The sequence below is a fragment of the Cryptomeria japonica genome, chromosome 2 (assembly GCF_030272615.1).
Source record: "Cryptomeria japonica chromosome 2, Sugi_1.0, whole genome shotgun sequence".
NCBI lineage: Eukaryota > Viridiplantae > Streptophyta > Pinopsida > Cupressales > Cupressaceae > Cryptomeria > Cryptomeria japonica.
This window is the reverse complement of record NC_081406.1, coordinates 576305987-576450165: the sequence shown is the minus strand read 5'-3', so window position 1 is coordinate 576450165 and position 144179 is coordinate 576305987. Positions and strand designations below refer to the sequence as shown.

Below are 144179 nucleotides of genomic sequence, written 5' to 3'. Positions count from 1 at the left end.
TTAATCAACTTGCCGGTAATGACCCTAAACCATGGTGGAAAACTATTTTGCCAATAAAGGGGTCATGGCTAGAGAAAGGATGACGTGGAACCCCAATGACAAGTTGGATGAAGATGTTGTGGCATTGCTTAAGTATGATGAGATTCATGGCAGAGGAAATAACTCCAACTTTTTCCAATAATTGAATGCCACTTCTCTCGCATTGTGTCATGATTTTCTTTATGTGTTATGGCATAATTCCCAATGTATTTGTTTGTGTGGTCAAATTTATTGTTGGATTAGTCCTTTTTACCCACACGCTTTCTAGGTATTTTGGTGGCCTGCATGGTTATCTATTCTTCAACAATGGTCTAAGCATATCTCCATTGTTACTATCAGAATGGGGGGTGATAGGCGTCATGAAGAGCTAGTTGATTATGATGGATTGAGGAATAATCTGACCATGTGGTGGCTTTTGGTGAGGGGTGGGCTCACTACTTACATTGAGAAGCTTCATGGGTGGGATCCAAATGTCATCGAACTGTTTGCTAAGGGTTGGAAAAATGGAAATATTTCCTTGTTTGGTAGAAATGTAGTGGTTGATGAGAAGCTCATCTCGATGGTAATGGGTTTGCCTATGGAGGGTATGGAATTCTATAGAAATAGAAAATACTTTGAACTGATTGTGAATAATTTCGCAAATCAAAGAAGGAAAGAGAGAAACTAGTGAGGTCTCCATAGGGAAGCTATGATATGTCGCAGATTAAGCCGGTTTGGAGGGACCTTCTGAAAGTTCTGATGGAATATATCACTTTAGATGGGCATTTTACCAAAGCCTTCAGCCATCACTTCATGCTTCTCAATCATTTCAAGCATTAGGTAAGGGTTTCTATTACATTCTTCTTATTGTCTTCCCTAAGCTCCAACATTAAGGATCATAGGAAGAACCCTATTAAAATTTCGATTCTTCATGAAGGTCTTCTTGTCCTAATTCATGACCATGTTAAATATTTTCTCGCTCCTTCCAATGTTATCTCTACTTCAGAGGAGGATGAGTTGAACTCTAATGGTTCTGAGGAGGAGGATTGGGATACTGAGATTGAGGAAGAAGATTATGTGCCCTCCAAGAAGACTATAAATTCTCCCAAAGCTAGCAAAAAATCTCGGACTGGGAGAAAAGGTAAGGGGGAGAGGAAGAATATTTATGCTCCCCTCAAGGTGGGGTGTGGAAAAATGAAGAAAACTAGGATTTCTTCTGACCCTTCCCCTAATGATGATAGAAGTAAAGTCGTTAGGAGAAAGGAAAGTTCTAGGATGGGTAAGGGGAAAGACGCATAGATGGGTGACCCCCCCTGCGGGATGGAAAATAATAATTTTGGTTTATCCCCTGATTCGAGTGACTCTCTTTCTCCTCACCCTGCCTCTCATGGGCAAGAAAGATCCTTGTCCCCTTTGGAGTTGAATGTTGATTCTCAACACTTGAAACCTGACTGTGAGCAGTTATATGATGTTATGGGCATGATGAAAAACAATGCTATTGATTTCTTCAATCTTTTCAAATGGGTCTTCCATGAGATCAAGGAATTACAGTTTAAACTGAGGGCTACTAGAAGTAAATTAGAGGCAATGGATGCATCTGTCATTGGTATTTGTAGGGATTCTAGTGTTAAATAAATTTTGACTAAAGAAGAGAAAAATTTGATGGCTGATTGTCTGAAAAAGACTGTTGGGGCCATTGAAAATTTGAAGAAGGATTGTGAAAGGAAAGTTTCTAATTTTGAGGAAAAGTTGAACAACAGTAAGGGTTCCCTCCACACAATTATGACTCTGAGCCACAAAGTTGTAAAAGCAACTATTGAAAGCATGAGTACTATGGTACTCAACTTGGAGAATGCAAATCAAGGTAATCAGGTCATGGAGCTGGATGTGGAAAAATATAAAGGTCAAGAAGAATCGTCTAGGTTGAGTAAGAGAACGAGAGCAAATCTAAAGAGAAAGACTGCAAAGCCTCCACAAGACCTAGAGGATCTTAAGAAGGTGGCGCTGAATATGATTTGGCTTGAGGCAGAGGTTGCAAATAGCCTGAAGAATCTGGTTTAGTCTCTTCTGTTGTTTTTTGGGTTTTTTGTTGTCTTCTGGTTTTTTGCTGTATTTTGGTTGTCTATTTTATAGCTATATTTTGGGCAGCTTTTTTGATATGTGTTTGTACTATTCATTGTTAATCATTTTTTAAGACCTACTGTTAAAGGGTTTCAAGTCCCTTCAAAACCTATTTTTACCATAATCAAAAACTTTAGTTTTTCAATAATGTATAGTATCTCTTTTTCCATATTTTAGATTCTACAAAGTTTGATGTGATTTGCCTCCTTGGATTCAATTATCTTCACAATATTGAGAGATAACACACATATGTTTAATGGCATGCAATCCCTTCAATCATAAGTATAAATAAGAGTTTATCTTCCCCAAGATTTATGTATATGTATTCAACTTACAATTATAAAAAGAACACCAAAAGATGAGGAGAAAATACAAGAGGATTCAAACTTAAACTCATAGAAGCAACACAAACAAATATCCTTCTTGTTGTTTATGTCGTATTAAGATTTTGGGTTCCTTTCAAAACTTGTTTTTGGTTCATATCTCCAATAAAAACTGTTTACCTTAATAAAAATAAGGATCCAATTATCTCAACAAAGATAATGTCAAGACATGACCAAGACAAAATGGACAAATAAAAAATGAAATCGAAAGATTCAAAATAAAGGATCTTGTCAGTGGGCCCTTGGTTTGCTGGTGAAGTTGAAATGTTCTTAATGAGCCCACTAAAAATCAAGTCTTGTTGAGTGCAAGGCTCTGACATCAAAAAGGGATGAGGTCAGGATTGTGCCTTGAGCGAATTCGGCAAAATGGATACCCCTTAGTCCTTGGCTCTTAACCAAAGAGGTTCTCATGCTCCAGTACTAAGTAGCAAAAATGAATTTGTGGACAAGCCTCCATCAAAATAATAATAATAAAGGATCCCAATTATGTAAGATATTAGGCGCATGTTGTGAGGGCCATAATAGAATGAACACCAATTGACTTGATCTTCATTTATATTTCAATTCGAATAACTAAATTATTAGTTTCTATATTGCAATTGGAACTTATAATTCATTTTTGTAACTATTTCAATCCATTTGTATGTGGACGAGATTAGAATAATGTGATTATTTTTGTGTGTATGTTGTAAGGATTGGAAAATGACCATGTTGTATAGCTAAATTCTCTTGAAATGTGAAAGTAGGTATAATTTTGTTCAAGATGAAAATCGAGATATTTGATCTATTTATGTCATAGATATGAGATATTTGAATGTTTTAAATTTAGTGGCATAGGTCATCTTTAACCAACACTTTTTAATTGAAAGATGATTAAAAAAATGTAGCAAGTTACCATGATATTTTATGAGACAACATTTCATTGAGTCATTCAATCAAATAATTTATCTCATTGTTCTATGTATGCATTTATATATGTAATTCATCTTGTTAAAACAACTCACTTGTCTTGTCAATGCTTCCATGTTTTACATAGTAAAATTAATCTGTTTGAAGAATTTTTTCAAACCATTTATATGTCTATATGCATGCTCATACTTCTCTAAGGCATTTTCTTAAGCAATTTTATATTAGAAATTTGAATCATTTCATGCATGCTTAATATTATTGGGGATATTTTGTCAAATAGTTCATGTGCATTGCTTGTGCATCCATATTTTGGACTAAAGCATTTTATCAAACAATTGACATCCATGTTTGTGCCACCACAATTTTTTCAAGATATTTTTTCAAATAGCTCACTTACCTTGTTTTGCTTCCAAAAGTTACACACTTGCCTAAGTAGTTACAACTAAAAATTTAACAAAATTCCTCCATTCTTCCATGGTTGCCAATAGAGGCATGCTAGGAAGATACTAGTAGAGTGCATGAGATTTGGCTTGCACTTGCCATTCCCTTTGCTAAATGGTTTTAATGCCCTTTTGCCTAGACAGAAAAGCATATTTGTAAAAAAAGATTTAAGCTGGAATAAATAACAAGGAACATAGAACTTGACAATGTTTAGCCACTCCCTTGCTAAATGATTCCAACATAATATATGTCCATGCATATGCATATATGTATGTATATATAGGTGTGTGTATGTATGTATACACATGTATGCATACACATACACATATGCACACATATATATTCATGTGTACGTATATATGATATGTGTGTGTGTATCATACATATATACATATACATATACATATGCATGTATGCATATATGTTTGTACATGCATACATACATGCATACATATATGCACATATATGTAGACACACATACATACATTTATACACATGTATATGTATATGTATGTACATATATATATGTGTATATGTGTGTGTGTGTGTACACATGTATACATACATATATAATTGTTTATCTTTTTTAAATTTGTGAAATAATGAATTATCATTAATTGTAAATTTAAAGATGAATTCAAGTAGAATTATTTAATGAGTGTATTGCACTGGTAAAAATATAACACAACAACAATCATCTTGTTGCTCCGTTTAATTTTAATTGCAAGTAAATTTTGAATTGAAAGCTAAAAGAGCTAATGTTGTATATCAATAACTTATTCATAATTCACTCTTTTATCCATATGTGGATAGTTAGAAATTATAATTGTTGCAAATTTTCTTTTACCAAGATTGTCATGTTGAACAAGGGATTTTTTATATTTAAAGTAAATTAGCATCTAATAATTATGCATGTACCTTTTAAGTAATGTATGTTCAATGTTGTCATGGTAATTAATGGGGTGGGGTGTATCTATATTGTCAAACATTAAATGGATGATTTTATTACTTATTGGTTGAAGGAACATTTATAATTGTTGACTTGGATTTGAAGTCGTATCAACAACACAAAAGTTGGGAAATAAAAAATGATAAAGTGAGCTTTTGGTGGTGTTGTTGTGATTATGTATCACAAGACTTCATGTTTAGTGAGTGATCAAGTTTAGTAAAAATAATGACCAATGTGGAATAATGTTCTTATGACAAGATATTTGGGTGTGATATATGCAATATGTATATAATTAAGAATGAGATCAGTGTTCTTATTCTTTTTGTGCAGTGCACGATCCAATTCTTTCTTATAGGAGGTTTCCATCATGTTTATTATTTTGATTTGTTCTAAGTAGTCCTATACTATGTACTTTTAGCATATTAGACCTATTCCTTTCCATTCTCACTTTCATTTGCATCAATATTATAAATCAAGTAATCCTCACGAAGGTCATGTAAGTCTTCCTCACGTGCAATGGTGCTAATTCACACCATTGTCATGTGCTTGAGGGTGTTATTATTTGTGTTCACCAAAATTATTAGCTCATATAGATATCAAGAAACACAAAAAGTTAAGGAACTTTAAGTGAAGTAAATAAGAACAAATCACAAATTACACAAGTAGGGTTTGTATTATTAGTTCATATAGATATCAAGAAACACAAAAAGTCAAGGAACCTTAAGTGAAGTAAATAAGAACAATTTACAAATTATACAAGTAAGGTTTGTAGGCATATAACAAGATCACAATCATGCAATGAAGATATAGTCTCGGTTTTTTGACAAGATGCTATGTATCATATTTTGCTTCTTGGTTTAGGTTGCCAAGTTCATCTACAATTGCTACTTTTAGCAGTATAGTTATGATGTAATGAATTTCTAGTTTTAGATCTTATTATAGTCTTATTGGTAGCCTTTTGGCTACCCTTTATCTTTGTATCTTTTTTTTTTATGCTTATTCGATATTTTTTTTTTTTAAATGGATGTTTCCTTCATAGTTGGACTCACCTTATACAATCATAATTGTATATTCTAATTTAAGGTACTTACCATTATGTTAACTTATTCTCTAAATTCTTAGGCTCATCAAATTCAAATCCATATCAATTTGAGAATCATCTTCAACCATTAAATTAAATACTTTTTTTTTTTTTTATATATCCCACATTTAATTATTATCAATTCTCATTGTCAAACTATCATTTATTTGGTTGAATTAAATGTGTACTTATTATGTTAGAGGTGTTCTACAATAGCATGAAAAAAACTAATGTCACTGTTATATTTATTACTAAAAATATTAATATCTTGACATGTATATGACTCTAAATTTAAGATGAAAGATAACCGTTTTTGTTAACAGGTTCACTTACTAAACTCCACCCCTTGTTGCCATTATAGAATGCCTCTTTACATTAATGACATTAATAAATTACTACAAATTAAATTTTAAACTAGCATACCTATCTTTGAAGGAATATAGGTAAAGTATGCGAAAGATGTCATATTTGTTCACTATTCTACTTTAAAAAAATATTATATTGTTATATTGCAATTAATATTAAGCTATTATTATATTACGATATTGTAAATAATATTAATTTTTTTTTTTTTATTGGTAAATAAGATTTTGTATTAATTATAAAGGAAAATACATATGTAGTTCAACAGTACATCAATTATGAAAACTAGATCTCAAAAAACTCCAGTCCACTAAGAGCAACCTATTGCTAAATTCTAACCATATTCTACCATCCCTTTGCTTTACATTTTGTACCACCAATAAAATTCAAAACAAGAGCACAATACCACCGACCCTCCTAGCTTGCCTCCAGAATTGCCTTCTCTTTGCCCTCCAACATCTTGACTCACGCATCATTCTAACTATCAATCCTCGTGTCAAACCTACTCCTAGAATATTCACCTCGACGCAACACACAAACTCACCTAGTCTTCCTTGAACCCTTTGGCCAACCTTGCTTGCATTTGGGAGGGGCAATCATCGCCTTGATCAACAGAAGCTCCCTGTGTGGACCCCATTTCGCCAATTCTTTCCTAATCTCCCACGCTCGATTTGATGAAATCCTTTACCCCTTGCATCTCAATTTGAGTCAAAGCCCTTCTTACTTCCTCGTTATTTTTTGCACTCCAACGAAAAAATGGCCTTAAGGGTGGGGAAAATTCACTTACATGAATCCACTTACCACCCGGACAAACAAAACCTTCCTTCTCCCTAGCCATGCCTATAAAATTGTCCACCCCTAGAAGCCAATCTTTTTTCACACAACTATTCATGATCCAAATAGCATAGCTCCTCGTCTCTAGCTCGAGCCACCACATAAAGAACATAGAGACGATATCTGCATTTGTGCGGTATCAAAACTCAGCGTTAAGATATTCATTCCCTAGCACAATTTTTACTTTAGTGAGAAAAGTTCGCTCCTCATAGATGAAAATGTTTGAGAGTCTTTCATCTGTGATGCGGCCCCAGAATGCCACCATGGGTTTTGCAGTTTGTAACGAGAAATTGGCCTTCATTTCTCTTCAAACAAACAGACTCTACGCTCCAAGTTTCTATAAAACCCCAAAAATAGAGTCACCTTCAAGAAAGAAGAGAATGCAAAATTGAAATATCTAGAAATTAGAGAGACACAGAAAACAGAATTGAAAAGAAGAAGGCAGTGAATAATTTCTTAAAACTGATAATAATGATATAAAAAACTTAAACTACATTACAATAGCATTGTTTTATACACCTCTGATCTCCTACATAGATCAAAGCGAAAAAACAATAAAACAAAACTTATAAACTAAAAAACAGTAACAAGACTGTTTTTAAAACTAAAAATAAAACTCAAGTCTACATAGTAGTAAGAGATTACAACTACTATTTTATTCACACATAAAGTTGAAAGCGGATAAAGAAAAAAACAAGAAATCATGAATAATCATGATCTCTCCAACCCATCATTCGATCTTATCTTCAATCTCCCCCTGAATGATCAATGGAGGTGAGTCCCAACTGATTTCGGAAGGCAATAAAACTTGTGGTTGGAAGAGCTTTAGTAACAATATCAGCAACTTGTTCACATGAAGGACAAAACTGCAATCCCACTTGTCCATCTTGAACCAAGTCACGAATGTAATGATGACGAATCTCTATGTGATTGTTTAATGGCCTCTCTCTGTTTTCTTTGTATTTCCTCTGCCTCTGATTCAGATTCTTGATTAGTTACCGTCTCAGTCCCCTGATCATCAACTTGAAATCTGTTGCAAGCAAAATTATAAGAATGGGCATTCCAATCCCCAAGGCATAACCAACAAAATTCAAAGCAGCATGGAGCGACACATGTCATATGCATGCGACCCTGATTTTTTTCAATTGCACGGCCACATTTTGGGCAATAACGCTATTATTATCGCAATAAATGGTGGTTGGATGCTCCGGAACCAAATATAGATTTGTCAATATCCTTCTTATCCATATTGCTTGAGAACTTGTTGACGATGTTGCCATGTATTCCACTTCTGCTAAAGAAAGAGCCACTGTTGCTTGTTTCTTACTACTCCAGGATACAACTCCAGAGCCAAATGAAAACACATAACCAGATGTTGATTTCCTATCATCCACTGAACCAACCCAATCTGAATTTGTGTAACCAACTAGTTCAAACTTGTCAATGGGAGAATACTGAATGCCAAAATTCTGTGTACCACTCACATACCTCAAAATTATTTTAGCAGTTCGCCAACGTGACTCATGTGGATCCTGCATGAATCAAGAGAGGAGGCTCACGACATACATAATATCAGGTCTCATGGTTGTGAGACACATGGGGCTACCAACCAAACTCCTATATCGAGTTGCATCAACCTCGGGACTAGCATCTTCCTTGGTTAGTTTTTCACCAAGGGCTATGGGGTTGTAAATGCTTTGCATGCCACCATGTTAAAATTCTTCAATAAATCAGCTATATAATTGGATTGAGAAATAAATATACCTTCTGATGTTTGTTGTACTTCCACACCAAGAAAATAGTGCATGTCCCAGATCTGACATTTCAAACTCTTGTTTCATTTTTGCTTGAAACTTCTCCATGAGAGCTTTGCTATTACCTATACAAATCAAATCATCAACATAGAGGCGAACTATAAGAATATCATTACCAATATGTTGGACATACAAGGTAGGCTTTGAGTGGCTTCTATTGAATCCTTTCTTCATGAAATAACTGTCAATTCTAGCATACCATGCACAAGGAGCTTGCTTCAACCCATAAAGGGATTTCTTCAACTTGTAGACTAAGTGTTCTTTTTCTGGAACTTCATAATCCATAGGTTGTTCTACATAAACTTCCTCATCTATGTAACCATTAAGGAATGTTGATTTCACATCCATCTGAAATATTGGCCACTTGTATTGTGTTGCAATAGCCAATGTAACCTTGACTGTATCAAGTCGAGCCACATGAGCAAAAGTTTCTACATAATCCACTCCAGGAGTTTGTGCAAACCCTTTGGCAACTAGTCTTGCCTTATGGTGTTCTACTGAACCATTTGCATGATATTTGACTTTGTAGATCCATTTCACACAAATCACCTGCTTACCTTTGGGTAGTGGAACTAATTCCCAAGTATTATTCTTATGAATGGAATTCATTTCATTATTCATAGCATTAACCCATACGGGTTCTTTCACTGCTTCTTCATACACAAAGGGTTCAACTTTAATTGTACTAAATAAAGCAAAATTAGCAACTGGATTTATATTGGTACTCCTTTGATAAACATCAACTAAACTTTGTACCTTTCGTGGAACAGATGCTGGAGGTGATGGTGGAGGTGAATCTTCACTTGAGTTTGTGCTACTTGAAGAACTAGGTGAGCTTGGAGGACTGAAACTAAAGCTAGAACTTCCACTTGAACTTGCGGGGAGAGGACGAGGAACAATGCTATCTTCCATGTTTAAGATTATTGATGGATTTTTCTGCACATCATCTTTCCATTTCCATACTCCCCCTTCATCAAAAACCACATCCTGGCTAACTATTCATTGTTTTATCTTGGGATTATAGAATATGTAGCCTTTAGTTGCAATAGAGTAGCCCACAAAGATACTAAGTTGGGATTTGACATCCAACTTCTTCCGCTTTTGAACTAGAATATGCACATATGTAAGGCATCCAAAGAGGTGAAGATGAGCCACTGAAGGCTTGTGACCACTCCAGGCTTCTTTTAGAGTCGATTTTGAATTGCTTTTGTGGGACTACAGTTGAGAATATACACTATAGTGGCAACTGCTTCTCCCCAAAAACTATTTAGAAGATTTTTTGTCTGCAACATGATTCGTGCCATTTCCATAATGGTATGGTTTTTTCTTTCAGCAATACCATTTTGCTGAGGTGTATATGCGACAGTAAGCTATCTCTAGATGCCATTCTTAGCACAAAAATCAGAAAAATCATTAGAAGTAAACTCTCCCCCTCTATCTATTCTGAGTATCTTGAGAGGATACCCACTTTGTTTTTCAGCTAGTGCTTTAAAATTCTCGAAGCATGCAAAGGCTTCAAATTTTTGCTTTAAAAAATAAACCCAAGTGTGGCGAGAGTAATCATCAATGAATGTCAAAAAATAAAGGTTCTTACCCAATGATGGCTCTTGCATATCATCACAGATGTCAGCATGCACAAGCTCTAGAGGAGATTTGGCTCTCCAAGATTTTCTCACCGGAAAATTGTCTTAGTGATGCTTGTCAAGTGCACACCCTGAACAACTTCTTCTTTTGCCTTGATTGGAGGAAGACCTTGCACCATATTCTTCTTATTCAAAAAAGTTAGCCCTTGAAAATTCAGATGACCATATCGTTAATGCCATAACCATGAATCATCTATGGTTGATTTTAGTGCATGCAACTTACTAGAAACAAATTTGAGAGGAAACAATCTATTCTTTGTCACATAAGTCTTTGCTACAAGATGATGATTATTAGATTTATCAAAAAAAATGTAGTAGTTATCTTGAAATACAAATTTATAGTTCTTTTCTAGAAGTTGTCCTATACTCAAAAGACTATGATGTAATTCTGGCACAAAGAAAGTATTGTGGATATTTGTAGTGTCTCCTTGCTTAGTCTTGACTGCAAGGGTACCTATTCCCATTACATTAACCTCCTTATCATCTCCAAATTTAACTTTACTCCTCATTGAATATCTAATTTGACAAAGAAATCAGATTTACCTGTCATGTGATTTGAACAACCGCTATTCAAGAACCAGCCATCCTCTTGGGGTTCTTTTGTCAAATTGTATGCAAAGAATGTAGAATTCTTTGCGTCAGAAGACTCTTTTGCATAACTATCTCTTGACTTATTCAAGTCAGATTTCTTCTTCTTGCACTCAGATTCATAGTGTCCATATCTTTCACAATATCTGCACTATATACTCCTTCTATCAACAAAACTTTTACCTCTTCCTCTGTTATTTCCTCGTCCTCTTCCTCTACCTCTTCCTCTGTTATTACAAGAAGATTCACCTCACAATTTAAGAGTATGTGAGGGAGGAGATTTGGAGTTCTCCTCAATATTCATAGAAGATTGGAAATCTTGCACAAAACTTTCCATAGAACGCTGCATGCGCTCTTCATGAGACTGCAAAGAACCAATTAATTCTAGAACTTTGAAAGTAGTTAGATCTTTATTTTCTTCAATAGTGTGAGATTTGGCCAAGATCTAGAGGCAATGGAAAGCACAACTAAGAGAGAACAAAATAGATGATAGGAATAAACTATATTCTATGAAGATGCAAAATGTGATCAACTGGATCGTCAATCATTACATACAATGAATATGAGCCTACATATATAGGCAAGGCAATATAGATATGTGAGCACACAAACGTGATGTGTGGATCAATAAGAAACAAGGGTAAGTAGGAAATAGGTGTGGTAGATAGGAGAAACGATAAAATATTCCACATGAGCTGGATCACCAACCAAAGGTGGAATTATCACTCCACAATAAATGGATATGATAGAGTAGTAACAAGATCACACCATAAAAGGTGGAAATTCTCCTACACACACTATCCCAATGTGGCACAAACACCCAAGTGTCTCGTACCCAAACTACTACGAGATGCATTATCCTAAGTAAACTTAAGTTAGGTGTAATAATATCCAACATGAATAATTATTTACACCAACACCCCCCCTTAAGTGCAACTTAGGGGAATGCACTAAAGTCTACAATGCAACTAAGAAATGCAAGATGAGTCCTGGCTACGAGGCCATGTTAGGTACCCATGTATAAATGCATGCAAACCAATGTAATGAAACCTCTCATAAAGTGGGGAAAGAGAGAAAAACCCGATGGGAAAAAACCCTCCCCCAAAAGAGAGATGATGAAATCACACAATGCTCTCAATGATGAATGAGAAGAACAAAACCTCATGTGAGGAAAAAGTCCCCCCCATAAGAGAGAAGAAGAGACCATGAAGTCCCCCCTCAATGTTGAATCTCCTGCAAAGATGGTCCAATGATTTTGACCAAAAATACCTCCCCATAAGGAAGAAAGAGAGCCAATGCTGCACCAAAAATGTCAAAGTGTGACAAAACCAGGTACCAAGTCGATGACGATGAATCACTTGCTGCAACAAAATGAAGATCAGGCATGAAGACAACCTGCTTTGAGCATCATCTGGATACTCGTAAATGGCATAAATACCGGTACAATCCAAGTCTCACGGGAGCCATGCACAAATGTGTACAATCTAGGTCTCAACTGGAGCCATGCACCAAGTCTCACAAGATATTCCTAATTTACGTGTACAAGAGGATTACATCAAATAGTCAACAATGACAAGATACAAAGTGGTGTGGCACTTTATGATAGTGCGAGTACAACATTGCTCATGCAAGAGCATACAACATGATAGTGCAAATCTGGAAACATGAAAATGATGCCACCAAGAAGCCCTATAAAATACTGCAGAAAAAGATGCCTCCAATTGGAATGAGGCCAAGAGATATAAAGGAGTAAATCAACCCCCCCCCCCCCCCCCTTGACTATCGGTTGGAAGCACTGCAAGACAGGTATGAAGTGACAAGAAAAAATTGTTCCCAATTTGACTTATTAAATGATATTTGTGTTTTTAAAAGATTTTAAAAATCTAAGAAAAACAATTTATCATGCCCAAAAAAAACTTTATTAAAAAATAAAGAATTTTTTTTTTTTAAAAGGCGATAGTCATTTTTTTTTTTTTAAAATTGAAATGAAAAAAAAACTTTAATAAAATTATTAAAGACAAAAAAAAAAATTTAAATCTTTTTTTTTTAATTATTAAAAAACTTATTTAAAAAAAAAAAGAAAAAATTGATTTTTTATTATTATTAAACCTTATTTTAAAAAGTTTTATTTAAAAAAAAAACTAAAAAAAATGTTAACACCCCTATGGGGAGGGGCCTGTAGAGGACTGTGGGGTCGTAGTGCCTGCGGTGACCCGCAGGTGGTCTTCGAGCCAAAGGACCCCCCAAAATGCTTTTTGATAGCTTAAAAATTAACAAAAAGCAAACAAATTTGCCCCCCCCCCCCTATTAAAAATTTTTTAAAAAAAATTATTTTTTAATTTTTCTGAAAATAACAAAAAGCGGAAAAAAATAAAATAAAATTCAGACCTATACCTGCAAGTCTATATGGCGGGCCAGGAGGGGAAATTTTTTCCAACTCGGGGTAACGAATGTCGATTTTGACAAATTGACAGTCAATCTTGGGGTTTTTGGGCCTTCTGAGCGCAATGGCGATGACAGGTTTGGCCAAAAATGCTCCAAAATTGCAGATCGGTGTCGGGACAAGTCACCACCCTCCACCTTTAAACGGCTTTAGATTTGGCATCGGATGTCAGATTTGAACAAAATAAAAGGCGATTCTTAATTGCTCAGACCTCCTCAATCCAATGGTGACCTCAACCCAACAAGCTCCAATAATAACCTGCAATAGAAAGCTCCAAAATGCAAAACCCCAAATTTCTCTCAATTGGCAAACCAATGGCACTCTAATGGCTCTGATACCATGTGAAATTTTGCAAAGATCTAGAGGCAATGGAAAGCACAACTAAGAGAGAACAAAATAGATGATAGGAATAAACTGTATTCTATCAAGATGCAAAATGTGATCAACTGGATCATCAATCGTTACATACAATGAATATGAGCATGCATATATAGGCAAGGCAATATGGATATGTGAGCACACAAACATGACATGTGGTTCAATAAGAAACACGGGTAGGTAGGAAATATGTGTGGTAGGTAGGAGAAACAATAAAATATTCCACATGAGGTGGATCACCCACCGAAGGTGAAATTATCACTCCACAATAAGTGGATATGATAGAGTAGTAACAAGATCACACCATAAAAGGTGGAAATTCTCCTACACACACTATCCCAACGTGGCACAAACACCCAAGTGTCTATTACCCAAACTACTATAAGATGCATTATCCTAAGTAAACTTAAGTAAGGTGTAATAATATCCAACATGAATAATTATTTACACCAACAAATAGCAATTACTACTGGATCAAATTTAGGAGGAAGAGACCTCAAATTTTTTTCCACAATTTTTTGATCTGATATAGTTTCACCTCGAGTCCTAAGCTGATTCACAATACCTCGAGTTCTTGTAATAAATTCATGAATAGACTCATATTCTTTCATCCTCAAATTTTCAAATTCTCTTCAAAAAGTTTGAAGTCTTACCAATTTGATTTTATCTGTACCTTGGTATGCGGTTTGTAGAGCCTCCCATGCATCCTTTGATTTTGTCAGACTGGCAATTCGAGGAAAAATTGAAACATCCAAGGCAGATTGAATGGTGAAAAGAGCTTTGTTATCCTTCTTTCTATCTTCTTTCAGCTAATTTTTCTGTTGTGGTGTCCATGTATTGAATGTATTCTGGTCAACAGGTTCTGTGTATCCACCTTCCACAAATTCCTAGAGATCTTTGGATAAAAGTAGGGTCTTCATCTTGATACTCCAATAGTCATAGTTTTCTCCAGTAAACAATAGAAGCTAAAATGCTAAATCTTTTCTATTAGCCATCTGGAAATAACTGTTGTTCTAACCTGCAACCTACACAATTAGAACTCTTGCAACCTGCTCTAATACCAAATGAAAGATCTAGAAATTAGAGAGACACAAAAAATAGAATTGAAAAGAAAAAGGCAATGAATAATTTCTTAGAACTAATAATAATGATATAAAAACTTAAACTACATTACAATAGCATTGTTTTATACACCTCTGATCTCCTACGTAGATCAAAGCAGAAAAATAATAAAACAAAACTTTTAAACTAAAAAACAACAACAAGACTGTTTTTAAAACTAAAAATAAAACTTAAGTCTACGTAGCAGTTAGAGATTACAACTATTGTTTTGTTCACACATAAAGCTGAAAGCAAATAAAGCAAAAAACAAGAAATCATGAAAAATCATGATCTCTCCAACCCATCATTCGATCTTATCTTCAAAAATGCCACTCATCATACACTACCATGCATCATAAATGCCACCTCCAACTTGCTATTATTCCCCTAATAAATATTGCAACATCAACAACAAGTTTTGGGACAGTGTATCAAAGGAAATTTTTTGAGTTTCGAGCAACAACTATTAGATGTAGTCTAAGTTAATGCCATGTAATGTACTAGAAATCTTGCCATTTTTCCTTTGATATGAGATATCACCAATCTTCACCGCTAATTGAGTTGCTGGTATGATTTGTACACCAATTGCTACAATCGTAAATACTTCTTCTGGCTGACACCATTACCACATTAGCATCGAGAAAACTCATCACTCCCTCGAGCATTGAAGCACATCAATTCAAACTTCATTTCTATCATTAATTGACTTTGCTTCCCCTTTAGATAGAAATTGCAAACACGAGTTGAAACCAATCCCTCCACCACCTTAACTCTATTCTGGATCCATCTCCTGCTCCATACTCCAATTAATTTCTCTCGGTTGGAGATTCACTACTTGTTTAGCTTGTAAATCCACCTCCTGACTACTCTCTCTTCATGTATGAGATACTCTGAATCTTGTGAATTCACTTAGCTAGCTCTTGATAATCTGGAAAATTTTGTCAATTTTCCAGTGTAATGCATTCCCTTTCAAGATAACTTGTTCTATGATTTTTGAATCTCCCTCCAATTGTAGGTTCCTCAGTCCAATTCTTTTAGCCAATTGAATTGCCAAGAGACTAACATTTGCATTTGCAATATTGTTGGTTCTTACACCTAAACCTTGATTGCATTTCACCAAAACAATTCCTTCGTGGTTTCTTGCCACACACGCAACACCAGATTGCCCTAGTTACCATCAGTTGCCTCGTCAAAGTTCACCTTAACCCAATCTTTATCTGGGGGGTTCCATTGTATAGTTTGCCTTGAAATTGTGACAAGATCAACCCTTGAGGGTCCATTAACGGGCCATTAATATTAAATTATTATTAAGATAATGATTAAATTATTATTATTTTAATATTTTTAGATTTCCATTAAACCCTTTATAAAAGTATAAAAAACTTTTAATATGAAATTATCATTATTATTATATTTTTATTTTATATCTCTCTTTATCTGTATCCTTGAGAAAAAAAGTGGATTTTATGTAGGGACACTTTCAATCCCCTATAATTAATATTATTAGATTGAAATAATTACAAAGTTAACTGATTGTATGATGAAGATAGACATAATTGATTGATCCTTTAAAGCTAAAATCAGAGTGAGTGGCAGTTGAGAGCAAGAAGTGAAGATATAATTAGCATTAAATAATTTTTTAACTATTTAATTGAGTGCATGAGAGGAGAATAAATAAAACTAAATTAAGAAAATAATAATAAAATATATTTTTTAGTTAAAGAATGGTGCACAACATGTTTCGAGGGTTTCATCACTAGTTTCAAAATGGCAGAAATTTAAACAAGAATGGCTGGAGAGAGCCATCGAATCTGGGCAAAGCGGATAAAGTGGAAGCATCTTCAGAGGCGGAAGCGGTAGAGGTGGTAATAGACATTTCCAGCGAAGTTGAAGAAGAGTTGGACCTGTGGACAAAACACACTGTCATTGGCAAATTCATTGGTCTCAGGTTTAATAGGATTAAAATTAAAGACTGGGTGCATTGCAATTGGGATTCCAATGTAGTTATCAAATTTATGCCTAAAGGTTTTTTCATAGTAAACTTTACAAATGAAGAAGTGAGAAACAAAATCTTGGTCCAACAGAATTGGTTTTTGGAGGAATGCCCATTATATTCGTAGCCTTGGCAACCCAATTTTAATCCCTTACCCTTGGGGGTTTACAATCATCCTGTATGGATTCAACTATACAATCTTCCCTTAGAGTATTGGATTGACTCTTGCCTTGAAAAAATTGGAAGATCGTTGGGTACACTGATTGATATTGATAATGAAATTATGGAAAGTGATTCATATTTGTATGCTAGGCTTAAGATAGCGGTTGTGAAAAAGATTCCTTCCAATCTCTCTCTATTACTTGGGAATAAGGTCTGTATGCAGCAAGTGGAAGTTGAAGCATTTCTTCCTATTTGTGGGAGATGTGGCTTCAAGAACCATCAAAGTGCAGATTGCAGAGTTTTTGTCAAGCCTGTAAAGAATGCCAAGAAGTGGGTTCCAAAATCGAACAGGCAGTTAAAGGTTACAATTGCAAACAAAGAAGATGAAGTTGTTAAAACTCCAACTTTGGCTTCTAAACAACCTTCTCCAAAGTGCTCTGGAGCAAGCTCAGGCATGGTTAAAGTGGTCGATGTTAGATGTTCTCCTTCTAGACTGGACCCTAACATTTAGAAAGGTCTCTCTGATAAGGAAATCAACTATGATTTGGAATCAGAAGATGATTTTCATCTAGATGATGAATTGGACAACATCAACCCTAGGAGCATTAGTCAATCAACAAACATTTTGCTGGGTAAGGCTAAAGGTAGCAGAGGTAGGAAAAGTAACCACCAGAAGCGCGAAGACAAGGCCAATGAGAAAGGGATTATCAACGTTTTGGATTTCATGAAAAAATCCAAGGGAGATGGATTCTCCCTTGGTGCAAAATGAAAATAACCACTTGGAATGTCAAGGGACTTTTGGCCCCTAACAAATGTCGCTTGGTCAAAAGCACGTTGGTTAGAATATCGAGTGAAGTTATTTTGTTACAAGAGACCAAGCTGAACATGGAGAAAGCTTCAAGATTTCTTTTGTCATGTAAAAAGTGGGATGGTCTTTTTCAGGAATCCAATGGTTCTCTGGGTGGATTGGCAACTTTGAGGGACCCTGATAAAGTTTTAATCAAATTGATTTAGAAATCCAAAAATTGGATCTTCTGTTGGTTCGAATTTCTAACAGAAGAATTTGAGTTTCCTTTGTTTAATGTGTACAGGCCGACCAAAACAGAGGACAAACTCAAAGTATGGTCTGAAATTACAAAGAGTATCAAATCTACTGATTGGGAGAAAGTAATGGTGGCGGGGGACTTCAACGCATTGCTTGATTTAGATGAAAAGAAGGGCAGATTAAGAATGTCCAATAGAATTATGCAAGACTTCGGGGATTTTGTATCCAATAATCATCTTTTTGACGTAGTCCCGAAAAATGGATGTTTTACTTGGACCAACAGAAGAGCAAGGATTGCAAGCATTTCAGAGAGGCTTGATAGAATTTTTGTAGGTCCCTTTTGGGTCGAATCCTCTATTACATTGGAATCAAGTATCTTGCCTTACTCTCTCTCTGATCATTTTCTGGTTCAGATTTGTTCCAATGACTCACAGGCCAAGATTATAGGAAACTTCAAGTTTTTAAGCATGTGGTGGAGAGATCCTAATTTTCAAATTAATTTGGAGAAATGGTGGTTGGAGAGCAATATCTTTGCCAGAACTCCTAGCTTTTGCTTCGCTCAACGGATGGAGTTTATCAAAAATAGAAAAAAACTTTGGAACACGACCTCTTTCAAAAACATATTTTTTGAAAAGATCAGAATAGAGGAGGAGCTTGACAGATTAATTAACTTGATTATTACCAATGGCATGTCGGAAAAAGTCTTTCTAACATAAAAACAGTTAAAAAATGATTTGGCAAAAATTTTGCTTCGAGAGGAAATTTATTGGCGAGAAAAATCAAGGGAACTCTGGATTTGTGCGGGAGATGCGAACACCAAGTTTTTTCATGCATCGGTAAAGGCCAAATGGGGAAAAAATAGAATTGATTTCATAAAGGATTCAAATGGGATGCAAACTTCAAAAAAAGAGGAGATTGAGGAAGTTGCAGTGGAATACTTTAAATAGATTCTGGGAATGGCGAACGTTCTGCCATATGATGGTTTCTCAAACCTCTTGGAGGTAATCAATATAGAGGTAACAAAAGAGGACAACCAAATTTTTAATGAGCCCTTTCTCGATTAAAGAAATCAAGGAAGCCACCCTTGTGCTTCATCACCACAAAGCACCAGGGCCGGATGGGGTGACAATGGAATTCTTTCAGAAGTGTTGGTGTTTCATGGGAGAAGATATCTGGAAGGTTGTGGAAGAATTTCGCAAGAAAGGTAAGTTTGTCCAAGAAATCAATAACACCATGATAGCCTTAATCCCCAAAAAGCAAACTTGTGAGTCTATGGTTGATTACAAACCAATCTCATTATGTAATTCCCTGTACAAAATCATATCTAAATCTATGGTCAATAGATTGAAGATTATTCTAAATAAATTGATTTCTCCTAAACAACATGGCTTCACCCGAGGGAGGGAGATCGTAGATAGCATAATAATTGTTGTAGAGACCATCCATTCCATGAGTAGAGGCACGAAACACGGTATGATCGTGAAGCTTGATGTTAGCAAAGCGTATGATAGGGTAATTTGGCCATTCTTGTTTTCTATTGTAGAGAATTTCAGTTTTTCAAGAGGCTGGATTAATTGTATTAAACATTGTGTTTCTTCCATATGTTATTCTATCATTGTTAATGGCTCAATATGTGGATTTTTTCGCGCTTCTAATGGGTTAAGACAAGGAGATCCCCTTTCACCCTTCCTGCTTGTTTCGATGGCAGAAGCTCTTGGTAGAAATATTCAAAAGCTTGTAGCCTTGGGCAAATGAAGAGGCATCTCAATTCATAAAGATCTTGATCCAATATCTCATTCCCAATTTGTAGATGACACTATTCTTTTTGGAGAAGCAACAGAGAGGGGAGCAAAGACAATTAGAGACATCTTGAAGGAATATGAGATTGGCTCAGGGCAAAGCATGAATACATCAAAATCTATGGTCTACTTTATCAACATTGGCAAGAGATCCCAATTGAAAATCGCAAATATTTTGGGTTTTCAGATTGGTGAGTTCCCCATCAAATATCTTGGTGTGCAATTATCTACGGGGAGATTCCAGTTAAGATTTGGGAGGAGGTTTTCAATAAATGTCAATCCAAAGCGACAATGTGGAAAAAAAAAATGGCTTACTCAGGCTGGAAGGATCCAAATGATCAAATCGGTTTTGTCGACCGTACCTATTTATTATATGTCATGTTTCAGATTATCTTCAAAAGCAGCCAATGATCTAGATGGATTACTCGAAAAAAAATTGTGGGAAGGATCTAAAGAAAAAAAGAAAATTCCTTTGATTAATTGCGATACGACTTGCCTAATTAAAGATGAGGGAGGGGCTGGTCTGAGGAAGATGAACTTGCATAATTTGGCACTTGGTGCCAAGTTGCCATGAAAAATGTATTCACACCCTCATAATATTTGGTGCATAATTCTATCCAGAAAGTATCTTGACTCCATAGACCCGGAAATAATTTTTACTTTGGCTAACTCAGATGGAGGATCCCCTATATGGCGTTTTATTTGGGAAAGTAGGAGAATTATTACAGAGCATTTGACGTGGAAAATTGGCAATGGCAAAAAGGCAAGGTTTTGGAGGGACTCATGGAATGGAGATCCTCCCTTGGCCAAGGCCTTTGAGGATCAAGATTGGGTCAATCAGGTGGAAGCCTCAGTTGGCCATTTTGTAGCAGATTATATGCAAACACAAGCCTAATTCTACCGCTCTGATAATTTGGAAAGAGGTGGGTGAATGGAACCAGGAAAACTGAGAGAATTTGGAGGAATTGCTTGGTAGTAGGAAAAAGATTCATTACAATTGCGAGGAGGACAGTTTGTTGTGGCATGCAGCCAAATTAGGCAAGTATAAAGTGCAACTGGGATACAAATTACAAAGACACAAAGAGAAAGACATTAAGTGGCCCAGAGCATCGTGTTGGAATAAATGTGTGCTACCCAAGGCAGGCGCTTTCTTGTGGATAGCACTCCACGGACGTATTCTTACAGGGGAAAGACTAAAGGTGATTGGTATTTTGGGGCCTAGTGTTTGCACGTTATGTAAGGAGGATGATGAGTTGGTCGAGCATCTACTTTTTTGGTGCCCATATGCAAAGCAGTGTTGGGACTGGCTCCTTGATTGTTTGCAGTGCCATATGGTTAGGAATTAGTCGCTTAAAGACTTCCTCTGTTCTTGGCCAAATTCGGCAAAATCATCCAAATGGGGCATTCTCTGGGTGGTGAGTCCATCTATGTTGATTTGGCATCTTTGGAAGGAGAGAAACCATCAAATTTTTAATGAAGAGGCTTTGGAAGTTGTCGATCTCATTTCAAAAATCAAATATGCCATTGAAGAAGTGGTCAAAGTTAAATCCCTTGGTCGAACTTTTAAATTGTACACAAAATGGGATATGGCGATGGAAAATATTTGGTCACTGCCGATGTGCAGTGACTATAAATTCTCTGATTCAAAAACTTGTAGGAAAAATATTAAGTGGAATCCTCTTCCTCCTGAGTTTTTGAAGATGAATTTCGACGGGGCTTGCAGAGGGAATCTGAGTGTGTTTGGATTTGGCGCAATTATCCGAGATGAGTTTGGCAAAATGCTGGGGGCAAAATTTGGTCCGATGGGAGTATCAACTAACAACACTACTGAAGTAACTGCTCTTGAGGCAGTCCTTGAATGGTGTGTAGAGAAGGGGGCTCACAAGGTATTGAATGAAGGCGACGCACAGGTTATACTCAATGACATTGCTAATAAAAAATTCACGGACTGGAAACTAAATTGTTGGATTCTAAGGATTCAACATCTTATCGGTCACATCTTTGACTATTCTTTTACTCGCTCATATCGAGAAGGTAATTCGGCTGCGGACTGTTTGGCCAACATGGGAATTAGTAGTTCATGTCCCAGATAGTTGTCTGCGACAGATGAGATTCCGGACGCTCTGCTGTAGATTTTGAATCAGGAGAAATTGTCAATCCCCAGGGCAGGGATTGGATAGACTTAAGTACTTGGCCTTGCATGCTCGGGAGAAAAGATGAGTTTGAGGGTCTTTTATGTGGCGAGAAATGACAAGTACATATTACGACGATCACCTTTCTTTGCTTAGACTGCAGAAGACGATTTGATTGGATTTGTTTGGGCAGAAATCTCGAGTTCGTCTCCCGACCGGCTATTTTAGGAAGAATGGAGGATAGTAGGGTTGTATTCGAATTAGTATTTTGCAAAGATTGGTTTGGTTTTGTCGAAGTTTCTTCTTATTTGAATCATGGTGCATCATTTTGGGTTGAGCTGTATGTGTTGAGAGGAGACTTTGGAAGTGCAATGTGATCGACTATTTGACATTGTTGTTGATGGACAGGCAACAATTGTGGGGATCATCATGGAGACACTCAGTGGAGATAGACATTGGTGTGATAGTTTCATCTACAAGACCATCCTTTGCCTGTTAGTGGATACTCTTCCCTCCAAGGAGGCATGTATAGAGAAAATGGATGGGTTTTTCAGGGAAGTTGATGCCAATGTGGTAGGCAATGCAGTCATGGAACTGGAGGAGGAGTGGGTGAGCATTTTGGGGCTGTTTTTTAACCTTGTGTGCTTCATTTCCAATGTGGAAGTTTCAGACATAGACGATGAGGCACAGGTTGCTGCGAGGGATTTGAAGATGAAGAAGGAAAATTTCATGGGCAATGCTTGGGATGTATTCCGAGCAGGGGTCTCTTCAGGAGAATTGGGACCATTCCGAAGGATGATGCAAGAGGATATGGGATGGCTGTTTGATAGCAATATTGAAAAGGTGGCTACTTTGGGTGATCAAATTGCTACAATCCTGAGGCTTGTGTAGTGGAATAGGTTGTGCCAGACGGTTGTTTGTTTTTGTATTTACAGTTTGGGCCATATCCTGTTGTGGGCCGGTGCATATGTAATTATGCTTTTATCAATATAGGGTGCTATCCCCATTATAGATAGCACTTACCTATGAAAAAAATTAAAAAAAATATATTTTTTTTTTGTTTTTCATGCATTTTAGTGTCACAAACACATCGAATTAAATGCTTTTGGTTTTTATTGATGGACATTTTTGTATCCATATGTGAGAGTAATATGCATTTGCGAAATTAAAAAAAAGATTGTTGTAGTGAATATGAAAGAACATTAACATATAAATGAAATTGTTGTGGCAAATATGAAAGAATAATAACATATAAATAAAATTGTTATGGTAAATATGCCAGATTTTGGTTTAACTAATGTGTTTTTGTTGAAACATTAGGAAATCCCAAGCAACTACTATTACCAATTTCACATGGTTAACATTAATGGTAGGTTGGCAAGATATACATATTTAGTTCCCTAATGCAAGAGATTGATCGGTCATTTTGTTCAACTCCACACTTCATTTACAAAGATAATGAGATATCCAAGAAGAACAACTATTAAGATTTAACAAGATTATAAAATCTTAAGCTGGTTGATTTTTTTGCTCTTTTGCTATTCTCTTGGCTCCAAAATCCATTTCGAAGCTTGAGCAAGAAGAGATTACCCTACATATATCAAAACATTTTTAACATTAAAAAGAATGCCATATTACCTTTAGGCATTGCTTCCACTTATTAAGATTTTTATTAAATGACTTGTAAATCTTGGATTATTTATGTAAGGAACAATTAAATTTCTAACATAACCATTTGAGAATGTTACATTTAGATTGATAACAAAATCTCTCAAATGCAAAAATCCTCCTTATCATGTCACTCTATATAGTTAGCCATCTTATAAAGCAGAATTTTTGAAATACATTGCATTATTTTGTATAAGGATATATGCTTTTGAATCACACTGTTGAACTTGTTTCAAAATTCTCATAAGACATTTTCATGATTTACGAGCTTGACCTTGTTCAAATTCTAGATGAGAATCTCGATACTTTTCTGATACTTGCAAATTTCACTAAAATCCAACAAAAATAAATAAAACAAATTAGCATTGGCTCCTTAGAGCCCACATCCAAATAAAAAAAGAAACCATTGCCAACAAAACCCTAACCTACTAAACCCTCCCAAGAAAACCTCTAAAAAGAGAACAAAATAAAATCACATACTGCAGCTACAATTCTGACACTTCTTCACTCCCCTTGTTGTGGGGTAGACTTGTGAGTTTCGTGCAAATCGAAATTAGCACAAACCAAGAGGAGAAAAAAAAATCCTAAGCTCAAAACCCCAATAACAATTAAATAAATTGTTAAACTATTTCAAATTAATTCATACATAAGGACTACAAGTTGACCGAACTAAGTACAAGCCGACTTCATCTAATTTAAGTTAAGTTGTTTAATTTGATTTAATTTAAGTTATTTAAATTGATTTAAAAAGGGTCTCTTTGAAGTAAGAGTTTATAAGATATTTTTTCCCACATAATGGATCTTTGAGTGATGTCATTGAGATTATGAATTCAATTTATTATGGCAATTGAGTTTAATTGACCAACATTAATTTTAATTATTTAAATTTAATTTCATTGACACTCATAAGCACATCAAATTAAATGCTTTTAGTTTTTTATTAACAAGCATTTTGACATCTATATGTAACTGTAATGATGTCAATTTAATTCAATTTATTTATTTATTTTAATTCATTTAAGTTTTTAATTTAATTTAATTTTTTTTTTAATAGGTAAATTGCAAGGATTTTTAGCCTGGCCTGCACTAGGAGTGGCCACAAGGGGGACCTCTTCCCCAAACCCTACATTGCTCCTTCCTTTAGCATTGCTCTCTCTCTACCTCTAGTCCCCCCTTGCTTCCTTTTATTCTTCTCTTGTCCACCACTCCTTTCCTTTTTTCTTCCCTACTCCCCACCTCTCTTCTCCTTCCCACCTTTCCAACTCCTCTCCTCTCTTCCTCACCTACTATCTCCTCCTCCTCACCATCTCTCCTCTCCTCTCCTTTCCTCCCTACTCTCCACCTTTCCTCTCCTCCCCATCTCCTCAATCACTCCATCTTCCACCTCTTCTCTTCTCTTTCCTGCCTTTCCAACTCCTCTCCTCTCCTCCTCGCCTACCATCTCCTTCTTCTCACCATCTAACACTCAACCTCCTACCACCACTTATACTCCTCCATCACCTCCGTCCTCTGCCGACTTCCTCCTCTTGTCGTCTCCCTCCTCCCAAACTCCATTCACTTCCTTTCACCTTCCTCCTCTTGTCATTTCTCTCCTCCTGTAGCTCCATCCACCTCCTTTCACTTTCTTCTTGTCGCCTCCCTCCTCCCGTAGCTTCATCCACCTCCTTTCACCTCCCTCCATCCTCCACGTTATCTACATGCCTTCATCATGCATGACCACAGATCTCCAAGTCAATGCCCAACCTCTACCTTATCACCTTCCACCGTACGATGCTCCAATTCACCTGCCTACGACTCATCATAGTCAGCATCATTGGGGGATATGAACACCCCCATTGTTGGTCCAAGAGCTGCATTGCCAAGTCAAACACCCGGACCTGCAGAAACAACAATCTCCTTCAACAAGCCGGTCCGGACATTCGAACCTAAGATCTTCATATAAACATGGAGTTGGAACTGTCGTTGCATCGTGGGGCCATCCCCCATGCTTTAATTTAATTTAATTTATTTTTTATTTGTTAAAAAATTATTAAATTTTAGTTAGCTTAAAATTTATTATGTTATGGTTCCCATTTTTCCAAAAAGATCTCTATGAAGTAAGACTTTAATATAGAAATCGAGTTTAAATAATTAAGTTATTTAATTTATTATGACGAATTTAACTGACCAACATTTAATTAAGTTAATTTCATTGACATTCACAAATTTAATTTTTATTAACAATGTTTTGACATTCATATATGAATATAATAGACGTAATAAATAAAACGAAATAACTATTCAATAAATATGTAAGAAAAATATATATTTGAATTAGACTACGTCACAATTAAAGGAAAGATTATTTTCCCAAATTTTACTAACTTTAGCTCACTTTAAAAAAAATTCTAGGCTTTAAAATGATCTTCTATATTTCGGGCGAAGGGAGTGTCACAGCATTAATTGAAAGAAATTGAAATTGAAATTGAAATTGGCATCAGAGCAGAGATGACGGATGATGCCGAGAAGCGCTTCGAGAGGGCAATGGACAAACTATTCCACCCCAAATTGTCATCATCTGCTACCAGGTTTGCACAACTTTTTCACTTGTAACTGTAATTCTTTTAATAGACAGCTGTGTTTTCTGTTGCAGCTCATGGGAATTTCGGATTTTAGGGTATTTAATTTTTAGTTGTGCTCTGTAAGAGTTTTGATTGCAAATATTTGTGTTTTTTAGCTACACTTTTTAAGGGTTTTGATTGATCACCCGCCCTTTCTCGAATGTTGTCATGATATTGTTTGGATTACTGCGATCTGCGCTTAGCTGAGTTTGAACACTTATACTTGATGGTTTGTTAGATATCTTAGTTTTTATTAGAGTTTATTTTTAATGTTACATTAAATACCTGGTAAGCTACCATTCACACTTGGAAAATTGGAACAAGAGTCGCTTAGAAAGCATGTTGGTCCTACAGGGAACACACAGCAGTGGGTAGGCCAATGGGTTTGAACCCAGGTTTTGTCGCAGCAAGTTCCCCGACTTACTAGTCCACCAAACCCCAACGGACTTTGTTAGAGATCTTGGTGTAGAGTAGAATTTCCATCAATTGTCACTTATGTAGACCCCAAACGTTTGATAAAATTCCTTTATAATGGAAATTTTCAGAAAAAAGGATTATTCTTTTTTCACTGAATATGGGATGCTTCATCTTGGTAATTAAAGAGGGTTTAGGGTTTTTTTGTGGCGATATTTTAAAATTTCTAACTATAGAAAGGTACAGTTTCTTTAGAGCAAGTTATATAATTTTTTTTTAATATCTGTTCGATATTCAATTCCGACAATTTTTTTGATATAATTTATCTTCGTTCCAAACAACGATATTGTATCTTAAGCTTGTTATCCTTGCTACCTTGTTATCCTTGCTACCAGCTGGATACCCCTTTAGGATGCAACCAAGAAGGTTGACTTTGGGTACGCTGTCTATGAGAGTAGGCAGGTTTCACAGTGTTCAGCAATAAGCTGGGTGCTTTTGTGACACTGGTTGCATGGGTGTTGGATAACTCTGTTTTCTCACATTACTGAGTAAAATAAGAGCAATTTGCATTACAGTAGTACTAATAATTGAAAAATTGGCTTTCCCTTGCATATTTTGTGGGTACCGTATTTATAATTTTGAGTAGAAAATTAATAACACAAATTTCTCCATTACCCATATTGCCATTTGGGAAAAATTCAAAACAATCTTCTTTAAAGACCCAGTGGGAGCTACAAAAGCTCCAATGCCCTCTCTCTAGGAGCTGCACAAAGCTTCCTGCAAATGAATGGCAGCTCCTGGATTTAAGGAAATGATTCTATGTCTTCGTGTTGCACTGTTTCAAAAGTTGTCTGGGGCCATCTGCAGGGTAAAAAAAGGGTCTTCAGCTATCTCCCTATGGTTTTAGTGTTCAGTGTGCTTGTAAAATGGGGTCTTGATGACATGTCATATGGTATATTCACGGAATTATGCATAATTTTCAATTGCAAAGTCCAGAAGTGTTATTGACTCTCTATTTCCTGTTATCTGACATTTTAGATACGAGTTTATTCCCAAATTTTCCAAGCAGTTGCATATTTGAATTTCTGCTTGCTTGCTAGCAGTCATCCACATATAGTTGTGGGTATCAGTATTCTTGCTTAGTGAAGCATATTCAAAACATGTGTACTCATACGTGATTCTAAATATTATCACATGTCAGTGAGGTGTATTGACTCCTCTAATTTTTAGGGACCTCTTTTCCATTATGTCCCCCATTTTCTTAGTGAGTGAATCAATCTAAGAACTATAATTTATAAATGAAAAACGCCTGCCTCATCATGTCTCTGGGAGACCTGGCTGGATGTTGGATTTATAGGTATGGAAAAATAAAATTGAAAAAACATATTAAAAAATCAGTTTCTTAAATTTTTAATAACTCGATATGGTATTTTACTATTTGACTATTTGTTCAGTTTTAAGACTGTCTTTATGCTTAAATATGAATTTGAGGGCATCTACCTGTCAAATTTCTGACAACCATGGCAAACATCTGCTACCTATCAAATTAACTGCTATAAGGAGATGCTAGTACAGTCTGTAGAACTGAATTCTGCCTCAGTTCTTTCTGAAAACTTAAAATAGTTGTGACCAGCTCAAGTATATGAATGTGATGCAGACTTGTCCCTATTCTGTTCATCTATCTTGGAGAAAGGGCATAATCTTTACCAACTACATATGGAGACAGTAGAAGCTTTCTGTTCTACACAAAGAGAAGCAAAAAATGATTTTTTATTTTTTATTTTTCTTTGAAGGACCAAAGGTTGTAAAGTTGGAGCTTGCGTAAATTTTCATCAAATTGTTTTGACACTTGCAGGTATAACCTCAAATTTTGAATTCCCAATTCTGAAGAAAATGTGCTTGCATGTTGTGTCACTTACACATTTTTCATCTTAATTATGGGCACAAGAGTTGAAATCAATTATGCATTCTAATTAAGAGATAGGAAGATAAATTATTATCTCTCATTTGGCTATGGAAACTATAAGTTCTATGACGTTTTTTGTTTTGATAAATATCAAGGCTCTGCAGTTTGATTTTGGTTTCAGTACATATTCTTTTAGATATTGCTATCAAATTGATGCTATATTGCTTGGACAGATCATTAATATGAATATCTAAACTAATTTCAGAAAAAAAAATTCATTTATTTTTTGTATACGGAGTCTTGACAGTTCTCCTGGAACTTCTTCACCCAAGGAACTTGCAAATAGTGTACATAAAGCAATGCCTGGACAGATGTCAAAGGGTCCATCGTCTTCAAGAATCAGTCCACAACCCCGTAGATTATCTGGGAGCAATCTAAAATCTACATTGACATCTACAAGCTCACCTGCACCAATGTGTAGACCTTGGGACCGAAGAGACCTTGTGAGGCGTTTGGCTACTTTCAAGTCCATGACATGGTTTGGAAAACCCAAGGTTGGTGTCAACATCTCTTTTGTGAAGTTTAATTGGTGGAATGTGTTTTGCTTTTTGATTTGCATGATATGGTGATGTGGGTTAGTCATATGTGGGCAAAAACTGGTTTCCTTTTGCTTGTACAGAACAGAACCTTTGTTTTGGATTTGGTGATGCCTTGCATTTCCAAATTACTAGAATTTTGTTTTATTCATTTAGTTGTTTTTAAAGGCTTTTTTCCTTCATTTTAGCTCCATCTTAAATTATGATGGGTGAAATATGTTGCATTTTTGTTTTGTGTATAAAGTAATAGTGTAATATAATGTTTGCATTAAGTACTTTATTATGGAAGTATTGTATGCAGATGCATTCTCATGACCTTTTATGTTGACTTACTGTTTTAGTCGCATGGATATTACTCTAGGCACTTTGGCCACGGAATTCTTACTACATTATATTCATGGTTTTAGATTGTCTCTTGAGCTATTCTAATTATACCAGATTCTGGTGAAATGAATATTTAGCTGTAATATTTCATGCTCTGCATACAATGGAAACCTTGAAAATGGAATTTTTAGCATCTGGGTAATTGGTTTGTATGTTCCAAGGCTCAGTAATATAGTTTTGATGCTGGTATGGTGGTTCAGTACTGATATGTGAGCTCATATTGTTGACATGCTTCTTGGTTTGATTTGCCTGATACACATATGCAGCTCACTATTAATTCTTAGAATCATCTACAATCAACATACTTTCTGTCATTCACTCTTGCCATCTTTACTCAGTAACTGTAAAACATTAATTGATACATATATGATAAACCACATTTAAGACAGCACTATAAAATATCAAGAGGAAAGATCTTGAGAGTCTAATTGTTCTTGGTTCAAGTTTTAAAACTAATAAGAATCAAACTAAATTTGTAATCTATATGAGTATGATCTAAAAGCTGAACAATTAAATATTTAAGCTTGTAATGCTAAAATTTGATGGCAGGGAGCTTTTAAGCAATTTCTCTTTATGATCATATAATTAAAGCTGGCATGATACTAAAGTTGAATACTCAAATTGTTAAGTTTATAATAGCAAAATTTGATGGCAGCGAACTTTAAAGAAATTTATCTTTTCTTAATGATGAACAAGTAACCTTTAAATTAAAGTCTATCACATAGGTTTTATGTCTCGCTCATGTCTGATCCTTTTCTATTCTGGGCTTGATCCTTATCTTATTTGGTTGAATTGGTTATCAGTCTGCTTTTGGCTTTGGTCTTTTGGCTCCATTTACTAAGAATGTATCCATTTTAGATATCTTTGGGATTTGTTTTTGTCATGTGACGCTAAGAAAAGACAAGCCTTGGATTACTGACCATAGTTTCAAGACTCAGACCCGACAGCCCAAAATTTTGACTTGGACTCAGGACTTTGCAAGAAAAAACCTTATAATTACACAAAAAAAGAAATTAAAGCATTTAGAGAACATAAAAGTCTAATTTGAGTATTAACTTGTCATAATTTAAACATCACACATGTCATATGATCCTCAAACTCTCAAAAAATTTGAAATTTCATAGTTTCAAATGTATAACAGCATTATAAATTTATAACTGTTTACATATGATGATATGTTCAAATGAAAAAAAACAATCAAATACTTGCAATCCTATAAAATTACTCTTTTCAAGTTGTCTCCTTGCTAGGTCAATGTTACATTGGGTGAAATGGGCGAATAAGAGCACAAATGGACTTAAGGAATTTATATAAATGCTATATTCTATTCTTTGTAATGCTTTTGTTACATGTTTTATGAATTGAGCTTTTATGGTATTTCTTTTGAGAAATGTTATAGTGTTATGGTAATATATATCAGACTTGTATAAGTTCTCTTTTATTCACTCTCTATTTGTGTGGTTTTGTGGCCATGCATGCGTGAAGTTGAGATAAGTGAGAGTCAGTTATGCAACTAGTTATGGTTCATGAATGCAAAAGTTCATATATTTTTGTAAGAGGAAATTGCAGCAAATATTGTTGAGAGCAGAGAAGGGAGAAAATTGCAGCAATTATTGTTGAGTGCAGAGAAGGGGTTATCAATTTTAATTGTCTGTAATCCATAATAGTTGGAGAAGAGGTTATTGATCTGAAGGGTGTATGCAGTTTCAACAAGAGGATGAAAGATAATCTAACCCTAAGCAAAGAGATGAGATTGATAGCCTTAAGTGTAGGACTCCATTCCCACTCCATAACTGGTATCAGAGCCCTTACTTCTATGGCTTGATAGTTAGATCTATAATTATAACTATGATGTTTTCAATATACTCTTTAATTTCCCTGATGTAAAGATAATAAATGGGATGATATCGAGCCAGTACGATAGTGAGATGTGACTGTTTTCTATGTATTTATGGCTTTTCTCTGGCTCTTCCAAAAATCTTCTCTGCCCTTCTAAGAAGTTAATACAATTATAGTTTCTTGCATATACTGGATGGAGGTGGTAAAATTGTATCTTGAACTTTTTAAGTAAATCTTCGTTATTGGTTGTTTTGGATCTCAAATTTTATATAATAATATTACTGCATAAATCCATTCTTATTCTGTTCTTATGATTGATTTCTGTATTCCAGGTTGTTGGTCCAGTGAACTGTGCAAGGAGAGGTTGGGTAAATGTTGACATAGACTTAATTGCTTGTGAAGCATGTTGTACTCGCCTCAGCTTTTCCACTCCTCCTACATGGACAAAACAGCAAGGTATTTGACAAGGGCTATTTTTGTTTAGCTAAAATGCAGAAGTAATTATATATTTATATGACCATCTTGCTTGTGCTAGAATGACATGATTCTGTTCATAATTTCTACATATCTTAATGGGTGCATATTTCTACCAGTGGAGAGTGCAGCTACTTTATTCAGCACAAAGCTTGTTGATGGGCACAAGTCTCATTGTCCATGGAAGGGAAATGAATGCGAGGAAACTTTGGCACATTTTCCACCAACTCCAGCCCCAGCTCTTGTGGAAAGTTACAGAGATCGATGCGATGCTCTCTTTCAGCTTCCGGCTCTACCTGTTGTGTCTTTTTCTGCCATTGAGCAAATGAAGATATCACGGGGTCCTCAGATAGATCGTCTTCTTGCTCAGCCTCCACCATTACCAATGTCATTACTCTCCCGATATAGTGGAAAGAGATCTGATATAGAGATCATGAGCAATGAATCTACTCTAACTCCTGCTAATCTATATTATCAGGTTTGAATTTATGCCTATAATGTAATGTACCTTTTTGATGTTTGAGCTGTCATTTATTTATTGATAAGTGACTTTTGACATTTGTTAGAACTCTTGAAGCTGAGAATTTGTATATACCGTCATAAATTTTACCCAACATGGTTAATTTGTATTAGCATACCTAGTCATACTCATGATGTGCTGAAGGAAACTTGAAACATATTCCACGCTAGCCCACCACTTATTATCTAGGATCAATGCTTTGACTTATTGGCTAGTTTGCCGATAAGAGTGTGGGTGTAGAAACTAGAATTGGAACCCGGTACAACAGTATGCCAATTTTTTTTCCTTGGCTACAGGAACGAGAATATATATATATTCTAATTTATATATTATAAGAACAATGATACTCATAATTGCCAATAAATAGAATATTTAAATACCTCATTCATAATTTGCAAAAATGAAAATACTCAAGTCTCCAATTATAAATATAGAAAAAATAGTAAACCTATATTTAAATAATTATAGATAAATATTAAATAAATATAGATAAATAGTAAATATAAATAAAATATAACATAATATGTAATTAATATATATAATATTAAATATATCACACATTTAATATTATATATATAAAAAGTATTATGCTAAATTTTTTCTATACACATACCTAGCTCAGGACCCCATGCTGTTACTAGTGAATACATTTGTCGTTGCTTTCCAAACGATAGATGATATTAGATAAAACATAATAAAGAGAGCAGATGTGTGATGTCCCCTTCTAGCTAGAGACATCACTCTAGCTTGTGATTAGCCTATCAAAGACCCTCGTAGGCTAGTAGGATTGGATAGAGGGTCACCTTGGCGTGGAGATCTTCTGGGGACAGAGCAGAGTACACTTCTGGGTTGCCAGAGTTTGTTTATGATGGGTTTTGCTTTGAGTTTTGCTTGGCCAGGCTATTTTTAGCAGTTGGAGATGGACCCCTGCTATTTTTAGCAGACATCACGGTCATATGGGTGGTCAACTAGTGAGCTCCAGTTTCAGACGGCATAGCTAAATTCAAAATATTCGTGGAGCTAGACAAGTTTGAATGACTTAGCATTTATTATTAAGTGATTTAATAATAAAGTTATAAAGTGACTTTATATTATAATCACTTAACTTGAGGGTCAACTCATCATTAGACGGGGCCATGTTTTTAATTAAATTATCTGAGCTAGACTATTGAAATATTAAAATTAAATGCCCATTTAATGATTAAAATCGTTTTGACACCCAAAGTGAAATTAAATGAAATTACAAGCAAAATTGTAATTAAGAGGATGAGGGTACGACTTGCAAAAAAGGGATATATAGCGTTGAGTTTGGAAAGAAGAGGATGGCTATTTTTATTTTGACATTGTGAAATTGAAAGGGTTTTGCTCTGGAGACTAGGGTTTTCAGCCACCATTGGAGGACGTAGTTGCTTCAATGTTCACCATCTGAGCTGATGAAATATTCAGTGATATTTGGTTTCAGGAAGACTTCATTCAGAGGTCTTATTTGCAACTAATTGCGCAGAATTGAAGAATAAATTCATGAGAAATTATTGCAGAATTATTGAAGAAATTTTGGTGATTAACAAGTACGATACGGATTGCTACAGTACCGCCGTACAGACTGCTACAGTACCGCGTGAACAGTAAAAAATTTTTAAAATCAAAATTTGCAGTTTGCAGATTTTTTTCATCTACTGGGACAGCAAAAATCAGGTTTTTATCTTACATTGTAATGAATTTGTTTTTCAGGCATATTGGCCATAAAACAGAACAAACATTCCCTTGATAGTCTCGTAAATTAATTCCAGCAGTAATATTATTGTTTCAGTATTATTTTAAGCATAGGAGTTTATTTCAGTATTGTATCATTGCTCATTATGACCAAAAAAACACAAAAAAATCCATAAACATTCAAAAACCAAAACAAATTCAAATCTACTGCATTCAAAATAAACAGTTAGCAGAGGAGAGCCTAGTTGGGTTCTTACAAGATGTTAGACAAGGTTCTTCCCTGATGAACCAAAATCGTACTTGTAATGGATTGGGATCTGACCAAATGCATACGGGTATGGCGAGCATTCTTGCTGAATTTGGTATCATAGCTTTTTGGGCTCTCTTTCTGTGTGATTGCCTCCATACGTTGAAGAGTGTTGATGATCATGGTGCTCAATGTTTCTTGCACCTTCACAAGTTGTCTCTAGATGCTTGTAGATTGCATAAAAAATTAAAAAATATACTAAAAATTAAAATTACCTTCAACAACTCCATGTTGGAGGAGGTCCAAAAGATGGTTTGTGGCATATGATAATCTATCACAAACATTTTAAATTTCCTCAACCTCCATGTAGATTTCTTTGATGTATTTGATCTTTGTGCTAATCTTTTGTGATACCAATTGCCCTACAATTTTTAAAGTTGTTCATTGTTGTCTTAATTTTTGGATTTTCAAAAATTGACAGCCCCTACAAATTTTTACTCAAAATTCGTAGTTTTCTTCTCTAAGGTGTGTTTTACGAGGTTTAAAACTCGTATTTGTTTGTGTCCAATTGTTAATGGGTGTGTTTGTTGCCTTTGCCCAAGTTTTGGTTGGTTTTTGCTTTCATTTTTACTAGCTTCTTATTCAAAATCGGGTTTTGAGTTAGTCATTGCAAGTAGGAACTTTTTGCTCACATTACAAGTGAATTAACTTTACTTGTAATCGGGCTCTAGAAACCCGATTACAAGTCAGCTCATTTTTATTAAGTATGTTTCACTTGTAATCGGGTTTCTAGGATCTGATTACAAGTTCATCTTATAGAAAATTAAAATGAAGTTATATTGTTTGAACCGGGCATTCCAAAACCCGATTTGCTTTTTTTTTTAAGTGTCCATTTTTGCCCTCTTTGATCCTGCGATAAAGAAGGGGCCTCATTTAAGATGTATTTGAATTGTAAAAGGAATGTTCTTCTTCACACGTCTATTTGAGCCCTTGTGTGGAGTTTTAAACTTCATTTAAGCATCTTTGTTTGGAGCTGCATCAGGATTTGGGCAAGCTTTCTTTTATCATTTTGAGGTAAGTTCAAATTTGGTATTTATGTCTTTGTTCATTCCTTTGGTTTTGTTTTCCTCTTATTCTTTCCATTCGTTTTTGTTGCTGAGAAATATGTCTTTCATATGCACTCCTCCCTTTGTTGCGTGGGTGTCTTTTGATTGCAATTAGGTTCTTGTAACCCAATTGCCAAGTATGTGAGTTTATCTTTTGATTGCAAGTTTCATATTTCACTTGCAATTGGGGCTCCAAGGCTCGATTGCAAGCCTTTGTTTTGCCTATGCATCTCACTTGCAATTGGGGTTTTGTGATTCGATTGCAAGTATCATCTTCCTTCATGGTTTTTATCATTACCTTTTACTTGCAATCGGGTCTTGTAACCTTGATTGCAAGTATGTTTTTTGAGTTCGTTGCCTTCGTAGTTCGATTGCACTTGCAATTGAGGTTCCAAGACTCGATTGCAAGCCACCATTGTGTGAACACGTTGATGTGCCTTTTACTTACAATTAGGTCTTGAAACTCTAATTGCAAGTTTATTCCTAACTTGCAAACCTTGTACTTGCAATCGGGTTTTGCAACCCCGATTGCAAGCTAATGCCTATCATGCATGCTCACTCGCATTCGGGTCTTCAAGCCCGAATGCAAGTGTGAGTATCAACGCTTTTGTTTTTCATCTTATGTTCCACCATTTGTGCTTTCCAATTTCACTATGATCCACTTGCATTCCACCTCCCAAGATCTGAAATTCACCCTTTGTCTTCATATGTGTCTTGTTCATAACATGTCATTCAAGCTAGTCCACTCATTTTCCCTTTCTCATGATAAATATCATGATAGGTCAAGAGTTGGGCATTGTTTTACAAACTCTTTCATTTGAAGAAGTTGTCATGGCTTCTCCAATAGCCTCTGATGATGTCTTAACTCTTTGGGGTTTTCATCGTAGTATTACAGATTCCTGCTCAATGACAGAGGAACCAACATCCCCTTCAAACAAGAGGATGAAGTACAAATATGACAAGTACCAAAATGAGATTTCTCCTTCTCAAGTGAGCTCTTTTGTTGATGAAATCAAAGATACAAAAAATGGGCACGTTGATATGTCTGAGTTCCTTGAGAGAGCAGAAGAGTCAACAAATCATAGCATGCAATTGCTTCTGAACAATCATATTCACTTGGTTTCTATTTTCCTAGTGGCTGCCCTAGAGCCAGAGTTTGTCCTTGCGTGTGCTGCTCATTTTGATAAAGAATCTAGGATGATCAAGGATGATGATGGAAACATTGTCATTAGACTGGATGTGCAAACCATTGACAAAATCTTCAAGGTTTTAGCTGCTCAAGTGTATACAAACATCACCATGAAGAGTGCTTTTGATCACTATAATCAGAAAAAGGGAGATTGCGTAAGGCACATTAATTCTAAGTGGCTTAAGACACCCAAGACCTACTTGTCTCGATGGCCCAAGTTGGACCATTCCAATTTCAATGAAGAAATCAGTGACATGATCACACTCTTGAGCAAGATAATGGAGTTGAAGCAATCTAATGTGTTTGAGGTTTGGATGTATAAATACATTGTGGTTATGAGGAAGGCTCAGTCACATATCTTTTGGGGTGAAGTGTTGAGTGATAATCTGTGTGAGCAACTCTCACAAGTTCCTACCACTCTCACATTCTACATGAATTCCTACTTGGTATACATAGCAGCGTCACTAAGACAGTTTTGAGGTCTTTCTACCAAGGGTGACAGGTTGCTGATACCTGTGTGGAAATATTATGATCATCTCACTTTGAGACCTAGCAGGGTTCATTACAGAAGGGTGCAAGATGCCTTCTTTGGTCATTTCATGTGTTTGTTTGATAAGACACTTAAAAGCAAAAGAGTGTCTGAGATATCTTGGCAAGCTCGTTAGATTTGACACCATGGTTGAGCTCAATCACTCCTAAGAGGAAAAGGCAGGATATTTCTCTTGATGTGTTTGACTTTCAACAACTTAGAAAGTCTAAGCCAAAGGCTCCCAAGAAAGCTAAAATTGTTTCACGAGTGGTTGTGGATAACAATAAGATGAAGTATGTAGAGTTGGTAAAACCTCTTACTGATAAGCCACAAGGGGAAATGCAGCTATTTGACTATAGGTTCACAAGAGTGGAGCTAGGAAAACAGACACATGTGGGAATGATGCATGATGTTGAAGATTCGGTAGTCTCATTAGTTCAGAGTTATGATGAGCTCCTAGCAAAGAAGGATAAGCTCAAGGAGGAGAATGCACAACTCATTTCAGTGATCCAAAAGATCACTAAATCTTTAGAAAAAGTTGATCCCTTGACTTCTTCCACTTCTAAAGAATCAGCTGCACAAAAGCCGAAGGCTATTGATTCTTGGGTAGATTAGCTGATAGATCAAAGTACTCAAGTGGTAAAGAAAGCTTTACAAGTGCTGGTCAATGTGATAGCGACAAAGATGAAGCTAAACTAGACTTTAGAAGCTTTTAAGCAAAGTCTAGAATCTATTGAAAAGGATTTGAAAATTTGGCATGAGATGGATCAAGTGAAGTTGGAAATCCTGTGCAACAACATTGTGATACTAACTAGAGAGAGGAACATTGAATTTGAAGAGCTTATGATCAATAAGTCATTGGATATCAAGGACCTAACTAAAGATGTAGAAGCTGCTCTAGAAATGGGTGCTGAAGTGGAGCAGGATATTATTTCTATTTTTGAGAAAATGTCCTACAAGATGGTAAGTCAAGATGAAGAGTTGCTTCTTGAAAATGTGATACTCTTTGAGCTGGTGTCGAGGCTTCGTCACGAACTTAAATTAGAATAGTTTATAGTGGCTTCAATCAATAGATTTGTGAATTGCCTGGTCTTTCTTGAAAGATGCAAACTATTCTTGAGGAACATAGAGTAGCAACAGTAAGATATTTCAATGTCATCATCAAAACTGTTGCTGTTGCAAGAAATACAGCAGGTCCAGATCGTGATGAATTGTAGAAGTCAATTCGCAAATTCCAAGCTTTCATGGCTAGAAATAGAGAGGGACAAGAAGTGTCTCCTGACACTTAAATCATGTTTTTATTTTGTTGCAGGATGTATTTTCCTTTTTGACAAATTATATGTAATATCAAAACTTGTAATTGCAAGTAGTCACATTACTTGTATTCTTGTAACTTGTAATTACATGTAAACAAATTACAAGCTGAAAGACAGTAGGACTGTAATTTGGAATAAATCATAGTTAGTCTTAGTTAGTTGAACTTCTCTCACTTTTTGCTCTCGGCCCCTCTCCTATATATTGGAGGGTGCTCTATGTAATATGAATCTTTTGGGCAAGCGAGAAAACTCTGCAGAAATTTACAGCGATAAAAACATTGTGTTTTATACTTGTAAATTTGACTCTCAAGCAATATAAGGAGAACACTTGAGTTTTCTGATTTTGTGTTGATGCTTTGTTCATAGATTAATTGTATTCTTATGTTACAGTGATATGTTTTTCTGCATATACCTGAAATTCTAGTAAGGTTGTTGGAAATAGCTTTAATCTGGTTTCTTGCAGACTTTGTGCTGCAAATATTGAGGGTTAAATTAGCATAGTTGAGTGTTAGGATAGGAAGAAGCTACAAGACTTTTTGCTTGTAAGTGTTCTTGTTCAATAGCAGTCTAGAAGTGCATTATATTGACAGACTTTGAGCTGTTGTATGTTGTGCATTGTTATTGTAATAATCATTTTGGAAGGTCGATAGGATAGTAGAAGGAGGAAGACTTTGAGCTTTTATTTCTATTTTCCTGTCCTAGGGAAGCAACGGAAGGCTTTGTGCTTTTATGGAAACTTCGCTTCCTATTGTAAGCATTTTTGTGATTGTTGAAATTTCTTGAAAGTTTCTTTATTTATTACTCTAGTTTCTTTTCTGAAAAAAGAGAAAAGAATATCATCTTTTTGAAAAGGAGAAAAGGATGTTGTCTCACCCAAGTTAAAATAGTGTTTATAAGTTATAGTTAATTTGTAATAGTTAGAAGAAGTAGGAAAGGGGGAGCCTTCCCTTAGAATTAGGAGAGCTTTTAAACTCACATGCTATGGCTAAAACCATAATTTTGCATGCCTTCCTAGGTGTACATAATTTTCAATCAACATTCATTATGACTTAAAAGAACATTTTAGGGTCCACCACCTCAATGGCTTGTATGAGGGCATAGGAAATGAAGTTTGTATCCTTCACTTGCCCCACACAATCAATTGTCTTAAAAAATAGCCCTTTTAGGGGACACTACAAGTATATTAAATTAGACATCCATTTTTGAAATCCTTCCATCCATAAATGATGTACACTTCTATTTTGGTACATGTATCCTTGATTGCTCACAATAATGCCTCTATTGAACCTTTTTCTTTGGTTAATAAGGTGGTGCACACCTTTTCACACCCAAGACTATTGTAATTAGTAGGTGTATTGGCAATTGCTATCATCGTATCTTGTCAATATGGGGATGTGAGAAGGTTGAAAGGAAGCTTATTGCAATATATGCAATGAGCAATGTTGTCACATGCACCCTCTTTGGCCTCATTCTTGAAGGCCTTTACCAATGGACATCTTTTATGGGAAAGAAAGGAGGTATTTGCGTCTTCGAAAGATGATGGTGGCATGAAGGGATGTAGGGCAGCTAGTTGTGTTAAGCCACTAGGAGGTTTTTGCAATCTTATCTTGGAAAGGAGATGTACTCTTTCCTTTGATGTGTTACTCATCATGTCGACATCCTCTTGTTCTTTGGCATATCTCATTAGTTGTTCCTTGGGAAACCCTTTTTATATTTTGCCTTGGATGAACTCTTATTCCTAAGCTAGTTGTAGTTTGTAGGTGTGCTTACACTTGACTATATGAGCCCTTATACTCAATTCCCACATTGGCTTCAATGTCAACAATAACCTCCTCCACTACAAAGTTGCTCAATCATGGTTGTTTGTTGCCAAAGAGGTGACACTGCATCAATTTAAAAGATCTCTCTACGTGTGGGCCAACTGACCTAGAACTATTAGCCATTATATATGAATAACAAAACAAAAAAAGCACATCACAATTTTACAATCCTACACTATGTTAACTTTTTAAAAAAGATTGGTATTATAACGCCTTTATCATGTATAGAAGGTTTTCAAAATAATAGATATTCAAAGCATTTCTTTAAAAAACATTGATTTTGGTGAAAAAATTACAAGACTCACTAATACATAAATATTTCCCGTGAAGCTCTCTCTCTTATAGGTGTAGGTCTTTTTCTCCTATAACCTTCATCTTCGAAGAAAAGTACAACCATGAAAAGTCAACAATAGTAGCTTGGAGGGAAAATTTCTGTTTTACTCGCATCTCTTTGTGAAAAGAGATAGTAGAAGTGAACAGCCCTCACTTTAGGGCAAAATTAGGTTACATAGGCACTTTTTCTTTCAAAAAATGTTTGTAAAAAATGTTTATTTCAAATTTTCTCTCTTTTTTGGCATCCCATGGGTTCACGTGAGTTTGCTTGGGTCTACCCTAGGACCCATAAGGTACTCTGCGCAAACCCCAGGCCATCCAAGCCCCGTATTGGGATGAGACGGATTGGGGAGGGGAGGTTTCTTATGGAACCTGTTAACATATTTTTTGCTCTTATGTAGAGTTTTCCTGTCACTTGCGAATATCAACAGGGTTGAAAAACATTTCCATTCATGTTGACAGTGGGCATGATGCAAAAACATGCTCCTGGTTGTTTCTAATCTGCTTCTAATTGTGTAAATGTTTCTATATTATGTGAACTTATATTTCTCAGCTATTCATCAAAGTATACACGCTTACTATAGAATCTATTTTGAATTTATAGGGCAGGTATTTGTTCGTTGGTGAGAAATCATTATTCTATATATGATCCTTTTTTGTTGTTCCTTTTAATAGTACATGCCCTTATATTTGTACCATAGCCTTATGGGGCTAGTTAGTTATTGCTAATATCATCATGGGTTTGGAAAAAATCTTTGCTTGTCAAATGGCTTTGCCCATCTCTTGCATCTGCATGAGACAAAACCCCTTTATGTCATTCTCAGAGGTCAAATTAGTATCTGTACTCCATGTCTACCGAATATAACACATGATTTTATTGTGTCTCAATTTTTGTTTTTCATTGGCTTGGACATTATCAGCTTGGCTTCAGTCCTCCCTTGCATGATCCATTTTTGTCTTTCGAAGCTTCTTGTTGTGAACAAAAACTGCTCGATGGAAATATGCTGTTATGGATCTGATTTGATCTGATTGTAAACTGCAAATACCATAGAATTTTCGGAAATTAAGATCTAATTGAAGGATCTAAAGTCCCAAGTCTGCTATGGTCCTAATCTAAACCTGCTAATATAATAGAGTACTGAGAACCGGAACTTCCAAACTAGGGAACTGAAATTTGATTTTTCCTTTTATCTCTGAATGCCAATATCTGAATTTTATCATACTAAATAACTAACAGAAGTCATTCAAGGAACAACTGGGACTAAGGATGCTGTGCTTGGATAATGACTATGATTCTTTTACTGTTATGACAAAACCACTTCCAAAGCATAATATTTGCCCTGAGGCTTCAGAGCCCATACTGATTTGTATTTACCATTTTCTTTCTACACAAACTTCTATTCTCACCCACCATGCTTGTAAGCATAGTAACTTGGTCTATCGTATTACTATCCGAGTAACTGTATATTCTAATTTCTCCATTCTAAGACTAAAATACAATTTCTTACTCCAATATAAGTGGTTATGTTTATTTTCAGCTGGAAACATGACTTGCTCCACAAATATCACAGCAGTTTGCTTCGAGGCATTTGGTGGCATGGCATTTATGCCATTGGCAAGACACCATATGATGATTGACTTCATTGGGTTTGAGTCACTGGTTCTTCAAAAGGGTATGGAGATCCATCAAATATCACAGCAATTCTCCATCCTTAAATTGCTTTAACCAAAAGCATTTTGGGTGTTGGATTCTTTCAATGATTGAGATTTATGTTGTATTGCTGTTAACTTTTCTATGAGCAATGATTTATTAGTTATCGGGAGGGAATCTGGAAGGATAAGGTTGTTTTGGGCATTCAACTTCCTAAGGAGGTTGTTATGAGGTTGTTGTGATACACTAGTTATTAGGAGGGAATCCAGGAGGATTAGGTTGTTTTGGTCGTTCAACCTCCTAAAGGGGTTTTCATGAGGTTGTTGTGATTTACTAATTATTAGGAGAGAATCTAGGAGGATAAGGTTGTTTTGGGCCTTCAACTTCATAAGGGGGTTGTTATGAGGTTGTTTTTATTAATGCTCAATCTATCAACTACACCAATAGACCCCCTGAATTTTACAAACTTATCTGGACTGAGGGGCTTGGTGAGAATATCGGCTTGCTGCTCCGCTGTAGAAACATAGAGCAACTGAATGGATCCGTCTTCAACCAACTGTCGAATGTAATGACAATGAAGCTCCACATGTTTGGTTCTTTCATGTAAGATTGGATTCTTGGCAAGTTTGAGAACTCCTTGATTGTCAGAGAACAAGGGAGCCAGACCTGCTTGAGATATTTGCATATCCACAAGCATCCAGCGAAGCTAAACTGCCTCACAAGCTGCCTTAACCATAGTTGAACTACTCACGACTCGACTCGACTCGCCAAGCCCCTGGGAAAAAAACGCGGCGAAAACTCGGGAAAAACGCAGAAAAACTCGGCAACTTAAAAACACGCTTAAACTTAGTAAAAAATGCATTTTTTTTTGCAAAATTTAATGAGAAGATGCATCCAATGAGTCAATAAATGTTAACACAGAAGAAACAAGCTGATTCTAGATGTATTTAAATGCAAAGTGTCTACAAAATCGCATCCTCATGAGGAATGCTGATGGCTAGAAGCCTGGAAGCAAAATAGTAAATTGCAAAAGTAAATACATCATTACAAATTACAATTACAACTTCCTCTTCCCAGCTCTAGCAAAAACATGGGGAGAGGTAGAACTAGAGGGTCTAGAGACTCTAGATTGTCTAGTCGTATAAGTCTGCTGTGGGACTGGGCGTGACTTTGCCTCCTCACTCGGTATGGTTGATTGAGACACATCCTCCATCCTGGATGAAGCTATGTCTCCACCTGCCTCTGGCACTGGCAATGAATCCTCATCCTCATCCTCATCCTCCTCAATGTCATCCAGCCTGAAACCAAATCCACCCCCCTCCTCCATAGCCTGCCTCTCCAAATCAGTGATGTCAATGTCGGAAAACAATGTCCAATCACTATAAGGATCTATATCATCCAAGTCAATTGGACCACCTTCTAGTTCCTCTACCTTCTTTATGCGCAATCTAAGATTATATTGCACGTAGACAAGGTCATTGAGCCGTTTTTGCGCTAACTTGCTCCTCTTCTTCGTGTGGATTGCTTCAAACAAGCTCCAATTGCGCTCACAATTGGATGAACTGCAAGGCTGACATAAGACTCTGAGGGCAAATTTCTTGAGATGTGGGGTGTTTCCACCCCAATTTTGCCACCAAGCATCTGCAAAATAAATAAAATGGAAAAGTTAGAAAGCAAAGAGAAAAGAGAAAATATAATTTATCAATAATTTTAGTCTTTAGATCCCAAAATCCAAATGGCAAATGTTATACCTGGGGTTTGTGTGGTTATTCCTCTCCTAGCCAGCTTTGAAGAGAATAGCTTACCCCTTCCTCCCTCATAATTTTGGAGCTCACTCACAATGAGGTCTCTCTCCTCAACATTAGGTACTATCCTCTCAATGCATGTACTGAGGCCCTCCATGACTTCTCCATTCGAATTTGAGTAAGAACCCCCAAACCTAAAACGAGGGTTGAGGAAGTACCCTGCTGCATGAATGGGTTGGTGGAGCTGATTGTTCCACCTCCTATCAACAATTTCCCAAATGGGATCAAATTTGAGCCTATCCCCCTTGTAGTAATTTTTGATAGACTCCTTGGCCCTATCCATGGCCTCGTAAAGATATCCCATTGGGTTTTTATCCCCATCCACCAAGCGAAGAACTCGAACCAAGGGCTCTGACACCTACAATTGAAAAATACAAATTACAAAAAGATCAAAATTTAAATAATGAAGTTACAAATTAGTAATGAGAGACTTGAATCAAGAATAACTAAAATTTAAAAATTAAAGTTTTAAAGTAATAACCTTCACAATCTCTGCAGCCCTTTGTGCAAATTGGCTGTCGAAGACTATGCATGCGACAGCCTCTCCTTCAGGCTTCTTTGAATAAGGTGAGTTAAGCCATTCTCCACTCACAAACATTTGTTTCAAAGAAGTCAATGCAGCAAGAAGGCTTTACAACGTCAAGAAAATCGTTGCAAACCTTGTGACACCAACTCTCACCAAATCTTTCCCTTGGGTGTGCTGTCTCATCAAATGTAGGACCTAGGGGTGATTGTAAATATATTTGGTGACCCTCCTTGCATCTTCCACAATTGGAGTCACCCACTCAAGTTTTCCTATGTCCTCCAAGAGAAGGTCAAGGACATGTGCTGCACAAGGTGTCCAAAAAAGAGTGGGGTGCCTCTCTTGGAGGATTCTTCCTGCAAAAGAAGAATTTATTCTTAAGAAATATGCAACCAAGTAAAACAAAGCCACAACAAATGAAAATATTGCTAATGCCTAAAGGTGATAATTAAAAAAAATTCTACCTGCTGACACATATGCTTCTGTATTATCTGTGATGATTTGCACCGCATTCTCTACCCCCACCTCCATGACGACATGCTCCAACATTCCAGCCAATGTTTCTACATTTTTCACCTTGTTGGAGGCATCAACAGATTTCAAGAATACTACATTCTCCTTGCAAGCAACCAAAAAATTGATGATGGTGCGGTTCTTGCCATCTATCCACCCATCAGAAAGAATGGTGCAGCCATAATTTGCCCATTCAATTTTTTGATCCTCCATCACTTCTCTTGCCTTACCAACTGCCATTGTGAGCAACCTGTAAGTGCAAAGTGAAATTAGGTCTTACTACACAATTTTGATTTAATAAACAAGAAATCTAAAAAATAATTAAAAATGAAATCAAGTGGACTATGTAGTAATTAACTAACCTCCCACTCAAATCCTTGCGAGAAGGCGCCTTGTACTCCTTTCTTGAAACTGTCATAGCAGTCACCAAATTCAGCCAATAAGCATTCTTCGCCACATTGAATGCAATGTTGTTGAAGTACCAAAAATCAGATACTGCAATGTCAGTTTTCTCATGTACCTCCTTATTCCATCCAATGGCCTCTAATGATGGTTGTGCTCCAGGTGTGTTCCTGGGCACAAAATAATCACCTATGGACCCTGCTCATTGTGATGGAAGTGGAACAGTGCCAGGTACTCTACTAGAGGAAGTAGAAGCAATGGGCGAGGTGATGGTGGGTTTGCGGATACGTGGGCCATGCCGAGAGCCCACTATGCCCTCAAGTGCTTCTTGTTCCTCTTCAAGGTCAACAGAAACACCTTGAGATTCAGCTATGGCTGATCTCATGGCTAGCTTTGCCCTCTCTCTTTGTAATTTCTTCTCTTCCCCAGTTGCAAGTAGGGCATTTATTTGTCTTTTTATTTCTTCATTGGTCCCAGGGCATGCTCTAGCATCATGCCTATCTATTCCTGCAAGGTGGTATTTGAGGCGGTTGATGCCTCCATGAAGTATTCTCTCACACTTTATATCTATTCCTGCAAGGTGGTATTTGAGGCTGTTGATGCTTCCATGAAGTATTCTTTTACACTTTATGCATATAATTGACCCAGGATCAGGGCCCTCATAGGCATACCTCCATGCCCCATCTCTAGCACCTCTAGGACGGGTGCCTATATATCCAGATGGGCATGGATCTAGTGGCCATTGCTCCCTTGCCATGATTAATGCTTACTTAACCTACACATACAAAGTGAAAAAAAATTTAACATTTTAGTCAAACAATTTAGCAAACTATCTACATTAGTTTAAATAAATTTAGACATCATTCAAAGTTTTTTTTCAAAAAAAGTAGGGTTTGAATTTTTTTTTGAAAACTAGATTTTTCAAAAAAATTGTGAAAATTCAGCAAAACTTGTCAAATCTAGAGTTAAATCTTGTGCAAATAACTTAGAAATGATTTAGATTACCTAGGAATCATTTCTAATCCATCTAAATGCAACAAAAAATAAACAAATTGTTTTAAAAAAACATAGAAAAAAAATGCAAAAACTTACTTGGGAATTTGATTTTCCCTTCAAATCCCCTTCAAATCCACTTGGAATCACTCTAAAATCACTCCAACTCTCTACAAGTCCATTTCCCCCTTCTTAGCCCAAAACACAATCAAAAAACAAAAAATGCATTATTGTTTTGCCATTTTCGGCTAAGAGACCCAGGCGGCCGAGTTTTTAACTTGGACTTGCCGAGTTTTGGCCAAAAACTCGCCAAAAACTCGGCGAGTTTTCTGGCGAGTAGAAGTGGTAACTACTTGCCAGGCTCAAAAACTTGGTGAGTTTTTGAAACTCGCGGAGTTTTCGGCGAGTAGTCCATCTATGGCCTTAAATGCTCCCCGATATTCTGCTTCTGTCGAGGAGAAAGCCATTGTCTGCTGCTTCTTACTAGTCCAAGTGACTGCACCGGATCCCAAACTGAACACATATCCAGAGGTTGATTTCTTGTCATCAACCCAGCCTGCCCAATCTGAATTTGTGAACCCACTGAGTCTAGGATCATGACTCCTAGTGTAAAGAAGTCCATAATCAGAGGCGCCTTTCACATAACGCAGCACACACTTTGCTACTACCCAATTATCAGCCTTGTTGGCTGTCATGAAGTGTGAAATGTAGCTCACTGCAAAACTGCGATCAGGTCTAGTAGCAGTAAGATAGATGACTACCCACTAGTTGCCTGAATTGTGTTTCATCTACAGGAAGAGAATCAGACTTGGTTGACAACTTCAAGCCAGTCTCCATAGGTGTGGAAGCAGGTTTGCAATCCCGCATTCGAAACCTGTCAAGCAAGTTCTTGGCATACTTAGACTGAGAAATAAAAATACTACCATCAATCTACCAAACCTCAACATCCAAACAATAATGGAGAAACCCCAAATCTGTCATATCAAAATCCTTGCACAGATCTTGTTTGATTTCTACAATCAAATGTGTTGAACTGCCAGTAATGATCAAGTCATCCACATAGACAACAAGAAAGAGAATATCATCACCAGAGTGTTTGATATACAAATTACTGTCAGAAGGGCAATGCTGAAAACCATGAGCAACCAAGTACTGATCAATCTTAATGTACCATACTTGAGGAGCCTGTTTAAGCCCATAGAGTGCTTTAAAGAGTCTACATACTTGATGTTCTTTGCTGACAACCTTGAAACTAGGAGGCTGCGTCATGTAGACTTCTTCCTGCAACTGACCATTGAGGAAGGCACTCTTAACATCCATTTGATGGATTTTTCATCCAAACTGAGCTGCAATAGCGAGAAGAAGACGAATGGTACTCATCTTGGCAGTAGGAGCAAATGTCTCCTCATAATCAATGCCCTCCTGCTGTGTGAATCCTCGAGCAACTAATCTGGCCTTGTACTTATCCAAGGTACCATCTGCATGATACTTGACCTTATAGACCCATTTGTAGCTAATGGGTTTCTTCCCTGGAGGAAGATTAGAGAGAACCCAGGTTTTGTTCTTTAGAAGGCTCTGGTATTCTGCGTCCATTGCCTGTTCCCACTTTGAAATCCCTTTTGCTTCGGTATAAGTCTGAGGCTCATAAATACTATGAATGTTGGCCATGAGAGCAAAGTTAACTGTATTTTGTTGCTTGCCCTTATTTCTGGAAGATCTACCCTCAATGAGCTCATCAGGACGAAGATCACTGATGGTCTTAGCCCACTACTTAGGCCGGAGAGTAGATGTGCCAACATCAGATGGAGGAGGAATAACTGGAACTAGAGGTGGAAGAGGATCTGTAACAGGTGGAAGATTAGCATCATCCGGAGGAAATTCAGGTAGTGCATCATCAAATTCAGAGTCTGCATCATCCCTCCCATCAGGTGAACCAAATGGAAGACGAACACCTAAATCAGAAGCCTTCAAAGGCAAATCCTCAGAATTCTGCTCAGAGGAGGAAAGCTGAAATGGTCCTCGATCTTCATCAAAGACAACATCGCGACTGAAGATGAGACGATCAGTATCTACATCAATCAGCTGATAGGCCTTCTGGTTGTCAGTGTATCTTGTAAACATGAGCTTCCGACTCTTGGAATCCAACTTAGAGCGCTTCGCATCTGGAATCGAAACATATGCAAGTGAGCCAAAAACTTTCAAATGACTGATCCAGGGTTTGCGACCAGTCCAAGCTTCCTCAAGAGTCTTCCCTTTAACAGCATGGGTGGGAGACCTATTAAGGAGATAGACTGTAGTAAACACTGCTTTTGCCCAGTACTTCTTAGGAATATTTTTGTGTTCCAACATAGACCTAGCCATTTCAGTAATGGTACGGTTACGACGTTCTACAATGCCATTCTGTTGAGGGGTGTATGGTGTGGTTAATTGACGTTTTATGCCATGTGTATCACAGAAAGTGGAGAAAGCAGTAGAACAAAACTCCCCCCATTATCAGACCTAAGAGTAATAATAGAACAACCAGACTCTTTTTTCTACCAAGGTCTTTGTTGACGTGTATTTTGTACACAATCATACACAAAATAAAATACCTAAAGGCATCTTATCCTCTCTTGAGAAAATAGTCTCTAACTGCTGAAGATCTGCAAAAAGGATCAGTTAGATGGACTCCAAGGTTCTTTTAGTGGGGTCTCCACGTGTGGACAAGCTTTTTTAGTGGTATGATGTGATTTGCTGTTTCCTCCAAGGCGTCTTACGGATTCCAAAGGTTTGAAGATTTTACTAATCTAAAAAAGGAACTTCAAAAAAAAAAAAATGGCAAAAGGACAGGGTTTAAGGAAGTCTAATCTAGCCTAACCCTATGAACGACTTAGCATGAATGAGATTTGGCAAGACTCAACCAACTTCAATTTTGCCATAAGGTAACAACTCAATTGAAATTAGTGCGATCTTCTAAGGTAATATAATGGTATTCAATGCATCAAAGACCAAGGACACTACTACGAAGGTACATATCCTAGATGCGAAAATGCTTGAAGGTTAAGGACTCAAAATGTTTTCCAGTCGACCACGCAAGGCGTTCCTACAATCAGCAAGAAGCTAGTGGTTTGGATTGCGAATCCTACCAAATATCAAATCTCACACTTAGCCTTTCAAATTAACAAACTACTTTGATTGAGCGTGATTCAAGTACATCCAACAACCATGAAGATAACTTATGAAATTTGCAACAAAACACCATAACTTCAATATTTTATTGATTTCCAAGTCATCATATTCAACAATTGCTTGAATTTCTCTCTTCAAGACTCAATCTTGCTACAAAATAAAAATTGCTTACAACTCTAATCTCTCTATTTCACTCTTATCTGACTATTCGACTATTAACTAACACCAAATGAAATGAAAAATGGGGGTATAAATAGCATCCCCAGTTACAATGAAAGGTCCAGATTGAAAGTAAATCAATGGATAAGATCATGACACCTAAACCCTAATTAGGGTTTGTTACAAATGACCTCCTTTTTACTGAATAATATTAAATACATAGCCAAATATTAAATTTGGCACAAAAATCTAGGAGGTATCAACCAATGAGAAATAAGATGTCATGTCATCTGTAACAACCTTTCATTTAGAATCTTATTCCCTTTCCAATTCTCTTTCTTAGCATATGCAATGAATTTTGTCACGATTCCTTCGATTTCTGTGCTTGGAATCTCGGGAAGATTCTTGATACTCTCTTCTAAGTGGATAACCTGATCAAATGCATCTAGAAGAGCTGTGTCCCAAGTAGGTTCAAGTTCCTTTGTTTTATCAATCAGGAGCATGGTGGCATACATCTGATCATACTGCTCATCTGTAACATCTGCGTCCTTGCGAAAGATGATCTTGATTCTATCCTCAAATTCTTGTAAATCCACATCTGTCTCGACCTCGATCCTTCTGCCAAGAATGGTACGAAGTACCTCAAATACTCTGTCCTGGATCGGATTGATCACCTCCTCAACTTGACCACATCTAACACTGATGTCCTCAAAGAGAACACTCTTTATATGGAGTAAGGTTGACCACTGAAACAAACTGTGAGAATCACCTTCTAAGATCCTCTCTTGTGCTAAAATTCTTCTGGATGTGTGTCTTATAACTTTCAAGACAGGGATGACAACGTCCTTGGTATGGGTAAATGCAGCTACTGTTGCCATCAATCTGTGAATAATCTCAAGAACTTGGATAGCCTGATGGGTGATCTTCGACATCCTTGTAACAAACTCAATGGCCACCGTGTGAGATCTATCCATCCAACTACATGTACGCTGGACCATATTCCTGAATCTTTCTGCTTCATTGATTGATTGAAGGGGCAATGCCTGCAATGGTGATCTAACTGGATCCTGACGTCCCAAAGGTTCATTGATGTGACTGAAATATGTCCTCCATGCACCGACCTCTTTCTCAAGCTTTCTATTCTTTTCTACTTCTTCTCTAAACTTGTCCTTCAATGCCTCAAATGTGTCGGTGGCATCATCTAAAGTCTGCTCTGCTGTGGACGGTCCTAACTCAATAGTCTGTATATGATAGTCTTCTGCTAGGATCTCACCCTCATATTTGTCTGCTACCGGTGTAGCTATCTGCAGTTTTCTAGATCCAGTCTCATCTCGAATCATCTTGGACATCTTTGTAGCCTTCTTCTTCTCTGTTGTCATATGTGAACGTCCAACAAGGCTCTCTAAATCAATTGCACTGTCTTCGTCCTCAATTACGATCACCTTAGTCAATCTTTCCTTCAACCAATCTGGGATATTTGATCTTGTCTCTTGAACTTGAATCTCTTTATGTACTATTTCTTCTTGTCTGGGAGGAGATGTCACTTCATTATCATTATCTAAATCATAGTCTTGGAGAGATCCATCGGATGAAACATGCTGTGCCTGTCCTTCTTCCTGTCGGTCATTCTGTACCATCGATTCCATGGACTCTTCCACTCGAACTGTTCTATCCTCTGGCCTGGAAGAAGTACCTGGTGTTTGATCTTTGTTAGCACCTTGCTTTTTCTTGGAAGGCTCTTTCTTTTCTGATCTTTCCTTTCTCTTCGAACCTCTCGAATGGAGATTGCCCTCACTGGCACATCGAAGGTTACCTTCACCTGAATTCCTAGGATTAGGATTGCCTTCACTAACTCTGGCTCCACCTTCGGCTGGCTTTTCTTCCAAAGTAAAAGACATGGCTATGCCTTGTTCTCTCAACTTCTGATGCTGAACGTCTACCCATCTGCGAGTACAAGACAAGACTGGTGCCATCAAATCATCTAAATCCACGGCCTCGGGCTCATTCCAATTCAAACTTATTGTTTTGCTTTCTCTATCATATGAAGATTGGATGTGCCTGCCGTTGTCCTGAGCTTGGTCGGCTACTCTGTAAATCTTACATTTCCTGATGAAATCCAAAGGCAATCTAGAATGTATCTTTCGTTTCACTTCGAGATCATCTAGGAGATTCATCATAAAATCTTCAATCTGGTACTCATGTCTAAATCTTCTACCGACCGTCTCCTCTAAATGTCCATGTGGATCAAAACTATTCCTCCAAGCAAAAGATGAAAAAGGATACAAGGCTAACTCCTTCTCTGCGTCATCCATGGCTAAGACATTAGGACATACCTCAACTGAATTACCCAAAATAATAGGTACCTAAACTCCATTCTGATGTCTGTGTCTGAATGCCTTCACATATGCTGCCAACTGCCTTGTTACTTCAAGTAACACAATTCTATCTGTCGGGTACCTCGGCAACATGTATGGAGGTAAAGGACATCCATACACTCTAATATAAGTGAACTTGGGAAACTGAATGAACCAAGCACCGTACCTCTTGATGAACTCCTGGGCATCCTGAGATAATCTGTTGTGAATCCCTCCTTGCAACGTCCTTGTGATGTTCATCGTGAAAGTATCATTGATTAACTTGTAGTTCTTCCCTGGCGGATGATGCAAGTAGGTATAGGATTCACAAACTCTGACCTCGCCGGGTCCTCTTCCAATCACTCCCCTGTGAGGTAGTCCTGCGTACTCAACGCTCCTGATTAAGGCATAGATGACGTATGAACTCATGTGGAAGGACTTAGTAGCCCTGAGTCTTCTCAACTGTACGTCTAAGCAATGGCTAATTATCCTAGCCCAATGTATTGTACCCTTTCCTTGAACAATCACCTGGATGAAGTAAAACATCCATTTCTCAAAATAGAAGGCATGAGGTGCTCCTGTGACTCTGTTGAGCATGGTGATCAAATCTCTGTACTCCTCCTGGAAATCAATCCTGTGTGGTGTGTTCGGTACTTTGCTCAGACGGGGACGACTCTTGAGTAGCCAGTTCTTGTTGATTATGCTTAGGCAAGCATCTGGATCATCATCATACACTGATCTGGCTCCTTCAATGCTCTTGTATATCATGTCCCTGTGCTCTGGAAGATGGAAGGCTTCACTTATGGCTTCCTCTGAAAGGTACGCCAAAGTGTTTCCTTCGTTGGACACAATTGTCCTGGACTGCGGATTGTAATGACGGGCACACTCGATCATCAACTCGTGGCACTGAATGGCTTGAGGAAAACCGGCCGCCTTGATGATGCCACTCTCTATTATTCTCCGGGCGACAGGTGATGGCTTGCCGATGTAAGGGACCTCTCGGAACTTCTTTGTGCTAAAGTTCCCCAAGTTGGTATCTCCAATGTTGCTCCACTTGGACACGATCTTGGTCTCCACTTCTTCGGTCTTCTGATCTTCTTTCATGAGAGCCGAGCGACTGGTGGATGCTCCCGCCTTTGGGGTCGCCATACCTACACAACATTTCATTATAAGAAATAGATTTTGCAATAAATAACGTAAATAAGAGAGATAAATTTTAGGAAACCTCATGATAAGTCTCTAGAGTTATCATTTCCTAAAATACAACGATTGAGCTAAGAGATATTCAAGGATCAAAATTTCAAAATTTGAAATATGACGATAAATGAATAAAGCAATAACAATTAAATCGCCATACCTCGATAGAGAGCTAACTCTAGAATGCAAAAACAAAATTTGCCTAGGCAAAATTTGAGGTATAAGGTAATCTTCAATATGATCTCCTCAAAATTGACTTCGCCACCTCTGGAAAGAATGTGATCTTCAATTATCGCCTTGGACGTGGTCTCAAATGGATCTTCAAATTCGTACTTTGGCGTGGTCTTCAAGTTCGCACCACCTTTTGATTGCTTACGCCACCTTGGATGGAATTCGCACCTCTTCAAACACACTTCGCACTCCACACAAGATGATACTAGCGCCACCTTTGGATGAATGAAACTCGCGCCACCTTGGATAATATTCGCACTATCTTTGAACACACTTAACACTTTCCTTCGTCTTCCTTAATTCGCATGTAGAGAGGTAAAATAATGATGTGAAAATAATAGTTCTCACCCCCCTATATATAGCGCTCTCATCGATTTATCCCTTAGGCCGACTTGATAAAATATAACAATTTCAAACGATTTTTAAATGATTTGCAATGACATAACAAGGCCGACTTCCATATATGAGCGCTCCAATTCGACTTTTATTAAGTAATTAATTAACTATTAATGCCTTGCGTTTTTTATTTGAGAATTTCGATTTTAAATAAAGGCAAAAATAATTAATAAAGATTAACGCCATATTAAATGCCAATTAGAAATGAATTTTCAATTTTTTAAATTGATTTAGCATTTAAAGCAAATTCGAATTGTTTTAATTTGGCGCCAAAAATATGAAAATAAAGGGACGTACCTCATCGCTCTGGTCCCTTGGAGAGGGACAGGAGCGATTCACCATCTTTGGCATGATTTTTGCGTTTTCAACGTTCAACTCCTTCATTTCCACGTTCCAAATCGATCATCTGGTGGTCCTTCGAATTTGAATTTCATTCTTGTGCGAGCAAGTGCATCTTATGACCATCATCGCCCTGGTCCCTTGGAGAGGGACAGGAGCGATCCTAAGTTTTTAGCTTGAAATTCTCCATTTTGGTACGATCCTCTCCTTGTATCATCTTCCAAATGCCATTTAAAATCCTGTGCGTCCTTGTCTTGACGTGACTTTCAAAGAATGTCATGTGTTTTGTCTAACATCGCCCTTGTCCTTTGGAGAGGGACAGGAGCGATCTCCATGTCTTCACGTTCATCTTGTATCTTTGACCTTCAAACCTTCATTGTAAGGCGAACAATATCATTGCTTGTGTCCTTTGTGCTTATTCCATTTGTCTTCATTATGTGTTTGGACGTATTAAAGGGACCATCGCCCTTGTCCCTTGGAGAGGGACAGGAGCGATCTATTATTTCTCCTTGATCTTGGCGACTTTTAAACTTCGATCTCCTTTGCAATGTCCTTCAAACGTTGTCCTTCGCACTTCCTAACCTCGCTTCGCCTTGATCTTTGAAGGAACGTGGGTGTTTTGATAGTATCGCCTTTGTCCTTGTCCAAGGGACAGGAGCGATATGGAGCTTTTGCATTATTTGGCGATGTTTAGACGTTCAAAACCCTTGCGAATTATCTTCAAACGGTGCCTTGGACCTTGCATAACCTTGTGAATCTTTAACTTAGCTTAAACTTGAAGCGAAACAAGGAATCCAAAGCAAATCGCCCTGGTCCCTTGGAGAGGGACAGGAGCGATATGATCCCTAGGTCCATTTTGGTGATTATCTAACGTTTGAAATCTTCATGCATCACCTTTCTACCCTTCCGTGGACCCTCTAATACCTTGCGAAATCTTGTCCTTACGTAAATTTTGCCTGAAATGGTTAATACATCTAACATCGCTCTGGTCCCTTCCTGAGGGACAGGAGCGAAGTTCATCATTGCGAGCTCGTTCTTGTTTTTACCAACTTGCAATTATCTTCATTGCATGAAATGACGTCCTTTAAGTCCTCTTGGTAACTTAATATTTGCTTGTCCTTTGAAATCGATGCCTTAATGGAAATATCGCTCTGGTCCCTTGGAGAGGGACAGGAGCGATATGGGTCTTAGAGTGCACGTTCCTTCCATGTGATGACCTTTACAACCTTGCGCTTGATGGAAATGTTCTAAAATGTCTTCGCCACCCTTCGTCTTGACTTGGATCGGCTTTGAACTTTGGAGGAACGACCTTGAACTTGCGTAGGAAGTATCATCACCATTGTATCGCCCTGGTCCCTTGGAGAGGGACAGGAGCGAACTTGCTCTTGTGGCCTTCATTTCACTTTGTCACCTTCCAAATTTATATTCAATGGATTTGTCATGCTCTACTCTATTCGCCCATGCCTTGACATTGTTTGTAATTTTGCAAAAAAAGGCAATTATATCAAAAATCGCTCTGGTCCCTTCCTGAGGGACAGGAGCGAACTAGGCATTTAACACTGGTATGGACATCCAAAAAATCTTCAAATTATATTCAATGCGTTCACCTCATGTTCCCCCTTTGTTTTTGAACGTAAACTTGCCTTGACCTTTGTCTGGATTTTGCAAAATGAAGGAAATCGCTCTGGTCCCTGGGAGAGGGACGAGAGCTACAAGGTACCTCGCCCTGGTCCCTTGGAGAGGGACAGGAGCGATTTAGTCAATATAGGTCATTTTCCTTCGTTTTTGCATATCAAATTATATTCATTTGGCAAAGTATCTTCCCTTGGACGTCCTCAAATTGTTAAGTTTTCAAAATCTTGCAGGGACAAGACGAAATTTGATTTGTAGCTCCGGTCCTTCACTGAGGGACAGGAGCGATTTTCCTCCTGGAGGCATTTCTGTGCTCATGAAAATCTTCAATTTATATTCAATGGAAAGATCTCGTCGTTCTCCATCACTTCAAACGTAAAATTTGTCTAGACTCTACAAGGATGATGAGATATTTGAGATTGAGCTCCCGTCCTTCACTGAGGGACAGGAGCGATTTTGCTCCTACAGGCCAAAATAACAAGATTTTTCACATTTTAACACTTCACGAGGCGAAAACAAATCAATTCCAATGCCCAGGATCAAAATTCAAAAAAGTCAAAATTTGGTCAAAATATTCAATCAGACAAAAATTCATATTGACGGTCAACACTTAGACAAGTTTAAGCTCTGCATGAACATTCCAATTGAAAATTAGACCATTTTGGCGAAATCATTGCATTCAAAATTTGCATTCTAGAAAAAAAGCTCAAAAGCTCTCAAAAACGACTGGATTTTGGCTTGAAAAGGCAAAATTTAAAACCCTAAGGCTTGGCCCTAAATCCAGACAACTAACTGACTAACAAAACCCTAAAAACGAAAGCGAAAACGAGCGAAAAAACAAGCAAAAAGAGGGGGTCCCCATTTGCGATGGGGCGATGTGTGAAATGGTCACAACAGTCTTAAATTTCTAAAATACAGGAAACACATCTGATTTCTGTCTAAGAAAGTACACCCACATCTTACGAATGTAATCATCAACAAAAAGTAAGAAATACCTGCACCCAGTAACAAAAGTAGTATTCATTGGACCACATACATCAGCGTGGACCAACTGCAGTACCTTAGATGCTCGCCATGAGTCACCATCCTTGAACGGTGTCCTGTGCTGCTTCTCAGCTTGACAAGCTTCACAAACTCGCTGATTCTGAGTTTGAATTTCAGGTAGGCCATGTACTAAGTCTTCCCGAACAAGCTAGGGAAGATAGTGAATGTTCAGGTGACCATATCGCTGATGCCATAGACGGGTTATAGAGGAGGATTTTGCTGCGAAGGCATGCTCAAGAGAATCACTTGTATCCACAAGTCTGTAAAGACCATGATCCTCAATACGAACAACAATTGTAGTGCGTGTCACATGATCAATAATAGAACACTTATGTGCAATGAAGATGACATCAAGCTGATGTCGCATAATTTGACTCACAGAGAGAAGGTTCAGTTCCATGCCAGGAATGTAGTACACATTGAGGAATATGAGATTCCTCCCACTAGACTGTATCTGAACGTTGCCCTTGCTGACAACTATATACTCCTCACCTCCTCCAAAAATAACTGAATCAGTATAGGGAGTGAATTCTGTAAACTAATCACACCAGTGAGTGAAATGCCGAGAAGCACTAGAATCAATGTACCAAGCAGAAGATTTCACATGGTCTGTAGGTCTTTTAGCCATGAAGGTAGACTCTTTTTGCTCTGTGTGCTCAACGACATTGGCCTTAGGCTGAGACCCTCCCTGCTTTCGCTGTTTGGAAGCTATCTGATTGCGACAATTCTTAATCAGATGGCCATATTTGTGACAATAATTGCATTGAACCTTTTTCTTTTTCGAGCCCTTCCTGTGATTGACTAAAGCCCTTCTACTGAGAGGATTGAGATGACTGATATTTGCCTTTATCCTTGTGAAAGTATTTGGCTGCAAAGGCTTGCTCAGAGGAGGATGAAGTGGCATTGCTACCAAATTGTTGTTTCTAGCGATCCTGCTGTAGAAGTTTGGTGCATAATTGGAAATTTCAGATCAACATTCGTAGACGTAATGTTGAGAGTCTCTATGAAGTGCTCATAGGATTTTGGTAGGATTTTCAGGGTTATGATTACCATATCCTCTTCCTCCATTTTCCGACTAATAGCTTTGAGCTGATCTCGAATGTCCTTTATTTTTGTGAGATGCTACTGTAAGGACATGCGTTCATCCATCATGATGGAGAACAACTGGTTCTTTAGAAAGAACACTCGGCTTTTGTTGGATGTCTCATGCAACTCCTTCAAATGCTTCCAAATTTCTGAGGCTGACTTGTTAGAAGGAATCTGAGGTAACTGGTCATTTGTGACAGAGAGCTTGAGAAGCACAACAACCTCTCGATTTCGGTCATCAAACTTGTCCTGATCTAACCCGACTATGGTAGGACGAGATTCTGTTCCCAAAACAAGATCATCAAGGCGACGATATTCAAAAATAGTCAACATGCGTTGCTTCCAGGTGTTATAATTCTTGCCATTAAATCGCTGACTGCCTTCCAACATCAAGTTGGTCAATGATGCCATCTTGCACGTTTCCCAATGCATGGAAAATGAATATCAGAGAAGAGGCAATAGCACGGAATACAAAGCGCAAATCCCAAAGCAGAAAATAGAGGCAGATACAGGTACAAACTTCAAAAAAATCATGAAGTACGGCTGACATGGATTTAAAAAAAAAATTTCGGCTGATCCAGAAAAATTTGAAGACAACCTAGAAAGCCTTACGAAAATCCCAGAAAGAATTTGAAATCAGAATTGAAATCTGCTGGCACGAAATTCGAGGCACAAAAAACGATGCACCCACAAAATCTGAAAACAACCCAGTTGAGCTCTCGAAAAACCCACCAAGAATCTGCATTCAGAAAAAAATTCGACTTGATCTGAAGGGTAAAAACCCTAATTGAAAATGCAAATTTCTGTCCAAAAATGGCAGAAAAAAAATTTGCAGGTGGAAACAATCGCGTCACGCGCAGAGGATTAATGGTGTCGCAGTAGAACAGTAGAAAAAACTGCCTGGAAGAAAACCCTTCAGAAAAAAATTTGAATTTCGAATTCTGAAAAAATCGCAAGGCCTAGATTTGTTTTTTCACTGTTGAAAAATTTCATTCGAAATTTTTTATAAAAAACAAAATTTTTCTTTTTGCTCTGATACCATATTATGGGGACATAATGGTAAAAAATTATTGTTGTATTTACAAATGATCATGAAGATCATTATAAAGAATTACAAAGAAATACAAAATAGAAAGTTTCTAATAAGAAACTAAAATTACAATATATTACATTATTGAGCATTAATAACTTAGGAAAATATAATATTAATAGTTTTGTCATTTTTTGGTAGCTATTATTAAAGATAAAAACAACTTGTGGTTATAAACAATAATCACCAAGTTGGTTAGAAACTAAAAACAACCAGGTGTCCAAATTTGGTAGGTGAGTTAAATGATTGCATCCTACATTATATATGCGTTAAATGCTTCGATTTATCCAAGGGAGAACTTGGGATTTGATAACCAATTTGGCTGCCTCATTTAGGGGGTGAAAATGCTATATAAACAAGCCTTAAGGTGGTAGTCAGTGTGTGTATTTGGCAAGAGTAGAAAAAACATTGTTTGCAAGTGTTGAAGGATTGAAGATAGAGAAGGAAGGAATGTATTTAATCTCGACCTTGGGATTTGATAACCAATTTGGCTGCCTCATTTAGGGGGTGAAAATGCTATATAAACAAGCCTTAAGGTGGTAGTCAGTGTGTGTGTTTGGCAAGAGTAGAAAAAACATTGTTTGCAAGTGTTGAAGGATTGAAGATAGAGAAGGAAGGAATGTATTTAATCTCTATTTTGAAGATAATATAGATCTTGGTCTCTCTTCTTGGTGGAGTTTTTTGTTGAAAGCGTTTCTAAACACTATGTTAAGTGTTTAATTCTTCTGTTCCATATTTTTTTGAGTTGTTGATTTCTTTTCTTGCAATCTCCATTTGGTTATGCATTGGATAAAATCTTGAGCAGTAATATCATTTTGCTGAAATGTTTCTTATACCCTTGGCATGAGAAACATTTCTTTTATCAGGATATCTTGAACAAAACATGAATTCAAACCCTAGCAAAGTCTTTTCCAGGAATATCTTTCTACACTTTTACAGCCCAATTGGTACCCATCTAAATCCCTTGTATATAACTTATAAGGCCTTATTATCTAGTCCAAGGTGTGTCTTCAATTGTGTTGTCAACTTAAAGATCATCTTCAACATTATTTCCCATTATCTAATTTAAGAATAGTTTGCACATATAGCTCTAAGATGAATGCTTAGCTTTGACTTGTGTATTTTGTGAATTATTGTTTTGTTTTCTGATATGATTTTTGGGATTTGGCCGTGTCATTTTGATTATTGACCCACATTTAAATATCTTTCTACACTTTAACAGCCCAATTGGTACTCATCTAAATCCCTTGTATATAACTTATAAGGCCTTATCATCTAGTCCAAGGTGTGTCTTAATTGTTTTGTCAACTTAAAGATGATCTTCAACATTATTTCCCATTATTTAATTTAAGAGTAGTTTGCATATATAGCTCTAAGATGAATGCTTAGCTTTGACTTGTGTATTTTGTGAATAATTGTTTTGTTTTCTGATATGATTTTTGGAATTTGGCTGTGTCATTCTGATTATTGACCCACATTTAATGAATTGTGGTTCAAACTTCACGATAGCCCATCTCTCATGAGCATGAATGGTTTTAAAGCACAATATTTGGTGGACCATAACATAAGTGAGCTTGATTACAGGAAACTATATGGTTAAGCACACTTGAGCATCACCTAAATGCAGTGAGTTCCCAGTGAATGATTTTTGCCCATGAGAGATAGTTTATTGTGAACCAACACTTATGAAATATGGGTTAATGTAGATTGACTTGAAACATGGCAAATAAGTCAACTCACTAAGGTGATGACACTTGTACGAAAGTAATTTGTTTTGGGCACATGGGTTTTACAGATTACAACAAATACATTTGGAGCAGCCTATATTATGGAATTTACATGATACACATACTCACAAAATGAATCAAATCAGGGGGAATATTATGGAACATATGACATACACCCTAGTAATGTGAATGCAATCATGGGGAGTAATTGAAGAGGGGCGAAGTTGAATTCATATGAAAGATTATGTTTAATTGAGTTTTGTTGAATTGCACATTTTGAAAGAAGATATAGATTATCACATAAGATGAGCTAGTTTATTATTTTATGTATACACAATGCCTTAGGCATGCTTTTTATGGCCTATGGCACATAACATAATGTATTTTAGTGTTATGTACTGCTTTGCATTATTCGTCACAGGGCATAGAATATGTTGTTTAAATTTCGAGAATAACAGGAAGTGATGTTCGGTTTTAATAAACATTTTATCTTGCTCTATAACTGTAATCTATATTGACCATTGTGTTGTTTCTAAATAGTGAAAACTAATATTATAATTTACACAGGCTCAAAGGATTATCAGTCTCTGTGGTTGGGAACCAAGGTTACTTCCTTACATTGTTGATTGTGAGGATTACTCAAGTGAGATTGTTAAAGAAGCATCACCGCGCCTGTCCCATGCTCATAGTCCTAGTGTTCTTCTTCGTTCCAAGTCTCGAGCAATTGAGGTAGCAGAATCACCAATAAACAAATATGCTGGCCTTCAGGAAATGCCTGACCCAGCTTCCATTGTTCTTGATTGCACTCTTTGTGGAGCTAGTGTGGGAATGTGGACTTTCTCTACAATTTATCGGCCTTTGCAGTTAACATATGATTCAGTTGAATCACAAAATTTTTGCAAAAAAACAAATGAGAGTGGAGTGTGTGGTTTAAGTGCAGCTAGTTGCATTGGTGGAATTTCAACCAGTGAAGACAAAGGCAAAGAACACCTTGATGATGTTGGTGAAGGTATGACTAGTACCTGTCAAAAGAATGCCTCAGATGAACGAGTTCTGGATTTGAGCCTCACAATAGCAGGGGGCCTTCCACCAACTAAACAAAATAGCAGTTCATTGCTTCCCTTGCCTTCTATTACACAGTTTAAAGCTGGGTTTCCTTCTGGCAGTGAAGTTGGCGAGAGGGTTACATCCACTGAATCACCCAAAGCTCAGGAAAAAATGCAATTTACCAGACAGCATGGCAACTCTGTAAACAGCAGAAGAGACATTACAGAAAGCATAAGTATCAACAGAGAAGGGATTGACACTGCAGGGTCATCAAAGCGTAAGAGAATTGAAGGAAATAGATCTGAAAGGGTCAATGATACAGATGGCAACACTAGAAACAAACGAAAGCGTGATGGAGCCATCATTGGTGAAAGGTGTGTTCAGGAACTTGGCAGCAGTGAATACCATGGATTTTCTTCTGTAAATGCAGTTGATACATGTTACCGTGATAGGAAGGAAAATTCAACAGATAGTGTAGATAACATTCCTCACTATTTGTGCAAGAGTGATGAAGGCATTGAGGAGGGCACAGGAACAAATATTGCAACCTTAAGTACAGGTAGAATAGGTGGTACTAGTGTGGGCATGAGTGTTAATGCTACACAGATTGATGCTCATGGTGAAGTTTGTGGAAATGACATTTCAGTGAATAGAGCTGAGAGTAGAGCAGCTGAATCTGAAGTTCTTGTGGAAACTGCAAGAAGTGTACAACGAAGTGAGATTGTTTCCAGGGGAGACAAACCACATAATGTCAGTATTTGTGAAGATAGTCAACATGCTTTACTGGTAGATCAAGCTGTGGCAGACATTACCTCAAGTAAAGACTCTTTAGCTAATGGAGTAATCATGGATTTTCGAGCTGGAGGTGAGAGATCTGAAGTGTGTGAGCCTACAGAGGTAAGTGAAAAGCAGGAGAAATCTGATTCTGTGATGCCTGGACCTCACAACTGTGCAAAGATTGACGATGTTGTTATTTCTAACTCAGGTAAGTTAATATTTCTAGAATCAAAATTTAATGAATGTTTTAAGCATATGGGGATGATGAAAACAAGATCGCATTTCAGAGTTTTCTGTCTTCATTTTTTTCTTAAAAATCGTTTTATAAGCTTCTGTAATTGTCAAATTAATAACTAAATCAAAATATTTATTAGTTGTCACTTAGTTCAATTAATCTACTATGAGACTGACAAGTTTAAGGCTAACTAGGAAGTCTTGATATTCTTCATATGCAAGATTTTGGTCAAGGTGGTGTTGAAATTTTAAATTTAAAAAAATGGCATTTTGGTTCTAGATATTTGCTTTTTGACTTTTAGAATCTGGAATTGAGACTTATGCTCTTTGTGATATTTGATGCTGCTTTTTACATTTGGGTATTTATTTGTGTCAATGTAAGTGTTTCATGTTATTAGAAGAGTTTTCTTTGCATGTTTAACTTGTGTTGGGGAAGATTTAGATCTCATAAAGATGGACCTTTGTGATTCAAAAGGCATAAAACTATAGGCTAGGGAAGGAGAAAGGAAAAAATGAAACTATGTTAATGCCAAGAAATGATCAAAATAGGTCTGTGGGATTAATAAGGCATAAGGTGTTGAACTCTTTCAGAATAAAACATGCACAAGCAATTTGTTTTGTGACAAGGGAGCAATGATTTTGCAAAGTCCCTGAGCTACATTTTTCAGATTTCAGAGCCCCAATTTCACAGATTTAATAACTAAAATTTTGCAGTTCGTAGAGTCATGATTGTTGTGGATTTTATAGCCACAATTTTAAGATCTGGGAGATGAGTTTTGACAGTTGCTGGAGCTTTGATTTCACATTTCCTTATCAGGGTTTTTATAGACTCATAGCAGGAAATAATCCTGTTGGTTCACGACTCATGGGAATATGGAGGCCACACCACTGTTCTAGAGAGGATAAGACTTGAATTATATGACCAAATTTTGTTGCTTTAGAGTCAATTACAAGTAATGGATAATGCCTTGCAGAATTCAAGCACCATATTTAGATTCAATAGTTGAAAAATTGGGAAACTTGAGCGTGATGTCCCCATCTAAACAATCAAAACATGATAATTCCGCTTTAAAATGGAATTCAATAATAATAATACAATTAAAATATAAAACTATATATATAACCAAATAAATGAATAAAATGAACTAAATAAAAATCTTAATAATAATATTAAAAAAGATTTAATATATAATTTATATTTATTAAATATTAATATTAATTTCTTATTTATCAAATAATAATATAACTTTTACAATATTCTATTATTGACAAAAAAACCAAAGTAATTAGAAAACAAATATAATAATAAAGAAAATTCAGAAAAACAACTATTCAATAAAAACAATAAAATAGCACTCATCATAATCAATAAATAAAGTTGATTATTAAATCAAATATAAATAAACTGCTGTTGTCAGAGATTGTTCCCCCACAGTAGACAGTGATATTCAGTAAGGTAAAACTAATACGAATTAAATAGTTTTAAGTTTTAACTACCTATTTTCATCTCTTTCAACTAATCGATATTATAACATTAAGTTGTAATGATCAGCACTTTTATCCTCAATGTAATCACAAACTATCAATGAATGGACAATCAGTAATAGGATTAATATCCAACTAATAATCATAATAATATAGTTCGATCATATATGACAAACCATTCCATATGATTAATAAGCATTATGGAAGGATCTTATCCCCGAAAAGTCTAAATGACATTGTCTCTTGCTACCGTTTTGTGGATTAAGAGAACATCGACATATCGTGGAAAGAAAATATCGCATCGACGTATGATTAGACAGAGGTGATTAAGAAAGCAAAGAGTTGTTAAGACAACTATATCAAATTAACCGATGGTCAAGGAAGAATGTGATTGCTTAAGGAGAAACATCACAATGAAGAAGCGTATCTCTAGTGAAGCAACCTTACCATCATATATATGGAGGTTAGGAATGGGGAGTGCTGAAGGTTTCTGGCATAGGATATTATCTCTTATTTCACCCCTTGGGGATAAAAAGACATCGAATATACACCAGCAGGTGTTGTGGAGTTAAACAGAGCGTTGGAGTGTACAATATATTGAAGATAGACTATTCAAGGAAAGGAGAGCTTATTCTAACCAGGTATCAAGATCGGCTATAGAACAAGTTCGATATCAGGAGGATGGCTGCTTTAGTCCATGTCCACACTCTGTCCCACATGACATGGGTGTAAAATAATCAAAGGAATTCTTCAGGAGTCATCCAGCGTTAGCCTATTACGGCAAGCACTAGATCACTGCCATTACAAGCATCGTATCAAATTAGAGGATCGGGTCTGGTCGATCAGCAACAGTCAAACTTACATATACTCTAAAGGAATATATCAGGAATATTACACACTCTCAGTTAGTACCAATATCATGTGTACATTTGTAAAGTAATATCAGGAATCACAGTTAATACATACATATTGTAAAGGTTAAGATCATATTCATAATAAGAAGATCATGGATGGGTCTTCGATGGGAATCGAATCAGTTGCAGATAGGTCGGAGGATATCAATAAAGCCATCTGAGATATTAATCAATATATAATTAAAGATGGCAAGATAAAAGGTTATGTGCAATGAGAGATTTCTGAGTATATGAAAAACAGTATATAATATAAGAGGAGATAGTGAAGAGTTCTGAGGAGATTGTAAGAATTTTAGAGCAATTGGTAAGGAGATGGTAATCAGTTTATGGGAGGTTCATGTAATAGAATATTAAAATAATGTTAATTTTAGTATTAATGCTCGATAGTGTATATTCTATTTTAGTTAGATCTTCTTCGATCTTCTCAGCAGTTTCTTATTAGAAACTTGCTATTCTTGTAAATATCCTTGTATTATTTATGAGCGTCTTGCTCATTCTGTTAATCAATAAATTCTTTGAAATCCATTGCGTGTCTCGCATTGTTTTATGGTATCAGAGCGGTAGTGATCTTGAGCGAATTTTTCCTTGTAATTCACATTTTCGTGTGAGGACCTGTAATACACATTTTCGTTTGAGGACCTATAATTCACGTTTTTGTGTGGGGGCTATCGCCTGTTTTTTTTGTGCGTTTGTGCTCGCACTGTAACTCTCGCGCGACCTGTTTTTTTTGTGTGCCCACACTATAACTCCCGCGCGAGCTGCAGGGTCGTCGCGTTTCTCTTTCGCGACCTGTGTTTTTTTCGTGACCTGCAGGGTCGTCGCGCTTCTCTTTTGCATCTTGTGTGCGGCGTCGCAGACTTCGAACAAACTCCGGTGTCGTCTCCACCGACGTCGCGACCTGCAACAGACTTTGGCATTGCGCGCGTCTGCAGACTTCAGCGTCGCCACCTCCGGCGTCGCGACCTGCAACTCGCCCCCTCTGCAAACGTGTGACCTGCAACCTGCGACCTGCACCTTCGGCGACGGTTGCTTTTCTGCATAATCTGCAAAACCCACGACCTTCTGTTTCGATGAAGGTGTTTACCTTATGTTTTTTCATCGAAAATAATTTTTTCTTACAGAATCTTGCTGGGTTTTTCGAAACCTAATTTGGGTAGTTGTCCGTTTTTTCTGGGTGCCTCGATTTTCATGCCTCGATTTTCGAGCCCGCGGATCTAGATTTTGACAGCAGATTCCTTCTGGGTTTTTCATACGCATTTTTGGGTTGTCTTTGGATTTTTCTGGGTCAGCCGGAAATTTTTTCTTGGGAAACGTGCAAATGGCTTATCTCACCAATATGATGTTAGAAGGTAGTCAACGCTTTAATGGTCACAATTACAACATCTGGAAACAGCGTATGTTGACCATTTTTGAATATAGGCGTCTTGACCAGCTTGTTTTGGGAAAAGAGCTCAGTCCTGGTACACCTGGTGCAGATCAAGATAAGTTTGATGAACGCAATCGGGAGGCAATTATGCTTCTCAAACTCTCAGTGACTGATGATCAGTTACCGTAGATTCCTTCCGGCAAGACAGCTTCCGACATCTGGAAGCATCTGAAGGAATTGCATGAGACATCCGACAAGAGCCGAGCATTCTTTCTAAAGAATCAGCTGTTCTCCATTATGATGGACGAACGTATGTCCTTACAGGAACACCTCACGAGGATTAAGGACATTCGAGATCAGCTCGAAGCTATTGGTCGGACTATGGAGGAAGAAGACATGGTAGTAATCACTCTAAAAAGTCTTCCGAAATCGTATGAACACTTCATTGAGACCATCAATATTACTTCCACTAATGTTGATCTGAAGTTTTCAGAATTGTGCACCAAACTTCTACAGCAGGATCGTTGGAAACAACAGTTTGGTAGTGGTACTACATCAGCCTCCTCGGAAAATGCCTTCACAGCTCAATCCTTTCAGAAGGATAAAGGCAAATTTCAGTCCTCTCAATCTTCTCAGTAGAAAGGCTCTTCTCAGACACAGGATGGAGCTAAGAAGAAGAATGTGCAGTGCAATTACTGTCACAAGTACGGCCATATGAAGAAAGATTGCCGTCAGAGGCTCGCTTCTGAACAAAAGAAGCAGGGAGGGTCACACCAGAAGGCGCATGTTGCTGAACATTCCGAGCAGAAAGAGTCTGCCTTTTATGCCTTTATGGCTAAGAGGTCTTCAGATCATGCCAGGTCTTCTGCTTGGTACATCGACTCTGGTGCATCACGTCACTTTTCTCATCGGCGTGACTGGTTTACAGACTTCTCACCTTTCAGTGATTCCGTTGTATTTGGCGGCGGTGAGGAGTATACAGTTGTTGGCAGAGGCACTGTTCAGATACAGTCTGGTGGCAGGACTCTCCTTTTTCTGAATGTGTACTATGTTCCTGGAATGGAACTTAATCTGCACTCTGTCAGCCAGATTATGAGGAATTCTCCTCAGCGAGATGTGGTGTTCAGTGCTCACAAGTGTTCCATCAGTGATCGGGAGACTCGTCTTACTGTTGCTGTTGGTCTAGAGGATCATGGCCTATATAGGCTTCTTGACACTGGTGATTCTCCTGAAGTGGCTCTGGCAGCTCGTATTTCTCCTCTCAGCACTTTGTGGCATCAGAGATATGGACATCTCAACATTCAGTATCTCTCTCAGCTATCTCGGGAGGGACTTGTTTCAGGGTTACCTGATATTCAGACTCAACATCTTGGAGTACGTGGCGCCTGTCAAGCTGGCAAACAGCATCGGACTTCATTCACACATGGAAAGTCTTGGCGTGCATCTAAGGTACTTCAATTACTTCATGCTGATATTTGTGGTCCTATGAATACATCTTCTGTTACTGGTTGCAAATACTTTTTGCTTATTGTAGATGATTTTAGTAGAAAGATGTGGGTGTACTTTCTTAAACATAAATCAGATGTATTTAGTATCTTTCAGAAGTTTAAGTCCTTTGTTGAAAAAGAGTCTGGACATAGTATCATTACTCTTAGGACAGATAACGGGGGGGAATTTTGTTCTTCTGCATTCTCCAACTTCTGTGATACCCATGGCATCAAACGCCAGTTGACTACACCCTACACTCCTCAGCAAAACAGTGTTGTCGAGCGTCTCAATCGTACGGTTGTTGAGATGGCTCACTCTATGTTACAACACAGGAGTGTTCCGAATAAGTATTGGGCTGAAGCAGTGTTTACTGCTGTCTACCTACTTAACCGTTCTCCTACTCAGGCTGTTAAGGGGAAGACTCCAGAAGAGGTTTGGTCTGGTTGGAAGCCTAAGATCAGCCACCTGAAGGTTTTTGGCTCTGTTGCCTATGTTTGGATTCCAGATGCTAAGCGCTCCAAGTTGGATTCCAAAAGTTAGAAACTCATGATGACAGGATACAGTGATCACCATAAGGCCTACAGACTGATAGATATAGACACTGAACGTCTTATCTTCAGTCGTGATGTTGTATTTGATGAAGACAGAGGATTCTTTCAGTCCCCTTCTTCCGAGCAGAGTTCTGAGGATCAGCCTCACAGTGTTCTTATTCCATTAGGTTCGCCTGATGGGAGGGATGATGCAGAATCTATTTTCGATGATGCACTACCTGAGTTCCCTCTGGAGAATAATCCTCCTCTTGCTGCTCCTGTTCCTGATCCTGAGCCTCTTCCAGCTCCTCCAGATGTTCGCACTTCTACTCTCCGGCCTAAATGGTGGGCCAAGACCATTGGTGATCTCAGGGATACTGAGCTCATTGAGGGTAGAACTTCCCGTAATAAGAGCAAACAACAGCATACAGTCAATTTTGCTCTCATGGCTAACATACACAATGTTTTTGAGCCTCAAACATACTCAGAGGCTAAAGGTATACCTGAGTGGGAACAGGCTATGGAAGCTGAGTTCCAGAGTCTTCAGAAGAATCACACTTGGGCCCTTTCTGATCTTCCTTCAAGAAAGAAGCCCTTTCTGATCTTCCTTCAGGAAAGAAGCCCATTAGCTGCAAATGGGTGTACAAAGTAAAATACAAAGCTGATGGAACCTTAGACAAGCATAAGGCTCGTCTTGTTGCTCGTGGGTTCTCACAGAAAGAAGGCATTGACTACGAGGAGACTTTTGCTCCTACAGCCAAAATGAGTACCATACGGCTCGTTCTTGCCTTGGCAGCCCAGTTCAGTTGGAAAGTCCATCAGATGGACGTCAAGAGTGCTTTTTTGAATGGTGACTTACAGGAAGAAGTCTACATGACGCAACCCCCAGGGTTCAAGGTTGCTGGTCAAGAACAGAAGGTCTGTAGACTAGTCAAAGCACTCTATGGTCTGAAACAAGCTCCTCGGGCTTGGTACATGAAAATTGATAAGTACCTGACAGATCATGGTTTTCAGGGGAGTCCATCTGATGCAAACTTGTATATCAAGCATTCTAGTAATGATATTCTGTTTGTAGTTGTCTATGTGGATGACTTAATCATTACTGGCAGTTCAGCACATTTGATCACTGGGATCAAACAGGATTTGTGCCACACCTTTGATATGACAGATTTGGGACTTCTACATTACTGCTTAGGAGTTGAAGTCTGGCAGACTGAGCACAGTATCTTTCTCTCTCAGTCCAAGTATGCCAAAAGTCTTGTGGACAGGTTCAGAATGCAGGATTGCAAATCTGCCTCTACTCCTATGGAACCCGGGCTCAAACTTTCAGCTCAGTCATCCTCACCAGTTGTGGATGAATCTCTGTTCAGGCAACTAGTGGGCAGCCTCATCTATCTTACTGCCACTAGACCTTACATCAGTTTTGCAGTGAGCTACATTTCACGCTTCATGACAGCTCCCAAGGCTGATCATTGGATAGCAGCGAAGCGTGTGCTGCGTTTGAGTGGCACTCCTGATTATGGACTTCTGTACACTCGGAGTTCTGATCCTATACTCAGTGGTTACACAGATTCTGACTGGGCAGGTTCGGTTGATGACCGTAAGTCTACAGCAGGGTATGTGTTTAGTTTGGGATCTGGTGCTGTCACATGGACTAGTAAGAAGCAGCAGGCAGTGGCTCTCTCCTCGACAGAAGTAGAGTATCGGGGAGCAGTTAAGGCATCTTGTGAGGCGGTTTGGCTTCGACGAATGCTTGCGGATATGCATGTCTCCCAGGCAGGTCCTACTCCCTTGTTCTGTGATAATCAGGGAGTGCTCAAACTTGCCAAGAATCCAGTCTTCCATGAAAGAACCAAGCATGTGGAAACTCATTGTCACTATATTCGACAGCTGGTTGAAGACGGATCCATCCAGTTGCTGTATGTTCCTACCTCGGAGCAGCCAGCAGACATCTTCACCGAGCCCCTTGGTCCTGATAAATTTGTAAAATTCAAGGGGTCTATAGGTGTAGTTAATAGATTGAGCATTAAGGGAGGGTAATAGAATATTAAAATAATGTTAATTTTAGTATTAATGCTCAATAGTGTATATTCTATTTTAGTTAGATCGTCTTCGATCTTCTCAGCAGTTTCTTATTAGAAACTTGCTATTCTTGTAAATATCCTTGTATTATTTATGACCGTCTTGCTCATTCTGTTAATCAATAAATTCTTTGAAATCCATTGCGTGTCTCGCATTGTTTTATCATGAACATTACTTAGAGAAAATTATCAAGATATGTGCTATCTTCTAAACTTATTCTTAGCATTATGATTATAGAAAAATGTCTTCAGAATGAATTAAATTATATTTATAAATGTATAACAATTCTCATTTTAGGTTAGAATTGTTGGTCCAGGACTGAATTAAGGAAAATCCCAAATGGGGACATTACAAATAGGTGGAGCACAAGACCTTTAACATTTAGGGCAGATTTTAAGAGCAAGCAATCAAAATTTCTTTTAGGACAAGAATCCTAAAGATTTAGACCATGGCCACCAGCATTGTATTTAGAAGTAAGTTGAAGAACACGTTTATGTATCTAGGTGGCTAAGGGGGAAAAGTTTCCTTGTATATTTAAAATTTTTCTACAATCAAAACTTGAAGGAGCACAAGAATCTAACTAACTTAACCCTTGGGTTTATGGTCTATCAAAAGTCAAAACTTATTGATCCTTTAAATGTTGTGGGTTTATGGTCTATCAAGATTCAAAACACACTGATCCCTCAAATGCCATACTTCATTGCATTCAAATCTAGACCTAAAGGCAGCCACTTATCATTCATTCCTGATCTACTTGGGAAAACCAAGCGCCATGAAAGTGATAAAGCATTTGTTCTCTCCTATAACAATATTTATTTGATTGGACTATAGCCTATCTTACCAGGTATTGCTGGTACGGGTACTGCATGGGTACAGGTATGGTTCGGATATGGCTTTGGGTAGGCCCTGGGCACCTGGGTTCACTGTGGTTCCTATTGTGAAGGATCGACAGCGAACCTAGGCATCCAGTGAGTAGCTGGTGACATACCCAAGCATAGTTTGATACATTGCAACCTCAGCTTCACTCTCCATCATTTTTGGTATGCCATTTCCCTTATCCATCCAGTCCCAGTTGTTTTATAACTTTATAACAGCATTTAATATCAGAATATGCCAGCAAGCAAGCAATTAAATATAATTTCAGATGCATTAGTGAGCTGCACTTGTGAATACAGGGTTCGATTTCAGTTGATTTACATTATGTATGTGTAGCAGCTGTTTGTTTATGTTTTTGTGAAATCACTTTCCTTATTTTGTTAATGATTTGGCATTTTGTCAAATGTTTGCAAAATGAAATTGAACCAAACATTGATGTTGACCTCAATTCTTCTGATAAAGAAGAATATGAATATTAAATATCAATTATAATATGAATTTTCATTGTGTAATGACATTTTGAGACAAGTATTTTCAATTTTGCAAATTATGAATGAGGTATTTAAATACTGTTTAATATTAGGCAATTATGAGTAGTGTAGTTCTTATAATTCATAAACAAAAGTTTCAAGTTCTTGTTCTTGTACCCGCACATGTACCCGAATCGGCATCTTAGACCAAAGATGAAAAACTCTTAATCAGCATTAAATCTTTTGGCCGAAAATTTAAAAAAATTAGGGAATCGGCAAAAAATCGGCAAATTTATCGAACATTTGAAAATATATAATTTCTTAAAATATTCTAAAAAACAACACATACATTAAATTTATAGAACATAATAACATATTACTGGTTTCCATCATATATAAATCTTAGTTTGAGTCAAATACATACCATATACCAAAAAACAAGTTCAAGTTCTAAATAAGTTTGAGTCAAATACATATCGTAGAGTCTAAAGACTCTAGACCACAAAACAAATACAATGTCTGAAGTTTGAATACATATTAAGTTCAAGCTTTCATATCAATGAAAACTAGAAATCATAGATTGCGTCTACGACTAAAGCTCAAAAAACTCTGTTACCGTTGAGTGGGTGCTGAAGTAGATGGTGTTGCAATTGCTGCTGCTTCAATATCCTCAACAGGTGAGGAATCTGCCTCGTCTGGATCAGCAAACTCATCTCCTGCCTCCTCATGTTCTGCCACTTCTGCTGCCCATTCAACTACCTTCCTCTCCATCTCAGCTAAGTGTTCGTTAGTGAGAAATGGTTCCACATCAATATCACCAGTAGCACCATCATGTTCAGCAATCCAATCTGCTGAATATGGATCAATCTCATCTAGGTCGAGTGCATCATATGAATTGTTCCCTTGTACCCTCTTCTCATGCAATCAAAGGTTGTACCACACATATACAAGGTAATTCAAGCGCTTTTGAGTCAACCTATTTCGTTTTTTTGTGTGAATAGCCTCAAAGACGCTCCAATTGCGCTCACAACCAGAAGCACTACAAGGCTGAGATAGTATGTGGATCGCAAGCCTTTGAAGATTAGGCGTTGTGGCACCATAATCTTCCCACCACAAATTTGCAAGGATACAAATTGGCATTTATAACTTGGTAAAGATTTATATTAATGTAAAGAATGAAATAAATGGTAAAATGAATTTAAGAGCACATTTTGTTTTTATTTGGCAGCAAGGTGTCTCTCTTACGAACACAAATAGGTGAAGAAAACAATGGCCCATCTTCCTTCTTGTACCTTTGCAACTCATCACCAATGAGGTCTTGAATATTTTCATCAACTAACTAACCTCTGAATACATGTGTCGAGACCAATTTGAACCTCTGCATCTGCTTTGAAAGTACAGGAGAAAAAGAACTTGGAGTTCAAATAGTAGGCAACAACATAGATATGTTGGTGGAGTTGTCGGTTCCACCTTCGATCAATTATGCGCCATATGGGTTCATATTTGGTCCTGTCTGACCCATACAAGTGCTGAATTGCCTCTTTGGCCTTATCCATGGCCTCATATAGATACCCTATGGGGTTTTTATCCCCATCCACCATTCGTAGAACCCTCACCAATGGTTCTGACAACTAGATGTGGAAAATTAAAAAATAAATCTTCAATTGAAGTTTGAACACTTACATTGATAATCTCCTCCATGACTTTGGCAAATCTATCATAAAAAATAGTCTTCACGACCTTCTTTGCTTTAGACTTCCTAGAATAAGGAATCTCCAACCATCTTTCACTCAAACATTTGCTTCAGGTTGGGAAATGCATGTAATATGCTCTGTAAGTTGAGGAAATTAGTGGCAAAACGTGTGACTCCTGAACGCACAAGATCCTTATCATAAGTGTGTTGTCTCATAAGCTCTAGGAGACTAGGACCCATGTGTGGTTGTAGATGTATTGTGTGATTGTAGATGTACTGTGAGATTTCCCTTCCATCTTCAACCACATTCTTCAGCCAACTTAGTTTCCCTGTGTCCTCAAGGAGCAAATCAAGGCAATGAGCAGCACAAGAGCTCCTAAATAATGTCGGATGTGTAGCTTGTAGAAGTTTACCGACTGCCACATATGCAGCTGCATTATCAGTCACAACCTGAACAACATTTTGCACTCCCACTTCTATCATCACTTGATCCAACATGTTGCACAAGGTTTCTGCATTCTTCACTTCATTTGAGACATCAACCGATTTTAAAAATACCACTTGTCCCCCTGAAACAACTAGAAAGTTGATGAGTGTCCTATTCCTGCCCATCCATCCACCCATCAGATAAAATGGTGCAGTCATTCCTTTCCCAAATCCTCCTTTGTTGTTCCACTAGTTGATGTGTGTTTTGGACCTCATTCTGCAATAATGGCCCACTCAACTCATAACGACTTGGAGACTTGAACCCCTTACTTGAGATGGTCAATGCATTGAGCAATTGCTCCCAATATGAACTATCAACAATACTAAATGGAATATTGTTGTAATACCAAAATCTAGCCAATACAACCTTTGTTTGCTGATGCATTTCGTTATTCCATGAAGAACCTAACAATCCAGGTTGCACACCAGGAGTGTTACGAGGAATGAAAATACTAGACGTATTGCTGCCCACCCCAATATGTCCTGACCCTGTAGAACTGAGATCTCTCATTGGGGCTGCCATTGCCTTTGCTGTCCTCTTTTTTTCTGCCTTCTTTTGCTCATATTCTGAAAGCCTTAATTTTGCTTCCCTCTGAACCTCTTCAGGACAATTTTCACATACTGTAATATTCTGTCTAGTGATCTGTGCAAGGTGATAATTGACTCAGTGTATGCCACCGGTTATAGTTTTTGTGCAATGGTTACAAATAACCTCTCCTGCCACTGCACCTGGTGTGCCATGTTTCCACAAAGGATCCCTCTTTCTACCACCACCTCTAGTTGCACCACCTCTAGATGAAGAAGCCATTGTCTTTTATAAATATTCGAAAGAAACCTAGCAAAAGAGACCAAACATGGATCAATAAATATAAATTGAAGTTGACCACAAACTAGATTTTGAACACAAAATGGTCACAGCCAAAGCACTGAGTCAAAAAAGGTAATGATAAATTGATAATAATGCAGGTTCTATAGCTGGAGAGATGTGTTGTTATATAACCAATCATGATATTTAGGTATTAAATTATTAATCTAGTCTGCAATGCATTTAGCAGCTTCTAATTGAAAAGAAAACAGGGCATATTTCTGAGTTGTAAGATAATGTTAATGAGTGGCTGAATACTCATTAGGCCTACCGAATTGAAACATGATTGTCTTGATAACAATTTTAATGTATCCACAGAGACTTCTTGTTAAACATATTCTAGCCATATGTAGTTCTTTCTAGGATTTTTAATTCTAAACACATTTAAGATGTATTTGAATCAATTTTCTGTATAAACCTTCATTAGGAATAAACCCACTTGTTTCTGATTTGTTTTAAAATCTTGATTAATGCTATAAGGCTTTTCAGGTGTTTTCTACAAATTTCTTTATCTTCATTAGAATTTTGAACTAAGATACAACTACTGATATGCTGTACAATAATATAAGTTTTTATATTAATGCTGTATCACTGCAGAAGATTAATACTGTATTATTGAGAATCGAGATTAATATGATTACAGTATAACTGCAGAAGATTAATACTGTAATCATATCAAATTTTAATCTCTGCAATAAACACTTCAAGTTCAGTCTATAAATTACAGTTTACTAATATGAACTTGAAGTCTGAACAATTAATCAGAATCTGCTATTTGCATTAGAACATATTTTAATTGTTCATAGTCATACTTCATATTAGTAATTTTTAGAAACTTATATTATAATTTATATATTTATAATTTTATATCATAAGAAGCTTATATTATTGTGCAGCTAAAATGTGTAATGCACTATCTTTGGTTGCAACTAAATATATATTCTGCAGTTATATACTTATATTCGGTCTTAGTTGCAACCAGCAATCGAGCTCCAGAAGATCTAAATCTATTGCTTGTGTAAGGTAACTACCCAGAAACCAGAATCATTAATCTTAGAAGGAATCATTAAATGACAGAGAGGAAAAAGAGACAAACCTGGAGGCTGGCACTATATGAATGTGGTCGGGCGTTAGTCGTGGAGGAAGCCGTCGCATGCTTTGGCAAACCGAGCTGAAATCACGTTTTTTATTTTCGAGTGACCTTTTTACCCAAACCAAGCTGAAGTCGCATTTAGGGTTGTGACTATTTTTTTCCGCCTTTTTTAAATGCGATTTTTCACATTTTAATCACGATTTTATCGCGATTATTTTTGCCTGAAAGTCGTGATTTTTCAAAAAATATCGCTTGCGCTTTAAACAGCGATTTAATCTTTTCCAATATTGACTCACGATTTATCGCGATATAGGCGATTTTTAAAAGATTTTATCATCTTTCTCGTAGACTTCAATCCCATTTTATTGACTGTGGGATAATTATTTATTATGTCAATGATTTGGATCAAGCTTCTTTACCCACACTCAACTTCATGAAAGCAAGAAAGATTTTTTCTTTTATGACAACATTTATTTGATCGGATTATAATTTTATAACCCTTTTTTATTAACTGGAAAATAATGCTTAATTATGCTAATGATTTGGGTCAGGCTTCTTTATCCATTGTCAAGATTTTGTTATGGTAGACTGCTTATTGTATCCATCACTTGCTGCAATAGTCAACCTTGCCATTCACTCTTACGACTTTTAGTGCACATGTGGTCTTTGGTTGCAATGAAGAGTTCTATTGGTGTTGAATTTCTGAATTTCATATTGTAAATATGCAAGATGTTACTTTACCTTATCTCGAATGGGTCTATTGGTTTTGTTGCAGTTTTGGTCATTGATGTCAAAGGATGTTTGTCTAAGTTCTGAAAAGAGAATTGTAATGAAATACATTTTAAGCTACTGATTATTTTATCAGGCCTTCGTCAGCTACATAGTTGTGTGCTCAAGCTGCCTGGTTGTCTGCTTGAGCTACTTGTTTGTCTGCTTGAGCTACTTGTGTCTCTGCTTGAGCTGGTTTACTGGCTTTATGGTATTATTTCTTTCACTCGGTATGCATATGTTGGTGATTGAAAAAATGGGGCTTTGAATAGAAATGTTTGGCTCAGTTATGACTTAAGCTGCCCCAAGACTTTTGCAAATATTTATATTAATGGTTTGTAATGCCATATGTGCTGCATATTCCCTGGAGCCGTGCTGATTAAGGTTGGCGATTAAGCCATTTCGGAACAATAGCAGCTAACCGTATTGAATATGAAGACGTGGTTGGGACTTCAATATTGAATACTGTGATTAAAACCCTGATATTATTCTGTGGAGTTTTTGCCACTTATGTGCTAGATATGAGGAAGAGGATACCATAATTGTGTTTGCCATGGGTGCTATTTCCTTGGCCGTAGAAGAGGCATGTGCTAATGTTGAATAATGAAGATGAGTCATATCTGCTAGTGCTGAAGCGCTAAACTTATTTAATATGTCGGGTGTCTATGCTTGCTTCTATCACTTCAGTGCTGTGACAAGGAACCGTTGGGAGAAGTATGCAAATCGTGGGCACTTTCCTTTGCTGGTGCGACAGGAATATTGGAGGCTGTTTCCAAAGTTTGTGAAGTCGATTCTCCTTTAATATAATCATGGGACTTGTAGCATGAAGCTGAACAAAAGCGATATTAAGAAGGTTATTTGCATCTCTTGCATAACTCCCAACTGGATGGGAACATTATAAAGGAATTAGCAGCTATAAAGGGTAGTCAATTTGCTAAGACTAACCTGTGACATATGGAATATTACCAAGGACATTTGAAGTTGTTGATGGTTGTGGGTTTGATTATGCTCCTTGGTTGGACGTGGGAATCTAGCATATGTTTATGTGCAGCGACTATCTTTTGGCATATGGCAGCCAAATTCAAAATGCCTTCATTTCACATTTTCATGTTCTCTGACAACATCAATAATTTAAGCCTTTTTTGTGAGCCGTTATGGAGATGGTTGAAGTCGTGTGTCATCTTTTGACACACTTTTGGAGTCATGTTATTCATATCGGTTCAAAAATAAAGGCAGGGGCATATATGCGTATAATAAATTTAATATATACAGTTTACAATATAATATTATATTTCAAATGTATACTTATAATTTTAATTTTAGTTTAATTTTCTTTTTCTTTTCATTCAACTAACATCAGCATCATCAACTCTATTTTGTCAATGCTTTTGGTGCACCATCTTTTTTCCTTTGAAAAGGAAGCCCAAAATTCTCCCTATCAAATGTCATAGTAGTTGTGTGTGTAATTTGTCTACTAGCCCTAGACACGAGTGGCCAACAACGGCTTGCACTTTCCTATGCGTTTGATACTTCGAGCACCTCTCACAAGTCAATGATTATCAATAGGGGCTGCCATGTGCAAGATTGACTTCTCACAAATTGGTTCCCTTATATTTTTTAATCATAAAACAATACTATCCATTTTTTTATATGTTGGTTATGTTTTAGTTTTTATTTATATTTATATCATTACCATATGTTATTCTATAATATTATTGTTGATTGCATATGAATATAATTATTTTTTTCTTTTATTAAGTAAAGACGTCAATGTATAATGTAAGGTTATTTTAAAGAATTTTTGGACATTATTTACTATTTTTCTTAATGTCCTAAATACATGTAAATATTTTCAATAATAACCTAATGTAAATTTATTTCCTAGCTCCTATTAATGGGACCAATAGAGTTAATTATTTAATATTAATGAAAGAAGGCAAAGGGAACATTTCAAAACCTAGGCGGTCCAAACTAAATTTTATGGAACTTCAAAAGGTGATTCAAGAATATCAAGAGAGGTAGGAAATTAATAGTGCTGAAATTGAAAGACAAAACTAATAAAAAAGTAGCAAGATTGATCTTGCAAAGCTTAAAATTGTATTACCATCTTTTGTAATACCTTAAAACTTAAGAAAATTATCAAAACAAGAAAGATTCTATCTCTATCTCTATCTTCATCTATCTCTCTCCCCTATCTCTATCTCCTTACCTCTCCCTAAAAATATTTATCTCTTCCTCCTCTATCTTTTCCTCTAAACCTATCTCTCTATCTTTCCCTCATACCTTACCTCTCCTTGCACTCTCTCTTTCCCATCTATCTTTCCCACTATGCCTAATCTTTCTATCTCTCACTCTTTCTCTCCCTCTCTCTCCCTCTCTCCATATCACTCTATATTTTAGTATATCTCTGCTCCTCTATCGTCTTTATTTATCCCCCCCTCTCTCTGTGTCTATTTATACACATCGCTCTCCTATCTATGTCTATCTCCATATACCTTTCTCACTCTCACACTCCTTGTTTATCCTTCCCTATATCTAGTGCTATATCTCTATCTCACTCACTCACATAAACAACCCCCATTTTTTCTTCCCATTCTCTGTCTCTATCTCTCCCTTCTCTCTAGAGAAGTAGATCTCTCTCTCTCTCTCTCTCTCTCTCTCTCTCTCTCTCTCTCTCTCTTTTCCCCTCTATTACTTGTCCCTATCACCTCCTTTATCTCTCACTCATTCTATGTCTCCATATCCCTCTCCCTCTCTCCTTTCATCTCTCCCTTTCTAAATGTTTATCTTTCCCAATTTATATCTATATCTCTATGGACCTCCTTCAACCTATCCATATTTTTGAGCCATCTTTTTGTTACTCTCTTTCCCTCTCTCTCCCTCTCTCTTTGTCACTCCGTCTTTTTATGTATCTCTTTGTCACTCCCTCTTTTTATATATCTCTTTGTCTCTCTCTTCTCTCCCTATTTCTCTCTATGCCTCTCCCCCCTCTTTATCTCCCCCTCCATATCTCTCTCACTCATACACACACAATCTCTTTATTAATCCCTCACTATCTCTATCTCTCTATGCCTCTATACCTATCTCTATTTCTTTTCTTTCTCACTCTTTCCCCCTATATCTCCATCTCCATCTCCATCTCTCTCTCTCCCTATCCCTCTAACTATCTAAATCTCCCTCTATCTATATCACTCTCTCCTTATCCCTCTAATTGTCTATACCCTCCTCTATCAATATCACTCTCTCTCCCTCTCCATTTATTTATCTCTCTCTCTCTCCTCCTCTTTCATATTCACTCCATCTCTATATCACCATATATCTAAATCTCCCCCTCTCCTATATATTGATCTATCTCTCGCCCCCCCTCTCTCTTTCTCTCCATCTACCTCTCTCTATATATCTTCCTCTTCCTCTCTTCCTCCATCTTCATCTTTCCTTATATTAATTTATCTTGACCTCTGTCTCTACAAATTCTTCTCCATCACCTAATCTCTCCCTCTCCTCCTTCTCCATCTCCATATCCATCTCTATCTCCCTACCCCCTTCTCTCTCTCTATCTCTTCCTTTTTCTAATACCTATCTCCCCCCACTCTCATCCCTCCCTATTGCAAATATAACATGAGCCTATTAGTAACGAAATTTGATTTTCATCCTATTTTTGAGGTTCTGTTTTAGTATTGTTTAGATACCTATAAGTGGATGCATTTTTATTTGAAGGTGTCACTTCCCCACAAAGATATTTTTTGCACAAGCAACATCATTTAATAAATTGTGTACCAATTGACCCCATCTACAAAATAAATGTATACAAAAAAATACACCAAGAATTTATCCTAATTGAGCTTCCACAACTCTTCAACGTACCCATTGCACGCTAAGGTGCAATTGCTAGTATTAATTATGGGGGATTGAAAGTGTCCCTACATAAAATATAAAAAGGAATATAAAATAAAAATATAATAATAATAATTTGGTAACATAAAAATAATAATATATTAAAACATCATAATATAATCATATCTTAATAATAATTTAATATTAATTACAATATCATAATATATCAAATACAATAGAATAATATAACAATTTTTTAAAGTGGAATTATGATATCTTTCGGCATACTTTATCTATATTCCTTTAAAGATAGGTATGCTAGTTATATTATCATATCATTATATTATTACTACAATGTTAGATTGAGATAATTACCAAGTTAATTTATTTCATGATGGAGATGGATAGAATTGATTGATTAGTTAAACTTAGTGAGTGTTAGTTGAGAGGAGAGAATAAATAAAATATTTTGAGGAGAAAATATGCATTTAAGTTTTACTACTTCTAGTTTCTATTGACGGACGTTTTTTGCGTCCATTATGTGAGTATAAAATGCCTTCGATGTAATCATTAAAAATTCATTAAAGAACTAATTGAATTAATTAGATAAAGAACTAATTGAATTAATTATCTAATTCATGTGTGTGTGCAAAATAAACAAAATAATGATTTTATTTATATTTAGAGGAAATACACTTAGAACCGAAATAATTAAATAAATGAGAATATATTTTTTAATTATAGAAGAGTAGTTAGCAAATTAAATGATTAAAAATTATTTAATTAATGTGCAAGGGTTATATTATTAGAATAATATAACAATTTTTTAAAGTGGAATTATGATATCTTTCGGCATACTTTATCTATATTCCTCTAAAGATAGGTATGCTAGTTATATTTTCATATCATTATATTATTATTACAATGTTAATTGAGATAATTACCAAGTTAATTTATTTCATGATGGAGATAGATAGAATTGATTGATTAGTTAAACTTAGTGAGTGTTTGTTGAGAGGAGAGAATAAATAAAATATTTTGAGGAGAAAATATGCATTTAAGTTTTACTACTTCTAGTTTCTATTGACGGATGTTTTTTGCGTCCATTATGTGAGTATAAAATGCCTTCGATGTAATCATTAAAAATTATTTAATTCATGTGCATGAGGAATTAATTAGATAAAGAACTAATTAAATTAATTATCTAATTCATGTGTGTGTGCAAAATAAACAAAATAATGATTTTATATATATTTAGAGGAAATACATTTAGAACGGAAATAATTAAATAAACGAAAATATATTTTTTAATTATAGAAGAATAGTTAGCGAATTAAATGATTAAAAATTATTTAATTAATGTGCTAGGGTGGAAAATAAATAATTTAATTAAATAGTTAAGATTATTAAATTAATATGGAAGAAGTGAATAATTAATGAAATAATTCAATAATTACACATTATTTAATTATGGTGGAAATGGAGGGAAAATTAGAATTTGAATTATGAATGTAGAAATGATGTTAGCTTTAATTAACTAACAAAATTATTTAATTAATTTGAGAAGAATAAATGTCATGGGAATGCATCGGTCATTTTCAGTGTCTACATTTTGCCCCTCTTTGAGACAATGAGGATCTACTAAAGGAGTGAAGTTGCGTTTGGTGTTGTTTTGGTTGTTCGTTCTTGGTTCACCTTACATTTGTTTGGTGGTTTGTTTGTTGGGGAATGTTTGATGTAGTAGCCACTTGGACATGTTTTGTATCCGTAATACATAAAATTCCAATCTTATGCTCTATCTCAACCAATCAACCATATAAAAAAAATCTATAAATTCGACCTTCATTCATCATCATTCTTTAACCACAATCTTTGGGCTTTTGTGTGATCATATTGCTATTTGTGCTTTGTGCAAAAATTTGAGAGCAACAATATTATCATTTGAAGAAAGTTTGAAGAAGCAATGGAGATAAGCAAAGTGTTTGTGTGAGGGTGACTTTATTGTTTTATTCATTGTTCATGCACTCATTTTACATGCTCTTATTGTATATGAGTATTATTTTAAATTTTAAAGGCTCTAGTGACAAGTTTTTAAAGGACTAGCTTTTTATGATGGGTGTAGAAGGAAATCAAAATGTAAGTTGAAGTCAGTCTATGTTGTTGATATTTATTAGGGAAGGGCGGATTCATATTGCCTTGGGCAACATTGGAATCCGCCCAAAAAGGGGCTGGCCCCTTTTCCCTCAAACGTGGCCCTATCCCCCATGCTACACATCAACCAAACACTCAATGTGCTGTCCAATAGGGCCGACCCTATTAACAAAGGCAATTAAGAGGAAATAATTAAAAGATTAATTATTTGGGAAGCCGACCTAGCTAAGGGGTTTCGCTCCATATAAATAAAGATTAAGATTCATTGTTATTTCAATCAAGCAAACATAAGCTCTCTCATCCTATGCAAAAATCCTTATGTCTGCATAGTGCGAACTTCAGTCAACTTCAATCACAGCAACCTCATCCACCATTAGGAGGTGCGAAATTCACCTTAGGGTATTTGGCAACATTCAGTGTATGCACAGCAAACTGATTGGAGGTCTACCAGTCATACATATCCAGTGAAGTACTTGAAGGACAGTCACTAATGTATACAAACCGAACTGATTGAAGGACTCTCATCTTAAGGTCATACACAACAAATTCCTTAAAAGCCTACAATCTGGAGAAGGGAGCAGCAGTATCTATTCTTCATATGACAGCAAGTGAATGTTGAAGGCAGTCACCTCACACTTCTTGGACAGCAACATCTGAACCTGCAAATACATGAGATAAGTGTTGTAATGATTACATAACTATAATCCATTATCAGATCTAAGGATCATTTCTGGCTGGGTTTTTCCTCCTAGGAGGTTTTCCCAGTGTAACTGTGTCTTGTTCTCAATTTGTTCATTTCTATATTGTCATTTTCTTTCAGTTAAACAAACTAATTAGAAACTAAGTTTAAATTCTAAGTTATGTCAATCTGAAAGTGTTAAAATTAGCATATGTCACTTTTCTATACACTTGCATTCCTAAAGAATCTACATCCATTCTTATTAAGAGAACAGTGAAGAAGGGTTAACAACCATTTCCCTTTGCCGTTGTGTATCTATATATTTAGGCTATAAAGTAGAGTAGCCGGATACGGGTATAGATACGATATGACATGGATACACGTCTAATACTGTACCCATGTGTGCCCAAATTACCTTGATTTTCCAAACATGTCAAATACTACGTGATTTATTTATTAAAATTTGATGTAAATCTTTTTTTTGAATTGCATATCGATGACAAGTGTCTTGCTCTTTTGAGTATCAACATGAGACCAATACTCAACTTAGAATTCCACTTTAGATGTCCCTGTGAGGAATTCAACTTGAGTCTCGACTTTTACTTAGAAACCACCTCCATATTAGAAGCCAATTATGGAAGTTTAAGAGTCACAACTTAGGATTCCACTTTAGATGTCCCCAATGAAAACCCAACATTTTAACCAAGGAAACTCAACCCCTTGGACGTTTGACGTAAATCTTCCTAAACTATATTTAAAAAAACTTCAATCATGTAATTTTTATTTTGTTTAAACAAAACCTACACCAAATGAGAAAGACAAGAATTTTTATTTTATTTTTTTAATATTTTAGCGACCAATTTTTTTGGGTAATCTTACAATGCAAATTATAAATTGTTAAATCAACTTCTAATTATTTATGTAGCACTTATATGTCTATATTGCTTTTAAAGTACTGAAAATCCCCTCTACTAACATAGAAAATTATGTTGGCTCATTCAGTGGCAGTCAAGGGTTGATCCTTCTAGTGGGTAGAGAAAGGAGGTGAGATGGGGAACACCAGATCATGGATGGATTATGATCAACTTTGATGGATCCTCTAAAGGTAACCTAAGAGTATCTGGGGCTAGATGTGTGGCTTGGGATGAATATGGAGTGATTCTAGCAAGATGGAACCAATAATGAGGCCGAAGCTCATGCGGCCTTGCTTGCAATCAGGCTAGTAAGACATATTGGTGTTTCTAAATTACACCTAGAAGTAGATTCATAGGTAATTGTTAATGCTTTGGCTTTGGGTGAAGCTCAAAATTGGAAGATCAACAAAGTAATCAAGTTGACTACAAGCCTCTTAGAACAATTTCAAAATTTCAAATTGTTTCATACTCTTAAGGGAGGGGAATGTACTTGCAGATAGAGCATCGAATTTGGGGTGCAAGTTGGACAAAGTGGATGAAGTTCAATGCTGGGAAGAGATGGACAACCTTGATGGAGCCTTTAAAGGTAGTTTGAGAGTATCTGGGGCTGGATGTGTGGCTTGGGATGAATATGGAGTGATTCTAGCAATTGGAGCCCAAAGAGTTAAAGATGGAACCAATAATGAGGCCAAAGCTCACGCGGCCTTGCTTGCAATCAAGTTAGCAAGATGTATTGGTGTTTCTAAATTTACACCTAGAAGTAGATTCACAGGTAATTGTTAATGCTTTGGCTTCGGGTGAAGCTCAAAATTGGAAGATCAACAAAGCAATTAAGCTGACTACGAGCCTCTTAGAACAATTTCAAGATTTCAAATTGTCTCATACTCTAAGGGAGGTTAATGTACTTGCAGATAGAGCATCGAATTGGGGTGCAAGTTGGACAAAGTGGACGAAGTTCAATGGTGGGAAGAGATGGACAAACTCCCTTGTCAAATTGAAGAAGCCGTTGGTAGTGAGATTGAAGTGATGGGAGAGGGTACTTGAATCAAAGATTTTGACCGATTTGAATCGAAGGGGGATATGATGCTGGCAGAGGGATTGGCGGTTTGGGATGCCATCAATCTCAAAACTATTGACTGGGGGCGTTGTCGATCAGATGCGTCGGTAGAGTGGTTGCAACATCCAATGCAAGTAGGCTGGGTGGATGCATCTTGAATTTCCTTTAAACTCGTAGTCGTGGGTGTTAGACCAAAATAAGAAAAAGGAGCGTTGGTTAGAAAATATAACAACAAAGGGGTGAACAGAGAAAAGATGGAAGCCAACTTCTCTCTTTGTGCAGCTAAATAGCAAGGAGCTTTCAAAGGGGTTGTCACTGAAGAGTGAATGAGGTATATATTCAAAATTGATGACCCTCGATTCTTTCGTATGGTAGACATGATGTTGGGAGAGAAGTATATACTAAAGCATTTTGTTTATGTATGTTTAAAGGGAGAATTGTAGTAGGGGGTTAGTAAGTGCTGCAGGTTTGATATGGATCATGAGTGTAGGTTTAGGGGTTTGGATGGGAAGATATGTAAGGGTGATCTCAAAATGCATTGTATCTTTTTTGATATCTAATATAATATATATAACTTTTATCAATCAAAAATAGAAAACATAGAAAATTGTGTTAAATATATGTGTATGCGTTATTTATGAATGTCGCATCCAACTATATCCATATAGGGGGTCATAAAAAATGTTCGTATCCGTATTCGTATTTGATAATGTATCCATATCCATGTAACTTTGCTATAAAGGTGATCCAAAATATTTTTGTGTCTTCCTTCCCATCTTGCTAATTTATGTTGGTGTCATTGATGAATCTCCTCCACCATTTTGGTTTAGTGGAGAACCGATGGAGATAATCGTGGAGCACCCTCAATCTATGCTCCCGCAAGTTTTGGGGACGGGGACTGTAGGGGATGACGTGACATTATTCCAGTATGGGGATACTTTTGGGCTATTTATAGGGGGACGGTATGGGCGGCTCTTAAAAAATAGGGTTTTTTTTTAAATATAGAGAAATTTCAAATATTCATATCATAATATTGATAAAACATTCATCATAGACGTTATAAATGCTTAATACATAACATTAGACTTGAATCGAGATTTCACTTGAGATTTGGCAAATAGACTAACAAAATTAAAATGCATCCATTGTCAATGTGCACACATTTTATATAAGAATTATAACAAAATGCCCAAAGGCTGCAAGTTTCAACTATAAAATGACAAAAAATAGAAAATATATGGCTGTCCCTAATCTAGACCAGGCATTAGTAAAGTCAAGTTTATTTCTGTTTCCTTTTCCATCTTATATTTTCTGTCATGAATATTTTACTGTATGGCAAGGAGAGGAATTGGAATAGATTCCTTAGTTCATGTGACCCTAAGCTAGTAGTTGACTAGAAAACATCATAAGTAGATGATGACAAGATTTATCAAGTCCCTAGAGGGAAATTCTTCTATCCAGTCTTGGGCCTGATATTTGTTCCTAAATGTCTCCGAAACATCTCCTATAGGGGACAAGGCAAAAAGCACAGGGGACACCTCCGTGGGGAGGATTGCTCTCAATTGATAGAACTTAGGTATGTTATAATGTTAAAGTAATATATCAAGCAAGAATTCAGAAATGAAATAATATATAGAGTGATGTGAAGGGAATGATATAGAACAGTAACAAAAATATTATAAAATTGAACTTTCTGTATATGGATTTCTTTTGAAGGAGATGAATTTTTGTTTATCTTCTATAGGATACTACCCCTCTGTGGGTACCATAAGGCAAATTCCTTGAGCTGTAAGGGGGTTCTTTCCCACCAAGGATGGGAATAGAGATAGCGTTCATGCTTGATGGTACCATGCATAGGGAGATAAGCTTTAGAGTTTGGACAAAAGGTAGGTAGGAGCCTATTATCAATCTTTAGATTTTGTACTCTCAAGATATTGTGTCGCACTCAAGCTTCCCAGATCCCCCTGCCCCACTCAAATTGTTGGTGGAGATATAATATTGATGTTGATAAATGGTTGCAACATTAGCTTCTAGCATGATGAACCTTGCCTTTTTTCCAGGCTTCTTAGTTATCTTTTCAAATTATGCAATCTGATGTCTCTTTGATAAGGCAACAACTATTCCCTACTTGCTCTTGTTGTGACTTGTGAGCATGAACCTACAAAATTACTCAACAACTTTCACAAGGCAAGAACTTTCTCTGATATCAAACATGATTGGTAAGCTACATTGACTATTCCATTTGGTAGTTTGTCAACAACAGATCTAAATGAAGAATACGTAGACTGCAATCCTCTAACCTAAATTAATCTATAAAATGCACGGAAATGAGAATAATCAATCACACAAATGAAGACAACAAAAATTTACCCTGTAAAACCCAAATTCCAGGTGAAAACTCTGTCAAAATGTGATTCAAATTACTCACTAACCACTTTCTCCAGTGGCAGTATGAATCTTAGGCCTCATAGGACACAATCAGACCTAATCTTAACTCAAGTTGCTAAGATCTCTATTAATCTCCCTAAACACCACATTGTTCTGTTCTTGCCTAAATAAAGTCTTTGGAGCTATGAATCCACTCAAATTCATTTCTAATCCCAATTACATGCCTTTTTGTTGCTTCATTCTTATCAGTCAATAAGAAAAGCTCAAAAGTTGAAGGAAGCTGAACAATTAAGGAAATTGGAATGCCATGAGGCTTTTTCTATCATGTATTGAAACCAGCATTGATGAAAGTGATGCTGGCATCTGAACAAAATTGCCACTTATATCAACAAAAGCACCACTTGTTGGAAGTGGATGGTTTTTCCCAAAAGTCTCATAAGCAGTGCATTCTCTCAATTTAATTGTCTGTCAAAGCCTGCTCTACGATGTCATGTAACATCATTCTCAGGCATCCAATTATCTGGCTCCATTCCAAAAACTACTCTTCCTTCTCTGGAGATTTATTTTCTTGAGTTACACCTTGTTGCCATGAGGTTGAAACAAATGTTTTGTGGATCGTTATGTCAATGGACTTAATAGGCTGAATCTAACCCAAGGCTTCAATTCGGTGAGCAACTCTTGCAGACCAGCCAGTCTTGATCCTTGCCAAATATTAAGATTATGCTATTGGGGCATAACTTTGGTGTTGGAGCAAGGTTCCACAAAAAAATTTAAGTCCTCAAATCATCTCCAAATTTCAAGAGCAACTTTTTCAGACCCCACTAGTGTTTTTCTACAGTGCAAAGTCTAGTTAGATATCTATGTGCAGATTTTGGCTGAACCCATTATTGTTGTGCAAAATCAAAAGTGTTCAGATCATTCCCAAGGTTTGCCAATTTTGAGACAAAATATAAGTCATCATATCTGTCAGAATACTTATTCCAATGGTATATGTTGCATCACTGAATGACTTATTTGCCAAAAGTTGTTTCAGCACCTACGTAACAAATCTGGACTAACTCAAAATCTTGACCTATCAATAACTGTTATTTTTGGCAAGAATAGGACCAGCTTTTTTGAGAAATTTTGGGACTCTTATCATAGAAAGGTGATCACACGCACATATAATATCTGATGGAATTGCGTCCCAGCAACCTGGCATCCACTCAAAAGGCACTGATAAGCAGGGCGAGGCCCTATAACCCCCAGGCTTCACTAGGATGCCCCACTTCTACCCAGCAATTTCAATCAAGATTTGAATTTGGGTTTGCAAGCATTTGTTGCACTTAGAGTGAGTAGTCAAACTGTCAAACCATATTGAGCTGACCCACAGGCAAAGGGTGCATATTTTTAATAATAAAATTAATTATTTTGAGACAATTACCTGACAATTTGACCAAGTTCTTTGTAAAATGTTAAAAAATTTGAACTTGACATTTGAAGTCAAATATTAAGATGTATAATGTTCAAATGTGAGTAAGTATATAGCTGGGAAAAGTTACGAAGGCATAATTTTTCTATTTTGATCAGGTTAAAAAAACAATACTATGAAATTAAAGAGAAGCTATGCTAACCATGATTGGTTCTATTTAATTAATCATTAATGCAATCTTAAGGATTGGTGCCATGGTTTTGAAGAGTTATTTTAATTTCTTTTCCCTCCAAATGATGTGTGGGATTTTTGGCACCCAAGTTTGGTTTGCAATATATAAACTTGTAGCATTTCCATTTGCGAAGTCATCTCATCTTATGTTAATTTATCTGTTGGAGCACTCTGTTTTCAAGTTACTTCTGTGTTCTAAAACCCATGGGAGATTGCAGTCAGTGGATGGAAATCCATTGGTTTTAGGTATTACAGAACGAAACCCCTTTGGCACATGAGGGTGATCTCATTCAGAGGTTACACCAGAGCTTCAAGGTGTAATACAGTCAACTAGTTTAGTTTTATGCGTGTTTTCAAGTTCAATATTGTTGTTCATGTCACCAGTTTATTTTATGGTTTGTTGCTGTTCCATGATATTGTAATGAATGTCATAATAGTTCCATTTGATGCAAAAATCAGATTTATATCATTATATTAAGTTGCAAGCATTTCAAGGTCATTTGATACAATTTTGGTGTTGACCAGTTGCTAGTTTGTGTTGCATTTTCGCTAAGTTGCATGGAATTTGTTAAGTTTGATTGATGCAAGTTTATGTCAGACTAGTTTCCAAACATTGGTGAAATTGATGAAGTTTGTGGATATTTCAGTTTATGTTGGAAGTAATCAAGGTTTATGTTGAATATCATAAATTGCATCAGATTTTGCTGGGGCTCTTTAATTTATTTAAATTGGTAATATATTTCATTGGGGATATTACAGTGGTATCAAAGCTGAGATCTTTGCAGTGTGTAGGGTAGATTTGTTTGATCCTATGGGTGAGACAGTTTTCAGCTCAGTAAACATAACTAACTAGTGCTAAATGATACACACCAGTGATCCCCATACGGAAGATGGAGTGTGCAAGAGAATGCAACCTTTTGACTGATAACCAACTTAAGTTATATCTTGGATTCTGCTCAACAAAAGGGTCCTTAAGTTATAATTAATTAAAATAATAACATGTTTACCTTATTGATTTTCTAATACAAAGGTTTGTTAAAGGTTTGTAGTTGAAAGTATCTGCTGCAGCTATAGTCACCCTTGGAGTGGAAATGTTACACAGTCAGTGTTTACAGCTCTACGTTAAGCATATGCTGGCAGCTTTGTGTCGATGCAGCTATAGTCACCTTTGGAGTGGAAATGTTATAAAGTCAGTGTTTACAGCTATACTTTGTGCTTCTGGTCATATTTTTGTGGCTATAATGCCATTTGTGACTGCAGCTATGTTTGTTCTAAGTATGTGAGCATGAAACAATCTAATTGCATAGGGAACTTGAAAAATTATATATTACTCTTCCATCTCATTAGATATTTTGAGTTTATCATTGTCTGGCCACAGTCCCAGTTAAGAGCAGATACTACGAGTTCTAGGGAAATCAGAGAGATGGCAAATAAGATATTTGTGTTTATCTGGAAGTAAAAATCAGTCTAAGTTAATATTTGAATCCTAGAAATGCAAGAGCACATTAGGATGATTTGCCATCCTCATTATCTGACATTGTCAGTGATTTGAAACCAAGCTATGCTTGCCACTGCTGAACCTGAAATTGCTTCAGCACCTGCCCCTTCTGAATTCCCTCAATCCCATTGTGTTTGAGGATCCAGTAGATGTTGAATTTTTCTGCTGATTTTTCTCATGCTTTTATTCAGTTTTAACTGGACTTAAACACATGAAAGTTAAAGCACAAAATGTTCTGTTGACTGGTGGAATGTGTTGGGACGTTTTCACACATCACCCCATTGCAAATGGGGACCCCCCACTTTTTGCTTGATAGCATAGTTGTTTTAGCTTAGTCATCTAGTTTGGCAATACTTCGAGTCTTTAGCCTTTGCTTATGAAAAGGTTTGATTTTGCTAGTCCAAGGTGGAGCGAGTCTTAGGAGTCCTAGGCAGTCTAGCATCAATCCGATCTTCCTTGGGGATAGTTTAGAGCTTGCTCAGCTTTAGTGTTTAAGTGTTGAATAGGAGTAAAGAGCTTCACTGAAAGGTGATTCACAATGCCACCCATAGGCTAAGTCATGAGATAAGTTTTATGAATGACGAGCAACTCTCAAGTAAGAAGAGCGCTTCAAAGACTAGAGGATGAAGAATGAATATAAAAAAAAATTACAAGTGTGGGTGAAAGTAAAGTTCCATTAGTGCTCAAATTCCATGACCTCAAGGAATTTACGACTTGAGGTTTTTGAGTGCTCAAAATCCATGACTTCAAGGAATCCACAACTTGAGGATGGAAGATCAACATTTGTCCTTGACTGGCTCAAATCCATGACCTTGTGGAGATGAGTGAAATATCCCATCTTTGAGCAAATGAACACCTAAGTGAAGCAAGTTCATGGAACGAAGGGTGAGAAATGATTAAAGAACAAAGAACAAGAAGTGATGTGAGAGTGAAGGAAATGAAGTCAAGATTGAATGATGAAAGGAGAAAGCACAATTGCGACTCATGATTGATACCCTCTTCAAGAAAAAAAACACAAGAATCAGGAAGAAATCAGTGTTCCACGGGTGTTGGGGACGGGGAGACAAGTTTTCGGGACGGGGGGACCAAGGGCCTAAGTTTGGGGACGACGGGGGGATGATGGTGGCGGGGTGGTGGTGCTGATATAGCTATACATATACATATAGTACTTGAAAAACTAGTTTTGAAAAGATGTATGACAGTATAACAGTATAAGAATTACATTTCAAATGAAACTATAGGAAATTTGAAATACTAATTCTAAATACCAAGATTTCTTCAATGCTAATTGCTAATTGCTAAATAAAATTTGACAAATGAAATTGTCAAATTGGAGATTTCTATTATATCGAAAAAGGAAAATATGAATATCTAATGCCATTGCAAAGTCTATAATAATAAAGATGATTACATGATTCATCATAACAATGAGTAGCCAAATACAAATACTAATAGCAATAGCATTACAAAAGAGACTAGAGTCAAAGACAAAATGACAAAACTCAAAATGTAGCTAATGGAGGCCTCTAATCATTTGCGAACTCCTCCTCACTGGAACTGCCGGAATCCTGAAGATCAAGATCCCTCAAGCTCACACCAACTAGCCCTGCATCTGAAGTGGTAGGATCATCCTCATCAATCTGTGAAGGCTCCTCTGGCTCTACATCCCATCGTGTCGTTGGACTCTACTTGTACACAAGTGTCTTGCGGTCCATGAGACACAAAGCATTGTGTATAGCCACAAACTTCTCTGCTCTCTTAGAGGTAAGTCTGTTCCTCTTAAGAGAGTGGATGAAGCTATATGTAGACCAGTTCCTCTTAGCAGCTGAAGAACTAGAAACCTAGGATAGCAAACGGATGGCTAGAGTGGTGGTCAAAGATTTCAGACCATGACAATTCCACCACAAAAGTGGGTCCTCCTGTGCCATAGTTTCTATATCCATCTTTGCCGCATCTGAATAACCTCTAAGAGCGGGGAATCAAACATCTTCTCTATGCACCTAAAGAAATCCACCTTCACCTCATCATCATTAACCCGTGTCACTCTACCTGGTCTAGCCTTGTACCACTTAGGATTCAAGGCAAAGGCAGCCATATGCAAATGAGTGTTCAACTTGTCCCATCTACGCTGAATGATAGGCCATATTTGCTCATTGTAGAATGCTAGAGAGGGGTCCTTCACTCGCACAACAACCCTCATTTGGTCAAGCATAGGTGCATCCCCATCTGCATATCCGATCACCTGGAATACTGGAGAAATGATGGAGACAATGTATTTCGCATCAGTCCAAAACACATCACTCTTCACTATCTCCTTCACCCTTCTCCCCCGCTCTGTCTTGGCCTCAACCCACCTATTCCACTCATTAGTCATAACCATGAGTTGCAATGCCTCTTGCAACTCAAATCATTCTCTCCAAAAGAATGAAATAGGATGCATATTTGGTCTCAACTCGTTTCAAGAACTCCTTCGCGAAGGTCTTGAAGAGTGCATGTGAAGTGTGGTGGTTGCAGATAAACATCTGCACATCTCTCGCATTGGTGACCACTCCTCTAATCCAGTCAATCTTCCCCATGTCCTTGAGTGCATTGTTCATGGCATGCACACAACACGAGGTCCACTAAATGTGTCTATAGGCTGCCTCAATGAGTCTCCTTGCTGCTCTACACACATGGGCTGCATCTGTCGCTACTTGGACCACATTTTGTGGCCCAACCTCCTCAATAGCCTCCCTGAGGACCTGAAACTGGAAATCAGCATCTTTATGATGCCCTGTACAATCAACTGCTCTATGGAAGTATGGGCCCTCTGCACATGTGACCGTGATGTTGATGAGTGGACGATGGCTAATGTCTGTCCACCCATCCATAACTATGCTGCACCTCGATGCCACCCAACATGCCTTCATCTTCTCCATCAAAATGTTGATCTTGGAATAGCATTTATCCAAGATCGAGGTCCTCATTTTCGTCTCCCCTGGTGTGTTGTGACCATTTCACACATCGCCCCATGCAAATGGGGGCCCCCTTCTTTTTGCTTGTTTTGCCTGTTCTTTTTCTCTGCTTTTTAGGGTTTTGGTAGTTTGTCAGTTGTCTGGATTTAAGGGTCAAGCCTTAGGGTTTCTGTTTTGTCGTTTTCAGGCCAGAGTCCAATCACTCTTGAGAGTTTTTTGAGCTTCCTTTCGTAGGATGCAATTTTGAATAAAGTGAATTCGCCAGAGGCTAAGTGAGTTGGTCTATTTTCAATTGGAATTTTGAATGAAGAGTCTAAATTTGTCTAAGTGTGAGTGATGAAATTGCGAATTTTGTCCAATTGAGTGATTTTGACCAAATTTTGAAAATTTTGATATTTGATCCCGGGTATTGGAAGGGTCTTGTTTTTGCCTTGTGAAGTGGTTGTAATCCCGAAATCATGATATTTTGGCCCGTAGGAGCAAAATCGCTCCTGTCCCTCAGTGAAGGACCGGAGCTCGTTTCTCAAAATCTGACTGTCCTTGCAGGATCCAAACGAATTTCAAAGTGGAAGTGATAAAGGGAGGCATAATCTTTCCGTTGAATATAATTTGAAGAATTTCACAAGCGTGGAAATGTGCCAGGAGTAAAAATCGCTCCTGTCCCTCAGTGAAGGACCGAAGCTCAAAATCAAACATTGCCTTGTCCTTGCAGGATTTGAACAACTTGACGATTTGAAGAGATCAAAGGAGATATGTTTTATCAATTGAATATAACTTGAAGTGCCTTCGTGAAGGAAAACGGACCAAAAATGCAAAGTTCGCTCCTGTCCCTCAGTCAGGGACCAGGGCAAAATTCAGTGTAGCTCCCGTCCCTCTCCCAGGGACCATAGCGAAATTCCTCATAGGGCAAAATTTGGGTGAAGATTGAGCAAGTTTTGAGTTTGAAGCAAGAAAGGAGGGTGAAATGAACCCGTTGAATACAAATTGAAGATTACAAGACATCAATAGGAGACTCAAATTGGCCTAGGCGCTCCTATCCCTCAGTCAGGGACCAGAGTGATTTTTGCCTTAGGTCAATTTCTTGCCAAGTTAGAATGAATTCCAAGCCATGGATGAATGAAGGGATGCACAACAAGATCGTTGAAGATAAATTTTGGGGTTGGCAAAGTGTAATTGAGCTTGCACATGAAAATTCGCTCCCGTCCCTCAGCCAGGGACCAGGGCGAAATGATGATTATCTTGCCTTTCACTCAAAGTATAAACCACTCCAAGTCAGGATACATGAAGGCAAGGACGTTTTGAAGCGTCTCAACGAAGAACAAAGTTACAAGGACCGCTAAAGTTGAAAGAATTGCACCAAATGCCCAAATTCGCTCCTGTCCCTCTGTCAGGGACCAGAGCGAAATTTCTATGAAGGCTTGGGTTTTGAAGGTTTATCAGGTTTCAAGGGTCTAAGAGGGATCAAAGGACCTCATTCTACATGGTGAAAGTGATTGCAAGTTGATACAAACAAGGTTGAGCCCAGGATGCCCAAATTCGCTCCTGTCCCTCAGTCAGGGACCAGGGCGATATTTACCATATTGGCCAAATCCTTCAAAATCACGGCAAGTCAAGGTTGTACAAGGTGGCACAGGGTCTAAGGTGTCTTAAGAAGATGATATGCCAAGAAATCAAACGTCAAAAGGTGATCAATTGGGCCAAGGAGACAACATCGCTCCTGTCCCTCAGTCAGGGACCAGGGCGATTTTCACAAGATCATTCATTTTCCTTCAAAATCATGACAAGGCAAGGATACACAAGATCAAGGATATCGTTTGGAAAGCAATGAACAAGAAACAAAGGTTACAAAACGACAAATTTAGGCTAAGATACAAGGTTCGCTCCTGTCCCTCACCAAGGGACCAGGGCGATAATCCATTTAAGCATCGAAATGTCTTGTTAAAGACAAGTGAAACAAGCATGGAACGAAAGACTAACATTGTTTCTCCCTCATGATGAAGATTGAGGATCGAAGATGCAAAGGTCAAGGAGAAAACATAAAGTTCGCTCCTATCCCTCACCCAGGGACCAGGGCGATGATGGTCACAAGAGACATTCAGTTACGAAACCAAGTTAATCAAGTTCGAAATTCCTTACAAATATGCCAGTTTCAATGTGAAGATGATGGTTTTGAACGTCGAAAGCACAAGAATCAAGGCCAAAATGAAGTTCGCTCCTGTCCCTCTCCCAGGGACCAGAGCGATGGGGTTTGTATCTTTCCCTTCTCCTAATTTTTGGCGCTAAAACAATTTTTTAAATTTTATTAAATGCTAGAAAAAAATCGATAAATCAAATTGATAGCATTTAAAAATTGCGCTTGGATATTTAATTAATTAATTTTGCCTATTTTAAAAATCAAATTAATTAATTGCAAAGGCATTAAATGAATTAATTATTATTTTAAATAAAAATCAAATTGGAGCGCTTGGATTTAAATATTTTATAAAAGTCGGCCCTTGTTATTTATTTAAAAATCGTTTTAATTTCTTTATTTTGGCAAAGACGGCCTAGAGGTAAATGAGAGGTGAGCGCTTATAAAAGGAGGGTGAAAATTTTCATTTTCACATTATCATTTTATCATCTTTCATATGCGATTTTGGAGAAGTGCGATTTGTATTTACAAGGAGCGAATTTCCATTCCAAGGAAGGCGCAAACATCATCAAGGAAGTGCGAACTTGAAGTTAAAGTAAGGCGAACTTGCCAAAGACATTAAAGATCACATCAAAGACCCCCCCAAAGGTGGCGAAGTTGCTAGCTTGAGAGAGATCACGTTGAAGCCACCAAATTTCGAGTTTTGCCTAGACAATTTTCTTCATTTTTGCATTTTAGAGTTAAACTCTCAAGTGAGGTATGGCGAGGATCCCTTGAATTTTGAATTTTGATCGTCATAGCTTCAAATTTTGAATTTTGAAATTTTGAATTCCAGTAGCTCAATCGTTTTTAGGAAATGATAACTCAAAGACTTATCATGAAGTTTCCTAATCTTTAATCTAATCTATGTTATGCATTGCAATATCTAGTTACTTATTATGAAATGTTGTGTAGGTATGGCGACCCCGAAGGCGGGAGCATCCACCAGTCGTCTAGCTCTCATGAAGGAAGATCAAAAGACCGAAGAAGTGGAGACCAAGATCGTGTCTAAATGGAGCAACATTGGAGATACCAACTTGGGCAACTTCAGCACGAAGAAGTTTTGAGAGGTCCCTTACATTGGCAAGCCATCACCTGTCGCCAGGAGGATAATTGAAAGTGGCATCATTAAGGCGGCCGGCTTCCCTCCAGCAGTATAGTGCCATGAGTTGATGATCGAGTGTGCTCGTCATTATGATCCACAATCCAGAACGATCGTGTCCAAGGAAGGAAACACTTTAGCATATCTTTCAGAGGAAGCTATAAGTGAGGCTTTCCATCTTCCAGAGCACAGGGATATGATATACAAGAGCATCGAAGGAGCCAGGTCCATGTACGAAGATGATCCAGATGCTTGCCTAAGCATCATCAACAAGAACTGGTTACTCAAGAGTCGTCCTCGCCTGAGCAAGATCCCGAACACACCACATAGGATTGATTTCCAGGAGGAGTACAGAGATTTGATTACAATGCTCAACCGAGTTACAGGAGCCCCTCAAGCCTTTTACTTTGAAAGGTGGATGTTCTACTTTATCCAGGTGATAGTTCAGGGAAAAGGAACAATTCATTGGGCTAGGATGATTAGCCATTGCTTGGACGTACAGTTGAGGAGACTAAAAGCTACCAAGTCCTTCCACATGAGTTCATACGTCATATATGCTTTGATTAGGAGCTTTGAGTATGCAGGACTACCTCACAGAGGAGTGATTGGAAGAGGACCCGGCGAGGTCAGAGTTTGTGATTCCTATGTCCACTTGCATCATCCGCCAGGAAGCAACTACAAGTTAGTTAATGATACCTTCACGATGAACATCACGAGGACGTTGCAAGGTGGGATTCACAACAGATTATCACAGGATGCAAAGGAACTAGTAAAGAGGTACGGTGCTTGGTTTATCCAATTTCCGAAGTTTACTTATATCAGAGTTCATGGATGTCCTTCACCTCCATACATGTTGCCGAGATATCCGACAGACAGAATAGTGTTACTTGAGGTAACAAGACAGTTGGCAGCTTATGCGAAGGCATTCAGACACAGACATGGAAATGGAGTTCCTGTACCTATCATCTTAGGCAATTCAGTTGAGGTATGTCCTAATGCTTTAGCCATGGATGACGCAGAGAAGGAGTTAGCTTTGTATTCTTTTTCATCCTTTGCCTTGAGAGAAAGCTTTGATCCACATGGATATATAGAGGAGACAGTCAGTAGGAAGTTTAAGCATGAATTTCAGATAGAAGATTTTATGATGAATCTCCTAGACGATCTTGAAGTGAAAAGAAAGATGTATTCTAGATTGCCTTTGGATTTCATCAGGAAATGCAAGATTTACAGAGTGGCCGACCAAGCTCAGGACAGTGGCAGACATCTCCAGTCATCCTATGACCGAGAAAGCAAATCAGTAAGGTTAGATTGGAATGAGCCCGAGGTCGTGGATCTAGATGCTTTGATGGCTCCAGTCTTGTCTTGTACTCGCAGATGGGTTGATGTGCAGCATCAAAAGTTGAGAGAGCAAGGCATAGCTATGACTTTCACTTTGGAAGAGAAACCAGCTGAAGGTGGAGCTAGTGTAAGCGAAGGTAATCCTAATCCCAGAAATACAAATGAAGGCAACCTTCGAAGTGCAAGTGAAGGCGATCTCCATCCAAGAGGCTCGAAGAGGAAAGAGAGACCTGAAAAGAGAGAATCTTCCAAGAAGAAGCAAGGGGCCAACCGAGATCGTTCATCCGGCACATCTTCTCGACAAGAGAAAAGGACACTTGAAGTGGAAGATTCTATGGAGTCAATGGTACAGAATGATAAAGAAGGACAGGCAACAGGTGGATCTCTTCAAGACAATGAGTTGCATGAAGATGGGGAAGATAATGAAGTAGCATCTCCTCCCAGAGAAGAAGAATTGCCCAAGGAAATACAGGTTAAAGAGACAAGATCTGCCATCCCAGATTGGTTGAAGGAAAGATTAACTAAGGTGATCGTGATTGAGGACGAAGACAATGTAATTGACTTGGAGAGCCTTGTCGGACATTCCCAGGAAGTGACAGAAAAGAGGAAGGCTACCAAGATGTCCAAGATGATTAGAGATGAAACTGGATCTAGAAAGTTGCAGATAGCTACACCGGCAGTGGACAAGTATGAAGGTGAGATCTTAGCAGAGGAATATGATATAGAGACATTTGAGCTAGGTCCATCCACAGCCGAGCAGACACTTGATGATGCCACCGATTCATTTGAGGCCTTGAAAGACAAACTTAGGGAAGAAATGGAGAAGAATAGGAAGCTTGAGAGAGAGGTTGGTGCATGGAGAACATATTTTAGCCATCTCAATCAACCTTTAGGACGTCAGGATCCAGCAAGATCACCCATACAGGCACTTCCCCTTCAATCAATTGGTGAGGCAGAGAGATTCAAGAGTATGGTCCAGCGTATGAGTACTTGGATGGACAAATCTCATACAGTTGCCGTAGAATTTACAACAAGGATGATGAAGACTATTCATAGGGCTATCCAGGTTCTTGAGATTATACACAACTTGATGATAACAGTAGCTGCTTTTGCTCATACCAAAGAGGTTATCATTCCTGTCTTGAAGGTAATTAGATAAACATCGAGGAAGGTCTTAGCGCAAGAAAAGATCATGGATGGAGGACCTCATAGTTTGCTTCAGTGGTCAACCTTACTCCAGATGAAGGAAGTTCTCTTTGAGGACATCAGTACTAGATGTAGCCATGTTGAGGAGGTGATCAACCCGATCCAGGACAGAGTATTTGAGGTACTACGTACCATTCTTGGCAGGAGGATCGAAGTTGAGACAGATGTGGATTTGCAGGAATTGGAAGATAGAATCAAGGTCATCTTTTGCAAGGACGCCAATATCACAGATGAGCAACAGGACCAGATGTTTGCTACCATGCTCCTGATTGAAAAGACTAAGGAACTTGAACTTACATGGGACGTAGCTCTTCTAGATGCATTTGATCAGGTCATCCACTTGGAAGAAAGAATGAAGAATCTTCCCGAGATTCCAATTGCTGAGATCGAAGGAATCGTGTCAAGATTCATTGCATATGCTAAAAAAGAGAATTGGAAAGGGAATAAGATTCTAGATGAGAGGTTGTTATAGATGACATGGCACCTTAGTTGTCATTGGTTTATGTCTCCTAGATTTTCGTGCCAAATTTAATAATTGGCTATGCATTTAATGTTGTGCAATAAAAGGGGAACTTTTGTAACAAACCCTAATTAGGGTTTAGGTGTCATGATCTTGACCGTTGATCAGCTTTTTGATCTGGACCATTCATTGTAATTGAGGATGCTATTTATACCCTCATTTCATTTCATTTTCATAATAATTAGATGTAAGAAGGAGATTAGATTATTGATGTATTAGAGAGATTAGAGTTTAGAAGCAATTTACTTTTGTAGCAAGATTGAGCTTTGAAGAAAGAATTCAAACAATTGTTGTACATGATGACTTTGAAATCAATGAAATATTGAAGTTATGGTGTTTTGTTGCAATTCTCTTGGTTATCTTCATGGTGGTTCAATTTTCTTGAATCATTCTCAATCAAAGTAGTGTGTTAATTCGAAGGACAAAGTGTTGGACTTGATCTTTGGTAGGATTCGCTTTCCAAACCACTAGCTTCTTGCTAATTGTAGGAACGCCTTGCGTGGTCGACTGGAGAATACTTGAATCACTTAACCTTCAATCATTGTTGTATCTTGGATATGTACCTTCGTGGCAGTGTCTTTGATCTTTGATGTATTGAAAAATCATTTGTTACCTTAGAAGATCGCATCAATTTCAATTGAGTTGTTATTTCATGGCAAAATTGAAGTTGGTAGAATCTTGCCAAGTCTTGTCCACATTGAGTCATTCTTAGGGTTAGACTAGATTAGATCTCTTGCAAAAACCCTATCCTTTTGATATTTTTTGAAAAGCTTCTTTAAGTTTAGTAAAATCTTCGGTAACGTAAGGCCCCTTGAGGACACAGCAAATCACAACGACCACTGGTGCTTATCCACACGTAGAGACCCTACCAAAAAGAACATTGGAGTCATCCTAACTGATCCTTTTTGCGAATCTTCAGCAGTTAGCGACTTTATTCAAGAGAGGATAAGATGCCTTTGGGTATTTTATTCTATGTATGATCGTGTACAAAATACACGTCAACATGGTGGCACATAAGATGGTCCTCCCTTCGCCACCATAGCCATCATCTTCGTATAATAAGGAGACCGTGTAACATGAAATGGAATGCCATTGGCAAAGAAGAACTTGCCAATAGATTCATCTATCTCATCTCTTAGCTGCACATTAAACATATCAGCAATGGGGTTGCTCTGTGGTGTCTACAACCTACGTTTCCTTGCTCTGGCGGCACTAGAAGTGGAAGTGGATGCAGATCCAAACATCATTCCTTCCGTCCGCGAAGCATGAGAAGTATGTGGCAGATTCTGGCTATGCTGAAGGGCTGCCCTAGTAGACAAAGTAGTAGGCATTGAAATATTTTTGTCATCTAGAACCCCCCAAAGCCTGTTAAACTCAATTTTGTACTGTATATTTTTAGCTACCTCCAAAAACTTACAATGTCTCACATTTCCTCTCCAAAAAAGAAAGTGTGCATTCACCCTACTAATGCTACTAGACCATTCAGTGTCACAAATGTTGCACTTCCACTTCTTTGTTCCCCCACTTGAATGTGATGTGCCTTGTACTGATATACTTGAAGCAAATTGTTTGAGAGGAGACTTAGGATCAAAAGGACCCCTAGCATACAGTGCCAACAACTCTGAAGGGCAACCTGTACTAGCCGGTGCACTCGTCATAGAACTAGGTTGGGCTCCAGGATCAGCCCCATGGTCACCCCCCTCATTTTCAGGTTCAAATTCTGAATCATTCTCACTATGAGAATGGGTTTCCATCTCATCCTCACTCATGCCTTGGGAGCTCATTGTGAAATTGACACTGCATTTCACAAAATATAAAAAAAAAGAAAATCAGCCTAGTTTAACAAATAAATTTATTTTACCTTGAAAAACAAATTTGAAATTTCAATTTTGAAAATAAAATTTACAATTTATGATTTTTTATTTAAAAATAAAAATAAAAATAATAAAATTTGATGTTGAATCTCATTTTGAGATGAATAGGAAAAAAAACAAATTTAAAGCTAAACAAACAAAGAACAAAAAATGACATTGAAAATCAGAAAATAAAACCAAAAAAACAAGAAAACCCTACCTTGTGCTTGAAAAATCTCTCCAAAATGCAGTAGAATCTTCTTCATCCTCTTCTTCTTGCTTCTTCTCACTCCTATCACACTTGCAATCACTTTTCTCACCCCTTCAATCAGACTTCTACAAGTTTTTCCTCCTCTTCAGCTTGCTGGAAAAAAAATGAGAGTGAAATGAACAAAAAACATGGTTTTGTGTTGTTTTGGGGGAAAGGGTGGGCCCACATCCAATTAGGGTTACCCCTTAAATCCCCAAAAAAGTCAATTTTTTTTTTAAATTTTCATTTTAAAGCAAGGAAAACACGTGGGCGACGAGAGATGTCTGGGCGTCTCCTTGTCCCTCGAGAGACGTTTGCACGTCTCTCGACGAACAGAGAGACGCCGAGGCATCTCCCAAGGAGACATGGTGATGTCTCCCCGTCTCCAACGGTGTTTGGGTGGCAGTGGTGGGGGACGTTGCGTCCCCGTTCCCCATCCAAAAAGGGGGGGGATGCATCCCCGTGGAACACTAGAAGAAATCAAGGAAAACCCAAGAAAATTCCACAAGTCAAGCAAGGAAGAAAAAGAGAGGAAGAGGAAAGAGGAAAAGATGAAGCAAATGGAGATTGAGCAAGAGATTAGAGAATTGAAGCAAGCCATGGAACAAATAAGAAGGGATAGAGAGGAGTTGGAAAGAAGAGTAGAACGTGAAATGCAAAACTGGCATTTATCAATCAAGAAAAAGATCACATGGCCTATTAGAAGGTTTATTCAAAGGAGGAAAAGGCAAGCAAGGACAACAGCAATAAAGGAGGTAAGAAATGAGAGGGTAAGTACACCTATTGCTATCTTGACATAAGCAAGCATTAAAGAAGTTCAAGAGGACAAGGTAGATATAGTTGTGGATGAATCCCTATGTCATTTTCAGTTGTTTGAGTCTAATGATCAGATTTAACGAGTTGAAGGGTATACTGTTGTTGAGGTTGATGTTAAGGATGTTGATATTGTTGATAAAGTTGTTGTTGATCAGTTTGGAATAAAATTTTCATAGATGTTAATGATCAAATTGGTATTGATACTCAAGTTATTGAAGAAGAGTTGCAGACCAAGAGGCTTCAGTTGTTGAAGAAGTGTAGCTACGGTCGGATCTCTCTGATTAGTCTATCCAATCCAAATGTCCAATTGGTCTATTGGCCTTAGACATTTGTATATTCAATTACTTAATTGAATACTAGTTAGAATTCTGATGATCACCGATTATCATACTTATAATTATTATCGACTTGGATTCATAATTGTTTTAGTTACTACCGGCTTTACCTAAACCGATTGTATTGGTTATCACTTTAGTTAACACCGATTGTAATTGAAACGGTTGGGAGTTACTCCGTATTAATCCTTGTTGCCAATAGTCATCGAGTCTCTTAATGAAGAGACGAGACACGATTCACTAAGAGACTATTGGGCGTCATATTAGTATACGAATCCCCTTTGAATGATAACAGATGAGAAAAGAATTTAAGTTTAACAAGATTCTCTAGTTGTGAACATTAAAAGAAACATAGCGATACGACAAACAAGATAGAAATCTGAGTATCGATTTGTCTATTATTTTTATTATCCCTTGCATCAGTTGTGATCGGGTTGATTAGTAATATCCCTTGCTTAACCGATTATGCCTATTAGTGAATCGGTTTGACTTTATAACCTATCGGACTCTTAGTAAAGAGCCATGACCCCTTAGGAAGACTTTGGTCTTCATATTTTAGAGAGATGCGTCTCCTTTGGAACGGGACAAGGAGAGGTAGTAAACAGATCAATTAATTACTGCATGCACATGAATCGTGTGGAAGTAAAAATACAGCAGTCTGTGTAGATTGCAGTCAAATATAATTTCGAACTTGGTGGAATTCAATAACATATAACAGTTTGTCATCATCAAAAGATTATATATATATATAATCTGCAGATTGGATTATTCATATATATCATGGCATATTGAATTATACATACAGCATTCTATGTTCACTTAGAAGTTCATTCTATTCATTCACAGTGAATTCAACATACATATTGCAGATTGAATTCATACCTTTCATAAGTTGAATGAATATCAAAACTAAGATCTAAGTTCAAATAAAATTTAAAAGCACCTACCTACTATAATCTGATCAAAATTAACATCGGTTAAGTGCTATTATGTTGAAGGGGCCACCAAGAGAATGTGAAAAGCAAGGCAAAGAATGCATGAGTGGTAATGATACTAACCAAGTGGGGAATGTTGTCATTGTTGTTATCCAAGTGCAGTTTTGCAGGGATGCAGATTGGAAGAAGTTATTGCCATTTGACAGGCCTAAACATCTTAGCAAGAAGATGGGAAGACCCAAGATCAAGATGAAACAGATCATGAAAGGCATCACGGTAGATGGGTACCAAGTTTGTATGGACAAGGTGAAGATGAAGTTGTTTGGAAGAAGACATGGAGCAGAACATCAAGGAGGAGCATTCAAAGATGGAGACCTATTACTCCATTCACTTCAAGTGGACTCAGAGATTTCATTTGGCCGTGAGTATGGTGCAGGGGCACCCAAGACCATTGATGCCTCCATGAGGCAAACTTTCAAAATATTCTTTGATTTGTGTCTAATGAGGTCCTATGGGCCATTTTTGTAGTGATTTGTACTCAACAAATGCAATTGGAAACCCTTTTGGGTCCATAATGCAAAGTTGTTAGAAAATTGTCAATATTGTAATAAGGAGGCAAAATGTTGTCAATATGTGTCCAATGGTATTCTATCATTGTATTAGGGTCTATTAGGCCTCTTCAAACACATTTGTAATGGTTTCAAGCCATAAGAGTCTTGGTTAAGGTCTTTTAACAAGTTTTGTAAATGTTGTCAAATTGTAAAAGTGCAAAATAGGAAGTTGAAGAGACAAAGTTATTAAGGGGTAGTTGGAGAAGTTATAAAGTGTGTAGAAGGTTACAAATAAGCCTTTGGGGAATCATTTGTACGTTGTTAAGTGTGGAGGAAAGTGGTGAGGATGGTTGGAAGATGAAATGGATGAGAAACCTCATTTTTCTCTGTTTTTATTCCAAAAATTTGCTGCTCTTTTGTTCAATACGGCCTGTACGGATGGATGAGGCTTTGAATCTTATATGGTTGGAAAGATAATTGAATTACATAACTTTTTCATTCTTACCAGGTCAAAAGAAAAGGTCGTTTTAGTTGTCTAATGGTCGAATCTTTCCATTTACCCAGTTCAGAAACTAGGTTTTTCCAGTGTAACAGTCCATTCCAAAGAAACCTTAGGAGATTTTGAGATATGTTGTATAACTTCCAAATGGGTATCTAAAAGTGATTTTATATTTTTGATATGAATCCTATAGTGAAAGTTATACCAAAAAAACCCAATTTGCTGTTGTAATTAGCCCTCATGAGAAGATTACTAGTCATTATTTGGGAGATGTGTTCCAAAACAACTATACCTTTGTTTTACATGTGTTTTAGAACCCCAAAAGGGTACTTGAATCTGTATTTGGTTTGTGATTGTCTATCCTGCCTTCAAAGTTGTGCCCTGTTTTGTCATCTGCAAGGGCTAGTAGGAGATAAGACAGTTGGAGGGTGCATATAGGGGTTTGATGAAATCAGTGTTTTTGATAGTTTCCAAGGGTGTATAAATGTTGTGTTTGGTTGATCCAATATGTTCTCAAGGCGGGTTGAGTCTTGTGAACTATTGAGCCTTTAGTTGGTGTTTGTAGTCCTATGAGGCATAGTGCCATTGTGAAGAGAACTTGGGTTTGTCAATGGTTGAATGTGAAGTTTGGTGAAAGTTCAAAGTGACACGAATACATGTGTTTCCACCATCATGATGAATCAGAGACTAAATTATGCAAGGTTGCCTTGTCTAATGTGATTGGTTGTTTGTTTCATGGAAAGGTTATGAGCCCATTGTTGTGTAATATGCCTATATGGTTGTGAACTTGATCCCCACCTCTGCATCAAAATGAAGTCAAGATTGAATGATGAAAGTAGAAAGCACAACTGCAACTCATGATTGAAACCTGTTTGTTGGTACAACTGATAAAGTAGATACAAGAAATAATAATGTACATGACAATGCATACCAGACACGATTGTAAAATATATCTTTATTCGCACAAGCAATGATTATAGAGAAGAGACCAGAGATGGTCGACCAAGAATTACAATAGACCCGACTATGCTGTCCTACCTACCTTGGCAGGTAAACAACATATTTAAAGAACCCGACGGTTGCCGAGAGGTACACAACTGTCAACCAACCGACACATAACTACCTATGAGTGACAACCCACTTAATACAATTAATTAATACACTGTCGGGTGACCAAAATTATTAAACATGACAATATGCATTTTATGCCAACTACAAAACCCTCTTCAAGAAAAAACACACACAAGAATCAGGAAGAAATCGAGGAAAACCCAAGAAAATTCCATAAGTCAAGGTGCAAGCAGGGATTCCATGACCTCAAGGAATCTACGACTTTGGTGAGATGATCAACTCACAAGGGTTGGGCGAAATACTAGGTTTGGTGACTTGATGCTCAAAGTAATTTCAAAGGAGAGATCACCCCAAACCAACCTTGCAACAATTCCTTTACTTGCCGAAATCAATGAGTCGAACAAATTGATCTTGAGGGAAATCAAGCTATTTATCCTTGAGTGCTCAAATTTCTTGACCTCAAGGAATCCATGACATGAAGGTCATGAAGGATACAAGATATCTTTGATGAAGAAGGCAAGGAAGAGCTGAAGTGATTAACTTAATTCATCAATTAAGGGAATGACTTCTCATTTTCCTCGGGTTGGAGGAATCCACGACTTATCATTTTCCTTGGGTTGGAGAAATCCATGACTTACGAAATGCAAAATTTACCCTTGCCTTGGAGAATTCCATGATTTTTATAGGCTACTTGAGGCATGCGCGAGAGAGGGAAATGGTTGTGTTGGTTCGAACCTCAAGGAGGTTGGCCCTATTCATGAGAGGTTGCCACTTTCCAAAGGAAATAAATAAACAAGGTCGGCTTTGCATTGAAAGTGAAATGTCTTAAAGAGGTAATTGCTAAAAGGTCAGCTCACTTAGAAAAGTGTAGAGCCAAGCGTTATGACTCAAAACACACATATAAAGTGAAAGCATTCCATTTCACAAGCACCGATTCAATTCGTTTCAAGCAAATCGTGGAAGAGCAGACCTAAGCTGAAATTAATCAGCAGACCCAAGTTTGTAAGGCAGAGCAGATATAAAAGAATTGCATGTAAGGCAGAGCAGATATAAAAGAATTGCAATGAGAAATGTGTGTTGAATGAACCATTCAAACCTTTTATTTGTATCTTCAAAGACAAAAGGAAAGATAAAGGCCGACTTGCAACAAATTCATCTATCAGATCTGGCGGACCTGAGTAAGGACTAAGGAAATTTGGTAATTCAAGAAACTCTTCATGGCCAATCTCATGTATCTCGAGGATGAGTTGACATAGATCACATATTAAGGAGAGGTTCAAGAAATCATTTTTTCACAATTTAATTTAATTTTGAAGACAATTTAATTCGAATTCAAAGCAGATTCATGCAGACCTAATGTGAATTGTTCAAGACATGACGTAGTACAAATTCAGGGCAAATGTGGTCAAAATCAGAAGCTAAATAAAGGAAATCAGACTAGAAATTTAGTTCCAGATTTGAAAATATTGTTAGTGTCTTGATCAAAATATATTTGTCTTCAGGTTTAGGGCCAGCAGTAGGATGCACGGAGCATTGAGGCGGACTCATCAATATGAAGAACAATGTCTACAAATTCAGAGCATGTTCCACCTTTTTTAAGATGCCCAAGTTCATGAGATCAAAGTGAAGAGGGAGACTTCATCAGCAAGCACAAGAATACCGAACAAGGCTAACATCAAGATCTTCAATATGATGGTGGAGATGCATTTTGTTACATCAAAGATCCACAAGTTCAAGATGACAACATTAGGAACTCAACACTTCAAGGGAGAATCCAATAAAGAAGAAAGACTTGCACTTCATCAAGGTTCAAGGCGTGGCAATGAAGTGAGGAAATTTCACAATTATCTTGAATTTCCTCCTGAAATCCAAGATTTAAGTCTAGTACACCATGGAGATATGCCTACATCAATACAAGAATCAAGGTCAAGAGCAGTCAAGGTGAAGGATTCCAAGGTTGAAAGGTGAGACACATCTTAAGGCGAATTCCCAAGTATGATGAAGGATAAGTGAAAATGATCAAGTTAGAGAAGATGATGCAATTTGGGAATATCTCCCACTATTATCACATCCGTCATGAAGCTTGGATAATGTTGAGTATCAAGAGATATTGCTCAAACACATACACTTTGTGATAATCTACATGACGAGCAAGTTGAGGTGGTGCCTAGCCGTCATCAACCCAATCACATCACTCCAAGTCAAAGTGTCCAGATTCAATGTTCCTGACTCATCCAATGAGGAGGATAACTACCACATGCGGAGGCACAAAGTTCAATGTACCTAGCCTCATCACTCATTGGTTGGCATTCAAAGGACATGTGTCCTATTCATTGTTATTTTCTTATTGGTCATGGAGTTTGTTGTAACAAACCCTAATTAGCGTTTTATCATGTGATCTTGGCCATTGATTTGAGAATCAATATAAGCCATTCATTGTAAAGAGACCTCTATGTAAGGCTTAGTCTTCTCATTTATAAGGGTTAATAGATAATAGTAGTAGCAGAAGGCAGTTAGAAATAGAGTAGAGTAGGAGAAAAAGAAATTGTTGCCAAGACTTTGTTGCAAGAAACATTATTTTCATCAAAGATATGGTGAATTTCATGTGTTGATTCAACATTTTGCATGGTCTCTACTTCTCATTTGTTTTAATGTTGATTAGATGGATGGAAGATCTTGTTGTTGATAAATGGTGAAACCTATGTTCGTACCACTTGGAGTTTGTTGGTTGCAAATTGAAGTGTGTGGTCAAAGTGAACTTGATTAAAAGCTTAGCTTCAATCATTGTATGCTCATTGTTCGTAATGTTGGTGTGAATGGGTGATATGAAAGTCATTCGTTTATCTTCAGGGGATTGCACCTTCTTTGTGTAGTTGTTCCAGCATGGTACAGCAAAGCTTGGTTTGGTTGCACCTAATCAACAATCATTTCTTACATTCTTAGAGTAGCATAGTCTTTCTCAAGCCTTTATCCTTTTGCCCCTTGTGATTCCTGCAAAATCACATCAACACACTGAGTCTATCCATGTATAAAGTCAAGACCTGACTATTGGAACCTTGGAGTCGTCCCGTTTGATCACATAACCTAGCATCCGAGAGGTCTTTGTTCAAGAGAGGATAAAATACTTAGTATATTATTCTGTGTTGCATGGTGTCATAGAAAACACATCAACAGAATGCCCATGGAATGACTAACAAAACACCCACTTTTCATGAATTGGAGAAGCCTGTCAAGGCATTATCAAGCTAGCCAGGCAGCTGAATGGTTTTTGTTGAGTAGTCGTTAACACATTCCATGATTTATTGTAGCCCAAGTTCAAGCTTACATTTGCTGCTCACAACTGGCATCGTCCAGGATGATTATTGGGTATGGAAAGTGCACAACTTTTCAATTTGAAGCTTGGGCCTGAGGCAACACGAACATCGACCGCATGGACACCAGCTGCAATGAAGCTTCCCCACGTGCAACCGAAAATGGGTCATGGGGTCTTGTAAGATTTCAGCAGTGGTTGCAGAGGAGGTGTGTCAACATACACCAGCCCTCCGTTCATGAAATCAGACTGGACTGTTCCCCAAGGATGGGACAGGAGAATGTGCCGACTGTTCTGTAGAGATTAATAACTGCAGCTTCTTGTTAAAATGCTTATTAGCAGTTAAAATCTTAAAAACAAACAAATTGTAAAAATGCTGTGTCATCCATTTTGATATTGATCTTTAGACTTTGTTGACATTTACATTAATAATTTAAAATTACAAGCTAACAATGTTTTACCATGTTTCCTGACTTGTATGCCAAAATGTTGATACTTTTGATTATATTAGTTGCTTTTTGTGGTGCCACACGATGCAATTTATCTTTGGCTGCTGATGTGAAACACAAAAAACTTGATGCAGCAACAGGCTTGAGTGCTTTGCTGATATAACCTGATCATATATCATCATGAACAATTTACATAGTGACCAACTTAATTTAATGAATTATGCAAACAAATAATTGTAAGCTGGATTGGACCTTTTGCCCAAAGTTAATTTGCAAATGAAGGTAAATGGATTCAATGGAAGAGTGGAAAAAAGATTAAATACAAAATTTAAGTAACGTCCTTCAGTAGAAGATTAGAAAAGGATTAAAGACAAAAATTAAGGGAAAAGGAGATCCCACAGTATAGGAAGAAGGGTTATAGTTTACAATCCATCTTGTACATGGAATACTTGACATTAAGTATTAAATGGCATTTTTTTCAGGAATAGATTCAGAACAGAGTCCTCGGGGAAAGGGAATGGAGTTTGATTCCATTAGACAACATCGGCATTTCTGCCCATGGGTCCATGTTATAGGAGGCATTCTTGGCAGTGACCAAAACACAGGACTATGTGGATGGCAGCTTACGATTGATGCACTGGATCAATGTAATGCACAAGAACTGGCATCTGCTTCCCTGAAAGAATCAGAATCCACCTCATCTAGATACAAGGTACGTCATATGTCAACATTGGATTTTTGTCAATATCGATGCTGATAGTGGGTGTACTGCTTTTTTGATTAAGCAACATTTAATGGATTGACTAATCTTGATCAAGGGTACTGTATTCCCAAGATCATGTTCTTGTACCTGCTGATATAAGCCATGCATTCCTATAAAAGTTTTCTTTTTGTGATTTGTCAATTGATAATTAACAATGCACTGTAGAAATTGACAATGAACATTATTGACTTGCAGGTCAATCCTGTGGCTTCAGTTCGCCATTTGTTTGAAACTCCTTCAAAGAAAACCAAACGCAGTCATGTCCATAGTACAAATGACAGCTAAAAGTTTTCATGGAATGCTTGTTGATGAAATCATTCAGATTTGCGCTATTCCTGAGTGAGATTGATGTTACTGTAAATGCAATGCTTGTTTCTGACCTTTGTATATAAACTTCTGCAGAGGCCCTACATTATCTGAGTACAGAGAAGATTTTGACTGTATCTTTTATTATCTGGAAATTTTCCTGGCTGGAGCACTTTTAGCTAATTCCTTTAGGCAGAGCTACTGATTGAAAAGTTTCATATCTAATTCTTTTAATCTTGTGTTCTATATCTGTATTGAAATTCCTTCTGATATCTTCCCATCAAGTGCATATTGCTGACCGTCATGTTCAATGAATCTTATCCAATTCTCTAGCTTATTTGGGATGGCATATTCAAAGATTGCATTTGTTGAATGGATGGTTACACAGGATGCAGAACTTGCCAATTTTTTTGCCTTGTTGGATGATCAACTCTCATCTTGAATGGATAGTGTCATTTTTTTAATGTAAAAATGAACATATCATGCATATGCTGCGAAATAATATAAAAAGCATTGTGGATCTCTACAAGGTTGTGAAACTTACTTCCAAAGCATGCAGAGGCCCTGCCCTACAAAAAGTATTGTGAATCTCTATAAGGGTTGTGTAACTCATATTGGATGAATCAAACCAATTCTCTTTGCTTATTTAGTACTAAGTTTGTGTTGTTGAATAGAAGAATACACTGGAAGCAGAAATTATTAAGTTTTTGCCATGTTGGGTGATATTTCTCTCTTTAATAGGCGGTCTTATGATTTTAAGGCAAAAAAAGATTGTGTTATTAATGTATGGTAGAAGTGATAAAAAAAAGTATCATAAATCTCTGTTAGGGGTGTGAAACTTTTGGCCAAAGCATGGAATGTTCCTCCCATACATTGCTCAAAAATATTAGCTCGTTTGCTTGGCTTCTGAAATTCAATGCACTCGTTCATGTTAAAGGCTACGTGTGGTGCAGTGTTAATAAGACCAGTGCTATGCACAATATGATTGTCACAGTGAATTGCCATAACTTATATTTATATGCAAGATCAATTCATTTCTAGAAGCTGATGTAATTGATATGAAGTGTCCTTTTTAGCATACGTATTTTTGTGGATGAATTATAAAAAAAAATTCTTCCACTAAAATGTTACTACGGTGATCATATCTCACGTTGGAAACTTCTCTTGCAAAAGTAGAACTGTAGGCCAAGCTAGGTTAGTATATTTTGTCAGGTAATGTATGATGCCAGAACACAATCTGTGCCATTTCATTCTATTAATTGATTCTTAATAATTAAACCATTTTTAATGGGCATTTGCTTTAGTGATGATTACTGTGAAGGTGCAAGTTAATTATGGCACAACCTAATCTGATGGTTATTATTGTGAAACATACTTTCCAGATATTGTTTTAAAGGTTTTTCGCATAGAAGTTTAGGCTCATGCGAAAATTACTAATTCCAAAATTATCAGCTTACGATTGCAAGTCTGACATCCTAGGAAAGCATTGATTTCTCTCCAAGAAGCACATCAAACATTGAATTTGTGATGGCGTATTTTGGTCTCCATAAAATGTCAACGTGTGTTAATGGGCAATGATGGATGATTAAAACAACCTTAATTAATTAGGATTAGCTGCATAGTTTTTCGGTCACTCAATAACTTAAATTTCATTAATAATAGTTCATACAAACCTATATTTCTTATGGACACCCATTGCGTATAGGTGATACAATGGTGAAGCGTCAAAATATTACTTTCAAAAGCGCTTAACCATGGAGCTTCCTTTAGGATCAAGCATATGAGTTCTTTTAAGTGGGGCTAATTGTGGGGAAAAATCCATGGTAAAGTGTGCGACTCAAAATTGTATTAGGATGGGCATTTTTTTGGGAAGTGAGGTGCAAGGGTAGTGTAATGTAAAGGGGAGAAAGCATGCTGCCCCTTCAAATGTAAGGAAATGAAAACATAATATTTAAAGGGGAAGGGATGATGCACCTAGTGGTATACCATAATGATATAGCTTGATGGCATTTACTATATATGATAGCGTGAGCACCATTATAGCATACCATTAAAGCATGATATTGCAATTTAAGATTAATAGTTGATTCTGAGAGTTAGAAGCTCTAAAAGATAGTATGGCTCTATCTGACCATGTTAGGTAAAAGAGTAAAGCATAAGCATCATAGTATGGTAAATGCCATTAGATATAAGTATGACAACAATCATGAGGATTAGAGGCAAAGCATTATGGTAAATCTATAAGATGCGTGTATCAGTGCATAATGTGAATTGGGTAGATGGGTAAGTAAAATGAAAATATAGGCAAAGGAAAGGAGGAACAAAGAACATGAAATAACAAAGATATAAACAAGAAGTGAATTAATGAAAATGGAAAAAAGCCAAATGCCACCCAAGTGGGGAAGGAAAACATGAAAACAAATATAGAGGGTGCAATGCGTATAGAATCACAACAAACAAGGCATAATGAAGATAGAACAAAATGTGAAGGCAATAAAGAATACAAAATAGTAATAAGTAAATCTAAGCTATAGGTATGCCATAATGGTGTTCATGTATCATTGAACAAACTTGGGAGGTTCAACCTTTTCTTCCATCATCCAACAAATCCCCAACATCCCAATAGAAGTCATCAAATTTGTCTTAATGAGTTCATTATTATTCATCCTAATTACTTGCCTTATTTTGGACACGTGTCTCTTCTTTCTACTCCATGTTAGGTGCAAACACATAGTCAACAAGTGTAATAGTAGGCATCTCCTTTCTTATCCATTGTTTCTTGTTTCTTAACATGTTGTGGTACAATAGGCATTTGGTAAACCCAAGCTTCTTGCTTTGGTTTAAGTAGTCCTTTGAACATTAAGCTACAATATTTATTGTACCTTTTGTTGTTTTCGTTTCTTTCTTTATATCATCCATTTTTTGTTTTGGCACATGTTAACTTTACTGTTTAGGTTTTTGTGAAATATTTTCAACTATCCATCTCTTTCTTATTCTTTCTTCTTGTTGCTCATAGAATTTGATTTGATATGTTCCATCAATATTTTTTCTATTATGGTATGGAGGTTTCTTGGGAGTAGGCATATATGTGTTCTAGGTAAAGTGGCTCAACTTTAGAAGAGGTTGATAAGGAGCTCTATTAACCTTAATGATTCTACCCTCATGAATGAACTTTACACATTTATGCACCACATGAAGTATTGTTCATAAATGCTTTGACCATGCCCTACTAAGTGAAATAAATAACCTACTTGAAATAGCACTAATAGGGCATGATATGGGTACTTGTTTCTGTCCAATTGTGAGTGGTAGTGTGGTGTAACCTAAAGTTTAAATCAATATCTCACATCATTTTTAGTGATACATGTGTAAGATCTTGTTCCATTTGATTTGCTAACAAGATGTCTTGTATGTACATTGTATTAGATTTTTTATCGATGAGTATGTCCTTAATGAGTGTACCCTTTATCTTTCTAAAAGATACAATGGATCATAATGGTTAATATGTGGGATCTTCTCATTAGAAAACACAGTGAGTGGAGAAGTACAAGGAGAGGAAGATGTAGCATTAGCTTCAGTAGGTTCCACAAAAGCATGTTGATGTAATATCTACATCATTATCACTTGCATAAGCATCTTGTGCCTTAACATTATTTATGTAATGTGGAAAGGGATATGCATATATCTCCAATATGCTATCCAAAAGTGTAATTGATGGATTTTTGTTGTTATTAATGCCTTCAACATTGATCATGCGGTTGTTGATGAGATCTTTTATCTCATTTTTAGGGTCTATGCAAAATGAGTATAATGACCTTTAACTCAATGGAAGTTGCAAAACACTTGCTCATTTTATGTCCTAGGAAGTGGTTTATTGGGATCTAATGAATGAATGGGCAGGAGAATGATTAAGTTAACACTAAATAAGCTTTAAAAAACATAACCCATAGATTACTGAAACCTAGTAAACTTCCTAGAAGCATTTGGTTAAATTTTTCCTTAATGTCATTGCCCTTTGAAGATTGAGATGATGGAAGATTGAGCCCTACTTCAATGCATGGATGTTAAATTCTTAACTTCAAGATTCTTTAAATGTGTGTGCATGTCTATAAAAGATGCAAAACTACTTAGGTACACACATTCTTAACGAATGGAAGTAGTCCCTCAAGAAACATGATTTCTAACTTGTCATCATCAAAGTGGTGTTTGAGTTTGTCATAGAAAGATTGAAATTGAATGACATAATCATTGATGTGTTGACTACTTATTTGTGTGCATTAAGTAAAGTCATTATGGTGATCTCCAATATTGTATTTATTTGAAAGTGTTGTAAGAACATTGTGGCAAGATCATCAAAGGAATGAATGGAACCTAATGGTAATGAAGAATACCATTGGATAGCATAATATTTGATAAGAATTCATGTGGCTATAAAAGATTGGATGTAAAATTTTTGTTATTCTCATTTTTAGCGTTGGTTTTTGCCTGCTCTATAGTTCGCTTTTCGATATGTTTTGTGTAGTCGAAAGTTTGTTTTTCCTTGTTTTACCCTTTTTTCGTTAATTGTGAAAATTGCACAATTTAGGTGTAGTTCGGGTTTGTAAACCCGATTTACACCAAGTTTCACCTTCTAGGTGTAATTCGGGTTCACCTCTTTTGACTAATTTTATATTTTAGGTGCAATTCAGGTCTATAGACCCGAATTACACTTCATAGGTGCAAATCAGATTCATAAACCCGAATTGCACTTATTTAATACACTTTGAGTTATTTGTGAAATTTTTGAATTGTTGGATTAGGAGTCTATTTTCCTCTTTTAAAGGCTAAATTATCTCCTTAAATCTTCTTTTTAATCCCTCTGAGATTGAATGTGGCTAGAAGGAGAAGGATTCTCAACTTCCATTTTTGGGTATGAATTTTTCCCCTTCGATGTAGGGTTTTTGTAACCCTTTTTCCTTTTACTTTTTAAATGAATTTATATGTTATCAAATCGTTCTTCATAGCTTTTCACCCAGTCGGATCTTTGATCCGAGTCGGGTTTTATTTTGGTTCATTGATTTAATTCACAAGTGGTGTCATGGCAGGGCCATAGGTCCGCCACGCACCATTGATTGGTTCGTGGCGGGTCTGCAACCTCACCATGACACCAAGTTTTATCTGCAAATTGTATTTATACCATTGTGGAGTTGTGGAGGGTCGAGGAACCGTCACACGCCATAGTATGGTGTGTGGCGGGTTGCCAACCCGCCACATTGTTTTTCTCTCACTGTCTTATCATGGTGTTAGTCGGGGCCTTCGACCTGCCATACACCATGATAGGTTGGAGAACCCGACCAACACCTCGTCGTGCCCTAGTTTTATTAGCAATGCCCAAGTGGTGTTTGGTGTAGGCCCGCCATACACCACGAAATGGTGTTTGTTGGGTCTACGACCCCGTCTGACACCATTTCAAAGTATTTTAAAGTGCAATGTGGGCTTATAAGCCCGCCTTGCGTTATACGGTTTTCATACAATTTTTAAGTGTATGGGCGGGTCTAGACTCGACCAACACTTTGGTGCTTTTTCTTTAATATGTGTATTTCAGGTTTATGAGCCCAAATTACACTTGTTTTGGGGGATTTTTCAAGTGTAATTAGATTATTTTTAAATAAATTCTAATTATGTTTTTCATTCTACACTTTTATAAATGGATTTTTTCATATGTTTTTGTTTGAAATTCATTTATTTTGCACACACATAAATGGTAATTTTTCATTCCATTTACTTTGGAAATATCAAGTTATCAAAACCTAGGTTTTTGGAAAACCTAATTATCTCAAATGTACTATTGTCAGAACTTGCTCAAACTATATGAACAAAAATGAATTGAGCAAGTGTATCATGTTGAAACTAATGAATTTCTTTTTCTCTCAGTATTGTTATCATAATAATGACAAAGGTATCTCCAAACAAAAGGATGAAATTCAAGAAGCAAGACCTACATCTCGCTTTTCCTTCTTCTTTAGTTACTTCTAATATTGATCATATTAGAGACATGGAGATAGGTCATGTTGACCTAGAAGAATTTCTCAAAAAAATCAAGAAACCACCTTCATTCCGGGATATGGAAGCAATTATCAATAGTGGTATACACTTAATTGCAACTTTTCCCATGTCAGCACATGATTCCGAGTTTGTGATGGCAATGGGGAAGCATTTTGATCTTGAAAGCAGAAGCATGAAAGATGAATCTGGAAAGAAGTTAATCAAGCTTGATGAAGAGTTTTTTGATTCAGTGTTCAAATGTCCAAGTATTGAGAGATATTCAGATATCACTATGCAGTCAGTTGTAGCCTACTTTGACAGGAATACTGACAAGTGTAGGGGTAATATTAATGACCATTGGCTTAAAACTCCAAGGCCAACTATTGTCAGATGGTCGGAAACTCTTCCTGGATGCGGCTTCATTGAAGAAGTCAATGACTTGATAACTCTTTTGAGTAGAGTTAAAGGACTTCCCACTTCTAATACTTTCTACAAGTGGATGTATCAATACATCCATGCGATCAGACAGGATAAGGAGATATTTTGGGGAAAGCCAATCAATGATGTCATCTGTGAGAATTTTGTCAAGGTTCCCACTACTCTTAAGTTTTATATGACTTCTTACTTGGTGTACGTTGTGGCTTCAATGAGACAATTTCCTTGCTCAACTATTACTGGTGACAGAAGGCAAGTTGAGGTACATGAATACTCTACCCAGTTGGTCTTGAAAGAAAGTTATAGTCATTTCCGAAGACTCAATCATGCCATCTTTGGTTATTATATGGTCATCATGGATAGATATCTATATAATAAGAGGGTGTTTGATCACGCATGGGAAGTTGTTAATCAATATGGATGCATGTTTCTTCAGTTTCCAACGTTTACCTATATTAGGGTTGGATGTTTCAATGGTGAGCCCTTCGTGCTCCTAGATATCCTTCTGACAAGATTGTGCTAATGGAGCTTGCTCGTCAAATGAATGCAATACATGAGTCCCAATCTGGTTCTCATAAGACAGGTTTGAAATTCTCTATCTCTATTGGGAGATATTGTATCAATTCTATTTTCAAGGCCAGAGCCATGAAGGATGAGATGAGAAGAGTCACTATGAGATTATTCAAAGCCAGGAAGGATTTTGACTATAGGGGTATGTGAAACAAACTGAAGAAGGCCTATGTGCATGTCTATTGGATCGAAGATGTTTGGGTTGATTGTAGATCCGAGCATGATATAAGGAAACTTGATTATTGTCGCTTGACAATTGAGCAAATTGAGACCTTTGGTATTGTTGATGTTCTCGATGATATGGAATAGGATGGTGATATATTGGATCCTTTATATGAATAGAATAGGGTTTCTTCTACTCCTTTGCCTCTTATTCAATGGTCGCAAAAGGAATGTATTTCTATTAGAGCACGTTTTCAGAGTATTCTCACAAATACTAATATTTGGTTATCTTTGCATGGTGTTCCCCTAAAACCTTTCTCCTTTGTTTCTGATGTTGTCACTATTGGCCCAATGGGAAAGAGATTTGAGATAAGAACCAAGAACAAATAGGATGCTATGGTTCCAGCAAAAGCTCCTAAATTGAAATTCACAATTGGATCCAAGAAAGGTAAATCTCAGGGAGAGCCTTCAAGTTCTAATATTAAGGAGATATCAAAATTGGATGCACCAAATGACCAGGAAGAGGGTGAACTTCTCGATGAAGAGTTAGTTAATGAATATGACGGTGATCAGGAACAAGATGAGTTGAATGTAGAAGAGTTTGCCACAAACAGATGAACCTTTACTCCAGGTATATTCTCCTGCATCTACATTGCAAGTTCCTATCTCTACTTCTGACCCTAAGCCTCTCATATTTGCAAGTGTTGTTTCATCAAGTACTATTCATGTATCTTCCACAAGTGCTAATGAGTCAGCCCTAGACACACCCCATGATAATATTGAGAATGTTTTTTCTGCTTTTCCCACGTTGTCCGGAGTGTCTACATCTATATTAGATGATTTTGATAAGTTCATCAATGAGCCAACTCCTAGGTCAAATGAATCTTCATTAGAAAATCCCACTAATGTGATCACCATAGCTTCTCCTTTTGTGACTACAACTGTTCAAGGATTCTATCAATCCTTCCCAGGATGTGGTGGTTGGTGGGGAAGATGATTCTACCTTGCCACCTTGGTTGTTTTCTAATGCCTCGAAAAGGAAGAAGCAAGTTGTTTCCCCTGAAGATTTTGATTTCTGTGAGCTTGTTCCAATCAAATCCAAAACTACCAAGAAAGCTAAGACTCTGTCAAGAGTTAAGGTCGATAAGGGTAAGAACAAATATGCTGAGATTTTTGTTCCTCCCCAAGGTACAATTGGTCAAGTACATGATACTGATTATACTATTCAGAGGGTTGAGTTGGGAAAACAGACTCACGATTTTGCTTCAGGAGATGCAATATCGACTTTGCAAGCTATTGTTGCTAGATATGATGTAGACAAGGTTAAGAAAGATCAACTCAAAGCAAGGATCGAACAACTCACTTTGATCTTGATCAAGGTAAATAAGTCTTCTAAGATTGTTGAACTGATAACTTCATAGTAGAGTTGTGGCAGAATGGATGGATCGTATTTTGAGTCAAGGCACATAACTCATAGGTGCAACTAATACCATCGTCAATAACCTTGATACCATCAGGATATAGATAGATAGCACTATAGAGGTCTTCTCAAAGGAGGTTGAAATGCAAGAAAGAGACTTTGAGGCTTGGTTGAAATTTCGAGGTTATGATCTTGTTGAACTCATACAGAATAATGTTATTCCTTCACGACGCATGTATGTGGAGAAACGAGAAGGCTTAGAACACAAAATGAATATTCTTGAGCGTCTAGTCAAGAATATGAGGAAGGCTTTAAAGGAATGTGTTGACAAGAAGGAAGAGATTGTTACAAAGGTTTTAGAAATCCCATGTGTGTTCCTTGATCAGGATGGGAAAGTGCTACCAGTAGATGAGATCATTAAAGAATTCAGTTTACTTGTAACTACTAAAGTTGACATATAGGATTTCTCTTTATCCTCGATTGATAAAATGGTTGACCTTCAATTTGTCATGGATTTCTTAGATACTATTCTTAGGAAGCATAAAAAATGTTGTACTGATTTAGTGGATTCCATTACTAGAGTCAAGCTCATCAGCAATAATACCCAAGGACCTGATGGAGTTCAGTTGAAGCATGCTTTCCAGAAATTTGAAGAATTTTAGAAGAAGAATTCTACCTAAGGAAAGTGACACTTACTCATTTTCATGATTCTCCAGTGGCTTTTTGTTTTATCCAGTGACACTTCAAGTGTCTTTTTGTAATTACTTGTGTACACCTGTTGAGTGCACAAGTCCTAAGTCAAATTGAACTCTTCTTTTGACTTAGTCATAGAACTAGTTATATTTTCCAATTTTCATGCTACACCCCTCTCCTATATATATGAGGGTTTTTATTGTATTAAGAATATTTTTCCATCTTTGTTTTATGCAACAAAACTCTGCCCAAATGAAGAACAAGTGGAGACTTTGTGTTCTTTTTGCGAATTTACAATTTAATCAAGAAGGATTGAAGCTTGGCATTCAAAATTTGTTTTGAATTCAATCTGTGTGTGATATTGATGTTCTTATGTCATTTAATATCATATTATCTCAATTGATTAAAGTTAGTGAAAGTTATTGGTGATATATATTGAAGAAGATTGGATTTTTACAAGTAATCTTTGAGTTACTTTGAAGATTCAATCATTGGAATCTGGTTAAGACAATATTGTTTCAAGTATTTGTGCTTTTGCAAATTATCCCTCAAGTTAAATTTGAAAAGATAGAAAGTGAAGTCTTTGTGTTGCGTAGACTATCTAGTTGGAGTAGAATATCTTTCAATATATCTGTCAGTCTTTGAGCTAATGGTATATTTGGGTTACAGTGGTTGATAGGAGTTGTAACACATAAAGAGAATCTTTGAGTTTTTAAGTGTGTGAGTTCCCGTCCCTAGGTCATTTTCAAAAAAGGAAAGTAACAGGAGACTTTGTTCTTTCATGGAGACTTTACTTTCCAAAATAATTAGTTTAAGTATTACTACAAGTTTTCAAGTTATTTAAATTAAGGGAAAAGTCTATTTTTAAAAGAGAATTAGATGGAACTGGTTCTGAAAAAAGAGGACTAAGTTGTCGTACCTTTGATTAGTGTAAAGTTAGCAGGTAGAAAAAAGTAGAATAATTGCAGTAGAAAGGGGGAGCCTTCCCTTATAATTAGGAAAGAGTGTATCTTGCCTTCTGAGAGATATTATCCTGAGTGCTATCGTGAAACACTCTTTTTGTAACCCTTTGCAAGTTTACAAAATTTTTACCCAACAAATTCAAATCTCATTTTCTATTGTACAACTAAAATCAAGGAGCAATAAATCGTATATGTAACAATATCAAAATATAAAGGTTGTGATGTGAAGGATTGTATGTAATATTGTCCTTCTTATCCTTGACTTCTTTTTTTAGGTTTCACAATCTTTCGATAGGTGTATCTAGGGTGGTGGTGGAAACACCCGAGTCCTTATAATTAACAACTGTGGGATGTGTAACTTTGAATTAATACTGTAGACACCTAAAATTGTCCAGTCTAATTAAATAAATATTTTATTTATTTAATTATCTAAGCCTAATTCTTCTATTAATTAAATAAATCTTTATTTATTTAATTAATTCATTTATCCTCTTCTAGCCTTATTTCTCATTTAAATAAATACATTTATTTATTTAAATTATCCTTTTCCTAAATTAAATAAATATTTTTATTTATTTAATTATCCTACTTCTTCTATTTATTAAATAAATCTTTATTTATTTAATTAATTCATTAGCTTTTTCTACCCATGACACATGTCATTCATCTCTTAATTCCTACACTACCTACCCCTTTCATTATTTTATTATTTCTTTTACCTACCCTCTAATCATAGCCGACCTCCTTTTACACCTCTCAATCTTATCCCTCCATTTCATATAGCGTCTTCTATATAAGGAGATGCTTTCTTCATTGTCAAACCCTAATAACCTAATCACTCAGCCTAATCGACAATTTGGAGGACTCGACTACACTACGATCCTACTTGCAACCACATTCCGTTCTTTGTTGAGCTCTTGTGCATATAAAATCTGAGAGCAAATATATCAAGCAAGATCAATGGAGATAGGAAGAATGGAGATCAAAACCCTATTGGGCATGTGATGGTATAATCTTTGTGATTTCATGTGATTTGCATTGTCTTAGGTAATCTTCATATGTTATGGTGGATCTTTGTTCATTGTTAGGCTAGGGTTTTGTGGTTGAATTCATTTAGCCTTTCAAAATTGTTATTATTGTATCCATTTTCACCATACATATTTTGGCACGCCCGGTGGGACTCTTGTCCCTTTGCATTTAACATTTTTGTTGCAGATTTTGCATTTTTTTTGAAGTTGCAGATCGGACATTTTTCGATGGCATTTTAGGTATTTCCGCGTCTGCGAGCATTCGGATCGCGTCTTTGAGTTTTAGAAGCGTCTGCGAGATCAGGAATCGCGTCTGTGTTTTTGTCAAAAATTTATTTTGCAGGTTTCCGGAAGCTGCGTCTGTGTTTTATAACCGCATCTGAGAAGTCTCTACCCGCGTCTGCGTTTGGAAAAAGTGTCTGTGTTCTCTGAGCGCGTCTGTGCATCACAGAACCGCGTCTGTGTCATACAAACGTGTCTGTGTCTGGTATAGCAGCGTCTGTGTTTACTGTTTTGAAAATTTTCAATTTTTCCTTGATTCAATTTTTTGGATTTCGCGCTTAGGGTTTCAGATCTGGTTTACTTTTGCACTAATCCTTGCAGATCTGACTAACCAAGTTTGTGCAGCTTGCTTTGGAGGAAAAAACGTTTTTGTTGAAGGCCCCTTTTTCACAAAGTCTTTTGGGTTTTCTAAAATTTACCTAACTTGTGTGCTTGCAGAAAGGGGTTATCATTTGAAACAACCCAAACTACTAACAATTTTGTTGCAGGGCCTTTGCTAGGGTTTTGTAATTTTATTGTGTGCCTTGTTTTCATAGATTAGCAAACACTTCCATTGGTGCACTAAAATTGAATCATTGTCTTTTGTGTCTTGAGCAATAGGCTCTTTTTTGTTTAATCTTTAGAGGGTCTGTCTTCCCGTGTGGTCATTAGGACTACTAGTGAGAAGAGAACGACCCAAGTGGTAGCGAGGAAAACCCACCTCTTCCGAACCACTATAATCAAATGTATTCATGGTGAAAACTATGGATAACGTGTGCTGATTAGTTCATACCGACACTATGTCTCCCCATAAACCCGTTTGATCAAATTTATTTGATCATTTGTAGGGCGTAACCCCTACCGGCTGGGAGCCTTCTGTATTTACAGAGCTGAAAGTGCCGCATGTATGGCCACATGAGCGGATGCCCTTACTAGCACCTTTTTGTTTTAGAAGCCCAAATCCTTCTAGTTGTTGGGGCAGGAGGTCGGACCTCTGGTAGCGGCCCACACACATACGGTTCTTAGTAGAGATACAAAGTTCGCCATGGGGAGTTTTCATGGGGACTGATGCTTGGCTGGCCCAAGAAGTGAGTGCCGAGGGTGGAACCAGTGAGGTCAAGCGTCTAAGTATCCGCTCTGAATAGCGTAGCCTCGGGGGTAAAACCCTATGTGGGATCAACAACTATTGTCTTGGCCAGCCATAAGAATTGTGCTTGACTTATGTTAAACATTCAAAACATTCAAGACCAAACAACAAAACATTGTGTCTTTTGTGTTTTCAAGTGTATGCAAAACAATTTTACATCAAACAACACACTTTTTTTTGGAGTCATTTTGGAGTCTAAACATTTGCAAACATTGAGTCCTCATCAACATTGTGTCCTCTTGTCACGAAAAACAGTCAAACAGTCGGATTTGGTCACAGCAAAAACAACTTCACAGATTGGAAAAATTGCACGAAATTTACAGAAACGCGTTTGTGTCTGTTTTAACCACGTCTGAGTCATCTAAGTACGTCTGTGAAGGGCAGAATAGCATCTGTGTCAAACAGAGACACGTCTGTGTCTGGGAATCGCGTCTGTGAAGGGCAGAATAGCGTCTGTGTCAAACAGAGACACGTCTGTGTCTGGGATTCGCGTCTGTGAAGTATACAGAAGCGTCTGTGTCCAGGATTGAAAATTGCACAGTCCAGCAAACAAAGGAAATCGGTTTCGGCATACTTGAGCTTCCTAGGTTGTCTCTTCAGGTTTCATCTAGCATTCAACCTGTTCTAAGGTCTCATACAGTCCATCATTGCTTCACATCTCATTTTACATTCATACTTGTCTAAACTTGGGTCAAAAAGGTCACTTGCTTGTCCTCATCATACTTTGTCAACATACTACATACAACTACACTTTGCTAAGTGGTCCCTCATCAAGGTTTCTTACCTTTGGGTCTCATTTGGTCGGTCAAGGTCAGCTTACCTCATCAAGAGAAACGATCCTCTCTTTGGAAGTCACACCTACTCTACTACTTACATACTTTGTCTTACACTTTGGACATTGCAAATACACCTCAAGATTCATTTGCACTCCATACAACTCTTGGTCTTCCATACCTTTTCCATATTTTTCATCTAGTCTCTCACATATTGGTCAAACACCTAGTTCATGGTTGAAACCCGTCTTCAAAAGTCTAGGAGAATAGCTAAAGAAGCTCAAGAATCCGCAAACATGAGTTCTTATGAGTATGACAATGATTTATTTTATAATCCTGAGCACACTACATTACCAGACATGGATGTTTATAGAAACAATCCAAATGTGAAAAACACAAACACTACAAACAACAATGCTACACGCAATGACAATGCGGACAACCTTTCAATACAATTAGCAGACATAGAAGAATCCATAATGAATCCTCATTTCAATAGATTGGTTGAAGAGATAATGAGGAGAGATCGACAATACTTCTTACACATGATGGCACAAAGTGGAGCTAAAATACCTCATGACTTTGACATGTCTCAACTTATGGAAAGTCGACCCTCACAACAAACTCAATCCAACATGGATCAAAGGAGACCAAATAGTGGAGGAAATAGAGCACCGAATATGATGCCAGAGTCACCATCAGTTTTACTTCAAAAACCAGAAATCCCACATACACAAGCTCAAACATATGATACTTACCTTCGAAGACCATCATGGAAGCCTTATGTGGATAGATATGCTCAATCACATGCTCAAGGTATGGATCAATCAAAACAAGTGGATACTCAAAGACATCCTCAAAATTTTGACACAAGGAGACCTCATGTCAAAATTGGGGGCAACACAATGGAAAATGAAATGCCTATTGAATATGGTATATATGCACAAAATAGATATGGGGTTCCTCAACATGAAGTTATGCCAAGTACTCCATATATGCCACAGCAATATAGACCTCCATTTGGACATGTCTACGATCAGTATCATCCATACATGCAACAAGCTCCTCCTCAAATGGGTGTTTCAAACACGGGGTATGCTACAAGAAATCAATCTCCTCCCAAAAATAATTTGGAACAACAAATAAGAGATCTACAAAAGAAAATGGAAGACATGAGCACATCAAAACCAACATACACTATGAGAGATATATGTCCTTATCCCTTTGATAAGAGCATTCCAATGCCTCCGTTTCCTGCACATTTTGTGACGCCAAAATTTGACAAATATAGAGGGAGAGGAGACCCCAAGGCACACATAAGACAATTTTTCACAGCCTGCATAGAGGTAGCGGCAGAAGAAACATACTTGATGAGGTTGTTTCCACAGAGCCTAGGCGATCAAGCTATGGAATGGTTTTCTCAATTACCTCCTAGTATTAAGTCATGGGGCGACTTGGCAGAAGCATTTATTCAGCATTTCTCTTACAACATAGAAACAGATGTCTCAGTTACTACCTTGTGCAATACTAAACAAAATGAAGGAGAATCTTTCGCAACATTTTTACAAAGATGGAGAAATCTAGCTAGCAGATGCTCTTGCAAAATCCCTCAGAAACAAATGGTAGAAATGTTCACACAAAATGTTAACAAGGCTATTGGCTATGATCTTAGAAAAGCTTGTTTGTCTACATTCAAAGATGTTATTGAAAAGGGCTTAGCAACAGAAAAGGTCCTAATTGAACAAGGAGTCATCAAGCTATTCAAGGAAAACAAAGATGACTTTAAAGGAAAAGACAAGCCAAGATTTTGGAATAAAAACAAGAACATAGTCAATGATGGTGTTGTTGATGCCAACACAGTGCGACCCAAATTCATCTTTTCAAGATCAAGTTCTACAAACAATCAAGTGAATACTCAAACAACTTCTAGACCACGAAGGAAGTACACTCCATTGGGAGAACCACTTGAATCAGTATTCAAAAAGCTTGTGGCAAACAAAGTGATCACAGTTCTAGATTTTCCTCCATATGAACCAAAGGTTAAGCCGAATTGGTGGAATGATGATGAGTATTGTGAATTTCATAAGAGCAAGGGCCATAAGACAAGTAATTGCCATCGACTGAAGAACATTGTACAAGATCTCATTGACAGAGGCGATATTGAGATTGAGGGACATTCATCTAACCAAGAGCATGAGATGTTTAAGGAACCATTCCCAAAACATGACGAAGGAAAAGCCAAAGTCACAGATGATCAAGCCAATTACACTAGAGCACCTTACAATTATGATTCTACTATCAACCACATCTCAATGGACAATCATATCTCTACTATTACTATCAAGAACAAAAATGCTGAAAATCCTCCTCAGCGACCTAAGATTGTCCTAAGAGGTGTTGGATCTTCGTCCGAATCTACCTCCGAATGTCATGTTACAACCCATCGAGGTAAGATTACGTTGCCAGGTGCCTCTACTAAGAATACGAATCCTTCATCAATTAAGCCTGAGTACGACCTTGTAGAACAGTTAGGGAAGACACCCGCGCTCATCTCCATTCTTGAGCTTCTACGCATATCTCCCGCTCATAAAGCTATTCTTGACAAAATCTTGAGAGACACTGTCGTTCCTACTGATCTGAACGTGGACCAGTTTCAAGCCATGGTGGGATACCTTTCCATTCCGCATTCCCTTACGTTCACAGAAGCCGATGACGCCTCCGTAAGTCAGCCACATAATGCACCTTTACACGTTGAAGCCTTCATACATAAACATCGAATAAAGCGAGTCCTGATAGATGGAGGAGCAGGTCTAAACATTTGTACCTTGAGCACCATTAAACAATTGGGATATTTTGATAAAGCTGTCAATTCTACAAACCAAATCACCATCAAGGCGTATGATGATGAAGAACGTTCATCCAAGGGCACAGTCACCTTACCGCTAAAAATTGGGCCAGTCACAAAGGATGTGGTTTGTCAAGTCCTAGATCTAGATCTCACATATAACATATTGCTAGGACGTCCTTGGATTCATGAAATGAGGGCAGTCCCATCAACGTATCATCAATGCATTAAGTTTCCTCATAATGGAGTCGAGGTAACGGTCAACGGTGATCCAAATCCATTCATATATTGCAATAACTTGAGATCACATACTGAGACTATCATTCCCAGTAATCGTGAGGCTACTCCTTCTTCGGCATACATTGATCCTGAGTCATTAAAACCCTCGACATCCAAACAAGGTGAACTTAGAGGCAAGTTTCAGGACAAAGGCATGGGAGAATACACTTTGAATCAGACCATGTTTTTACGACAAGTCATGAGTTCTCCAAAAGAATATGGGAGGCCACATCCTAACAAGCAAATCTCCATCATGATACTCAAATGGGATCCTACTACCTTTCAAAGATGGGGTGAACTAGAGGAGGAAAACTTATACAAAATGCTCTATAAAGACATTGAAGAGGACACGCATGATCAAATTATTCTACCCTGTGAGAATTATGGCAAAGGCTTCAAAATTCTACAAAGATTCGGGTATGATGGAAAAAGCCCTCTTGGGTTACGCAAAGAAGGCGTCATGGAGCCCTTACAACCTGAATTAACTGTAAGACGGGAACGCTCAAAGGGACTTGGTTTTCTGACTTCTAAGAGACACAATAAAAGAATAGAAAGGACCTCACAAATCAAAGTTGCCGAAATTCAACAAGAGAATTACTATTCCACAGATTCCAACGAATGGGAATGGGGTTCAGACAAATCCTCCAGTGACTATGAGCTCACCGAGACATTCAGAGAACCAGATGAACCCACAAAAGAGGAGGAATTTCACAAAAAGTTCAAAGTTGGTCAAGAACCAACCCATAAGGATTTCCCACAGTCTTTGTTTCAAGGTTCTAGGTCGAAATCACATAGGATGAGGACACCTGTCCCGGAAGGCACTACTAGTGATGACAATTTGGATTCGCTCGTGATCGAAACTGATGAGGAGAGTGCCATCGATGACCTCGACGATTGCCTTGACATACCCGAATATAACCACATCTTCAATATTAGCCCTGCAAATTCCGAAAATGTTAAAGACCTTCCCCTTGTTCGTCCCCAACTCATTGACTGGGATTATGAAGGACCAGCACAATTCGATACATTTCAAAATGACGAAGCTATTATCGACTATCTTGGCATACGAGATGATCTTACCCCTGGAGACCACAAAGCAGGATACACCATAGAACTCAACAATATGGCATACTTTGGTGAGGGTGTCGGACCTTCCAGTCGCAAAAATGTGAAAATAAAAACAAAACAAGGATCTTATGGCGAAAACCACACTGTGGCGCTATCTGATTCCAAAAAAGTAAAAAGAAAGGACTTATCTGAGGGCGAAAACCTCTCTGAGGCACCTGAAGATGGAAGGCTCGACATTCTCCTAGCATCATATGAGGAAAAATCATCCATGTTGGTAGAGGAGACTATCAAGACGAACATTGGTACAGAAGAGGTTCCACACAACATATTCCTGGCTCAATCCTTGACAAAGTCCGAAAGATTAAAATTCATAAGCTTCTTCAAAGAACGACAAGTCAACTTTGCATGGTCATACGCTGATATGCCTGGACTAGATTCGGATTTGGTAATGCATCATTTGACAGTCAAACCGGGGGCAAAGCCAGTGAAACAGAAATTAAGAAAAATGCATCCGCAAGTAGCATTACTAGTCAAAGCAGAGCTGGAGAAATTACTGGATGTTGGATTCATACGCCCAATTGATTATCCTGAATGGATCTCCAATTTAGTACCTGTCAGTAAACCAGATCGCAGCATCAGAATATGTACAGATTTCAGAGACATCAACAAAGATTGTCCGACAGATGACTTCCCATTACCAAATATCGACTTGATTGTTGATCTCACAGCAGGTCACGAAATGTTATCTTTAATGGATGGGTTTTCTGGTTATAATCAAATCAGGATTGCACCCGAAGATCAACACAAAACATCATTCACTTGTCCGTGGGGAACTTTCTGTTGGAATGTCATGCCTTTTGGGCTGAAAAATGTAGGTGCCACATATCAAAGAGCAATGACTACTATTTTTCATGATCTCATGCATGTAACTGTGGAAGATTATGTTGATAATCTCTTGGGAAAATCAATAGACAGGGACACACATTTGGACATACTTTCAGTTGTCTTTGATCGGTTGGAAAAATACAAGGTAAGATTAAACCCAAAGAAATGTGTCTTTGGAGTAACCTCCGGGAAACTCCTAGGATTCATTGTGTCTAAAAGAGGAATCAAAGCCGATCTAGCAAAAGTCAAGGCTATCTTGGACATGCCGCCACCAAGGAATATCAGTCAACTTAGGTCCTTACAAGGGAGACTCCAGTCCATACGAAGATTCATAGCACAACTTGCAGATAAATGTAATCCGTTTCAGCACCTGCTACATAAGAACATCAAGTTCAAATGGGATGAGAACTGTCAACAAGCTTTTCAGACGCTCAAAGACTATCTTTTAAATCCGCCTGTTTTGATGCCACCAATTCCAGATCAACCTTTTCTACTATACATATCAGCTACTCCAACAACACTGGGAGCACTCCTAGCACAACAAATAGCTGACAGCAAGGAAAAAGCAGTATATTATATCAGTCCCACATTGGTGGGATATGAGCTAAACTACACACCAATCGAGCGTGCATGTCTCGCTGTGGTCTTTGCTTCACAAAAATTACGACATTATATGCTCACTCACAAAACTAAGTTGATTGCACGAATGGATCCACTAAAATATCTTCTCAACAAAGCTACACTTACTGGGCGGCTGGCCAAATGGGTAATGATCCTGAGTGAATTCGACATCGAGTATGTGGATAGAAAAGCAATAAAAGGACAAGCAATCACAGATCAATTAGCAGATGCTCCCATGATAGATGATGTTCCTCTACAGTCAGAATTTCCAGATGAAGCAATTTTGACAATATCACATGCAAAGCCATGGCAACTATACTTTGATGGCTCATACACACAGCATGGAGCAGGAGCGGGTATTCTCTTTATAACTCCTCAGGGCGATTCTATACCAAAATCATACCGCTTATCATTTCCTTGCACTAACAATATAGCGGAGTATGAGACATTAACAACTGGATTAAGAATTGCAGTTCAATGGAAGATCCAAGAACTTCGTGTTTTGGGGGATTCTCAACTGGTCATCCGTCAAGCAACTGATGATTACCAAACAAAAGACGAAAAACTAATGCCTTACAAACAATTGGTAGATAATTTGAAACAACACTTCATAAAGATAGATTTTGAGCAGATACCAAGAGAACAGAATCGTGCTGCAGATGCCATGGCTACAATCGCTTCACTAATTGACCTGCCTCAAAATGAAACCTGCTATGAGTTTCTGGTAGACAACCTGTTGGTTCCTTCATATGAGATCACTCCTACTGAAATGATATGCGTTGTCGGTCCCGAATCCCAGTTATATGGTTCCATATTCACATACCTTCGCGATAATATCTTGCCTCCTGATCTATCAAACAACCAACGCCGAACCTTCATTCGTCAATCCTCTCGATATGTCATTCTAGCTGATATCCTATACCGACGAGGTCTAGATGGCACTCTTCTTAGATGTTTAGAAAGCAACGAAGCTCAGATTGCATTACGTGAAGTGCATGAAGGGATATGTGGTCCGCATACTAGTGGTCCTACCTTGGCCAAGAAACTCATCAGGACTGGATATTACTGGCCTACTATGGAAAGAGATTCATATCAGTTTGTCAAGAAATGTAAGCAGTGTCAAATTCATGGAGACCTCATACATGCACTAGCACAAGAACTACAGCCACTTGCATCTCCTTGGCCCTTTTGTCAGTGGGGACTCGATCTCATAGGCAAGATTCACCATCCTTCTTCCAATGGTCATAAATTCATTATCACAGCTACAGAGTATTTCACAAAATGGATTGAAGCCGTGCCTCTCACACAAGTCACTGGGAAACAAATTGCTACCTCCATCCTGAACTACATCATTTGCCGATATGGTATTCCCAATTCCATTATCACTGATAACGGGCGTCCCTTCAAAAATCAGGATGTTCAGGAACTCTGTGAGCGCTTCCATATCTCTCATCATTTCTCCACACCATATTACCCCCAAGGTAATGGCCAAGCTGAGGTGTTTAACAAAACAATTCTTAAAATCCTCAAAAAGACAGTCGACGACGCTGGCCGAAACTGGCATATCCAGCTTAATCCTGCACTTTGGGCCTATCGCACAAGTGTCCACACACCTACAGGAGCTACACCCTACTCACTTGTCTACGGCGCTGAAGCCATATTGCCTATTGAGGTTGAGTTACCTTCTTTACGAGTCTCTTTACAAAACATCATCAACGATGAAGATTACAGGGTCTCTCGCTTACAAGAACTAGAACTGCTGGATGAACGGAGACAAACTGCTTTTAATCATCTTAAGGCTTACCAACAGCGAATGAGTCGCAGCTACAATCACAAAGTCAAGCCTCGCACATTTGAGGTAGGAGACTTAGTCCTCAGAGAAAACCCCAAGAATCAGCAAGACAGAGATAAGAAGGGCAAGTTCGAACCAAACTGGCTGGGTCCTTACATCATCACAGCAGTATATGGCTCTGGGGCATATCAGCTCTCAACTACAGAAGGTGAACCTTTGGAGGATCTTATCAACAACATGCACCTTCGCCGGTTCTACACATAGCTCATCAGAGTATCCTAATTCAAAAACACAAAAAAATCAAAAAATTCGAAAATACAAAAAAAAATTATAAAACAAAAAAATCGTTACTTGGTGAAAACCTGGCAAATAGGAGACTTGTGACACAAAAAAAATTGAAAAATCAAAAAAGTAAAGAGAAATAATTTCGTCCAACGGTGAAAACCACTTCGGTGGCGCCCTGGGCAAGTACCATGGTGAAAACTGGGTCACCAACGCCATGCGTAGAGACTTTGCTCCTCCTGCCTTCAGGATTCTCTTCATCATTTCACTTTGCACACACTCACAACCTATTCGTTCATAATAAACTTACCCAGTCCCATCATGGCTTGTTATTGATCTACCCAAGATTGGTTAGCCATTCATAATAAACCTCCCTTTTCGCCTCCCTTTCCATCCATAATAAATCAGATCCTATCTGTGGCTAAGGCAAAATCCTACATCTAGTGATGGGTGTGGAACTGAGAACATCACATGTTTCAAGGAGTATAGTTTCTTCCAGCTTCCTTCAGTCTATTCGCGCACAATCCGCAATAAAGCAACATCTGCATCACAGATCCGCAATAAAGTTTCATCTTCTCCGCAATAAAGTATCAGTTTCATGGATTCAGTCAGTTTCAGATGAGACACAGCAGCAACAATGGGCTTCAACAAATCAAATCTTTCAACAGAATCAGACAACATATGGTTCAGTGCTATCTATCCTTTTTGTGAAAGTAAACATTGTGACCACAATCGAATAAGACTTATACAAGTGACAAGAGACACTAAACTTGAGGACTACAATGGATGTTGGTGTCGAGTCTTGGTTTTCTTTTGATTTTATCTTTTGGTGACATGTCTTTTAGCTTTTCCAGGATGTCTTTGACTAGAGATTCTATCTCCAGGATGTCTTTGACTAGAAAGGCGAGGATGGGGTATCGTCACCTATTTTGTTTGTTGTTTGTGGATTGTCTTTTAGTAATGCTATGGCTTGTCCAAGGATATGAGGACACTGTGAGTCTAGTATGAATTGGGGCATTCCTTGTTTGTGACTGTCTTATCTCCATGCAAACAGGTACAATGACTTTCTGGGTTGAACATATGCCTCAATTGTCATAACCTATTTTGCCATAATAAAGCTCAATGATGATAACGCACAAGAAGCTCTTTCACTTTCATATCTTCTATCTTTCATCCCCCTTTCTTGATTGACTTCCATCGTCCTTCTCGAGTCCGCGTAGCCCGCTATCACATGACTGAGTATAATGACACACCAAAAACGCTTGCATTTCATATAGTTACACCTGCATCACCACATATAAGCATTTCATACATACATATACATATCACAACTGCATCACATCCTGCATACAACACATGTTAGCACATCTTACATTTCCATCATGTAAATAATCATTTGCATTATCATATTCATTTGCATTACATACATTCACATTTGCATCATGCATTACATATAAAACATAAAAGAACAAAAATATTGCAGTGCATCATATACATATTTGCATCATATAAGCATCACATAAGAACATCTCATCACATGAGGTACACATGCATATAGTTGCCGCAAAAATGATGAATCATCTCTCATATATAATCAAATGTGTCATGATACAATGATGTCAAAAGAATCATATGGCTACAAAATCACCCGCAGGTGTCTACAATACAAAAATGGTACATATACTGATACAAAGGGGAGCCCTCTATGGCTATGATGAACTCCCTCCCTCGGAGCCGCTGGCCTCGACGGACGCTGAGCTATAGAAGGACCCGCTCCAGGATTACTCTGCCTATCTGGTGGTGGTGGAGGACCCATGACCCCACCACTAGATGCTTGCCTCCTCCGACTCCCTCCCGTAGCCGTCGCTGTCCGCGATGGTCTATGGAAGCTCCTCGCCCGCTGATCCGCTGGCACTGCACCATAGTACAGGTCTCTCCAGTAGCCAATCTCCTCTCCGGCTCGCAAGACATATGCGTAGCCTGCCCCTGCGTCCTTTGTCGCCTGCCTCCCTGCCCTCAGAGCTATCTCAGCCTCAGTATATCGCTGGATGGCCTGATCCCTCTCTCGCTCTGTATCCCGGAGCCTGATCCTGAGACGATCCCTCTCCCGCTCCAACTCCTGGATCTCGTCTGCCTGGCCCTGGAAGATCTCTCTCAGCTCTAACAGCTCATCCTCCTCAAGATCTCCACCCTCAGCCTCTGCCTGTGGCTCTCCCTCTACGGGTGCCTGTACCTGTCTCGGTGCCTGAACCGGTGGCTGTCTCTATACATGTCGGGGAACCTGCACCTGTCCCTGCCTCTGTCCCTGTGCCGCTGGTACCTGCAGGGGCAATCCACCCCGATCCTTCACCACCACCTGGGCTGGTCCCTCCTGTCCTCCCTCTCTCCGAGGTGCCACTCTCCTCTCCCCCACTACTCCCCTCCGCCTCCGTCGGTCTCGGCCTCCATCCCCTCCACCATCATCATCATCATCCCCTCCAACCTCTCCCTCCAGCAGCTCTCCCGGATCTGTCAACCGTGGAAACGGATGCTCTGCCCAATACGCGGAGTACTCTGCATCCATGCCTGCATCCTCAACCTCCGGCCACATATCCCAGGGTAATGGCATCATCTCTATCAGCTGTGTGACGGCCTGATCATACGATAACAATGGCCCGAACTGTGCCTGATCCCTGACTGTACGGGCATACATACCCGAGCCTCGTGGCATCCTCTGGATCCTGCCAAACTGCCTGCCAACCCTGTCTACCAGCTGCCTCTCCAAAATGTAGGGCGTCCGCCCAATCAGATATCTGCTCCTGAATGTATATGGCAGCTCCACTGCATCATCCTCCCACTCCTCGCACCCTAGGTATGGCCTCCAGATGACCACATCGATATCATCTATCACACGCCTCCAGTGCTCCAACCTGCCAATCCGAGGCTGTGAGGTGATCATATCATATAGGTGTACAAAGCTCCGTCCATGCCCTCTGCCCCTGAAGTGTATAGGACGTGTGATCGGCAGATGCTCATATGCCCACACCTGTAGCAGTGTCACTCCACCACCCAGTCCCACTGATCCATGATAAACGAACTGGTGCAGCTCATAATACAGATGTGCCAGGACGCATGGACCCCATGCATATCTGGTGTGCTCAGTCACCAATGTCTCCAATGCTCCTCCCCAGCCCACTGCCAACCCTCGTGTCGCTCTGTCCGGACACAAGAACCCACTGATGGCTGCTCTGATCACAGCTGGCAAAGCTAACCCTGTCGTGGTCATGGTATCCCATGCCACGTGCCCTGCTCTCATCTCTAGCCCGGGATCCTGGAATACCCGTCTCAGCGCCTCTCTGTCTCCATCTCGATCGTATGGGATCAGCTCTCCATCGATTGGTATGCGCAAAATCCTATAGACATCCTCGAGGGTCACTGACATCTCCCCCATCGACAAGTGAAAAGTGCAAGTCTCGGAGTGCCATCTCTCCGCCAGTGCAGTCAGCAAACCCATGTTTGCCCGAAACTCAGGCACATACAGTACATGTCTGAGGCCCATCTCCTCAATACCAGCTCTGTCCTCAAACGACAACTCTGGTCGCAGTCTCTGTGTAGACGGGAATCTCTCCCGTGACTCCAACATCGGTAAATACTCCTGCAGTCAAACAAATCAATCATGTCAGTTATCGTGGCATTCACTGTTTATCACAAAATGCTACTTGCTATCTAAATGCATATGGCTATCTACCCTAGTGACACTCACTGTTCATCAAAAAGTGTTGCTATCTATCCTAGTAGTGCTCCATGTTCATCACAAAGTACTACGTGTGTGACATTCCCTGTTCATCACAAAGTGTTACTCACATTTAGCACTCCCTGTTCATCACAAAGTGCTGCTCATCCTTTGGGTACTCCCTGTTTATCACAAAGTACTCTATCTTGGTGCTCCCTGTTCATCACAAAGTGCCTTGATCTATCCTAGTCTTCCTAGAGGACCTGCTTGAGTGTATCCTCTCAGCAGCTTGTCCAATCGACAGCGTATGTTCATCACAGAACTGTCGATTTGACCTGGAAGACCAAAACCATGCATTTTAACACACAAACGCGCTTTAAACTCATAAACGCGCTTTTAGACTGCACAAACGCACTTCTGCAACACAGACGCGCCTTTTGGACATAAACGTGCCTACATTATGCACAAACGCGACTTTGGAACATAAATGCCCCTACAGGACACAAACGCCTCTAAAATTCACAAACGCGCCCGCAATCAATGCAAACGCGGTCCCAGACGTGAACGCGCCTGGAACCGACACAGACGCGCCTGTTGGACACAGACGCGCCTGGCACCGACACAGATGCGATTGCGCGTTTTTGCATTTTTTTGGTACCCTATTCCTAGCGCATTTATTGCTACCTACTGAGCATTAATGACAAAAACTTGAAATGCGTGAAAGTACAAGGAGGTTTTGTGGTACTTACTGGCTCTCCTGCCTTTGCTGGCCTCTGGAATCGGCGAACGCGATCGAAACTGTGAACAAAGGCCATCGCTGCTGATTGTTGCTGCTCTATTTTCACTCTGCACTGTGATCTCGTGAAGGTGTAGATGACAATGAGGATGTATTTTCCCCCGTGGTCTATCTTATAGACTACCCCTAGCCCTCGCTTTCATTTCCCGAGTCAGTCTTCTTTATCCTGTGACCTTGTCACTTTATCCGGTCTATCCATTCTAGCCTCTCTTTCTTATCGAGAGATTGTCTGCAATCTTTTCAGACATTTTCATCCAATCTCTCGAGGGGGCATATCATTCCCATTCTGGGGCAACTCTGTATCAGTTCATCTTATCTTCTTTGAAACAACGCGACAAGCCGCATTGTCTCAAAGAGGGGCAAAATGTAGACACCTAAAATTGTCCAATCTAATTAAATAAATATTTTATTTATTTAATTATCTAAGCCTAATTCTTCTATTAATTAAATAAATCTTTATTTATTTAATTAATTCATTTATCCTCTTCTAGCCTTATTTCTCATTTAAATAAATACATTTATTTATTTAAATTATCCTTTTCCTAAATTAAATAAATATTTTTATTTATTTAATTATCCTACTTCTTCTATTTATTAAATAAATCTTTATTTATTTAATTAATTCATTAGCTTTTTCTACCCATGACACATGTCATTCATCTCTTAATTCCTACACTACCTACCCCTTTCATTATTTTATTATTTCTTTTACCTACCCTCTAATCATAGCCGACCTCCTTTTACACCTCTCAATCTTATCCCTCCATTTCATATAGTGTCTTCTATATAAGGAGATGCTTTCTTCATTGTCAAACCCTAATAACCTAATCACTCAGCCTAATCGACAATTTGGAGGACTCGACTACACTATGATCCTACTTGCAACCACATTCCGTTCTTTGTTGAGCTCTTGTGCATATAAAATCTGAGAGCAAATATATCAAGCAAGATCAATGGAGATCAAAACCCTATTGGGCATGTGATGGTATAATCTTTGTGATTTCATGTGATTTGCATTGTCTTAGGTAATCTTCATATGTTATGGTGGATCTTTGTTCATTGTTAGGCTAGGGTTTTGTGGTTGAATTCATTTAGCCTTTCAATATTGTTATTATTGTATCCATTTTCACCATACACAAATACTAATCTATAATAAAAAAAAGTGAAGTTGTTGGGTCTTAAAATTGCTACTCACATTTCTAGAGGGATCAATCCATTTCAAAGCCAGGGATATGTTGTTTATGAAGATGGATGGACCAACCCATCATCAATATGAGTGATAACACACTAATTGCTAAGAGAGGATGGATTCTCTTCCACTTGGACTTAGCTAAACCTAAGAGGGTGTTCATAGAGGTAAGCTTTAACAAAATATAATCACAACTAAAGATATTACATGATAAACAAACTGCAATAGTATCCAGATCTATGTTTTGATCCCAAATTATGTCACTGGATTAAAGACTAACGTGCTACTATAACTTCTATTATGCTAATATGGATTGTATGACATGATTCATCAATATAAAAACTACCAAGGCTCACTAAACATATTTCCTTAGATATAACATAGAATCATGAAATACATATGAACCTACTTTGTAGGCCTCCACTACTAGTAAACGATTTTATTCATTTTGAAATGCATGGAGGGTGAAACACTTCTAGGATCAATGCATTATAATGTGTTATAGTGTCACAATAGATCATAAGTAACAATACACAAAAATAACAAAAGATATATAATATTTAACAAGTACGTAATGCTTAATAACCCCCTCTTTGAACTTAAAAAAAATTATTTGTAATATTCAAAAAAACCATTACAAATAACAACTACAATTTATTAATTTTTGTAATTCTTATCCAATCAATATTACCTTCACACCATGGAAAGTGAAATCCTAAGTTAGGAGGAACTTGTCGCACTCCTCTTCTTGGAAGTTTTTTGAAAAAATGTACAACTAGCCAAGGAGACATCTAGCTGCAAACATTTGGCACACATCACCTATCTATTCATGACTTACAATATGAGTTGCTTTGATCGCAACTAGGCGTGAAAGGAATGAAACCCTAGATCTAGCTTAATATTATAGTTGCATGAAAATGAAGAAATGGTTGACCTTTGTTTTGGAGGAGGAATTGGTATACATAACACTTTGTTTGGTCCCTAAATCATTTTGTAAATTGATTAAAGATTAGATTTCATCAATATTGCATGTGGAACAAGTTTAAATCCTTCATTGAAATGCTAACTAATAGCTTGCTTAGAAATCATTCACATAAGAAACACAATCATGTTGTCATCCTCACCCTTTATCATTTGAATTGCATGTGAATATATTCCCTTAAGTTGGACAACTATTTCTAGGTGGAAAAACAACCTTAGAAAAGTTGTGGCATAAAATCTAATATGGTGACCCAGGTCATGTAGTAAGGTACGTGAGGGGTCAAGGATACACTATAGCCCATAACACTTGTTAAGGATCAGATATTGAGAGTATGTTATACATCATGCCATAAGCAAACAAACAAAAGTATTCCCACATCACTGACTTGAAAAATATACATGAAGGGAAATCTTAGAAGTCAAGGATTGCAGTTGACAAGAAATTCATCCCAGTAGACATGCAAATAAAGATATCCTCGCATCTATTGACTCTAATGTGAATACCTACATGTCATAGGTAGGACCCAAACATAACTCAAAAAAGTCTTTAACGTCGACACGTATCATTAGGACTTAAGCACAAGCCCGAAAGCAAACTTATATCAACCAAATAACCATAGTTACCCAGAAACACAACATTAGACACAATGTGACACCAACCTAAACATCCAACACCATGCAAAGCACATAAGGACAATCATAGAACATCCAACAACACATCCAAATACTTATTTCTCAATGTCACATCGTTACATCTCAACGCAATATAAACATATATAGAATACCTCATCACGAGACTTCCAAGAAATACAGTCCTAAACATAACATCAATAAAGCTTCTTCTAGAACACCTCAACACTTGAAACTGGAACTAAAACAACACACAAATATTAGAAACATGTCCTCCAAGTCACAACATCTTAAACATCAATGTGGAAGAATTTGGAGCATTTCCTGAAGTAGTTAAACCACTTCTGACAGACATCCAAACTGTCAACAAACAACCATCATGTACCACTTCAGCTACAACACCATAGACCTGAAAAGATAGTAGTGTTAACCACATAACACAAACATTAAGTCTAAATCCGCACAACCAAATTCACAACAACGGAGGAATGCAGAGCATTCTTCTAGCTAGATAGTAAATACTCTTTCCTGCATATTATAACTCGTCATACTACAAAACCTTCTAGAAACATGATTAACCAGACAAAGAGTGTTAGAAGCAATGAGATCACATTCTCAATCATCATCATCAATCAGATTCATAAAAAAATATCTTTATTTTACCAACACGGTTTCACCAACAATAATACAATAACTCAAACAGAGTGTAGATATCAAAAACCAAAGAAGGTGGGCATCCACAACCCAAAGCATCTATAACCATCATCCCTTAGAACTACATACAAACTCTATATATAACCATATATTAGAAACATCAACAACATCAACAATGTCAGCAATAGTAACATTCAACAACATCAATATTGTCTGAAAGGCTCTTCTACCACTCTTTAGCACCTCCCTCTAAGGCTACACAAACAACTTCATCATCAAATCATCATCTTCAATCTCATACTCATTAATGACATTAATGAAGTCTCTTAAATGCTCTTCCCCTATAACTACATATTACCTTGGAAGGTCTTGATATTTTCCTCATTTTATTTGAAATTGCACTTGAAAGACCAAGGATACCAAAGAAATAAAACTACTTAGAACCTTTGATTATGCCTCTTAAATTGAGGTCTTACATTCTGTCCTGGTAACTACTAATATGAGTATGTGGAACATAATTTTGATATGGTTTCTAAACATGTTGAGTATGTTGGGTTTGATTTAATTATTGGACATCTTGATAAAGTTGTGATTATTACAACTCAATCTCAGCTAGATATTTTGCTACATATGCCTCGAATGATCTATCAAAACTATAATTTCATCTATTTATCTTTCCTCACATTCATTTTTTAAATTGTATGGTCATGTTAACATTGTGGAATGTAGGATTTTGTTCATGATCATTTCCTATTAGGAGGAGTGGTACATAAACTAGCAATTTCTTATTCTACACCGTTGTTTCTAATATCATGATCCTACATGTATGCATAATAGGTGTTGCCTCTATTTCTTCTATCTATGAGTTCATCATTCCTTGTCATCTCATATTCGCGTCTATATCTTTTTATAGTTCTCACCTTGTTGTTGGTAGAGTCATAAGAAATATATTGGTAATCAATTCTTAACTCTCTAATTGCATCATCTCTACCTAAAGTACCTACTAACTATGTATCTTGAGAACTTAGAATACGAGACTTAACATTATCCACTACTTTTCACATCATATCCAATCCTCCTACATGTGTAGAATATTTCCCATGTCCTTGTTAGTGTCCAAGTTGCCTCCTCTCCATTTTCAATTCCTTATATTTGATTGTTGGTTTTGTGTTAGACTTACATTGAATTGCCACTCTTCACTTGGAAACAACCAATATTTCTCTAGTAGCTAAAAATTTCATAATATCAAACAAGATTCTTCATTTACTTTCTTTTTGTTAATGATGATAGCTTCGGTCAGATAAATACAATCATGGATGATAATTACATCATTCGAATGATTTATGATTTTGTTATATATGTATACCAATATACATAATAATAATTGAGTTTAATATTATTATTGCATATATTAATATACATACATAAATAATCATGTTATGAATAAGCATAAATTCGATTGAATGGTCAAATGGTTGATCATACATCGATCATCATTACTATTGTTCTTCCATGTATAAATCTATGTTTATTGATCTGCATTGAATATCGTGCATGATCTAAACCTAGTCGATATTGTGTATCGACTACCTTCATTGATCTTGACTATAATCGATAATGTGTATCGATTTAATGATTTAATGATTCATCATTCTAACATATCGATTGGGAATTGGTTTTGTTAATGAATTATAAAATACCAATTAGAATCGGTTTTGTTACTAGATTATAAACTACCAATTATGAATTGGTATGATATTTGAAATAACTAATGAATAGACATATCAGTGGAGAGACATGTCTCCACACGTGTGGAGACATGTCTATCCATCGATATGTCTCCTCACCCATATATATAATCCATGATAGATCGGTGAAAGGTGGTACATCAATCCATTAGTGCACGCCTTTGAAGATCGATCCATTCTCAACACTCAACAATAGTATCATACATGGCGAATCAACTTACTGCGTGCATATACTATTTTCTCTTTATACTTGCAACAACTGGCAAGATTCATAGGTTAGTAAGAGCATCATTTGTGAGACAATAAAATTAAAAGATGCCTCTATTTCTATCTACTAAGAAATCTAATATACATTAACATGGTATCAGAGCAAGGTCAAGGAAGATCCGTTTGATTTGAGATAGTAGATTATCTAGACTATCATTTTGCTCTAAAGAAAAATCACATTACTTTCTTCATAATGGCAAGCGGAGTCATATTCGAAGATCGTCTTGAAGGAGCGTCTAACTTTGTATCATGGAAGATTAGGATCATGCTTACCTTGAAGGAGAATGAACTAGATTCATTTATAAAGGGAAACATACCTGAACTAGACGATGATGTTGAGAAAATTCAATGGAACAAGAACAATGGAAAAGCTATGAAAGTGATCGTGGATGCAGTTAGAGACCATATAGTTCCAGTTATTTCAAAGTATGACACAACATACCACATGTTCAAATCACTTCAAGGCATGTATGAAATAAACAATACCAACAGAGCTCTCACGTTGAAAAGACAACTCCATCATGTGAAGATGAATAAGGGAGAAACTGTCACATCATATTTTATGAGGATCGCTGAATTGAGGGACCAACTTTCTACAATTGGTCATCTAATTGACAACAAGGAGTTAACGTTGATGGCTCTAAATGGACTCCCAACATCATGGGAATCATTTATTCAAGGAATAAGTGCACGTTCAAAGCTCCCCAAGTTCAATCGATTGAAGACAGATTGCATTCAAGAAGAATCCAGATTGATCACCAGGGGGATTGACCAAAATACCACCAATGAAGATATTCATGTGTCGAACTCTCACTCTCACAAGAAAGGGAAGAAGAGGAACTTCAAGAGGAAGAAGGACAAGGGCACCAATAGAAAAGGCTCTTCCATGAAGAGGAGGGACATATCTCAATTGTCGTGTTTCAGATGTGATAAGTATGGACATTATGCCATGAAGTGTCTGGATAGGCCAAAACAACAAGCCTCCATTGTTGAAGTTGGAAAAGCTAGTGTGGAGAATGAACCCGAGAA

General features: G+C 37.5%; 1 protein-coding gene across 7 annotated transcripts; it reads left to right on the top strand.

Annotated features, from left to right (window-relative positions):
- Positions 1 to 26242: 26242 nt before the first annotated feature.
- On the top strand, positions 26243 to 112448 carry LOC131050968 (uncharacterized). 7 transcript variants are annotated; one of them, XM_057985333.2, is made up of 8 exons: positions 26295 to 26432; positions 28681 to 28734; positions 29118 to 29339; positions 31937 to 32060; positions 32198 to 32556; positions 61729 to 63193; positions 111340 to 111569; positions 111816 to 112448. In XM_057985333.2, exons 3-8 carry the CDS (start codon positions 29145 to 29147, stop codon positions 111903 to 111905), a joined length of 2463 nt encoding a protein of 820 aa, XP_057841316.1. In that variant the 5' UTR covers positions 26295 to 26432; positions 28681 to 28734; positions 29118 to 29144; the 3' UTR covers positions 111906 to 112448. The 7 variants fall into 7 exon arrangements, with proteins under 7 accessions (XP_057841288.1, XP_057841283.1, XP_057841276.1 ...); XM_057985313.2 differs by having other exon boundaries at positions 29093 to 29339; XM_057985319.2 differs by having other exon boundaries at positions 29084 to 29339.
- Positions 112449 to 144179: the final 31731 nt, after the last annotated feature.

What these genes read in the sequence shown, in the direction of transcription:
- LOC131050968 (XM_057985293.2), top strand. Translation starts at nt 26,353, where the DNA reads ATGACGGATGATGCCGAGAAGCGCTTCGAGAGGGCAATGGACAAACTA. An exon ending in TTGTCATCATCTGCTACCAG is followed by an intron (nt 26,433 to 29,050) that starts GTTTGCACAACT and finishes AACTAATTTCAG; the next exon opens with AAAAAAAAATTCATTTATTT. An exon ending in CTGCTAATCTATATTATCAG is followed by an intron (nt 32,557 to 61,728) that starts GTTTGAATTTAT and finishes TAATTTACACAG; the next exon opens with GCTCAAAGGATTATCAGTCT.